Here is a 126,840-nt window from a genome sequence, read left to right as displayed (position 1 = left end):
TTCACATGCCATGAACATGTATTATTTAGAACACAGGCAGAAACAAACCAATAAAACTATTTAAAAGTAAAAAAACAAAAAAAAACAAAGGTCTGTTCACTCTTGCCTACATTGCCTGCTGAGATACATTGCTTTTTGTGATTTTAGCCAACTGAATTCAATAAGACATAACCAGATATTTCATGAGCTATCAAGGCTGATCTCCAAAACCCCTAGAATGAATTAGAACATTAAATGTAAGATTTAATTTTCAAATTTAATGAATGTCACCGAGCAGTACCTACCTTTGACAAAAATCTCTCTTCTTATTCTCCTGTCCTTTCTTTCTTACATCTTCTTTCATCTGTGAGTGAAGTTAATTCTTTTTTTTTTGTCTCCCTGGGAAATTAAGCAGTTATACCTTTAGCTAGCAGACATTGTGTGGCAAACTACACAGGAACAGTTTTGTGTTTGTAGGGATTGAAATTAAGAAGTAAAAAACGGATACTTTAAAATTCTACTTAAGTATAGCAATTTAGTATTTATACTTTATTACTTCCCAACTCTGCTGCTATTCATTCAAGGGCATTCAAACATCTAGTTTATTCCGCATCAAAATTGAGAAGTTGATCACTGTGATGAACAATCCTCTTATTTGTGCATAACAGTTAGCTATCTGGGGCATACTAACTGCTAATCAAAGCTTTTTTGCTTAGCTTTCCTTGAGACTGATTACATATGGTTGTTCTAACAATTAACCACTGTGTTGCCCATTATTACTGCAGTCACTTGAGTGTAATATACAATAGATTGTATATACAGTTTTGTTTGTGGGAGTTAACCGATGTGACTGATTGGGGTACTGACTTATGTATAAATTCTGCTTATCTGCTTTCTGTTCAAGGAACTGGCAGGTCCTTATCCTTGTGCTTCATTCTCATTGCTGGCTTTCATTTTAACTCAGAATTGGCTGAAGGGCCTGAACCTTTTAGGTCAGCCCATATAAGTCTCTTAGTGTTTCCACAGAGAGCTCAGCTTTTGAAGTTGCAAACCCTAGACTTTTGAAGAGCTCTCACTGTATAAAATCTAAAAAAAAAAACCTTCATTTTATTCTTAAGCATCTTCATGCAAGTCATGACTATGAATCTTATCACGGCATTTAGTTCATTTATTTTACAAGATTTTGATTATTGTTTTCATCTTTAATTACTGGTAAACTTGATTTAATTTGGACATAACTACCACAACTATGTGTTCAGTTTCATGGAACAAATAATATGCAAGGTTGTATCCACGTGTTTTTAGGCATATTTGAATTCCAGTCTCATTTCAAATACCCAGCCTCCCTAAAGTAACTTTGTCCTTTTAATTGAGTCAACATTTAAACCCCTTTGTTTTGGAGAAATACTCCAGACATCCATCACTCTGGAGAACATCAATAATGTCATTGAGCATGCGCAGTGTAGCATGAAACTGTCCAGAAACACTACTTAATAAAATGTGTGGCCAGTGTGCATGGTAATCTCAAGCACACATGTCCACAGGTAAACTAAAAGCACTGCTTTGTTCTGCTGTGCAGGCTTAAATTTTCTGTAGCATTGTCCAACATAACACTCTTAATTCTGTTATTAAGCTGCCTAGCCTGCTAACAAAGTGAACACACAAAACAGCTTAGAGGAGGAAAAAGAAACAGGGTACTCCTCAGGGGGTGGTTAGTCATATCAGTTGCCATACTCTAACAGGCTCAGTTTGTCTTTCCCTGCTGTTGTCAACACCTTGGTTTTACCAAAGAAGGGCGTATTATCACTTTAGATGCTGCAAGCTACAGTTAGCAAAAAAAAAAATATATAAAAAGGTTTTATTGTGGTTTATTGTGCTCATGCATGAATATTATGGGATACATTGATTTTGCTGGTTATTGTTTCCTCTTGGCTTAGCAGAAGCTCATATGCTGGCAGAATGTAAAGTCTACTGCTGTCTTGCACATACAATTATTGGCTGTACAATTGGCTTTGTTGGGAAAATCTCTGTGTACAGGACGTTGTCCTCTTCACATTTTCTCAGCACATTTCATAGTCAGGTAAACATTAGAAACATATTTTATCGCAAATGTGGTCATAAGAGAGCCCGTTTTGATAAATCCATCTAAACTACTGAACCTTTTTTAAACCGTGTATACGTGTAAACTTTGCTCCTCAGTCCAGTTGCATTCATGGGTAACATTTAAGTTCAGGTACTTTATGGTGATCTGCTTCTTGCAAATTCTACATCGCACTTCAATAAAAAAGTGGCTTAGTGCTCCAAGACATAGATTGTAGATTTTTATACCCATGAGATGATTATTATCAGCTCCTCCTATCTTAGCTTTCTGCTACATGTTATGTGAATTATTCGGTTTAAAATTATTCATTCCAGCTCATTATGTTTTTCCCTGCAGTGGGTGGAGATGCTTTGTTGAGGCGTGGCTTTTCAATGATGCCCCACAGATACACATACCATATAATGTTTTGATGTAAAAATAGCACACATTAACTTCACATTGTATGAGATATGGCTAATTGAGATGTATAATTTTCTTGACATTTGTTAATTTTGGAATTGTTCTAAAAAGACATCATGTAAAGAGGTATTCCTTTATGTTACTGTAAAGGTACTGTAGGTCCCAAAAGTTAACGAAGCTAAGAAAATGCTCCAGAGGTGTATTTCAATATGTGCTCAGTTATGTCTTTTAAAGGATCAGTCATACATGGTCATGGAATATGGTGTCCCCCCCCCCCAGAAAAAAAGAAAAAAGAAAGGAGATGGAAGCATGTGAAAATATCAGACCAGCAGTTGGCAACGACTGAAGATGATCTCAACGAGAACCCTGCAGTGCCCCAGCAAGGAGCAGATGGCTTAAGCAGATGATCTGCTGAACGCCACTCCTGGTGTGTTGTGAAAGCAGTGATGTGACTGGTGCTTACGTAAAGATTTGCCATTCGTTCACTGATGGAGTTTGATATTTTAGCTTCTAACTCACTTCTCTCAGGCAGTCGCTGACTAATAGCTCCAGCAGTCGTAATTAAAGTGAGAGCCACCTGGTGAGCTGTGCTCCAAGTTGGAGATTATATGAGGTTATGAGTGATTAGAAGTCATTCCTAGAGAAGCAGACACAGTGCTATTTTAACATTTAAAAAAAAATACAAATCCTACTGTCGGAATGAAACTTCAGATTACAGTGTCACATCAAATTAACATGCCTTACATAAAAAAAGAATGATTATGTTATGAGTCAGGTTGAGGCTAGGCAAATTTATTAGTGGCACATTTGTTTGAAGTGACGACCAAGAGCAGGGAAGGGAAAAAGAATGTTTTCTCGCATCTCTTTTCCAATTGGAAGCATTACAATGGATGAAAACACTATAGATCAAGGCCCAACAGGGTCTCTCATTATTTTTGTCTCCTTTCTTCTTCAAATTTGCCTTTACATACATTCTCAGTTTTGTTCTTTCATTTGTCATATAATCTGACATCTCTTAAGCTATCATAAATTCTTAGAGTAATCTCATATTTTTAAATTCTCCATATGATCCATTGTCCTACTTGCAGTGTATGTGACTGCAGCTGCTTCAAAGGTTTTTCAGATACTTTATGCTATTCTTTCATATCCTGAGATGACAGCGATGATGTCTGAATGTTACGTTGTTTACGATGTCACGGGATTGGCTTGATGAATCTTGCATCAGTGTATTTTCCTCATAGTTTAACATCTTCTTCCTGGGGCTTTTCTGTGCAAGTGTTATAGACTGCCAACTGTTTGGACTCGGGTCAACAGGGAGCCCAAATCACATGAATTATGCATGGTGTCTGCTCTCAGGCATACAGCCCTGTCTGTGCTGCCACTGCACATGCAGCGCCGGAGACGGAGACTGAGTTACAGAGATCATGGAGAACAGTGGCGAATAAAACAGATAGACAGGGGGAAAAAGGAGAAGGCGACAGAGAAATATAGAAAATATGACCAAACACAGAAATGTATAATACGCAATAGAGAAGAACAGGCCATTCAAAGTAGGGGTTCTCTAAAATTAAATAATGCTAGTCTAGAGTTTCTAAAAATACAAATGGCAGAGACGTTATGTTGCAACCCTTTTTTTGATTGTGGTAAATGTTTACTATTGGTGCCTGATAAATGCTATTTAAATGTTTTCAGACATCATTGTGGAAGTCTATAATTGCAAACAAAGCCCACCGTTGCCGAGTCTCAGATTTTGCATTTGTATTTTCTATAACTGCAAATTGAATATCTTTTTTTTTGTGCTCCTGAATTTCACAACACATTTGCTGGAAGAGTTCCTCTATCGTGCCATTTTCTTTTTTGGACTAGATCATTCTATTAATTAATCAAGCACACAACTGGGGCATTGATCGATACAAATATTAACTGTTGGATGCAGGCCGACCCCCGTCTCTCTGCGCGTTTCCTGTCTGTCTCTACTGTGCGCTGTCAATAAATAGCTGATTAATGAACCACTCACACTTCCATTCACTCCCATTGGAAATTTCACAACTTTGACACATGACCAGCTGACTTCATCAGCTCCGTGAAGCTACTGCACTCGAATGGAACAGCCCAGAAATGAAACCTACATTATTGAAGTATATGGTGTTAATCTTTTTGTTTTACCCACTTCAAACACAACTTATTTGCAACAAGTTTTATAATCCGTATAGCTAGATAGTATCAGGAATAAGTCTCCTTTGATAAATTTGAGTCCACTGACGCTTTGAGGCAGATGGAGGGGAAGCAAGGATTAAGAGTGAGACTGTTATGCATAGGATTGGCCTTGTATGTCATAATAATATAAAGAAACTAAAAACGACTCAAGTATGGGCACCCAACAAGGAGGAAGAAAGTGTGAGCAAGGGGGAGTTGCAGGGGGATAAAGGTAGAGAAGAGTATAAAGACTGCCCGACAGATTGGCCATCTGGACCTCTGAGCTGACAGCCTGACATGTTCCAAGCGCAGCAAATGTGGAGCAAATTCACTAAGCAGGGCCCCCCTCTTGAGATACGCAGCACATTACACAGGAAGCATAATTAGAGGCATGGTGAGGCCTGCAGCATCACCTTGAACAGAATGGTCAAACAGAGATCAATGTTCTGCTCTCTAAATTAATGAGGCTAATGTTGGTGTGACAGCATCGACACTCGGGATCTGTGGGGAATCAGACAGATTTCACCATTTGTGAATGGAGACATGAAACAAGTACAAGCTTATTAAATTCCAGTGCATGCCAAAGAAAATGCCTCAAACACATAGCTAGAACCCAAGAAAAATGATTAATGAATATTTTAATTGGACCAATTCATATTGCTCACCAATAAAGTCATTATTTTCTTTATAAAACATACTGTCGAAAGTGAATAAAGAATACAGCTGCTTACTAAATATCAACAAATTCAAGGGAGGAGGGACAGAAATTTACAATAGAAAATTATCATTTTCCGCCGTAGAAAGGTTATGTCGAGAGGTCCAAAACAAACAATCCAAAACTTGGTGTGTCAAACTCAAAACAAATGAAACACAAGCACACGCAGGAACTACACACAGCAACATCTGCACTCTCCTTTGAGGAGAGAGGCGGGCTGATTATCTTAAGGAAAGTGAAGCATGTATTAAACAAAAGTCATACAATGTAAAGCAGTGCTCAGAGTTATCTTCCTTATGAAGACTGTAATTGTAAGATTTTTTTTTTTTTTTTCACAAAGACATACACATTATACACATGAGAAAAGCCGATTCAGTAATGGAGCACTGCTGTACGTCAGGGGTGTTGAGGCTAGCTTAAGATTTTTTTGGGGGGAGGGGGGTTATTTCATTTAAAAGAACCATTCCTGGATCTGTTATGGCTCTTATTTGGGAGAGCCAAAAGCCAAGAAGTATCCATTTGGCTCTTTGGTATTTGTCATTGAAAACTGCAGAAACACATATATATATATTTATATATATAAAGTACAACGTTAACGACATTATAATTTCAGAAAATCACATTTTATCCTTGATAGGACTTTTTTTTTTTCTTTTATCCCCTCATTTGCGTTTGATTGCCCTTGCTGTCCTCCAAATCGTACAAGACAGTCAAAGTTTGATTGCAGTTAATGACAACTTAAAAAAATAATTTCAAAAAAGCAAATAAACAAACATCTTCACCAAATGTTATTGGCTGGGGGATAGTTTGCCTTCTTCAGGCAATTTTCCACAAGCTTCAAATGGAGATTCCAGCTGCTTATTTAATTTCCACCAGACGTCAGACTTCCTCTTTACTGGCAGGTGCTTAAAAACTCAGTGACTCGTTCCATAAATTTTCTGCTCCAGTGAGGCACATTTACATCATAGCCTTTGAATAGTCTTTCTTAAAAAAAAAAAAAAAAAAAGTGAAAAATGACAGAACGATGCTTCATATGGAAACAAAATATGCAAGCCCACTTTAAATTATACACAGATTAGTTAACAGAGCAATCACCATTATTTGTTCAGTGCATTTTCATTGACGACTCATTGCTCGGTTTACACTTTTTAAAGCCTCTTGAATTTGTACAGTGCCTCGTTGTCCTCATGGAGACAATAAGCTGTTAATATCTATACAATAAGCTTGGTTGTTGTTCATAATCATCCAGTTAGTTCTCATGAGTTTTCATCAAAAGGTCTACTGTGCAACATACAGTAAGACTGTATGTTCACAATCATCAGTGTCAGTATCTGTGTAGTGATGAAGCGATGTGATGGAACGGAGCAAAGCCAATGACCAAAGACCACAGGCCAAAAAAAGACATTAGAAAATTTTAAGAAAAAAAAAAAAGACAGTAGTATCTCCTTGTGTTGGTCCGTGGTTGCCTTTGTTAGCGTGGAATGCCATTGTAAGTGTGTCCTTAAATGTGAACTATGGGAGTAGGATCCTGGTGGGTTCTCTGCATATGTCTCTCTCCTTGCGTCTCTGTGGTTTGCCGTATCATCCGAAAGCAGTCCGTTTGAGGGTTAATGGATGGTAGGCAAATCTCCCAACCAGGCACCGGGTAGGGGGCGTGGACATGTATACTCATTCTGCAAGAACAGAAAAAAAAATACAATGAAGACCATTTAACAGTTGGCCTGCACCAGTTACAGAGGTGGTGGTTACAATGTAAAGTTAATTACAGTGCCCAGTGATTTGATAACAGTACAATGGGGCTGTGACAGTGCCAGCAAAGCAAATTAGGGTAAGCAATTAAGCAGATGATGAAATCCCATAAGCTTAGATAACTTAGAAGGCTGAGGTGGAGTGACTTCCCAAATGTCTCACAAAGATTAAAAGGCGGCTCAGCACACAAGTATTCTTTTTGAAAATGTTAATTAAAGCTGAAATTAAAATATTAAATTTTTCACTTTAGTCGGTAACTGTTTACTACTCTTTGATGATTAACATACAACTGGATTAATTATTATAACAATTTTAATGAATTATTATGGTTATTGAAAGAGGAGCATTTTCCCCCGTTATTTTCCAGACTCTTGTTTTTAGAACAACGTGTTCCTGAAAAAAATATATAGAGTAACTTTTGCATTATACATATCCATTCATCCATCCATCCCTCATCTGTGTGTTTGGAGTGTGGGAGGAAGTAGCTGGAGAGAAGATGTAAATGCCACACGGAAAGACCCCAGACATGATTAAAACGCAGGACTATCTTATTGTGGGGCAACAGTGCTAACCACTACACCACCATGCTCTGAGTATCTTGATGCATGCTCAATCATCCAGGTAAGAAAATCACAAAAGGTTAATTCCTGATCCTCTGGACATAGTGTTTTCAGTGGGAGAAATGTTTTATGGACGAACCTTATTATAAGGTTCATCGACGAACATTGCCATTGTTCGTTAGTCGTGCTAGTTTTAGTCATTATGTAAATGTACTGTTTATAAGGTTGGAGAAACTTGCAGTCAGCTGAGAGTGAAGAAGTCACTTGGATGAGTGGCGAAGCATTTCTTCCACTGAAAAAGTCCAGATGAACAGAGTCAACTTTTTGGTCATGCTCTCAGCAGTTGTCTTTCTATCCATGTTAATTCTCTGATAGACCTGGTGACCTGTGCAGAGTGCACCCTGGGGGATAAGTGCATGGTCACACCTAAATACAGGGATAATAAAAGGCTCATTTCTATCACACAGCACATTGGATACACTAGAAAAAGTAAATTAGAAATCATCACAGGTGAATAATTTGGAACAGTTTAAATGTCAGTGCTTTCCCACAGGTCAAGTCAACCTTGTTGAGATGTTGCAAATAAGTAAGAATTTTGTTTGACATTTTACTCTAACCTGCTATGAACTGATCTCCACACGGAAAAAAAAGGCAAAGGCACACTCAGCCTCCTTATCCAATTTTGCCTCTGAGCATATTTTTTCTCAGACCCTTTACAACTTAACCTTTAAAAGAGCCTATTTGTGACTTGGCTACAGGTAAATCCACATTGCATTAATAAGAAAAAAAAAATGCTCAGAGTTTTGACAGGCTAAGCAATTTCTAAAGCTTTCTGAATCTGCTCAAAATTATTCCAGCTCAACTTTTTGCTGCTCAAGCTGAGATTGTTGTCAGTGTGAAGCAGATCTCTGTAACAAAGGGCTCAGACGAGTATGCCCCGAGCAGAACTTTGATTTAAACGTTATCAAACAGGCTGACAAGTCTTCACTCCACTCTTTATCTACCTCTCAGGTGGATGTGAAAGAAGTGGAGACAGCTGCACAAATTGTCATACCTTAGACAATTTCAACACAGCACAAAAACAGAAACAACTTGCAGCAAAACCTCAGACTGTGCATCTCTGAACACATGTGTAGCAACACAGAGACCATAAAGTGCACAACTCTCTGCAGACACACACCTAAACGTAAGGAAATAATCCTATCAGGTACTGTGCCATCAGATCATCCACTCAGTAATTTCTGCCGTTAATCAGTATTGCAGACTTAATTTATCACATTGCAAACAGTATGCAGAACATGCGTGCCATTTGTTCATCTTGTAAAACATAATCAAATCCTGGCAAGGTGTACAAGTTACTTTATACAGATTTATAAAAAAATACAATTATATATGCATAAACAAGCACTGAATTTCAGCCATCAGTCAGCAAGATATATGGAAAGGTCTTGAATAGATCTTCATAAATATGCATGTAACAGATGTTCCTGCAATCCTGGTAGATTCACAAATGCACTCAGTTGATATCCTCCCATGCATCCAATTGGCACATATCATTTTTAAGTTGCTTTAGCGTGCCTATAGTTGCTGCTGTGGCTACAAGCCACTTTGACACTTACAGTAACTCTATCCAAAGTCTGTTGTTGCAGATGCCTTCTCTGTTCTGTACCCGGGGCTGTTATTGCTTTTGCTGCTGCTCTGTGCATTGATGGGCAAAGAGGTCCCCTAACAGCACATCACAACCAAATATAAAGTGATGCAGAACTGTAGTGGTCCTGATTACAGTTTGCATAGTCTGTACTTTGCATTCCAGAAGCAACTTGGAACATTACAGAATGTGGTCAGAATGGCTGTAATTTTAATCTGTATTCAAGAGCTATTCTTCACATAACTTGCTGAGTGATGGCAGAAGTGAGGACCGATGATAAAAGCCCACAATTTCCACATGTTAATTAATGAGCTTTATGTTGTTGTCTTGCATTTGTGCAATGCAATTATGCAAAATGTCTTCTTTTTAGCACAGTGCAGACTTTCCTTCACGGCTACTGACATCTGAGCTGAGCTATTGCAAAACTCATTATGGTCCTTCAAGATGATTTTCTTGAATTGCTTGGGCAAATGAGTGCTATTGTAATAAACACTTAAGCTTATACCTCTTCAAACACTTCCAGTGCAAACAGCCATTAGATGGTCAGTGGCTTCTAAAGCTATACGTTTTAAAGCTATACGTTTTATATCCTCACATGCTGGATGTCTAAGAATATCTTTGTTTCCAGACTCCATCATTCAAATCACTTCTACTGGTGGAAAAATAAAAGATCATTAACGTCCTTCATAGCAACAGTGAAGGTTGCCGTTACACAGCAATGAAGAGGTTTTGTCCCCAGTCATCAGAAAAACGGACTTTACTTAAGCAGTTAAGTATTTTCTTGTTGTAGAAAAATGACATTTTTTTCTCCTGTTGCTTTCCCACCATTGTTTAGCAGGACAGCTGGAGAGCAATGCTGACTTTTTTTTTTTTTTTTTTTAAAACCAGAGCAAAATGTATTTGCAGGGGCATTTGACTTCTTCACCTGCTTGTTAAAACCTCTGCAGGAACTACTGGTATATTCAATGAAGCAACACATACGCTGGTGTGTTTTCTTTTTTCTAGTAGCTTTCTCTGAGTTTAAAACTGGTGGGAAAAAGCTCAATAAATTCTATATTCAGGGGTCCCTGCCTCCCACCACTGAAAAATTGCAATATGTGGTAGAAGTGTAGCTGCTGTTTACTTACAACTGAAAATCACAGAGAACCTATTTCACTGTGCCACACACACACACACACACACACACACACACACACACACACACACACACACAAAATCTCCCCCACATTGCAGCCCTTTCCAGGCATCTGAGCTGACAAACTTAATGTCCACAGAAAAGCCAGTAGGCGATAAGATAGTCCAAAAGAGAATCCAAAAATTTGAGGAAGATTTCTTTTTTTTTTTTTTTTATCCAAATGACACGTCTACTTTGTCATTTTAGATCTCTTGCCAACCCATAACCATCCACCCTCTTGGATGCTTGTGCAGTCCTGCTAGTTGTTCAGAAAAGAAGACATAAGAAGCTGGCGTTGATCCTGGTGGTTTCAAAATGGACAGTTTCCCCTGAATACACAGACAGAGATGGCTTGGCTTTTGTAGCACCAACCTCATCAGTCCCCCTATACAGATTTACTGGGGACAGAAGTGATGTGTAGGGTTCAGCCTCTCAAGGAGTAACATTGTGAATAGGCCTGGCACAGAAATCTAGGGCTGTCTGCTGTAGTGGCATTACTTAGGGCGATCGGGGCTCAAGAGTTGACAGTTCGTCTTGTACTCGGAAAGTTGCAGGTTTGACAGTCTCGGTCATTGTGTCCTTGGGCAAGACACTTCACCCGTTGCCTACTGGTGATGGTCAGAGGGCCCGGTGGCGCCAGTGTCCGGCAGCCTCGCCTCTGTCAGTGCGCCCCAGGGCAGCTGTGGCTACAATGTAGCTTGCCATCACCAGTGTGTGAATGTGTGTGTGAATGGGTGGATGACTGAATGTAGTGTAAAGCGCTTTGGGGTCCATAGTGACTAAGTAAAGCGCTATACAAGTACAGGCCCTTACTTTGAAACACAAAGCATGTCCCCAAAAGTAGTACTGTATGAAGGCTCATGATTTATTCATAGTGAATCAAGTCCCACATTCCAACTCATGTACTAAACAGTTGTGGATGATATTGTTGATAAGTATCCCCAGTACTCTACTCTACTCTAATCTTTTACTGTCACTCTCGATAACAGTGAAATTAATTTTCAGATGAAGCCTGCTTGTACAAGAGTATTCCATAATCAATGTAAGTGTGACTTAATAATTTCTTGAAAAATTATGGATACAACCAGGGCCCATAAATGTGAGCCCTTTGCTTGTATGCTTTCTTTTTTGAGTAAAATAAGTATTGCACTACTCTAACACAGCTATGAATAAATTCAAGATAGCAAGAAGGTTTCTGGGTTTCAATCTGCCGGCTGGGGCTTTCTGGTGTGGAGTTTGTATGTTCCCCCTAAGCCTGGATGGGTTCTCTCTGGATATTCTGATTTCCAACCGCAGTCTAAAGATATGTATACAAGGTTAAGAGGTGATTCTTAATTGGTCATAGGTGTGAATGTGGTTGTCTCTATGTATTAGCCCTGTGATGGACTAGCAACCTGTCCACAGTATACCCTGCTTCTCAACCAATGACAACTGGGATAGGCGCCAGCCCCACTGTATGCCTAAATTGCATTAGTGGTTAAGAGTTTCTATGGCCTTCTGTATTTGATTAGCAGTGGGAAATTAGTTGTTCCAAAAATGACTAAGTTGTTAAAGTGTGTACAGATGTATTTATTCAACGTTTGATAAACAGTTCTTATGTATCTCTATGTATTTATTTTTATGTTTTGTACTTTGTGATCTTGACACAAAAATCAAATCCATGGTGAAAGTCATGTTTCATTTCATCTGACATTGTAACTACAAGATTTGAAAATAAAGGTTAATTATATTTGAGCCTGCTGGTTTTGAATGATCAGTTATATTTAATTTCAGTATATAATTTTAACAGTCTAAAATACGTGTGGATGAATATTAGATTCAGATAGAATGCAATGCTAAAATCTTGACACTAATTTAACAGACTGAAAAGACTTCAAAAACAGCACAAAGGGGATGCTATAATAAACCGCAGAACATTTTTGTAGTTTTTTTAGGCTACAGATACATCTAATCTAGTTCTAAAATCATAATTTGACAACTACTAGGCCTACAGTTTTAATAGTATTCAAACCTTTAATCAAGTTTTTTGAAGGCAATATGGGTTTCCAAGGATTGTTTTATGATTTTCATCATGGACTGACAGGTGTTTTAATCCAACCTTTGAGCAAGCTTTCTACACGCTGTGAAGTGCTTTCATATTAGGCTTGCTTCTGTCTTTCGTCTCTGTTCACTGACATGCGATTGCTTTTTTCAGCATTTGGACCTCAGTGTCAGAAGAAAGCCAGTACAATAATTTCATTTTAGAGACCTAGCGAATCCAAAGTTTCCGGTCTAGTTCCAAAATCCTCTCTCTCTTAACTTTCACACCGACCCACTGCATAACCCCCATCTCTGTGGGTTTGTGACTGCCGATTTCAGAATTCCTATATCATATCTGGCGCGCACACACACACACACACACACACACACACACTTGCATCACCCACATACACCTGTAAAACCTATATTCTTGATCACTAGTTAGGATTTATAATTGACACTTTATGTTGTGAGGGAATGTACTGGCTGTGAGTGCTGTGAGAGTGAGTTGTGTTGTGTATATTGGCTGTATGGTTGCTGGTGTTTTTGTTACTCATTCTTGCAGAATATTATCTGAAACCATGCTCTGTAAACAAAGTGCTGCCAAATGACTTCATTATTTGGCTATTTGATTTGTGTTAGAATCATAGTTGCAAAATCATATGGGTGCAGGATGAAGAGAGGATGGGTTTCCATTAAAGTTAAAGTAAATTCTGAAAAAAATTCCAGATAATCAACAAAAGAAAATGTGACTTAAAATGCATTTCTATGAAAATATCAGTCCTCTGTAATATGCTATTTATATTCTCTCTATATATGCTCTGTGGTGGGCAGATGTCAGTTTCTATTTCACAAAAGTATTCTATTAAATGTTTTGGAATTAAAGTCCACTCAAACATAGTCATACAATTGAATGACAAGCAGTTTCACAACCACTTATATTGCCACCTATTATCTTGGGACAAATTAAGCGGATAAATGATCCTGAGTTGATTCCAAGCATTTGGAATCAGAAGCTGCCAATTTGCATTTGGTAGCTGTTCACTGGAACTCTCTGTGAAGAGCTGTATAGTGATGAAATACAAGCGAAGGAGGACATCTTTAGACCAAAAGACAAAGAGATATAAAAACTGTAGGAGTAGAAAAACAATCTGGTGCAAAGAAGGGAAAAAATGGAATGAACTAGCCAGCTGATTAACACCCAAAGGCCTGGAAGATCATTAGAGAAAACTAAAGTGAATGATCACAGAATCCTTTGGCAAAGTCGCTGTCAAAATCTGCAATTGATAGATGCTCTCATGTATGAAGTCCAGAGAATTTAAGGTTATTCCAAGTGGGGGAAAAAAAAAACCCGGACAAAAACCTATATATTTCAAATTAGGTAGGTTTGGATAATTGGATAATCTGAGAATGTGGGACTATGTACATAAATGGAAATAATTCCTAAACAGTTAACACAGTACTTTTGTTAAAGCACTTTAACTGATCCTAAAGTTCTGCATTTAAATCATGCCTTGATTGTTTACCACAGAATTTGGCTGTGGTATAAAAATAAAAATGTATAAAAATGTATAAAAAGTGTATAAAAATGACCTGAAAGAGCCAAAAACAAAACAAAACAAAAAAACCCAGACAAAATCTATTCTATCCACTTATGTACCCTAATTAAGGTGGGCTTACTCATTCCATCTTTTTCTCTGCCTCGTTCTCTTCTCATGCATCTGAGGTCTGAAGCAGCCAGAGCTGCACCTAGGCCTACGGCACACAGCTGTTCTGATTTTGACACACAGCGCATACTGTGTGTCAAAATCAGAACAGGATAGTGCTCAGTTAACCTCCCCACAGCCCTGTCTCTAACAACCTTTCTGGTTGGAAATCCAGCTTTGCAGTGTCGCTCAGAAGACACACAGCCGCTGCTGCCTTTTTTTTTTTTTTTTTTTTTACAATTGATTATTCTTTTTCACAATGGGATGTCTAATATTTTAAAAATATTCATTTATGCAATCAAATTTAGAATATATGCTGACAGACTGCACTGTGCTTCTATTAGTCAAAGCCTGTCCAATCAGGCTTTTTTATTTACAGTCTATAATCATATAGAATTTGATGCGGTTGACAATATTGTCCTATTTGTCTTAAAGGGCTTTTTCTGTTAGGGTAAGGAAGTTTTCCTTTAACTCTTCTCTGACCTTTGGGGTTCTGCAAGGCTCAATCTGAGACCAGTTATTATTCTCTTTTTAGATCCTTGCTTTAGCCAGCATCTCAATCTTTTTTTTTTTTTTTTTTGGCATTTCTTATCATTTTTATGCAAAAGACATTTAGCTGCATATGTCTTAAGCCTCACCAGCTGGATGTGCTGTCCAACCTAGTTCTCTTTTTATCCCAGATAACTGACTGGCTCTCCAACAATGACCTTGTGTTAAATTCCAATAAGACTGAGGTCATGATTATGGCTCCTCCTGAAAAGCTTTTAAGAATGAGTGCAGTGATTGCTTCCTTTTGTTCATCTGCGAACTCCAGTGTTCGCAATCTCAGTGAAATATTTGATCACATTCCTCTCTTTCTCTCACTTAGGGGACACTCATTTGGGAGCTATAGTCTGTTCCCCTGAATTGGAGAAAATTGTTCATGCATTTGTGTCATTGCATCTAGATTACTGTAATACCCTATTTACCATATTAGATAAATCATCTCTTTCCCACTTCTAAGCGATACAAAATGTTACAGCCACGCTCATTACATAATCTAGCAAACAAGTTGACATTACCCTAATTTTATACTTTCTACATTGGCTTCCAGGTATTTTGAGAATTAATTTTAAAATTCTCATACTTTCAGCGGTGGGAATGAGAATCAGCACCTCCAAATCTGAGGCCATGGTCCTCAGCCGGAAAAGGGTGGAGTGTCCACTCCGGGTCAGGGACGAGACCCTGCCCCAAGTGGAGGAGTTTAAGTATCTCGGGGTCTTGTTCACGAGTGATGGGAGAAGGGAGCCGGAGATCGACAGATGGATTGGCGCAGCGGCTGCAGTGATGCGGACGCTGTACCGGTCTGTTGTGGTGAAAAGAGAGCTGAGTGTAAAAGCGACGCTCTCAATTTACCGGTCAATCTACGTCCCTACCCTCACCTATGGTCACGAGCTGTGGGTAGTGACCGAAAGAACGAGATCGTGAATACAGGCGGCGGAAACAGGTTTCCTCCGAAGGGTGGCTGGCCCCTCCCTTAGAGATAGGGTGAGAAGTTCGGCCATTCGGGAGGGCCTCAGAGTAGAGCAGCTGCTCCTCCACATCGAAAGGAACCAGTTGAGGTGGTTTGGGCATCTGACAAGGATGCCCCCTGGGCGAGGTTTTCCGGGCATGTCCCACCGGGAGGAGGCCCCAGGGCAGACTCAGGACACGCTGGAGAGATAATATCTCTCGGCTGGCCTGGGAACGCCTTGGTGTTCCCCCGGATAAGCTGGAGGAGGTGGCTGGGGAGAGGGAGCTCTGGGCTTCTCTGCTTGGGCTGCTGCCCCCGTGATCCGGCCCCGGATAAGCGGAAGAAAATGGATGGATCATACTTTCATACGGAGCATTAAATCGACTAGCTCCAGACTATTTATCTAATCCTAACCCTAACCTACTTCTTGTTAAACACACTGCTGTTTGCAGTCTTCGTTTGCAGGCTCAAAATTTATTAGCTGTTCCTTGTATGAGATTTAAGACTAGAGGAAACAGACTGCAGCATCTAGACTTTGGAATAGTCTACCACTTCAACTACATTTGACTCTTTCTTGATGCATGCTCAATCATCCAGGTAAGTAAATCTCCAAAAGTTGATTCTGTTCATCTGGACGTAGCGTTTTGTGGGAGAAACGTTTCGTCACTCATCCAAGTGACTTCTTCAGTCTCAGCTGACTCCAGGTTTCCCCAAATCTTATAAACAGTAAATTTGCATAATGACTGAAACCAGCCCACTGAAATAACAATGGACTGGGAGGTCAGTTCCTTAATCATAATTATGCAAATTCTCATGACCATTGATTAACAACCACTGACCAAAACCCACTGATCGATGGCCATGAGTACCATTCACAGAGAGTTGGGGAATGGCTGCAATCACAGCATTGTAAGATGGCAAAAGATGTACCCTTAGGCCCCCTCCTCGATTCAGAGATGGTCTTTCCCTTTTCACGTAAATGGCTTCCTTGACTCCGCACTCAAACCAGCGTTCCTCCCTGTCCAAGATGTGTACATCCTCATCATTGAAAGAGTGTCCACTGGCCTGTAGGTGTAAATAGACTGCAGAGTCCTGGCCTGATGAGGTAGCTCTTCTGTGCTGTGCCAGGAGGATTGCCAGGATTTATACATCGGGGAAACCAAACAACCTTTGGCGAAGCGGATGGCACAACACAGAAGAGCTACCTCATCAGGCCAGGACTCTGCAGTCTATGTACACCTACACCACCACTGGTCAGTGGTTGTTGATCAATGGTCATGAGAATTTGCATAATTAACATTAAGGAACTGACCTCCCAGCCCATTGTTCTTTCAGTGGGCTGGTTTCAGTCATTATGCAAATGTATGTTTATAAGATTGGGGAAACTTGCAGTCAGCTGAGACTGAAGAAGCCACTTGGATGAGTGACAAAACGTTTCTCCCACATAACGCTACATCCAGATGAACAGAATCAACTTTTGCAGAGATACATTCGACTCTGTGGACTCGTTCAAAACTTCTCCCTTTAACCAGGCCTTCTTTTTTAAATCCTTTTTGTTTTTGTTTTTTTTAAATATAGTTTTGTATTTCTACTAAAGTGTAATTCTATTAGCTTTCATATTTTATTGTGGTTACTCCTAACATTTGCTTATTTTATTGTAAGGCACTTTATGTCTGTGAAAAATATTCTATAAATAAACTGTACTGAGTTACTTATAAATAAGTAAGTAAGTAAATAAATAAATAAATAGTGTTTGTGGATGAAGCATGCGAGAAAAAGAATTTAAATCCATGTATTTTTACTGAAAAACAAACAAAGAAAAGTACAAGTAATTTTAATGAAACTCTGAAAACAGCGTGGCAAACTCACACAACTCTTTCTCTGCTTGTATATAATTGCATAGAAAAGACCTACTAAAAAAACACCATCATTAAAAGCTTCATAATTATAAATGTTTCTCTTATGCTACATAGGCATACCAGTGAACAAATGAGCACTTTTAAGACTAAGTCCTGGTCTTTTCAAGAACACAGGTTACATGTCCAGAACTGAACCTACTTTCATCCACCCCCGACTAAAGCGGTTATGTTTTTAATTAGGATACTAATTAGCATTGTGCAAACATGATGTAATTAGTTTGCTCTCAGTTAGGACAGCTGGAAGTAACACAGACATATGCCTGCCACACTCAAAAGGATCACAAGCTTCTTGCTCCACTCAGTGCACCAATTACCCTGTTCTAATTCTCCGCCCTGTTTGTGTGAAGTTGCACGTTCCCTCAAAGTCCCTCAAAGGCAGGCAGACAATATGAACTTGACAGAATGTGCCAATTGTGAAATATAAAGTTAATGAGACAAAGGATATATAGTTTAATTTTAAGTTATAAGTTTATGTATGAAAATAGCCACTCTTGTGTGTTCATGTACATGAATGGAACACCTCTAACCATCAACAAGGCAGGAAAATTAAAGCACCACAACCAGGCATATTTTTACTCAAAGAAAAACAAAGAACAAAACACAATAACAATTAAACAGGGGAGCTCTTTCTGGGGAGCTAATGCCCATATAAGCTCTTGATCTCTACAGCATGAATACTTACAAAAAGCCCTCAGTCTGACTTTCTTTCTGGAACACAAACAAATACTCAATCCTCTTATTCTTTAGGAACCAATCGTCTTTCTTGGTTAATAATTTGCAATACTAATTCTGCATGAACATGACAATATAAAAGCCACTGTGAACAAAGATATCTGTAGATGGTTTGAAGTAATTAGGATGTCTGTGAAGGTTCTCAGTCATTCAAGTCATCGTAGTCTAAGGAGCTTGGAAAGAAAAGCGTCTGGACTTCTTTAAGTTGCTTGAAGACATTTCACCTCTCATCTGAGAAGCTTCTTCAGTTCTAGGGTCAAATGGTGGAGAGTCCAAGATTTAAGCTCTGTGGGAGTAACCCACAGAGAGGGACAATGGACCCCCTAATGATCTTCTACCTAATGACATGAGCCAAGGTGTGAAAATGGGTGTAGGTCACAATCAGCCAAGGTTTCGGGTGAACTCATTGTGAAACCTAGCCCCACCCAATCATGTGATTTCTGACCTCAGGAAATCACATGATAGGGTGGGTTAGTCCCACAGAGCTTAAATCTGGGACTCTCCACCATTTGACCCTAGAACTGAAGAAGCTTCTTGGATGAGAGTTGAAACGTCTTCAAGCAACTTAAAGAAGTCCAGAAGCTTTTCTTTCCAAGCTCCTTAGACAAGTAATTAGGATGCTCTCTTTATATAACAGTGTTCAATAGAAATAAAAGGTATAAGGTAAAATAATAGATTCTCCACCAATGACTTGAAATTCATCCATTAAGGACCTCTAATTTAGTATTTAGCAAGGTCTGTCAAATGTGACTTGTTGCTCACAGTGCTACATAGAAATATTGGGATCTGGGCAACTACACATACTGTATATAAAGCAAAAACAGAGTTTGTACAAATGTAAAAGAACAAACAAACAACCAAGCAACTTTGAAGTACATATTTTGAAATAACCTTGTAATTTCTTTAAGCACTAAGTAGTTCTTGGACAATATTCAAAGAAACTGTCTGCCTTTTGTTCCATTCTGTGTCTAGATGATTCCACACTGCTTCAATAATGTCGAGATCCAGGAAAGAAATTCATGCCTGATTGCATTCCATTCTATATTTATTTTTCTATTCAGGTATGCTTTGATTGTATTGGCAATATGTTTGCAAGCTGAGAAATGAAGTTTCTGCCAGTCAGATGCTTTCCAGATGGCACTGTATTGTGGGTCAAAATCTGATCGTATTGTTCTGCATTCTGTCTTGACAAGATTCACAATACCACTGGAAATACAGCGCATACAATATTTATTTTATTTTATTTTGTTAACACAAGGCTGCCGACATTCACTGTTGTACACCTCATCCATACATGTTTACAGTGACTTGAAATGTATAAATGTAAAATTTGGATTCATGACTCCATAGGAGTCGTTGCCATTGACTGTCAGTCCAGTTCTTCTGGACAGAAAATTCATTCCTTAAGAATGACTTCTTGACAGCTGCCATGATACCATTTCTGATTAGGCTTCAGCAAACTGTAGATGGGCCAACAGATGCAACTGATGTCAGTTCTTTATTGCACTTTTTCTATTCCTTAAGGACGTGACTTACAGATACTGATCATCTGCTGTAAATAGTTTAAGCCTGCCACCGCTTCTTTTATCCTCCACTTGTCCACGGGACTCCCACAGCACCATGGCATGATATGACAAATTTTTTACTACTAGATTTTTGGGGATCAACCTTGTTGGGGCAGAAACACAATTTTATGCCTGTAGAACTGTGTTATCATAGGCATTTTTCACAATTTCAGCTCAAGAAATGGGAACCAATGGTGTGTTTTTGTGACAAACTGCCAGTATCAAAATATCTAAAGATAAAATATAAAAACTATTCTTTGCCAATTTTTCTGTCATTCGTAGACACAACATTGGTTCATCTGTTGAGTTAAGTAACCTTGTTTACAGTATGTCTGAATGATCCATAAGTCAGCGTTTAGTGGCTTAACAAACAAAGAAAAACATGCCTCTGAAAATGGTCAAGCACAAGGACGAGACGGAGAAAGGGTAAAAAACAACAACAAAAAAAAAAAAAACAGCCAATATCCAAGGAAAACCTTTGAAAGACATTTAGAAAGTCAGGAGAACTGTTCTCCTGAAACAAGGTGTGGCTCAACATTTTTGCATAGTACTGCACAGTAAAGATATCCACTTTGAAGTAGGCCAGTACAACCAGAAGTAAGAGTAAACTGTTCTTATGTCATGTGAAGTTGAAAAAAACCAAACAAACAATATTCTATTTGTACAAATTAAGGTAGGCATTTAATCCATGGTCTATATGTAGAGCTCAACGATTTCCCTGAGCACATCCAATTCAGTGATTTGTGGCTGGGAGCAAAGTGAGCACACCCCTAATGAAATATCTCAGTGTGTATGCATATTTATTTAAGTGTATGCACATGCATGTTTATTATCTCTGCTTGAATGTTATGATTTATGATAGCTGTGATTCAGGCAGGTGATGGATGACCGCATTAGAAGCAGCAGGTTTTTTCCCTTCAGGTCTTTCTCTGTATATATTATGTAGCACACAATAAATCTGACTTCACATATCTCAAACAATAACATAAATAAATAAGGCAAGTAATAATTTTTGACCTTGTTAGGTTACATGCATCATTTCAGCAATCATACTCAAAAAGGAATGTTCTGCTAGTGTAATTAAGGACGTGGCCACAGTGTCATACATTATTTGTGTTATTTCACTGCAGGACTTAAAACAGAAAATCTTCTCACATCTCAGCATTTGAGTCTCATATCCAAATGTTGGATACCACCAATATTATTTCCTGTGCCTTAGAATGCTGCTCACATTAGGTAACACCAAAGGGCCAGCTTGGCAAGTGTGACGAGATTAGACTGCAAGATTTGACTAATTTTGAAGTACATTTCATCACACAAAGCATCAGTGATTATCTGCCTTGAATCATGAATATACTTAAACTAGAAGAATAAAGAACAGTGTTGCATCACGAACAACAGGATTTTCAGAGGGTCTTTCACTCTATTGCATGCACAGACTCACCTCACTCCCCTTTTCTCTACCTTCCGTTGTCAGAACACATGTGGTTACTTTCTCTGTCTCCTTGTCACACTTGTTAACGCTCGTCCTTCATCTGTGAATGTAAAGCCTCAGCAGTTTCAACAACACTTCTCCTGCAGCTGTCTGTTAAACCTGCCAAACACTAATGCAAATGGTAACAAACTGAAAACTTAATGACAGAATTGCTTGTCTTTTTATTTCATCATAGAGGCATGTGATAAAATAGAACCCCTTTTCAAATAAATTCAAATTTACTGATTTAGATTTTAATGAAAAATACATTTGTCTCACTCCAGGGTAAATCCAATGTGTTTCTGCTGGACTGATGTGCGCTGATGATACTGCAGCAGCATATCGGTTCACAATCATTGATCAAATGGCCCAGTTGGGAGTGGCAAGGTACTATGTTACACAGCTAACTACTACTTACTAAATTTCAGCAAAACCTTGGAGCTGGTTATAGAAAGCACAGCTGGATGCTCTTTAAACTGCTTAGTTCAGAACCATAAAAGTACCCTACCACAAGATCTACTACTCTCCACTCCACCTCATCGTGCAGAACCAAAACTAATGCGATTACAAAGAATCCTCTACATGACAATGGTGACATATGCCTACTTCTGGCAAACAACTCTGTAGCAACAACTGCAAAATGGTGACAAAAAGAATTTTTTAGAAGAAAAAACAAAAACTAAACATTAGGGGTTTTTTGTTTTAGCTTTTGTGTATTCTTAACCTTATTATGTCATGGTCCTGAGTCGTGTGACCCAGTGTTGAGGAGTTTTATGTATCTTTTGTATTCATTTATGCTTTAGCTTAGTTTGTCTAGTTAATTTCTAGGGTGCTGTTTAGCCCTTTGTTTCTTAGTTGTTTATGTCATCTCCCTGTACTCAGTCTCCCTGGTTCGTGCGTCTACCTGTCATGCGTCATGTCTGCGTGGTTATGTTTAGTTCATGTCATGTCTAATCTCCATGTTTCCTGTTTTACTTTGAAAGTCTGTATTCAATGTCAGTGTATTTAGTTTCACTTCTCCTGTCCTGTCTTTAGGTTCATGTGTGTCAGCTGTGCTCCCATGTGTGGCCACTTCCCCTGATCATCCCTCATGTGTATTTAGTCTCTGTGTTTCATGCAGTCTGTGTCGCGTCGTCTGTGTTCCCACCCTCCATGTCCTCACGGCCAGTCTTTACAGTCATCATCATGGTGCTCTGAGTCTTCTTAGTTTATCAGTATCTGTTTCCCAGTTTAGTTCAGTTCAGTTCAGTCACGGTGTTTCTGCTTTGTGTGAGACCTGTCATCAGACATAATAAAGGCTCGCTTTCAGTTTAAGTTTACTCCGGTCTACTCTCTTGTGTTCGCACCTGGGTCCACCACACACACCACCGCATGGTCTGTCTCCTCAGATCGTGACAGTTTAACTGCTGTCTTCACTGAGCCCACTGGATTGTTTATTGACTTGAATGTTTCCTCCATCTTTGAAAAGTGAATTTGTACTGTTTGATTTGAAATTGCAACATATACATAACATATATGTACAAATGTATTATTTTTAATTTGATTCTTTTTGCCTTTATTGGACAGAAAAGTCAAGAGTAGACAGCAAAGTAAGGAGCGAGCAAGAGAGAATGACAAAAGTGAAATGGTCAGCAGAATCAAACTGCAGCATGTGTCATCTCCTCAACCACGTGAGCTAAAGCAGCACGCAAATCATTTTTTTATCATTTTTTAAACATCACACTATATGGTGATAAGCAATTTTTCAAACTTTTCTAAACAATAATGTATGTTAAATAACCTATAGTCTATACATCGGTAATGTATAATCAACACACTTACAAAAAATACAATTTCTTATTTACAACAATCAAACCCCAGGGCTCTCCAAATTATAGTCAGGTGTATCGTCTTTGCTTCAATTATCCTTGAGATGTGTCAAGAACTAAATTAAAAGTTCCACTGTGGCTAATTAAATTCTTTAGAAAAGTACACAAGTGTGTGTAAAAGGATGCGTGTCAAGAAAAAAAATAAAATGGCATAGTGAATTTGTGAAACACACATTAGGGGAGGGGTTGAAATAAATTCTAAAGCTGAGTATTCATAGGAGCACCTAGAAATGACGTACTTCATCAGAGTAAAAACCAAGAGCAGTCACATTCACGCTAATAGAGTTTCAGAAATTCTCTGCAGAGACAAAAGAACCTGACACAAGGACGACCATGTTAACAACTCACCATCAATAAATACTTTATCATGAGTGCGAGCATTTAAAACAACTCTATGAGCATGAGGAAAACCATTGAGTCAGAAACTGAAATATTTGGATGAAGCATGTGGCAGCATGATACTATGGGTGTGGATCTCACCCATAGGGACACAGTGAAAGCGGTCCGTTTAATTTGGCCACTAAATTGAGAAAAGTCTCGTTTTGTCCATAAGAGGCCCAACTAAAACCCAGAGGGAACATTTGAGACCTGGAGCTGGACGTTTCCAAGCACTTTGACAATATCAGTCCGGAAGAATGTCATAAACTGCACGATTTCAGGTGTGAAAAGCCTATGGAGACTTATTTAAAAAGACTGATGGCAGAAATGGTTGACAAAGGGTCTTCAAGTACTAATTTAATCTAAAACAATTTGTAAACAAGAAATTTCAGGTTTTGTCTCAGTTTCACTTTGAAATTGTGAGCTGTCAAGTGAAGATGTGTAAGGTGTATGAATTTAGTCATTTTAAAATTAAACACTAAAATGTGGGTAAGAAGTAAAATGATCTGGATATGTGATATGGCGTTATTTTTGTGCCACTATTCTGAGCGCACGTAAAATAAGTTTGCAGGTGCAAGTGTTGCATTTTGAGGAGAAATTTATTTTGAGCGAAGAAAAGCTAAATTTGAGTGAACAAAATTCGTTGCTGCGTGCAAAAAATGTATTTCAGTGTTTGCTATTATCCACACACACACACACACACACACACACACACACACACACACACACACTAGCAGGCCCTCTCGCTCAGTTTTTGCATTTGCGCTCGCAATGTGTTGCTTGCGCTCTCAACATTTCTGCCCGTGCGCGCTCAACTCTTTCTGTACACCGTTATATTTGTGCCACAAAACCAGCCAAACTTCAAATATCTGCTCGATTTATCAAGACATCACATATTTCCACAAGTGCTCTAATGTTTTTGGAGATGCCTGTTACCCACGGGCATCCTCACCCTGAAGTTTACACAGCACCATTCTCGCATGAAAATATCTTAAAAAGTTTATTTTGTGACACAGAAAGAGTAATATTTCAAACTCCGCCACTCTGTGTCCCTCCGCCACTGCCTCGTTTGAGTTTTGGACAAATGGATTCTGGGATATTGCATTTCGTCATTTCGAGCTGATTGGAGACGAAAACAGCCAATCAGATTTTTTTGCATCCAAGTCTGTGATTGGCTGGTTTTGTGGCACAAATATAACGGTGTACTAGGGCTGCCACAAACGATTATTTTTGCGATTAGTCGACTAATCAGATCATCATCCACTGGACGTAAAAGTACAGCTTATTGCAGCAGCATGCATCTGCTTTTATATAACTATCATTAGCTTACAGCTTTAAGTGTTTAAGGTATGCGCTAACTAAAAATAAAGACAAGATGATAGTTTATTAAATTTTAATGAAATTTGCAGATTGTTTTGGTGAAGTTTAATAAACTCCTTGCTATCTAAACTATAACGGGACACCGGAGTATATTCTCCAGCATCTCACACTTCTGATAATCAGTTGTCTGCTTGACGTTTATTCAGCTGTGTAAAAACTATAACTTTAATCTCAGCCAAACCGATTTACTCAGGAACAAATAAAATACTAAAAAAAGCCAAACAATAACATTTTGAAGTTATCTAAGTGACTTATATATATTTAACCTGAGTAGTGAAAGACGGCGGTGGGTTTGAAAATGATTTGCCGGGAGTCCGGTGTTCTCACGGGCTCTAGTGAGCCTTGCCTCCGGCTCGCTATCGAGCTAGTGGGTAACAGACGTCTCCGAAAACGTCGGAGCGCTTTTTAAAATTTGTGGTGTCTTGATAAACTGAGCAGATATTTGAAGTTTACACAGTTACATTCTCACTTGAAAATATGTTAAATTTTTTTTTTTTTTTAGAATGCTAAAGCACGATCAAGCTGGTCACGTGACGCGCTTGGCTAAGATGGCTGCCTGAGAGCACACTGCGCCCAAACCCCGTATATACTTCTGCTTAAATCGCAATCCAGAGATTTAAAATTGCACCATAATACATTGATAAGGTTTGCCTAGTGCTAATATGCCAAATGTTACTAGGAACTCCGTTAAATCCAGCGCTGGAGCTGGGGCGAGCAAAATGTCTGAACCAGTTAGTGCTAGCTGTGTTAGCCAAAAGGCTTCACCTCCATACGAAGACACGGAAGAGTCGGAGCCAGCGTGGGGTATCCCCAGGGAGCTGGCGAAGGAATTGGCCCGACTTTCAGCCCTTATAGTGGAAAAATCCGACGTCCATGATAAGAAACTGGAAGAAATACGAATCAGCACAAGCGCCACAGAGAGTAAGCTGGTAGACATAGTCAACAGGATCGGTCAGGTGGAAAATCGGCTTTGTTTCTTAGAAGACGAACATGAGAGACAAAAAGCTAACCCCGCGGTTACGGTGGACGAAGTTGCAGTACTTCAGCAGAAGTTAGATGACATGGAAAATAGGGAACGGAGGAATAATCTGCGTTTTGTGGGGTTCCCCGAAGGCTGCGAGGAGATGGACGCGGGGAAGTTTCTGGAGGGAATCTTACCGAAGATTTTGAACCTGGTCCTTTCGCGGGGCCTGGAAATAGAAAGAGCACACCGAATTGGGGCTCCACCAAAGAGGTATGAAGGCGATCAACCTCCGCGAGCTAGACCACTCATAGCCAGATTCCTGAGATTCCAAGATCGCAATCGGGTCGCCGAGGCTGCCCGTCGCCTGGGGGATATCGTATGGGAAGGTCACCGTATAATGATCTTCCCGGACTACTCAAGGTTGCTGAGTGAGAAGCGGAATAAGTTCAATGAGTGCAAGAAGCTTCTGCACAACAAACGTATTGGTTTCTCCTTAATCTATCCAGCAGTGCTTGTTGTGAAAGCTCCTCAGGGATCCCGTCGCTTCGAGGACCATAAAAAAAGCAATGACTTTCATTCGCTCTATGGTGTAAAACCGGTTTGTTTGCCTGTTCGTTTTTGTCCTTTTTTGTTGTTTTGTTTTTTCTTTTACCTGTCGTTTCTGTTTATTTTCTGGGTAGTAATATTCTCCTGTTTTTTTCTTTTTTTTTTTTTCTGTGGATACCGAAGTACTGGAACAGCTCGTGGCTCCTGGTTTTATTAATGGAGTTTTGATTATGTTTAGAGAGAGATACAAATGATGATTATTACGTGCTCGTTTTCGTATTAAGGACTATTCTGGAGGTTTACTCCTCTTCTCTAAACTGAAATGGACACAAGGTGGAGCGGTGAGTTCATACCCTTAGGGGATTTATTGTACTTTGTCCACTCTTAGTGTTCTGTTTGTTAAATTGTATTATAAGCATTAAACTAGAACAAAGTTTGGTTTGGAATGTATTTTTCTATAGATAAGACTGTAGATCCAGTATATTCGATTGAGGTTTTTTTTTTTTTTTTTTTTCTCTCTCCTCCTTAGATTAAATTATGGGTTCAGCCTGGACTATCGGGGTATGGGAGAGCGGGGCTCAAGGCAGTGGTAGTTAAGTGTATGATTACGGACTTTGGTAAGGGGGGAATCATTGCCTGGGGATCCCCGGCATGGTTGAGGTATTGTTTTAATAGTTTTGTTTTCTGTGGGTTTTTTTTTCTTTTATTAATTTTTGATGCCAAATTTGCTAGTCATTATTACAGGTTTCTGAACATCCCGCTTTATATGTACCTTAAAATTATCTATAAGTAGAAATAATCTGAGTATCATGAGCTGGAACGTCAAGGGCCTCAATAATCCCATTAAGAAAAACAAAATATTGTCCTTTATAAAATCTAAGAAGTGTGATATTGCATTTGTTCAAGAGACCCAACTGTTGCCTCAAGATTCTCAGACGCTATGCGTGGGTTGGGTGGGATATGTAGGGGCAGCCAGTGGTACTAGTAAAAGCAGAGGAGTGGCCACTTTGATTGGTAAACATTTACAGTTTAAATGTATCCAAAAGAGTAAGGATGACGCTGGGAGAATGATGTTAATGTTGTGTGAAGTTCAAGGGAAGGCGGTCATCTTAGCTAATGTATATGCTCCTAACGTAGATGATCCATCCTTTTTTGGACAATTAGAGAAAAAAATATCTGACATGGGGGATTACCCTATTATTATGGGGGGGGGATTTTAATGAGGTTATGGACCCGGTACTGGATCGGAGTTCCAGATCAGTCTATGCTTCTAGGGCTCATAGGGCCCTAAAAGGGCTGACTGAAGCGTGTGGCCTCATAGATGTGTGGAGGTTACAAAACCCCTCTGGAAGGGACTATACTTTTTTCTCCCCCCCTCACCATTCCTTCTCAAGGATAGATTTTTTTTTGGTATCCCAATCACTAATGCCTGCTGTTGTATCGAGTAATATTGGTACCATAATCCTCTCAGATCATAGCCCTGTTTATCTTCTCATGCTACTATCTAATGATACAGCTAGGACGCCTAGATGGAGACTTAATTCGACCCTTTTATTAGATGCAGCATTCAGAGAGTCTCTTCGATTACAAATCAATCTGTATATAGAGACGAATGTCCCTACTGCCCCTTCAGCAGGAGTAGCATGGGAAGCACTAAAAGCTTTCCTGAGAGGCTATATAATACAGTATGCCTCATTTAAAAAGAGGGAAAATATTACTAAACTTCAAAATTTAGAACGTCAAATTAAACTTGCTGATTTAAAATTTAAAAATGATTGTTCTTCATTGAATTTGAATGAATTGACCAAGTTAAAATATGAATTTAATGCAATACTGTCACAAAAAGCTGAATTTTCTCTATTTCGTGCTAGACAAAAACACTTCGAGGAAGGGGATAAGGCCGGAAGGCTCTTAGCGAGATATATTAAACAGAGAGAGACTATGGCTGTGATCTCAGCTGTTAAAGATAATAATGGACGTCTTTTCTTTAAACCTAAAGAAATTAATACAATATTTAGTAACTTTTATAAAGATCTTTATAGCTCGGAATCAAGCATTTCAGAGAGTGATATAAAGAAATTTTTGTTATCTTTAAATCTTCCTAGGGTGACAGTGGATCAACTGAAATATTTGGACGCTCCCATTACCGTTGAAGAAATAGTGGGAGTTATTAAACACCTGCCCTCTGATAAAGCACCAGGCCTGGACGGATATACGGCTGAGTTTTATAAATCCTTTCCAGAAGATCTAGCGCCACTGCTTTTAAACACTTATAACGAATCTTTTCAAGAGGGTAGGCTCCCACCTTCACTATCTGAAGCCATGATTACACTTATCCTAAAGAAGGATAAGGACCCCACTGACTGTAAAAGCTACAGACCGATAAGTCTAACCTCCTATGATAGTAAGATTTTATCTAAAATTCTGGCTAATCGATTAAACCGGGTAATAACCTCTCTTGTACATGTAGATCAAGTTGGTTTCATAAGCTCACGCTCTTCAGCTGATAATATTAGGAGGTTAATTGATATTATGTGGGCGGTTCAGGACAGCCATTCTCCCATAGCTGCGATTTCGCTGGATGCCGAAAAGGCATTCGACAGAGTCGAGTGGAGATATTTATTTGCTACTTTAGAGTGTTTCGGTTTTACCAAAAGCTTTATTAATTGGATTCAGCTTATATATGTACACCCCAAGGCATCAGTACTCACAAATGGAATAATAGGGCCTTCTTTTGAACTAGGTAGAGGAACCAGGCAGGGGGATCCCCTCTCTCCACTTCTTTTTGCTCTGGCCCTTGAGCCGTTGGCAGTGGCTATTCGTAGGGAGCCCAATTTTCCAGGTGTCAGTATAGGGAGAGACTGTCATAAATTGATGTTGTACGCCGATGACATTTTGCTTTTTATATCAGACCCAGAAAAGTCGTAAAACTCCTTGCAGGCAATAATAAATACGTTTTCAGCTATTTCTGGCTATAAGGTGAATTGGACCAAATCAGAGGCCCTTCCGTTAACTAGTTATTGTCCTAGGTCACTTTTTCAAACCGGTATGTTTTCCTGGCCTCAGAAGGGCATTAAGTATTTAGGCATCACCTTCCCGCCTCATTTGTCAGACCTGATAAAGATAAATTTTGAACCTTTACTCAGCGATATGAAAATTAATATTGATCGTTGGTCTCAGATGTATCTCTCAATGTGGGGAAAGGTAAACGTAATCAAAATGGTATGTACACCTAAGTTCAATTATTTGTTGCAGGCTCTACCAATCCATGTTCCTTTGAAATACACCAAACAGTTTGACCAGCTCTGTAAGTCATTTATATGGAATAATAAAAAGCCTAGATTGAATCTGAGAAAACTGCAGAAACCAGTGGACAGAGGTGGGTTAGGGATGCCTAATCTACTTTTATATCATTATGCTTTTTCTCTTCGGCATTTGGCACATTGGTTCTTACCCCCTGAGAAAGCGCCTCCTTGGTTTTCCATTGAAAGTACTGCTTGCTCGCCATTTACACCATTATATAGCTTATCAACTAATTTGTCCCCCCGTATCCAATCACATCCAGTACTTTCTCATTTGAAAGAAGTATGGAAAAGAATGTCCAAATTATTCAAATTTGATCCATATCTTAACCAATCTGCTGGTATTTGGTATAACCCCAAACTTTCTATTGCTAAACTACCCTTCTTTTGGAAGCTCTGGTTTCAGAAAGGTATAACAGTGTTGGGGGATCTTTACGAAAATAGTATATTTAAATCATATGGAAAACTTGCAGAAGAATTTGATTTACCTAGACAGGAATTTTGGAAATATCTACAACTAAGACATTTGATGGCCAATACATGTGGTTCATTCGCAAAGTTCCCTTTAAGCTGCGACTTTCTGGAGGAAATAAAAAAAACCTTTGGGCGTGGACAAGAGGCATCAGCTTATTACAAAATGCTTTTATTAGCTTCTGATCCTAACACACTGTCCCTCAAAAGAACGTGGGAAATGGACTTAAATCTCAACTTTACAGTGGAGGAATGGAATGGCATCCTCAGGAATCTGAAAAAAAATGTCACGCGAATTACGTTCAAGATTGGTTCAATTTAAGATTTTAAATAGAGTATACTGGACACCCTCACGGTTGCATAGGGTGGGTCTAGCGACTGATGATGCATGCTGGAAATGCCAGCAAGGAAGTGGCACACTTTTACATTTGCTTTGGGGGTGCTCCAAAGTCCAAGATTATTGGATTCATATTCACACTGTAGTAGAGAAGGTTGTAGGTCAAGGGGTCCCATTTATGAACAGTCTTTATGTATTAGGAGACCCTTCAGCTTTGAGTCACTTATCCACTTCTCTTGCTCATTGGGTACAAACGGCGATTATGCTGGGGAGGAAGCTGCTGGTGAAAGAGTGGAAGGCCTCATCGACTCCTACCTTCTCTCAGTGGTATATCTCTTTGGGACAAGTGGCAGCTTACGAAAGATTATCATATAGACTGCTAAATAGACTGGACGATTATAATGATAAGTGGGCTAATTACTTTTTACATACAGGTCAGTGACGTATCCGGCTAAAGTAGTTAAGGTCGGACTAAATAGGATAGCTGTAATCTGGTCTATGTGAAATGTTGGCATCACCTTTTTTTTTTTTTTTTTTTTTTTTTTTGGGATGGAAATATGCATTGATTCTCAATTTGTTCTGTTGTTGTTACTGGGAATGTCCATTCTGCTATTTTTTGGGTGTTTTTTTTTTTTTTTTTGGGGGGGGGGGTCTGGTTTTTTTTTTTTTTTTTTTTTTTTTTTTTTGTGTATATTAAAATTTAATAAAGTTTGAGTCATAAAAAAAAAAAAAAAAGAAAATATGTTAAATGTTTATTTTGTGACCCAGAAAGAATAATAAGAGTAATATTAAAACTAACTAGCTGCTGCCATTGTTGGAAACTGAGCTGAGCTGCGCTATAAATTCTGGGACAGAGCTACTTCTTCTTCTTTGGAGCGGCTGGCATCCTTGTACATGCAGTGCTGCCACCTTCTGTTTCAGTCCGTTATTACACTCTTAAATCCTATTACTTATTCCTGCGTCTTTTGTGATCTTACAAAGGTTCAAATGACATGTCGACTATTAAATCAGTCGTCGATGATTTTGATAGTCGACGTAATCGTGGCAGCCCTACGGTGTATAGAAAGAGTTGAGCGCGCACGGGCAGAAATGTTGAGAGCGCAAGCAACACATTGCAAGCAAGCGCAAATGCAAAAACTGAGCGAGAGGGGCTGCTATTGTGTGTGTGTGTGTGTGTGTGTGTGTGTGTGTGTGTGTGTGTGTGTGTGTGTATGGATAATAGCAAACACTGAAATACATTTTTTGCATGCGGCAATGAATGTTGTTCACTCAAATTTAGCTTTTCTTCGCTTGAAATAAATTTCTCCTCAAAATGCAACACTTGCACCTGCAATTTTTTTTTTTACGTGCGCTCACATTTTTTTTTTTACGTGCGCTCAGAATAGTGGCACAAAAATAACGCCAAAATGTGAAGGCTTGGTATGATTCCTAACTCTCCCTACTTACTGCCCTCCTGTGCCACCTTCCTGCATCACTGCCTACTCCACCCTAGCACATTGCACATGTGTGCAACTGTCTCCCCTGTATATTTAAACTGCATTTTCCCCCATACCTCTGTCCAATCATTAGATATATTCTTACAGTTCCAGCAGTTTATTAGTCTTAGCTTCCCCATATATTTGACCCAGTTCTGTCTCCTTCTTTTATGCCTTGGTCTACTCTTTTTTTGTGTACTGAACCCATCAGTAAAATGCTTAAACTCTTACCTGGTCTTGCTGCTGTCACATAAGCGAATACTTTATGAAGTGACTAGAAGGTAAGGCTATAATGATATAGGAAAATTCAAGGAAATTGAATTTAGATGTTGTTCCCAATGACCTACATACCTGGAAAACGCAGTTTTAAAACTAGCATTAACGGTAGTAAACAGTAGTAAATCTGCGTCATGGTGGGGCTATTCTGTTATATATTTCCCTTAAGCGATATCCAAAGATGTTGGGTTGCACTTGTCCCCCTTCATATGCATTCCTGCAAACTGATTTTTCCTAACATCTCATGCAATCTCTGTGACAATGTCCTCTGACTGTCCAGCTACAAAAATCCAGAAAAACTATCGCAGCAGTTGATGCTCATCCCTAGCCCCATCTGTTACCAACAAGGATCAAGGTACAAGGAACAAGGTCTAACAGGATATCAGTTGAAGATGAGGTAGGAAAACCATCTATCATCTGTATCAGGGATGTTAGCTTTATAAGTAGAGAAATTACCTGAGTTTAATGTTAGCATCAACCTGACTACTCAGTCCTCTTTCGTTAAAATGTACCAGATACTGGATATCGGCCAGGTGTTCGGCATTAATCCAAAACCTAAGCAGAGATGAGTGCAGTTAAACTGGTAGAGTTTCACTCCAAATGAATGTATCAATGCAGGATTTAATAAGCACAATCAGCCAAACAGCATCGCTAAAAGGCAATCTTTTTTCCCCCTCTCTAGAGACTTCTAAGAAAACATGATACATATTCCCACCAAAGCCATCAGTCTGCTGCTCTATCAGCTGTCACTGATTCCCACACTAAAAGTCTAACAACATGTCAAACACAGAGTCTGACAAATAGTTATTAAACAGTCATGAACACACAGTAACAATGTGGGCTGTCTTGCTGCACAAACAAGCATTTATTTCTGTGCAAAAGCATCTACAGCCATCATAAAATCCATATCTCTTCTCAGACTGGTGGAGCTAATAGGTAATTTGGTTAATAATAGTTAATTTGGTAATCTTAAATTGGAGTTAATGTTTAATCTCTTTAATCTTAAACTTTTGTACAGCAGTGTGGATCCAGATACATGGGTCCCCAAGCCCTCGGCAGTGCCTACAATGGCTTAATGAAACCAGACACGGATATAATCATTAGGAACACTACAGCAAAATCTCAACTGACAGTTGACACATTTTCTCATAGAATTAATGTTATTAGATCACACAGTTTGGCTGTGCACTGGGAGGTACAGTGTTTAAATCAAAATCTCCCCGTATTCCCCACACGTCTTCTGGGACCCCGCTAGAAATGCAGGGGCTCTTCTTTGGTCATGTTGGCTCCCCGCAGATCCTCTCATCTCAGAAATGGCATTTCCTTAGTTCTTCTCTATAACACTCAGCTTTTACAACCAAGTTTCTGCATTTGTTTGATTAAAAATTAATTCGTCCTTCCCCAATGCCATCTTACTTGTATTTGTCCAGGTCATATCTTGGTAACATGGTTACAATCGTGATTATTGATTTCTGCAAGAGTGACACGAACGGGAGGTCAGTTTTCCATTTTCCTATTTTAGATCTTTATTTATTTATTTATTTTACATTGGGAATAAGACTGCAGTGACTCACTTTATGAAATATTATCATGAAATGAAACAATAACTAATATAGGGAGAAAGTCACCCTGAATCAGAGTTCACGTGTTTTATTATGTGGTCAGAGACCGTTCAATTAATCAACATTTTATAAGCGTGAATAACTCATTAGCAAAGTGACACAAGGGAACCAACAGTCTGCTATGTGAGTTCATGTAATATGGCGCAAAACTGTGCTGCAGCAAGTCTCCTGAGCCTTTGCTCAGTCTTACAGATTATTTCTAAATCTGAAGATGTGAGAAACTTTAATTTGCTTCTGTGTTTCCTTCACAAACTGACTTAATAAATATTTTAATAGGGAATCATGATCTGTAGTCACTGAGTAAATGAAATTCAAGTCAGGACTGTCTGATGCAATACAATACATTTTAATATGATTAAGTATGATAGAGATGTTGTAAACACTTTTATTATTCAATTATTTCATCTGGACAGTAGTTTGGCCAACGGTTACACAAGGGAGGTTTTGGCATCAGTAAGAGGCAAAGATGTAAATTAAAATGGACTCTTTCATAATGTAATGATCATGATAAAAACCTTTTTAGATGATTAATTGTATTGTGTTTAGGCAGTGGTACAGTTTCATTTTATAAGAGGTAAAAAAGAAATAAGTCAACTCAATTTAAGCCTTTCAAACACCCCATTGTTTATCCATAATACCAAACTGCTATGGTTTATATACTGCATGTGCAGTGTTTACAGTAATTGATTTCTATCATGGTTGGAGGGTTTTCTGTACCACTTACCCAGCGCTATACTCCAGACTGTACACTTTTCAGTACTATTCAGGCTCAGTGCTTTGGCAAATTAATTTTGACATAAGACAATGAAGTGCACATTTAAGTGTCAAGTCTCTGCTTTAATTTGAGTAGTTTTCAATATAGAAAGAACTGTTTGGGAGCCCTTTTAGCACATAATCCCAAAGTTTAGAGTTTTAAAAAGTAATTGGACAAATACACAATATACAACTATGTTTAAAAATTTGTGAAAAATCTTTTCGATTCTACAGCTGTGTGAAATCGTGGACCTTCATCAGCAGACACCTTCAACGATGCTTTCACTGTAGTCACAGTCAGCTTGTTGTGTGATCCCTTTGCCTTTGATTTATGCTTCTGTAAGTAAATGAAATCTAATTATTGGCTGACCAGTCAAAGTAGGTCTTTGACTGGTCAGCCAGATACTGTCAAGCTCTTGGGTTACTATGAACCCATGTTTATAATTAATGGTCTTGTAAATGATGAAAATTGTCCATTGAATTTTGATGTTGAATCTTGGCTTAGAACCCTGAATTCATTGTGTTGATACTGTCCGCAGTATAAACATCAATAAATGCCAGTGTGCCAGTTCCATTAACAGTCACACATGCCTAAAAGATAACAGAACCATCACTATGTCTAAGTGATCACGTGGTACAGATTGGTTGGGGTGGTTTATTCCATTTTTATGCCAAGCCTTCTTTTTGTGAATGTTTTGATGCACTAACATTTAAGAGACTGACAGAAGTCTTCACATGATATGAAAGCAAAGACGTTCATTTCTAATTTTTGGGTGTGTAAAGCAGCAATTTCTAATATGTTCATCTTTGGAATTCTATAGGGAAAAAGAAAAAAAAGTTTGCTAATTTTAGGATTATGTCAGATGACTTTAAATCATCTCAGGCTATCAGTTATTAATATCCATATACCACACAATGCTTTTAAGGCAGATAGGGAAGCTGTTCCATTTCTAGGAAGCACTGGTATAAATAAAATGAAGATTTGAGACCAGGTAAGGTTTGAGATTAAGGGAGACTTAAATTGTGTTTTCCCTCAGTATATACGGAAATAGTTTGAGGTTGATTTGAGACACAGTCTAGTGTCAGGTTAAAGCATCAGTTTCTCCAGGAAACATATTTTAACTGTACTGAAAAATATACAATAATCAGAAGATAAATATAATGACATACATCCATATGATGGGTCTACTGAACTATTGTAGTACTTATCTGATCCTGGATTAAAGGATATATCTGAGGATGGGATGTGGACATGATCCTGTGAAATGAACAAAAAAAAAAATTGTATCTCATTTTGAATGCAATTTGCTAGCTACTAAACCACAGCTAAACTTTTAATGTGTAAAGAGTAAACTTATTAAACAGCTTTGGGAACATTGCTGCCAAGTATTCAAGACTGACTGCAATGTCTTGTGAAATGTGTGATTTCCGATCTGAGATTCATGCACCATATGTGCCTTATTGCAAATATACTTTAAGTGTAAGAAGATCTCATTGTGATTTCATCACCCCTACAATTCAGTTGAACTGACTAGTGTAATGGGGCTGAAATTTCAAATTTATCTCCATTCACTATTTCAGAGAATAAGCTGTATTTCTTCTCACTCATGTATGCCTTCTACTCTGGAAAAAAAACACTCCCATATTGTGTAGGCATTTGCATTTGAACATGATAGTGCAGAAAACAAAATTACATGGGAGCAGCCTCTGAGTAAATAGTGTCTCATTCAGTTATATTTTTGGTACTTGTTGAAAGAGGGGAAAGCATTACTCATACACGTTTCCTCCTCTGAATCTACAGTGGTTCTTTCGATCAAAAAGCCTACGTGTCATTTCCTATCGGTATACATAATTTGATGACCAAAGATAGGCAGTAACGCGTTACTTGTAACGCGTTACTGTAATCTGATTACTTTTTTCAAGTAACGAGTAAAGTAAGGGATTACTATTGCAAAAACTGTAATTAGATTACCGTTACTTTCCCGTAGGAACGCTGCGTTACTGCGTTACTAAAACCGTGATTTTTTTTGCCAGAATGTCTCATGACAGTGACGTAAGCGAATGCGACGTTCGTGACAACAGCTGTCTGCAGATCAACAATGGATCATATATCGAGTGCAGGAGAGAGTATGAGCGTGCAGCGTTTAAAGCGTGGAAGTACTGACCTTACTTTGAGTTTGATTCCATAAAAAGTGACAAAAACATTAGCGTCCGTTGTGCGTGGGAAGAAAACTTCTTTTTACAGCGAAAAAAACCCTAAACAAGCTCCGAGTGCGCTACGACGTAATGGGAAATTCACAGAGAAACTCGCGGATTCTTCCACTGACCGCTGCGGCACACCTGCACCAGGGCACACCTCCGCCTGCTTTACAGGTGAAAATAGAGCAACAGGACCGCTAGTCTTTGATTTTATTTATTTTCTGCTGTGTTTTACTTGCATCTATTTGAAAGACTGAGTGTAAACACAAAAAATATTTTATTTTATGTGCTGGAATGTGCAGAAAATAGGTTTAAATGTTAAACCAATTTCTTCAAGTCAGAGAATGGTGCATATAATTTAATTTTTGCTTGATGCATAAAGTTAAAAGATTAAAACTGATAAAACAAGTTTTAAAAAAGGAGACTTTTCCATTTGATTACATTTTGTATGATGGATTATGCAGAAAAAGTAGAATTGGGCTGAAAGATCTATCACTTTATCACCTATTCAGGTTGTAAATCGTGTTTTTAAAAAGTAACTAAGTAACTAAGTAATTAATTACTTTTGAAAATAAGTAATCAGTAAAGTAACGGGATTACTTTTTTGGAGAAGTAATCAGTAATTAGTTACTGATTACTTTTTTCAAGTAACTTGACCAACACTGTTGATGACATAATTTTTATCTCTATTTTTCAAAAATAGATGTACTATTTACAAGCCAAACATATCTATCCATCATTACTTTCCTCACTTCAGAGCCTTAAACATGACGTGACAAAATTTGTTTAATACAAAAAAGTCTCTAATAGTAAAAGCAGGCCGCAGAAATTTAAATGCATCTAAATATAGTAAGAATTTGGCTATTATTCCTTTTACTACTGGGTATTTTAGCTTAGTTAATTCATTACAACATTGTTGTGTTTTTTTTCTTTTTGTTTTATGCAAAACATGTTCACATGTTCCAAATCACTTTTGACTGTCTGACATAATAAGATTTTATCCTGACAAACTGCCAAACAGCTACAGGAGATATTGTTTTTCTTTCCCCTTTTTTCTACTGAAGTGGCTGTTGACATTTGCCAGAGGGTGCAAAAGTGCAAGTAGCACTCCAAATGCAACTACTAGTGACAGTGTCATACTCAGCAGTTAATAAATGACAGCCTCAATGTGACATTTAACAAAACTTGAATGTACATTATATTAATAACCAGAATATAAAACTAACTTTACACATTCTTATCCAAAAATGATCACCACTAATAATGCAGGAGAGTCCAGGAGATAGGCAGTTACTGTAGAAGAGCTGGACAGGGCCATAGAAGGTCCTCAACCCATCAGGGAAGTATAGCATTAACTTTGATGGAGGACTACAAAGTTACTTTCAGCAAGCCACTGGTGTGAATGTCTGATCAAAAAAGTCATAAGCAGGGTTCCCCCTGAGAACATGTTACAGACATGAAAGCAGGCAGTCCCTGGAGGATGAAGGAATTTAAATCATTGTCAGGCCCCCAAGCTCCAGCAGAACACCTCTGGGACATTATGTTCCATCACATCTGACACCACCAGCTTGCACCTCAGACTGTCCGGGAGCTCAGTGACTGCCTGGAACAGATCTGGGAGGATATCCTCCACAACACTGTCCGTCATCTCATTAGGAGCATGCCACAACATTGTGAGGCATGGATACAGGCACGTTTTATTTTCATTAAACGATGTGGCATCCTTTCATTCCTAACACACTACCCGGTCTATATCAGGATAAACAGATATTCAGCATGTTTTTTTTGTCTTGTTTTGGGGGTTTTTCTATTGAGATCTGATGCATTTTTAAAGTGTTAAGAAGTGTATATGACAAAGTTGTAGGAGGTGTGTGATGCTATCATGTCAAAATGGACCCATGCTGAATCAATACAATGAAGAAGAAAATGCAGTTATAATACATGCGTGTAATTAGATAAAAATAAATAAATAAAAATAGCTCCATAGCTCCAGTCATCCTCAAAGTCATGGAGTCGCTGTGCCTAACTGACACTGGGAAAGAGGCAGGGCTCACCAACCACAGGTCACTACTCACATGGGTAACACGGAGAGACAGATAACCTACAGCCATTTTTGAGTCACTATTTAACCTACCAAGTGCCATTTCACCCTGTTATAAGACACAGTCACACAGGGTGCACCACAGGACCATGGAAACAGCAATATAATGACGGAAAGTGGGATTAATTTGTTCACACAGAGGATGTCTTCAGATAATATGCAAGATCAATTAGTGATAACTTAATTAAGTAGCAAAATTTATTACAAACAGTAGCCATGCAGCCATTACTCATAGAAAGCACAGGGCAACATAAATGTAAGTGGTGTGTGAGGTGTAGGCTATAGGTATAGGTATTTTATTTAAACTTTTTAAACTAGCACGGGTCACTTGGAGTAGAAAAGGCACTTCAGGCAGCATTATTCTGGTCTACTAAGACATGCTTTTTTCATGGGTGGATGTGGATTTTCAAAAAGAAAATTGTGCCTATAGGGAGCCATTTAAAAATATGTGATCTCCACAAATGTTTCTGTTCCCTTTAGGAAACCACACTTTAATGATTTAAACATTTGTAGAGAAAGAACCAGCAACTTTGCGCAACTGAACTGAAGGAGCAAAAGGAGAGAAACAACCCCCCCCCCCACACACACACACCTAACAAAAACAACAACACACACAAAAAAAAAAAACAGTAACCCCCCCCCCAGTTCTGCACAAAAGTTGCAGTCCTATTTGATTCTTATTATATAAGCAATGCACAAAGAAGGCAAAAATAATATTGCACTTACTTTAAAAAATGTATGTAAAAACAGTTTGAATTGGTTGAATTGGTGATTTTTTTATTTTTACCTGATAGGCCTTGGAGCCCAAAATAACTCTTTGAGATTTCAGAACCAAAAAGCATTGTGCAGTTCAAACTATTGAAACACAATTAATTACTCTAACCTTTGTCTTTTGAAGAGAACAACGAAGTATTTTTTATGACTAAACTACCTTTACACAGTTTCAAGGTTCATAGGGTACAGTCTGTCTAGCGCAGACAGCTTGTCAGGATACACTGGTCATTGCTGTAAACCCTCTTATGGTACTACAGCCATGCTCTTCCTACATAGAGGTGATTTCATGGGATTCCTTGCCTGGCTGCACATTAGCCACCAACCTCTTAATGATATAAATAGCACAAATGGCATAGTGCCTCCTTGTTCCACATTTTCATTCCAGCCGACTTCCTTCAGCCTTTATTTTCTCACATTTTCTAAACTCAAATGCTTCACAGTTGGAAATAAAACAGCAATGAGGAATCAAAAGGTGCTACAAGGGAAGTTTTAATAAGACAAATGGGAAGATAGTTGTGGATGCTTATTCCCTGCAGAATTAGAATGCTACACTACAGGGCTCCAACTAATGAGTAAAGATTCATTGTGAGGGTTTGAAAGATGATTACAAGGATCATCATGGAGAAGAAAAAAAAAATCAGCTCCATAAAGTACAGCATATTTAGGCCCTGTAGTGGACGTTTGGTCTGCTGCTTTGGTCCAGTCTGAAATATCATACTTTTTTTTTTTTTTGTCCTTCGACACTGGTGTGCATTGCACTGGCTGTACCATTTTCCCTGGATTAACTCAGTGAGTTAACTTAGCCAGTTAACCTATAACTAGCAGTGCCCTTGGAATGTTGAACTTTAATATAGCCAACACTCAGCCTGATCAAGACACCAATACCAAAGGAAACCTTGTTAATATCAGTCTGATGCTACTGGCTTTGAAAATGTGAATATTTGATACCCTTGTGAATGACAATGTTTCCATACTGGTATTTGCATTAAGCTGAAATCAAAAATGTACATGTGGATTTTGTGCTACTATCACTCCTCGCCACACTGTTTGGTAGAAAGACACATGTATTTACTGCACTTCATAATTCTCTACCTGAGTAAATGTATTCTGCTAAACCTAATATGAAGAATCAGCAGTCTCATCCCGACAAACCATATGCATATCTCCATCTTGGCATTTGCATGCTAGGTTATTGCTGGAGTTTTGTTCAGCCGCACAATGCTGCAAAGAAAACCGTCTCAAATACAATTGAGAAAAATCTCAACTGAAGGCAACACACTTTATCCCACATCCCAGCATTCCTACTTAATTTGAAAATCTTTTCTCAACACACCATTGTTTCCTCAAAGAATGGAGAATAGCGGATAAAAGTTTCTGGTTAAAAACTACTAAGAGTACCAGCAATAAACAGCAAGGACGTCTTACGTGAGTTGTTTATTAACTACTTAGCCAATCACACAAAGATCTTATTGCTTCACTAGCTTTAGGGCACTGTCTTCCACACCCATTTACTTGTATTAAATAAGAGCAGGATGAAGAAGTGTGCTGGAGATGAATTGCTGTATTCTGCAAGACTAGCACTGCAGGCAAATGGAAAGTCAATACAAAGTAGATTCTAGAGATGGCACGATACCACTTTTTTATGTCCGATACCAATACCGATATCATAAATTTGGATATCTGCCGATACCGATATGAATCCGATATAGTGTATTTTTTAATCAATAAAAAGTTTTTTTTAATATCTTGCTGCATTTTGTATAAGTTCATACTCAAGTTTAAAACAACAACTACACTAAAGCTATTCTGTTATACCTGTATGCAAAAAAAAATATTTCATAGTTCAGCAATACTGATCAATCTAATAAACTTAAACCTACACCATCCTCCCTATTCTGGTATTTTAAAGAGTACTTAGCGTAAATATTAAGCAACCTAACTAATAGGGTTCCAACTCCCAGCAACAACAAAAATAAATAAATAAAAAATAGGGAACCACCCCTCACGGTCCACCTCATGATGCTTAATCGACGTAATCAACCTTAATTTGATGCAGTGCGAAAAAAAAATGCACAGAAATCAATTATTTTTCAAGAAATATTAAATAGATTCAACATCTTTCTTCAACAAAATTGCAGACTGCACAGATGGTACCTTCCCAAAGGAAAAAGTACTATAGCTTACTAGGGTATATATATTAGACTTAATAGTTACTATATACAGTAATGGACTTCTATTCATTTTACATCAAATTAAAACTTTGGGTGTCAGATAATTATTTATTAAAAGCTAGACATTTTAAATGAGAATAAGAAAGAAAAGTATGTCTTTGTGCCCCCTTTTCCCTGTTAATGCCCTATCGGCCCCCCTGGCTAAACTTTGCTAGATCCGCCCCTGCACAGTTACCAGCGTCAGCTACGTAGAAAAGGATCCTGGTGTAGAAAGTAATATTAAATAAATTCTAACAACAGCTTATCAAACTTAAACGTGCTGCTGTTGTTTATCCACTGGTTTCCTCTTTCTGATGCAAAGTGGGCCAAAAACAAACAAGAGAGACGGACTCGCGACAGAAAAGCCGATCAGCTGATCATTAAGCAGTTTCATGATTGAAGTAGCAGCAAGAAGAGGCAGTCGCTCCATATATCGTTTGTTAAGCTTAACGCAGGAATGCTTTACAAACATTCAGAGATGGACTTACACACTTGCTTTACTTCTCTCGGGGATAACTTTGTCGGAGATGAAATGCCGGGTTGCTAGCGAAGCTCCAAATGCTCAACCAGACCACCGACAGGTCCCGCATGCCACAGCCGCTCTATCACGTGATGCATACTCTTCCGACGAGCTAACGTTCTGAGGCGAGTTACGGCGTGTTGCAAGTTTTGTGAGGTGCTTTCGTGATATTTAATGGATCAGATTACATTTTTTATTTTTCTCCGATATCCGATCCAGTAATTTAGGTCAGTATTGGACCGATACCGATACGTAATATCGGATCGGTCCATCTCTAGTAGATTCATTTTTGAAGTTAAAATTAAGCCACACAGTATGAAATTAAGTAATATTAAATTTTTTAAGAAGTTAGTTTCATTTAAAAAAAAAAAAAAAAAAGAAATCCCCTTTTTTGTGTGATGACACTTAATGAGGTTTTGTGGCTTCTGGCATGAAACAGACACGCTCTCGACTAGATGGGTGTTGTTGAAATACATCCTGCTGACTATGAAGGTGACAAGAACTGCCCATTCATTTTTGATCTATTGATTGATTCAGTTTAAGGCAGTAAATGGTATGAAACGCATATGGCATATGAGTGTCACATTAAGACAGAGGTTCAATATATGTTTATTCACCTATTTTTTTGCTGTTGCTTACTAACTTACATATGTGTCGCAGATGTCAGACTGCCTGCTGTAGACTATTACAGTTCAAGAATGGCCAGAAACATTTGTTGCAAGTTCCTTACCCTTTTCCTACCTTTATTTTCTTTATCCTTGCTACATTTGTCAGTTGCTTTATTAACATTAAATGCATAATTACTACACAATTTACCTGTGTCAGTGTGTCTAGTTATATATGTTAATATCTTTTTCGACCTGCCTCTGCAGTGAATGTGAGTTATCCTTATTCTCATTTTTGTATCTGCACATTTTAGTACGTGTGTGTACATGTGCCAGCTTTGCAGTTATTAAGACTGAAGCAAAACAAGATGTTTGTGTGTTTTTGACAGAACAAGTGAGGTGGGTGGGTTGATGCTACTGTTATCTGAGGATGAAGTATACAGTGGCTGCCAAAGCCAACGGCAAGAAGAAGGGAGAGGAGGGGGGCAGGTAGCAGATTAGAAAATTCAATTTAGGGCAAACGCGGAGGTGGATCTTTTATATAAGGTGCCACTGAGCTGTTTTCCCCTTTTCAGTCTAAAAACTGTTCAAAAAAAATATACTATAGAATCTCCTCTCTGTTTTTGGTGTGATATCCAGTAAAACAGAAGATCCTTATTTGTCTTAGCTCCAGGGCCAAATCAGGCTCCAGAAGCTGCTAAGAATACACCACTCACCAGGGTTTGTGTTGAGTATGTATGACTGCATCTCTTCATGTGAGATAGGAGGGAGTGCCTAGGGTGCAGAATCACGTCTACAACATTTTAGTACATGCATCATCATCCAGCACAACCTTCCTGGGAGTTCTTTTGAGGATGACCCAGCAATCGAGGGAAGAGGGCATGAAATTGTCCCTCTGAGAGGGCTAAGAGGTTTGTTGCACCAAAGAAGTGGAAATACTTCTCACCAAGGGACTTCTTGGCATTGTCATACAAGCAGCTGTTCCAACTGTCCGCCATTTTAAATGATGATAAAGTAAGATGTTTCGCAGCTTTTCTCTGTTATGTCAACTGGAAAAATACTTGGGCCGTGCAGCCAGAAATATATATCGCTCCCTCATTAGCCCTCCGTTTCCATTAAAAGAGGTTCAGTTATTGGCTGACAGGAGCAGCAGGATCTTGCTCTCTGGAGCATAAGACACAGAAAGTTTAAAAAACAAGAGAAAACAAGACAGAAAGCTTACTATAGAGCAAAAAACCTCTTAATAATTCAGTTACTTTAAACTATCTTGCTCGATCACAGAAATGATGAATTTAATAATGTAAGACCAGAGAGGATTGCATGATGCACATATTAAAAGCTGTTTTAGTGCCTGCAAGGGAGAATTTGGGGCAGGAGGGGAAGTGAGGGAGCAAATGACTAAACTGGAATCAGGGGTGTGAGACTTACTGTATATTCATTGAGATCTTTCTCAGTAGTGTATGCCTGCTTGCACTTAAGCTCTTAATGGTTCCTTAGAGCTGATAAGGTAAAGGGGAGAGAGAGCGGAAAATGAAAGTGTTCTTCTAAATAGTTTTTGTAAGAACGCCTGTCAAGTGGAACGGGACTAGAGGGGAAATTAGCCAGGGGACATGCAAAGTGTACGCTGGGGCTGACTGTGTGACATCCGCCTCTCTTCAAAGCCATGTTAAAGTAAAGGGTGGGGGTAGGATACCAGCGCAGTATCTCCCAGAAGCAGGGATTGCTTGAGGAAAGACCAATGAGAGAATGAACTGCCAAATCTACTTTTTCAGTTTCTCCTATGGGACAATCAAACATCACTCACCTCATGTTGATTTCTTAGACTGTTTTAGTGACTGTTCATGTCAAAGCGTGCTATTATAACAGTATTTTAAACACATATGATTGCCTTTCAACACACATACAACACCAGTACTGTACAACATTAAAATCATTACAACTGCTTACCAAAAATACATGTAATGAGCTCTTAAGATCAAAATATGCATCCCAGTATTATTTATTTAAACTGCCCTATAGGTATGTGTAACAATTTGTACTATTCTATAATCTGTCAACATGTAGGAGGATCACAAACAAGCCCAAGATAAAGTTAATTTATGCTTTGAAGTCTTAAAAAGTGAATGGTTGTTGAAATGCAGCAAACACATCTTTTAAAAAAAATAAATAAACAGAAGATGAACCAATTCGCCTGTTATTATAGCTCACACACAGAGTCTGTGAATTTCATTGTCTGGGCAGAATTGTCAACTTTATCAACACCAAAACTGAATACAATGAGTTAAAACTGTGTACTGCTATATTATAGCCACAGAGCTGAGCAGCATGACGTAATGCTCACACTGCAACCATACTCGTATGTTTTACTACTATCTTTTTCTTATAATTGTATGTCAAAATATGTATAATTGGCTTTTAACAATATCACTTTATAACAGAATTTGTTAATAAAATATAAACTGATAGTTAATTAAACTTCAGTTAATAGTTGTTTTACTGCTGACAGAAAAAAAAAATTTCTTAAATGACATTGATTTATTTTTCAGTTTAAGTAATTATAATAGATTGTGTATTAACTGGGGTATCATTTTTCATTATTTAAAAGGCATTCCAATGATTTAGAAAATAATTTTAGAAATATAAAAATGTGATACATATTCAGTGTTATAACAAAGACTATTCCATTTTATTCCATAGCCTAGACTTTTTCCAATATTTCAAAGTAGCTGAACCCATCTACAATGAAATACAGCACTGTGTTGCCAACCGAATGTGATCAGCAACAAAATGAATCAGAAGGCAAAGATTATCATTCTAATATTTAAAAGAGTCACCCATTTATGCTTTAAACTTCATGCCGCCTGTTAATGTAATGCTATTATGTAAATTAAACTTCAGCATTCACTATTTTGAAGATTCATGAACATCACTATTTTGGTATAGAAACAATGAGTCAATAGGCCTACCAGGGCTTATTAAAGCTTCAAGGGAAGTTTTAATAAGATAAATAGGATGATAGTTGTGGATCTCGAATAGCAGAGTATACCCACACATATGAGCTTTCTGAAATAAGCCGTGTTTAATTTCTATTTGTGGTAATGCTTGCTATCATTTAGGCACCACATCTAAAGCTGTTTTTTTTCCCATAGCTGTAAATTTTCCACAACTCCTACATGAGAGACCTGCCCATATTTGAATTCTGTACATGGTGTATTACTGATCCATTTTGGTGATCTCAGCAAACGCCATGCATAACTGCAGCTAACCTCAACCTGTGAACCCCCCCCCAAAAAAAAAACAAACCTCTGGAGCTGCACAGGCTTTTAAGTGTTGAGTTTCTTGCCTCAAAATCTTTAGGATGTAAGTAAAAAAGACATCGACATGTCTCCTGCTGGGCTCTGATGCCATGCCGTGTCAGTCAGAATACCTCACCGAATTCTAGCCACACCAGAGTAAATGTGTTGTGCTAGCGCTTTTGTTCGTCCCCATTGCCACCCAAAAGGGACTGCTGCCGCTGCACACAGCCGTAAAGAAAGGCACAGCCAGCAAGATGGCACTTTCATCAAACTAAACCAGGCTGACACCAGCTTCTCAATTATTAAACGGCTGAAATAGGCAACAGTGTAGAACGCCCCCAAGCAAACTACTGTAGACACCGTCAGTGATGTTGAAAAGGAAAGATCGTTTTTGAGATGATGAGATTTGGATTATGGTTATGTGGAGAGAAACAATACTTACACTGACACTGATTGCTACAGAAATATTTGCAGTTAAAAGAGAGAATCAGAGCATTGCTTTTGTTTGTATCAAACTGGAGTCAAACTGTGTGCTGGTGACTAACACAGCAGTCACAAGACACTGTACAAATATGGGTCTCTTAATCTTTTCAAATGAAGTATACAATACTTTTTTATCTTTAAAAGACATTCATTTTTTCAATTCTTTACAAAGAACCTAACTCGGATGTTATGGACTTATTTGGAATTTGAATACATCTATAAAAACAAAACAATGAAAAAAAGCCCAACAAACTATTAATCTAAATGCTTTTTACCAAATTCCAAGTAGGATTTTGAAAGTGAGAATTAACTTTATTAACTGAGTTTGCACAACATTATGTTTTCCCACATTATTCTCTACAGTGAAAAGTTAATAACATCCTTGTTCAGAAAAAACCCCAAATACTCCACTGAATAAAATCGGCCTAAAGATATGTAAATGTAACATAATGTCCTTTGTTCAGCGTAAATGCGTGTTGGATGCTTGGCCTTGTAGCAGGGTAAGCAATGCTTAAAAAAACCTTCATAGTATGCATGTGAGCAAGATACCTTTTATTGGCTGGTTTTCATTTGCAACTGATGAGCCCCAGATTCATTTATTCAGAGCAGAGAAAAGCTATACAGCTGTGTTTTTGATCTCTGGAGGGTAGATTAGCATTGGTCAAACCCAGGCGTAATCAGGCATCTGATTCTCTATTTACAAAAGCAAAGGTATGTTTCTTTTAAGAGTTTTCAATTGGCGTAGTTTTGGGGTACTAGTAAAGTTTAGGGGCAAACATCCATTCAAGCTGTGGCTCATTGCACAAAATTGAGATTTCTTCAGCAAATATTACAAGCTTTGGGAAAGAGATATCAAAACACCTCCTCTATGCCACCAAGACATCTTGTAATTGAAACTGAATAAGCACCAAAGGGGAAGTGGAGAATTTTTGAAAGAAGCCATAACCCTCTGGATGAATAGCATCCTAATTGGCTTTAGATTTGACATAAGTTTCACCCCTTAACCACTGGACTGCATCTTTGAAGTGCTCCTTCATTCATCCTTGAAGTCAGACTGCTTGATTAGCTGCTTTGCTCACAAAAATCTATGCGTGAAACTGATCGCCATTTGTTTATTCTGTATATAAGTACATGTGATTTTAACACACACCATTTTTTTAAATCCTTGGGAGCACTTGAAATCAATTTAATCCTCGTACATTTCCCTTTATCGTTACTGCTGACATTATCCATTCGATCATAATGCAGTGCATTATGACTGAACTCTACAATAGCCTAATATCATGAAAGTGAATCATGAAAGCAAACCAGCTACCATTGTAACTGTCAATATGTCCTTGTAAACACATGCCATGAGGAAAACTGGAATAAAAATACTGCTATAACTGCAAGTAGGAGATTGAAAACAATTTTACAGTTGATGTAAAATGTTAAAAGCTGGACCTGCTCCATTGTCAATATCAAGTGAGTTACGACTTAGAGTATATGGAACAGGCTGATTTGATTAGGTGATTTGGTTGACTTGCTTTAATTCATTCGACCTCCCCACTGCTGTAATGCTGACTTCACCTACAGGGAAGGAAAAAAAATTTTTTTTTCCTTACTGACATTTACTTATTATATTATAACTTCACAATGTGAGAAAATTAAGTTTATAGCTCAAGTAAAAACGAATAGTACCTAACAATTTAAATTTCAAAATTAAACATTTTGCTCAGTGAGCCTCTTTCACATTAGAACCCACAAAGTTTGAATATAAGTTAGGATAACTAGAGAAAAAACTATTATTTGATGTATTGTATCCTCCATTTCCCCCTTTTTTCAATTTAATTGAAATCAATCACATTTAAAATAAAATATTTAGACAAAAATATTTTAAGTATTTTATTTTACTTAAACTATCTTGGGCCCATTGGTGAAAAACACACAGGTGTGCAGTCATTATTTTGAAAGGTAAAAATTTTTTCATGTTGGTGGTTGTAATTACAATGGTTTATACATTCACTCCTTACCAGAGCAGAGGGATCCTCATTTAAGCCATATCATAAGCTTTGGGATTACCATAGTGCCTCCCCTCTATGCAGATTAACATAAATTTCCTCAAGTGAGGAGGCATGCAGTGCGCCAGACACACTCAGTGCAGATCATCAACTTTAGACATCTATAATGGATGTTCAGCTGACGATAGGCAATATATTTGAACTTTATGTTCTATCTAGTATTGATCAGCTGCGCTCACTTTGTGACAGCAAAACTACCAAATTCTTACTTAACAGCATTGCACTTCGTAGACCCTTGCCATTTTACCTTGATAGATGCTAAATATAGTATATTTGGCATTTTTCATTAGAAAAATTAATTATGTAGGCACACATTTATGCATTAGTCCACACACACGCACACACAAACACATTATTCTCACTCTTCCAAACACGCAAACCAAAAAAGCTTTAAAACATCTAAGCCATGCAATGCTAATGTGGAGTAGTGTCTACAAATTAGTTAGACAGTTTCCAATTATTCCCTGTGCTTTCAAGTCTACATACCATGAAGAACATTTTTAAAAGGGTAGCTTTGAAAAGATCATCCAGATAACAAGTGATATAAAGATAAATTCCAAGCAAAAGAATGGTAATTAAAGCCATAACCAATATAATTCAGAGAACAAAAAATTATGCATGCATTAATTATTGTGTTAATGCAGTCCTCTGAGACCATGATGTAGATTTCTTTTCCTAGATCAGATTAGCTGTTTTGTATTTTCCCCTTTAGAGTCGGTTTCAAAATAAAAAACTGGAATAATTGGAGACATCTAACATTTGGAGTCAAGCGTGCTTTAAATGAAGAGTTAAGGGTGCTTAACTGTGATTAGTGTTTTTACAGTACATACTTGATAAAGGATTTACCTCTCTGTTGGGTCTTGTATTTTGATTTTGAGTTTTTATTTTTAGGCTGATGCGATCGATCATACCTCACACTCCCTGGAGCCAGAAATTGTGCAAGTGCAGGAACCAGTGCCATTGCCTAGCACCTCCAATGCTTCCGGTGTTGCAGCAGGATTGTAGCTCATGTAATACTCTTGGAGCTGGGAGCTGAGGTTCTGTTCTGGCTCTGGACTCTTTTTGCGACGCTTCCGTCCCACCATGGATCTCTGCTGCAGCATCCTGGTTGCACCTGGGTAGCGCCGCCACAAAACATAAAAAACTGTCAAGATTAACGACATGGTGAAGAAGAGTGCTACGCTGCCCACAACCACTTTGTGCAGAGTCATGTGCTCTATCTCTGGGGGTGGTATGTGAGTGGGTCGAGGGCGAACCACTGAGTCTCTGGGATCTTTGCTCATATGCCCGGGAAAGGTAGGATGAGGAATGGGTCGAGGTCTAAATGGTGGGAGAGGACCAAAGGTACTGGTCGGTGGCATAGGTGGAATGCCACTTGTGGGGCCAAAGGTTGGTTCGGCAGTGGCTTCCGAAATAAGCTCTGATGTTGGTGAAGGTGTTTCAGTCAGAATGTAATCTGTTTCCTCACAAATACCATGGCTCCTTGTAGCATCCATGACTTTTTCTCCCTGGAGATACTTTGGGCTGCTGCATATCATTGTTGTGTCTTTACTACCCCGGAAATTTCTCAACCAAGCAACAAGTGGGCATATCCCAGTTCCACAATCCCAGATATTGCCAGCAAGACTTATTGAGGTCAGTGAGATCCACGCTGACACCGCCTCCTGAGACACATTGGACAGCTTGTTGGATTCCAGGTTTAAGACTTGCAGGTTGGGCAAGCAGTGAAACACAGCTGGGTCCAGAGTCTGAATTTCATTTCCAGACAGATCAAGCTTCTGCAGTGTATACCATGTCCATGGCAGACCCTGGTTGACCACCCTAATTCGATTCCACTGCAGATAAAGTGATCTTAGGTTGGCTAAACGTGGAAACAAAAAAAAGTTGATCCGAGAGAATTGGTTATGTTCCAGATGTAACTCCATCAGCTTCTGTAGACCCAGAAAAGTTGTGCGGGTAAGAGCTTTGATTCGATTGTAACCCAAATCCAGAAACTCCAAACTTCGACACTCCAGAAATGCTCGAATTGGGATGTTGGAGAGACCATTGGAGCGTAGGTGAAGGTTTTGTAGTTTTCGTAAGCCATGGAATTGACCTGGCTGTAGGTTTTCTAATTTGTTGTAGGACAAGTCCAGACTTCGAAGATTTGGAATTCCATGAAATGTTGAATTGTGTAGGGCTGTAATCCTGTTGGAGCTCAGTATGAGCTCTTTGAGTCTGCGGACCCCCTGGAACGCTCGACTGTCAACAACTGAAATCTGATTGTGGTCTAAGTAGATCCAGAGAAGCTGGCTGAGGTGAGCAAACTGATATGGTAGCAGCGTATGCAGTTCATTGTATCGCAGGGAAAGGCCCTGGCAGCCTACTGAGATGTTTTCTGGAACATCTAAAAATCCAGATGAATCACAATGGACAGTTTTTCCCTCACATCGGCAGCTATTAGGGCATGTTCGCTCACCAAAACTGAATAACAGGGGAGCCCGCAAGAGAAGAAGCAAAGGGAAGAGGAGGTGTGTCAGTCGTCCATCACACAGCAATGGACCTACAAAACATTATGAGAAAGAGATACAGAGAAAAACGTAAAGATTTGAATGGTGATCAAGTTATATTTACAATTTCAAAATATTCATGCTGTCAAACAAAAAGGACTAAGAAGTATTATTACAGACAGATGGACCAACATCATTAAAGATAAACAGATATCATAACAACAAGTACAACAACAACAATGCATTCCTTTTTGTAAATTCTTTGAATTAAACCTGAAGGTCTGCAGTTCAATAAAATCTTGATTGATTTTAAAACCCTGTGTGATTTACAAAAGTAGAAAAAAAACCCCAAACAAAAACACCTTACTGTCCAAATACTAAGGGGCCTGACTGCATATCCGTATCCACACATAACTGAAGTCTCTAGAACTTCCAGCTTTCAACTATCCAGTGCTGTCAAAATTGAGCACATCCTGTATCACAGTAATGGTGAAAAAGTATTGTTTGGCATGTCTAAGGTGGACTTTTGTAATCCCTGTGTCATCCTTTAGTAATATCATAATATCGTTATAAGCTCAGGCTGCTATGGGGACCTCCCATAATGTTCTAAGTAATTCTCCTCTACTCTCCACACTTTAGACTTCACTTTTACATTTAATTAACTTTGTGATATTCTCTCTCCTGCAGTTTGTGCCCTTTCCTCTCTGTCCTCTTTCTTCTTGTACCTTTCTGCCCGTATCTCTGGTTCCAGAGCTGTACATGTCTTGTCTGTAGTTACTGGCCCCAACAGCCTGCTCAGTGTCTGCTATCTCTTAATGATCAACCTTTTTTCCCCCTCTTTGCTCTCCTCTCACCCCACCCAGTTGAGTCAAAAGCTGTCCCCCCTGAGTTTGGTGCTTCCCAATGTTTCTTCTTGTTAAATGGGTCTTTTTACTCCTCACAATTATCAATTGCTTACTCATGGAAAGATCACAGGGTTTTCCTCTACAACACTCCAAGGTCTCTTTCGTACTGTGTAAACTGTCCTGAATGATTTTGTGTTACATTAATGAAACTAAAAAGATGCTGAATAAATAATTGTTTATTACTAGCTTCAGAATATCCACTTTTTGTACAGTTCAACTCTTGCACTTTCTCTATACTAACCTGCTGCTGTAAGCTGCAAAGTAAGAAAATAAAAGGCAATTCTTCCCCTGTGCAGAAAATGGTATGCAGAAAATATTAGTATGCATTATTAATCCACAACTTAGGGGTTGTCATATAGCACAGTGACAATTTCATGCTAAAATGGGCAACAAACATCCAATGTCATACATGAGCTGCCACCACAAACTGCAAAATGCAGCTATGCTATACTTCAACACTGGCAGGTAACTTTTGACCTTTGCGGAAATTACATTTAACCAGTGATTTGATTTACTCCTGTACACTTCCTGAATCAGTGCGGTTTTAAATTTGCAGTGTTTTAGCCATGCCTTCCTTGGAGGAATTATAATAGAAGAATCAGAATACATTATTATTATTATTTTACATTATTCCATTACATTCAATAAAGAAAGATGAATGGAAACTACATTGGGTAACCTGGTCGACAGCTCCTGTGAACATGAATTAGTCTATGCATCAGTCTATGCTTTAGAGGACACGATTTCACTGTCTTAATGTGTTCCAACAACAATTACCTTGTGGCCACTGGGAGTGCACGCACCAACTTTGAGAAAGTGTGTGTTATCAGAATAATACAAAATGTCAAGAAATCATTAATCTGCATCTTGAGAGATAGGAGGTACAGATTTTCTTTGAAGTAACTTATCTGGTTTCAGCATCTCATCCAGCCTTCCCCTGTGTTTAATGAGTTATCTGACTGTTAAAAGGAAAATCATTCAAAATAATTCTTTTCAGATTTCTTATATATCCTGCTATGATCCAGACAGGCATACAAATTCAGTTCAGCACTCAACTTTACATTTAATTATATCATAAAATAGCAAAACATAAGTAAATAAATTTCAAGAATAAAGCTATTTTGTGAATTGTACAGCAGGTTATTGGGGGAAAAACGGAAGCAAATGAGTGCATGAAAATAAGTTAAGATAAACTCAACAAAAAAATAATAGTTTTATAAATAAATCACTCTAACCCTTGAAGCAAAAGATGCAGTTGCACTTCCATCACCTCCTGTAACTACTTTGTGAACTCTCCAAGCATTCGTTGCACTACACGCAGCCATCAGTTTTCCCTAAATGATAATCCCATTGGAACATCGGCTGTGTTGTAAACCCCCAGGGCAACCTCACAATGTCATATCACTAAAACTACATCTGGGATTTCATGTGCATGTACTCCTAAAAAAAAGAATAGCAAAATATGAAAAAACAAGAGGAGGTTATTAGATGACAGAAAACTCAAAGCTATGCAGCCACAATAATGTGCCACTGGGCTCATAGACGCCTACGCATGACAGCGTCTTTAATTAGCACACAATGGTTCAGCATGGATTTCTGCATAGAGAGAATAGTAATAAAAGCCCCTTGGACATGTGTGCGCTAGGTTCCCATGAGAGGCTTTATAGAATACAATGAAGAGAAATGTTTACTCTCAGTACAGTTTCATTAATCAGAAATTAAATGGGGTGCTATGTGCAGGCAGTCACTAGGCTTCCATTGATTTCACGTATTAGATGTACACCAGGGCATAAGTAAATATATCTATGATAACTATTACAAATAAATTATTTAATAATATAAAATGTGTCTTTCAATATAGCTGTGTTTGTGTCATTATTAAAGTAAAAATATTAAAAATCATATATAGAAAATCATTAAGTTACAACCTTTATCTAAATACAGCTTAAATAAAATAGAGCTGCCACAGGTTGATATTAAATCCATTCCCCTGCAGATCAGATTTGATATGGGATTTGTGGTAAGCTACAACTTTCCAGCAGCAAGGATCCTTCTTCTCAGTAGAGCGTGACCAATCAGAGCCGGAGGGTTTTAAAGATTTCATATCTTGTAGATTTAACATCTTGGAGATTTCAACAAAACCAGCATAGTGCAGCAACACCAACATTGCATTAAGCTCCAGTTTGTCACTGCCACCTATTTTACATTAAGTACAAAGAGCAGTAGAAGGAGTTTGTTTGAACGGAAGTCTCCAGGCAACAAGTGACATCACTACAGACAATATCAGATCAGATTCTGTACAAATCCCTATAAGCCAGAAAAGATTTGTATTAAACTTTGTGCAAATGTCTTCTTATAACCTATGTAACAGCCTTGTAAAGTGTATTTCACCCTTTAGCTTTTATTTGAAGTTAATTTTCTCTTAGTATTCGTTTTAAAAAGAATTATACATTAATGACTACCACAAGTCTTAAAGAAAAATCAAAAGTGACCTTGAAAATGAGAACCACGGTAAATCTCATTGTACTTTTTGTCAACACATAAAGACTAAATTCAAAGGTCAGAGAAGGATAAACAGGTGGACGGTTTTATTTCCAATGACCTGTGGGTACATCTAAATTTAAATCAATATAAAGCCGATGATTGGTCGAGCTGGAGTAGTAGTAAAATAGTAGTAGTCTTCTACCACAAAATATATTATATATTTTAGTGAATGCATTAAGTAACCAAGTTTACTGATTCAGTAAGGATAAGCTAGATTAGATTTCCTATGTACTCAATGACTCTCAACATGTACATAACAGAAAATGTTTCAGCAACCAAACTAGATGCAAATATAATTTTTGTTGCCTCAGATGGCAACAAAAAACAGATGGGACAGTGTCAAAAATTTCTAAATGACTAAACCCATACCAAATTTAACACCACCTTTATTAGTTTAGCATTTAATTTAAAGATTTCTTGCAATAGCAATAAAAGGTTTTAAAAACAGATTTCTTATAAGATGGAATTGTACTCTTAGTCAAGTATGTAGGAGACAAGTAGAGCAGAATTTCTTTTATTTTGTGCAGCAACCAATGTTTCAACACAATTTGCAGCTGATGAAAATGCAATTGAAGACCATAAATATTAATTAAGAAACAGGTTCTGTGCTCCGGTATCCCTGGGGCTCAACAACATCCTGAACAGAGGTAATTTGCTGAAGTTACACTCAAATGTGCACACTAAATGTCAGCTGAAATGGGCTTCAAATGCAAAAAAAGCAAAAGTTATTACACAATATCCTAAAATATATATTTTCTCCAATTACCTCACCCAAGGCCAGGTTCCAGTGGCAACCTTTCCGAAATCCCATAAAAGTGACACTGCCCCTCCCCCCAGGACAGAGTGGTCTCTGGCAGGCCCAGCAGAGTCAGCTGTCATCTTCCTTGGCGGTGAGACAAGTTGATATTTCATTTGAATGCACAGTGCTCAGGCACTGATGCAAAGGCTATTACCCAGAGTGCCCAAGTGGGTTGGCCAATAGCGCTACATGCTGCAACAGGCCACATGCTGGGGCACTTCAAAGAAATGAAAGTGTGGAGAAAAAAAAAAATAAACTAAATATTTCTTATTAAATGTTCTACCATATAAAAGATAATACACATTAAAAGGAGGGGTGTATGAGGTGGCTTTTAAAGGTTATTGACTGGCAGAAAAGTATAGTTAGCTTATTATATTTAAACATTCGCTGCAGCTGTGCCTGTTTTAAATTGGAAAATAGAAGACCGTCTACACTATAGGCTTAATTGTCACTTTCTCTTTCTTTCTTCTCTGTAAACATGCCAACATACTAAACTAAATAAAGATAGGATGTGACTGTGAGAAATACTGATCCCAATATGAGGCTTTAGTCTAGAAATAAAAGAGTATAATACATTCTAATCTGTATTTTTGCATAACCTAAAGCTTCAGGTAACACGATTTCTCCCAGTCCTACTTCCTGTGCATCCTTTTTTTACCTGACACTTCTGTTCTGACACAGCAGCCAAGAATTTTAAAGTGTATGATGTGTGATTGAGCTTAGGCAAGCAAAACTGTAGGGTACTACAGCATGTGTGATATATTACACTATTGAGTGTGTTCACTCAGATTTAAGGCACATAGAATTAAAAATACTTCCAGAGGACAGAAGAACGTGACATATTACCAGTCACGGGGCCTATCATGCAATTGTGATTAATTGGACACAGTGGCATTACAATATTGAAATGAAGTACCTTTTACACACTTAAAACCCATTATTTTACGGCCATTAATTTGAAAATTGGAGTCAGCTGTAATTTCAACTCACAGCGAAAGCATGAAGCAATATAAAACAGCTGATTTATGATAAAAGCTTATTTTACTACTACTGGAGCTGCACATACGTGCATACAGACGAGCAGCCAGTCCTACATACACAATACACTGCATATGGTGAGCAAAATATATGTAAAAGTGGAGCTTAATAGCAGTAATAGAAAAATACAGCTTAAATGGGGCAGCATCCATTAAAATTTTAAATGAAATGGGCAGTCAATTCTGTGAGCTCAGTTATTCTGTCTGGATTTGTGGGAGACGTAGTAACTGAGGTCTATTGAGTCCACGACCTACTCAAGCATAGCAGTTAAATGGGGAAATGAAGACAGACAGAGCTGCTCTTACTGGAACCTTCACTAGGAAAAGAGGCATAGAGTTGTGTGCAAATAGAAAAGAAGTGCAACCACTGCAGCGAAGAATTAGCCAAATGCTAATGAACTTTTATGTCATTAACTTGATAAATAAGGGTGAAGACTGATGAGTGTTCCACGTAGACCCCATTTGTGCATCCACTCTGTACAGTTGTTTGAGGGTATGCTTTGCCATTCTGCCCAGCAGATGCAAAGTGTCATCTGAAAGGCTTCTTTGTCTTCGAGATCTTCTCCATTTCTACTTTTCTGCTGAACTGGAATTTCATATATAATAACAATGAAATCTGTTATTATAAGATATAGTCACATCTTAAAAGTGAACTTACTTCTAGTGGCCATGTGAACAAGTGCGTATAAAAAAGGAAAGAAATTCAACATCTTGGTAACTTAACAAAAGCAGTAAATTTTAAAGTTATGCACGTTAACCCAAAACAAAAGTAAGGTACATTTGCACCGCCCTTCACAAATGTAGAATTGGACAGGGAACAGATAAAAGTGCTCTTCAATGCACTTAAAGAACTCTTGCATCAGTTGCTTCAAACAGGGAAAAAAGTGGCTGATATGATGTTCAGTTGGTGGGTTGGTTGGCTATTTGTCAAGGAAATTTCAGAGAATTCAACTGTTTTGGGAGCATGACTGAATAATTTTGGTTGATAATCTGTTGCTTATACTACTCTACGCATTGTTAAGTTATAAAAGGTATGTGCATTCAGGAAAGCTTAGGCAGTTCTTGTCATGAAATTAAAAAAAAAAAAAAGAAACCTGTTGCTGCATGGGATTGTGTTTATGCCTTTACTCTTTACATATGACAATACAAAATATGTAATTTGCCGATAGGCACGCCTATAGATTAACTCTTCAAGACCTAATTTTGTAATCAATATTTTTTAAATCTAAAGAAACTGAGGTCACTTGTTGGCAACCAAAGAACACAGAACACATGACAGTCAAAATAACTGCTGTCAGCATCAAGTAGGCAGGTCCCAAGTGAAACTTTTCTCAATTTTGGGGTGAGCAATTAAAGTGACTACCAATGGGAGGGAAGGCCACTGTTAATCAACATATATCAGGGTTACCTAGGCAACTGGAGCCTGTAGTGACATTCCAGGCAACCAAAGGCCAACACGCCTCCTGTGTGAATGCCCCTTAAGCATATAATATTCCAGATCAATAGGATGAGTAACATAATTCCTTGTTTATGCATTTATTATTTATCCACAACTAACTGTAATAAACATCAATACCTATTTATAAATCCTGTGCAGAGGTGCTGAAAGTAAAGGCTAACGATGGATATGCTGCTTCCACTGAGAATTCTTGATTCTGACGGGCAGACAGTAAAACCAGAGATCACTGATGTAGGAACCAGTTTGTAGACCTAAATGAAAGAGCTAATATTAACCTGCAGTTAAAGACAGCAAATTCATGGCTTAGTCAAAGAATGTCAGGAAAAGGAAAGAGGACTTGTCTTTAGCTAGCTACAGTGAAGAACGAGCCTGTGGGTCTAAGGGACTGCTGCAGGGGAAAGCAGAATAACCCCACGGAAAATAAAGACATTTGGATAAAGTTGCCAGTAAAGTGTGGCAGGGAAAGTGGTGGTGCGACAGAAAGTTAACACCTCTGGATGTCTGACAGATAGAAGCAGGGGAGGAGAGGGGAAATAATGTCTGTGTGTGTCAGAAAGAATACCACAGTATCGCAGCTGGAATGGAGAAAGACTGGGTGTGATCTGTATTGTTTTAATTTGAGTATGTGCAAACAATTACTGAAAATTAACTCCAGGTTTGTCAAATTTGATAGAGCTTTAACTCTATGAGCCAGAGTGTGTGAAACATCATGTCTAAAGGTACGCGTTGCCTAGCAATGCGAGGATTTCACCTTGCATTAAATTTTAAAAACGGAACAAAAATTAGATGAACACAAAATGTTAAATAGTTAAATGGTTTAAAGCAAGTGGCCATGGTGTAGGGAGGATCCTACCAATGAACTTACTTCTTTAAAAATAAATGAATCTTGTTTATGTTTCCATGAGCTAAAACTAAAGGGTTAAGGTAATCTTAAATTATTTTATTTTCCATCAAAAAAAACCCCAAAACAAAACATTATTTTCAATTTTCTTGAAAATAATTTGCCGGACCACATCAGGTCAATTGGCAATCATGTTTTAAAAAGGAAATGAATTAATTCTTTCACTTGTTGTTCTTTTTTGGAGGTGTCGACCAATTAAATAATCATTACTACAGTTTAGACTGGCGCTCTAACCGATGTCATTTAAGTGAAGGAGCCCAGCAAATAAAAACATGACGACTAAAGTGATGTCTCACACAAGTCACAACCTAATGTAGAGTATTTGTACACACCACATTCTTAATTTGCAAAGAGCAAGACCTTTAAAAGGGCTAATTGGTAATTTTGAATGTCAACATTTTTATACCACCAGGTTTTTGTGCCCATGAAAGCTGCTCGCTTTTGAAAAAGCCAGCCTTAATGAGAAGAGTTGGATGGAAGTGCTCTTAGCCATGTGACTTTTTAAAGTGAGCTTCAGCCAGCCCATTCTGGTCTGGTGCCTACAGTTTTCTCTCAGCCATACTGCTGGCCTGATATTGGTGTGACTTTGAGCCTCATGAATATCCATAAATACACATCTGTTTATGCATGTGTGAGTAGCCTATGTTTTTCTGAATATCACCGACTATCACACAAATGACATATTGAAAACTGAGAATAATAGATGGAAATCTGTGGTACTTAAGAGATGTCAGAGTACTGTTTAACATCCCCATTAAAACTTTAATTATCTGGTGGTTGCAATGTTTTGATCTGACATGACGTGTCTTACGAAGATCCATGAAAGACAGGAAGCTGCAGGAGTGTAATTAAAGTTATCAAACAGCGGACAGTTTTTATTATACCTTGATATCTGCTATTTTATCTAGCTATTGTACTCTTTATCTTTTCTAGTCTAGTGGAAGACGTTTAACTCCTTGGTTGAAAAGATACACAAAATTTTAAGTGCAATTTCTTCACAAATAATAAAGCACAATATAAAGTAATAAGCACGTTTCACTCCAAAATTGATTTTTCATATTATTTCCTTTGGCCTTTAGTGCTACTTATCCATCTACATTGAGTTGGTGCGATTAGTCCAGTTTGGAAATACTAGCTGTAGAACTGTCTGTCTTCTTTCAACTATACAGGAACTAACTGAATTTGCTCTTCCAAAAAAATAAACACAAAACTTCCCTTCAAGTAATCATTACATAGAAATCCAAAAATCAGCCAGTTTATGTGACACAATGTAACCACTTGATGAGCTCCACCTTGTCATATCAGTAATATTAACTGGCTGAATGTTTCTATTGGTTGGCAGATACTGTTTGTCAGAAAGACAGAAAAAGTCACTACATAAGATTGCTTGGAGTAACTAGGTCATGACTTCTGCAATGAGATATTGCTGCTGAGTTTTTTTTAAATGTATTTTTTGGCACACTGCACATCACAAGGTCAGTGCCATTTAGTTTGATTATGTTTAAAAGAAAGAAGACATCTTCATACAGTGGATACATCCAAAATAGGGCAACTCACACCAAAACAATCTTGATGGATAAAGAGATTTACGGGCCAGAAAATTTTTTACATAAATTTGATTTTGGGATGAACTGTCCCATTATTATGATGGAATTTACTGTTCTGGTTGGGGTGGATCTGCCTTTTATTTACCTACCTATATAATTTTTAAGAATCAGCATTTAAAGAAAAATCTTTGTGTCTTAAGTCCAGGCAGCATCAAACTGCATGAAGCAGACAGGCTGCTTCTCAAACTGTTCCACCCAATAAATCAGCCATATCACAAAGTCTTCCATCTTTACACCCACAGCGCTTTCCATCTCAGGCTGTCAGTGACAGCTGAAACTCTTCACAGCCCCATAACATCGTACATATCAAGAACTTTACTGCTCCTGCCTTTCCTATGGGCCTACACACTCACACACATGCACAACTTATTGGTTTATAAATCGGTGCAGAGAGCCAGAGTGCTCTGCAGATCAATATAAGTGCTGATGTCAAAAGATCAGCACAAACTGAACCGTTTAAGCTGGCCACTGCAAAGCACGTCTGCTGTAAATGTTGAGGAATTGACAACAGAGATGATGTTAATGCATAAGTGTGTGTGTCCAAATGCGTGCGCGTTAGAGTGGTGGCATGCTGATAATCAGCAAAGGTCGACAGCATTGCAGGTTACTTTCATCCAAAATTGTGGCAAGATACATTTATGTTTAATCAGAATTCAGCACTTTGTGCCAGTGATTAGTCAGTCCCAATGTGCATTATAATCAGTTTAATTATTTCTGTTGCTCATTCTGTAACCAGCTCATTTTACTTTGAGAAAGCTATATTGCATTAGATATCTGAACTCTGGATCGTGGATTCTGCCTTCATTATTTTAACTGCTTCTTACATTGGTTTTCACTGGAGCCAGTTAAAAAGAAAAAGAAAAAAAGGGGGTAGCATAGATAGTTGAAAACAAGGTGCATTTTCTTTTTCCAAAATGTTTTTGCTATCCTGAAAAATCAAGACTCCTGGCAGAAATTCTTCAGAATAAAGCACCAAATGCACAAATTGCTCTGAATAAAACATATCCAAGGCACAAAACTGGCATAAATATTATCTGAACAGTTTCTTCTTCTCTTCATGTGTCTTCACACACATGAAGATGAGCATACACGGGGATGCTGTGGTAGTCAGAATAAATGACAGTGTTGGTCATTACTTTTCATTATTTTAAAGCCCCTGGAAACCTAATTTCTAAATCAGCCTCTTACAGGTCATATGAGCGATGGGCTACTACATAAATTAACACTTTCTCTGCCAAAGTTAGAACCACTGCAGGTTCTTTCACATAACAAATTGTCATCATGTGCACAGGTTGGAGTGTGGGGGACATTACTGGAATAAAGTGATGTCATGTACTTCCATGCAGGGAGTGCAACATAGTCATGAGTTGCATTTTATAACTGAATTCATCGTCTGCCTAATGCATAATAGTTGCGGCCAGTTTAAGAAGATACGCCATTAGTCAGAGACACAGGTTTCATCCAGATTTTTGTTTGTGATTTGGGCAACGAAATTTCTTTGGTTAAGCTTAGAGAAAAACTGTGCTTTTAGTCAGCTGAAGCAAACACCTCTGTCAAGTCACCGTAACCTTAACGACTCTCTTTGAGTGTCTAAATATAACCATAAAAGGTTGAATGAAGTTGAAGATTGCAGGCACTGCAAGCGGATAATGTGATGGAAAATTGGATTGTGGGGAGAGAGAAAAAATGAACACAGTCAAGACATTTTCAATGACAATATTGTTATGATTTGTCTAACATATTAACTAGAAACCATTACTTGTAGTATCAAGATATATATTATAACTCAATACAATAAGTATAGAACACAGTCTTCAATAATTAAAATTGATGACAAACACATCTATGCTCAGCAGCCACGACATTAGGTACACCTGTTCAACTTTTTGTAAGGTACATACCTAATCAGAGAATCACATGGCAGCAACTCTATCTATTTAGGCATCTAGACATGGTTGAGATGACCTGCTGAAGTTTACACTCAGCACCAAAATGAGGAATAAAGTTGATTTAAGTGACCTTGAATGTGGCATGGTTGTTAGTGCCAGATGGGCTGGTCTGAGTATTTGAGAAACTGCGGGTCTGCTGGGATTTTTCCACACAGCCATATCAACAGTTTACAGAGAATGATCAGAAAAAGAGAAAATATCCAGTGAGAGGCAGTTCTCTGGGTGAAAATGCCTTGTTGATGCCAGAGGTCAGAGGAAAATGGCCAGACTGCTCTGAGCCGATGGGAAGGCAACAGTAACTGAAATAACCACTCATTACAACCAAGATGTGCAGAAGAGCATTTCTGAATTCACAACATGTTGGACGCTGAAGCAGATGGGCTACAGCAACAGAAGACCATAACAAGTACCACTCCTGTCATTTCAACTGGCTCACAAAAGCTGGAAAATTAGAGGATTTGAAAAACATTTCCTGGTCTGACTAGCCTTGATTTCCTGCTGCTTGCATCGTTAGCCTCGAAGATCACACTGAGTTCACTGTACTGCTTGACAGTACATTCATCATATTCAACTTCTGACAGAAAATAAGTATTTAAGCGAAAATTAACCTTATATCGTCACATCTAACTATCAAGCATAAAGAACCTTTAAGCTTGACAGAAATGTTGTTTTTATTTCTCAACTCACTATGTTTAAAGTTTTCTGACAAGTGACCTCTTGTGGCCACATGAATAATGACTGTGGTAACTGAGTAAGAGGTGTTCGATGATGTCACTGGCGGTTTCTTTTAACCAAAACCCAAATCTCTTTCCTATTTACCAAGTGATTTTAGTTGCAGAATCGTAGCAGACCAGAATAATTTTGGATAATTAATTATCTTTTCTGTTGCTCAGGCTGGTGGACTTGCAAAGAAAACAAATCAAGCCAAAATATTAAGAAGCCTGCATAATCAAATGTAAAACCATGACAACCAAATTCAGGCCGTGATGCACCTCAGTGGCATAAAACATTATCATATGCCTCTAGCTGCAGAATCTTTTTCTTCTCCAAGCTCAGCTCCCACTTCTTACTGCCAGACTTTGTTCTCAGTTTTGTGTGTCTGCCCATATTTCACCGTATCAGTTCAATGTGCGGGACACATTGTTTGGGAAAGCCATTCACAGCTGAAGTCATTGCAGGATTTCAAGAAAAGGAAAAAAAAAATTGGAAAAGGCATTGCTTTTCAAAATAGCCCAACAGTCTGCACAACAACAGGGACAAAAACCCTTCAAATCAATGACCTGGAGGTACTCTGAAAGAATCTGCTATATTATGACAGTTTGATGGCACGAGTGGGAAGCAGTACAGAACATATTACTAAACCTCAGCAAAAAAAATGACTAATGGGGACTTTCAGTCATTCTCAGAATAAGGAAAGATTCCTCACAATGAGAATAATTCTTAGTGGTGGCTTCAGCAGGTTTTAAAGTAGCTAGAGCTACAACTGTTTAGATTGTTCAAAGTCAGACTTTTTTGTCTCGACATTTTCTATAAAGTAGAGACAGGGTTTTGTAAAAGTCATAAAGTCGTGGAAAGTCTAAAGGAAACTGCAACAAGTTCTGTTATAGTTTTAATCCATAGGGCAGAGAGACCTTGTCTTTTACATAAACTTATTTACTATATTTGATTTAATTAAAACTTGGCAGTATTACTGGCAACATGAATTTAAGAAGCTGAGGGAAAAAGTAGACTGCAGGAGCTGCAGAAAAGTGGATGGTTTACTGCCAAGAGGAACCTATAAACAACAGTAGATCTCCTAATTATCTGCACTATTATAAGCCTTAAAATGTGAAATTTAAAAAAAAAAAGCTGTGCACACAGGTGACTTCTTTTTTCTTTTCTTTTTTCTTTGTTTTCAAAGACATTCAGTTGAGGCTTTTCAAGAGTGCTCCATGGACTAATTAGTGTCTCAGTCTGCTTGAGGAAACTGACGGATTATTGAATATAAGGGATGTTATTTCAGTCTAACGGCTCTGTTGCTCTTGTCTGCTCAGTTCTGCTACAGTAGATGAGTGTGTACGGACAGACTGGTGAACACCGAGATCCTTGTGTCATTTATTGTTGTGGGATGAATACAAGTTTCACTGCTTGGGCCATGGAGAAGGGAGTTCACATCCATCACTGTTTAGCTGTCAGTGAAATTGCACACTGAGCAATTATGCACTGTAAAAATATTACTTGATTGTTTGTTACCAGTTTTGAACATGAAATGGTCAAAAAGAAAAATGTGAGATGTGACATTTTATTGCATTTCTATTTTTTTTTTTTTTTTTATCAATGCAAATTGAAACTGAGTCAGTCTGGCAAAACAGGCACAGTGAAGAAAGTTGTTATGGGAATTATTCACAGTTAGACCAAGCTATTAATTGATTAATGAGAGGACAATTGAGCAATCTTATGTTGATGCTAAACTGTTCAGCTGCGAGTTTTCTGTATATGATATTAAGATAATGCCAAGTTTTATTGTTGAATTCACAAAGAAAACTTCAGCCCTGCCAACAGCATAAACTTCCCCTAATTAATCAGCCCCTGAATGAGGGAAAACAAGGTGATGGGTGCGACTGGGATGTAAGAGAGCGCTTTAGTGAGAAGTGTGGATATCCTAACAAATGCAGCCACTTATTCTGGGTTATAGTAATTGTGATGACATAATTAAAATGTGCTCATTAGCAGCACTAAGCTCCTCATTACTTGGGAAAATGCCACAATTCTGCACAGATGTGTAGGCACCATGTTTTCCTTGGGCCTGTTTCAGCTTTTCATTAGATTTAGTAATAGAAAAATAAAAACAAAGAAAAGGCACATAAATCCAACAGAAAATCAAGTCAAACAAAAAGAGTGGCTGCAGTGTTAGGAAGAGTTAGGAAAAAAGAAAACGACTTGGTTTCAGCATGTGGTTTCAGTGCACCACATGCTCTGGTCCAACGGTGCGTGTAAGCGCTCGTGCATGCCTGGATATGAATAATAGTCTTTCACTGAGCTATTCAACAACAAAAGTTGCACTGAAAGGAAAGGACATGAAACATCATGAGGTTTTCTGTTTGAGCAGCTCCAGACTGCTTGAGAGTGACAGCGTCATTTCATCGCATATTCAGTGACAATCCCAAACACCCACAACTTGTTTGAGGACCCCAAGTATATGTAAAAAAAAAAAAAAAGTGCTGGAGCTGCAGAACACGAAGAAGCCCCTGAAACACTGAAGAGAAGTGTGGGTTTGTAAGGCTGAGGAGTGAATTTAGCTTTGGAGCACCCACAGTCAGTAAAATGGAGGAGGTGATAGGCAGTGTGGGATGAGATTGTAGGTACCCAGAGCTGTCAGGAGAAGAGGGGCAGTCAAAACATGTCAGTGCTTAGAAAGGAGAAACAAGAGGGGGTATGAGGTGGAAGCTAAAGAAAACAGGCACATCTCACCACCATTTTTTTTTTTTTGCCCGTTTCAGGTCAGGTTCAGATTGGGTGAACAAACTTGCCATTGCAGCATAAAAATCAAGGACAGTTAATGAGCTGTTCAGCTTCAGCTCGTGTTGCAATGTCTCGTCGACTGATTCAGATTAGGGCTACATCACTTCCACACCAATAAGGTGACAGTAGTCTTCTCTGTCTCCTCGCCTTGATATTCACAAGCATGAACTCTCCCGTCTGTTTCTTCCTTCCTTTTCCCCCCCTCCTCAAATTCCCAAATAGAAAACGAAAGCCTCTTTTTTTCAAGTACTCACACAGATTCTGAGCGAATAGGACAAAAGTAGTCTCCTGCTCTTAAATAAAGGAGATGCCAGCTTGCTGCGCATTAATATGCCACAGAAGACTTGGGGATTTTTTTCCCCTAAACGTCTACACATTCACAAAGGGCGGGAATCGTTTTAAAACGACACAGTTCTCCACTTACTTACCCATATTGTCTCATCGGTCCGTTCCCTCCGTCCTCCGTAGCGCTATCCACCGCACAGATCACGACTTCTCTCTTGTCTTTTCTTGCCAGTACCTGGAGAGCCGAGGAGCTCTTTTCGCCCCTCACGCCACGGGTGACTCACCTGCCTTCATTCTGAAAAACTGTCTCTCGATTATAAAAAAGCTTTTAAAGTTTGCGCACATGCTTCCTCACACGAAGCAACTTTCCAGACCTGTCGCGAATAGCCGTGTCATCAAGCCCTAAGTTGGAAGCCAAACGCCTGGCTCTACAGGGTTCTTTTACCCTGATAGACCCTTGGTCTCGGAGCAGGTATCTTTAGAAAAAAAAGAAAGAAAAAAAAAAACTGCAACCAAAAAAGCAAAACAGTCACGCTGCAAAAGTTGAGAGGTTAAAACGAGCATTTACCACTGTGATCGCTTGCAATGAACGGCTGTGCGCCAGGTGTCCTCTGCGCAATCGTCCAGCGGAGCAGCAGAGGCGCTAGGCACGGAGCACAAGCAAGCACGGGGGCTCCTGTGCAGTGCTTTGGCGAGGTTTGCGTGTGCGCGCACGGCCGCGCGAGGGAACGTGTGTTCGCGCATGTGGGAGAAAGAAAAAGAGAGAGAGGGAGAACACGTTCGACGCAGCATTTAACAGCTGCAGGCATATTTTTGGTCATATATGAAATTTTTATTTTCTTTTGTTCTTATTTTTTTTCTTTAGGTTCGTCTGCTTCTTCCACCGCCACCACAAATCAGCGGAGGAGCCGCCCCCCATTTAACATGCTTTTCCAAGTCTATTATGCAGGTGTGGAGGATATGCTGAGGGCTATATGTGGTCGTCATTATATCATGAGTGGGTAGCCTGCCTGATCCCACCTCGTGTTGCATAATTATTGCAGATAGATCGACGGGAAACCTGTTAGAGCGGGGAAACTGTTGGACAGGGTGTCGGGCTAATTAAAAATAGAGGAATAAAACATTGAAACATATCCAGATATTTCTCTGCAGGATGGCATGACACTACTACTGAGAAACCAGAGAGATAGTGGTTGTTTAAGTTTTGCGTAATTGTAAAAAATTACATTCTGATATCGCATTCCTCTCTTACATTGAAGATACCAGTTTATAATGATTTCAAATGTTTGATTTGGTGCTTCCTTTTTTGACTCACTTTACATTCTGACTAATCCCTGGGATGGTGTTAAGTCACCCAAACGGTACTTCCTTTATTTTAGATGATTCAGACACAGAGTTAAAAAAGGAAGATCAATTATAAAAATGTGCCCATTATGAAATAGCTTTAAGTTTAGGCTTGACAGACTGTGGGCTAAAGTGATTCACTGAACGTTTTATAACACCATGACATTGAAAGTGCCAGGTTTACACACATCTTTCTCTCACTCTTGTACAAGTGCCTTATTGAGGAACAGTCCACATGTCAAGAGCCTGAGAGTCAAAAGTTGTTGTAGTATTGTGTAAAAGTCTCGAGCTGCTACTTGTTTCCTAATATTTTGCTTCCAAGGATCCAGAAATTTTTTTAAATTTGTTTCCAGGCTTTGTGGAGGTCATTCCAAGTTTTTCTTTGGACACTGGCTGCTTTCACTCATTTTCAATCCTTGTAACTGACCATTGTTCTTCTTGTTGCACTTAACACTGACCAGTGAATCATTTAAGTATTTTTTTTAAAAAAAAGGCACCAAACTCAAGGGGTGAGCCAGTGTTGTGTCTACACATCACAGATCACTTAGCAAAGAACCAATATTAAACTGTCTCTTTAGGCGCTTATTAGCAGGTATTAGCAGACTGTCACAAACACATAATTTGCTTCCACTGAGTGCTTGAAAAGAACAACTGACTTCTTCCTGATTTGTGAGTTTACCTTTCATCCAGGAGGCTTATTCTGTTCTAAAACATCTGAGATTCTCTGATATTTTACCCGTAGTTGTCCTGTTAAATGTGGTCCTGAGGGTCATTGCCACGTACGTCAAGGAGTACACAAACATAAATTACTTAAATTAGTGAACTTGCACAGGAAAGAAACGCAAGCATTTAATGATGGAGAAAAACGGGGACTAATGGAACAAGATTGTCATCTCTTCAATGGCGCGTTTGTCAGAGGAACTCAGAAGAAATTTCTTCAAGCATAACATTCCAGGGCACTTCAAACACAGCATCAAGCTCAGACAAAACTGGTTAGGCTTCAGTGAGGATCCTTTACATGGGAGAAACCGAACGGCCATTCAACAAACACAAGGCATAGCACAGGAAAGCTACGTTAACAGGACAAGACTCAGCTGGACGCCTGCATCTAGAGAAAGGACATTGTTAGTGTTATAAGGATGCTAATGTTCACATTTTGGACTGAGAAAATGAATGAACGAGTATTGTTGAACGGAGGCAGTGACTTACAATTCCAGCCAGCAGCCAGCTACAAGTCTTGAGATCCATTCCCAGGTGTTTCATCTCCCACTCACACCTTCATTTATGTGACCACAATAGCGCAAATGATGGTGGTGTTGGGCAATGTCTCATACAAGAATCACACCTCTGCTCTGGTGATGATAATGACCCGCACCGTTGTTCACATCTTGTCTCATGTGGTAACTCACATGATTATTAGTGGGCAACGACACTCAGGACCACCTCCAATGAGACAACAAGGGGTTAAATACCCAACAATTTCCAACAGTTGTTTTTATGTTGTTGGACCCCTGGGCGCAAATGTCTGGTGGGCCTTGGGGTACTTCTTTTGCTGATCAGTTTTGTTTTGTTTTTTCTCTAAAAATTCTATTAGAAAATGTATAAGGATATATTTAATATTTAATCTGTCTTTGCACACACACACACACACACACACACACACACACACACACACACACACACACACACACACACACACACACACCTGTTGTCTCCTTCCTCCCTCACCCTCACCTTCTCTCTGTCTCTGTCTGTCTCCCTGATGATCTCCTTCTTTTTCTCCTTACATCTCGTCAGTACCATTTCTCTCCCTCTGTCTCTTGCACTTGTTCACCATCCCTTTTCCCGATTAGTGTCAAAACAATAATTAATGCAAAAGCATTGCTCAGTGAGATTTTCTCAGAAAAAAGCATGCTTTTGGGACGTGTCCACTTACAACAGCAATAAACAAGTTTTTTTTCTTTATTATAAATAAATAAATAATGCAGGCAGCATTGACGTATTCCCTGGATGTTTGCATCCTTGCTTGTGAAGGACAGTGGGCCCTCCGCTGATGTGAGCAGCCTGGCTTCTTTATTTAGAGCCTACTAAATTTTCTGTATATATGTTATATATATCTTCCACTGATTCATGTGTAATAAGAGGAGCTAAAGCAATGTCAATACAAACTGGGCAACACAGATGCAAAGCAGCATGTTTTCCAACCTATTTGTTTGTTCCTTGTGTCGCTAAGCTGAACAGCTGTAGAAGCACAGTGATATTTTATGGATCAAAACATCTTTGAATGTCAGATATGGTCTTTTTTTTTTTGAACCAGCTGTAAACTAACAAGAGCGCCTTTATTTTACTCATGTATTTATTTATTTATTTAGTTGAATTTCAACTAGCAAGCTGACCATGTCTCCTTGAAGCTCCCAAGGCTCAGCCTTTCAGCTCTTTGCATACCACACAGCTCAAAAACATTCAGCTATGCTACATGTTCCATAGCGTTTTACACATTTTTGAAGTGGAATCTGCGATAACACTTTCAGTGGCTAAGACAGAGAAAACACTTGCGATTAAGAGTGAGAAGTACTGTAAAATTTCATTTAACAAGCATATGAAGGTTTGTACCTTGTTCTGTCACCTGGAGCCACAGGCGCAAGGAGGTGGAGCTGTAAATCAGAAGGGCTTTAAAGTCCTGATGCACAGTCCCTCCTCCTTCTTCTTAACAGCAGACAAGGTCTTAATGCTGATAGTGAGGAGGAGGAGGATTGAATTGCAACAAAGTGTGGTGTCAGCAAAGAGATGTCATGTGGAATCAGATAGAAGTGTCCACCATGACAGAGTGAGGATGGTTGATGGAACTAGATTAGCTAGTGGATGGTGGTAAGAGTAAGGGAAGACTTAAATTACCAGACATGACAAAACATGGTATTACTTTCACTGTAGACGTTATATAAAGATGGACATAGCATTGCCCATTATGACTGAAGTCCTATCCCCTCCTGTCTTGAAACCACAAAGAGTGAAGAAGAGGGGGGGATTTTCAAAATTTGATACGGTAACAGCTTGTCAAACACAACTCTATAATTTACACAATATTATCATGTATTCAGTAAAAATTGAAACTAGAAACGGAGATCTTAATTTTATTAGAAAAGTGTTCACCAAGGTTATAGATAATGTGATAAATACCTCATGTTGTAGATAATGTGAGCAGAACGTTTATTTCTATGTGAGTGGACTTATTGGTGGCTACTCCAGAGTAGAACAAGCACAAAGGGAGTTTTAAGTACTCACATGTCTACATCTGCCTGTCTTTGGGGATGAAATTCTGTACATCAGCCAAGGTATTACAAATATTATAGCTGAAACTAAATTCAGAGATGAGAGAAATATTTTTGTGTTACTTTCTTGCAGTGGTATGTAGACCCTTGAGACAACAAAAAACCACACTGTTCAGTCTCTTCATTTAATGTTCAAAAATGGCACATATTTTACATTTTATTTAGGCTAGTTGTTTGTTTCTGCACCAACAACAGACACAAGCCCTGAGCTGGCAAAGGTGTGTAGTATGCAAAAAGTGGGGCCCAGCCAGAAACATAAGTCTAAATTAGAATGATATCCTTTAGTTGTTGAATTTATAAATTGAAAACTGATTAAAAACAAATTCCTCACATCAAAGGTTACATCACTCAGTCAAAAAAAATCCCCCCACCCACCAAAAAACCCCAAACAAAAAACACACAAAACCAAACAAAAAAGTGTTTTGTGTTTTTGTGTCTGACTGTGAACTCCTCTATGCTATTTTTACTTCCATTTCTCCCAACAGACATGATTCATAACTTCGATGGCAGTAGAGGTCTTTATCACGTTTAGCCTTTATTTAAAAGACCTGTTTTTTTTTATTGGAAAGACAGATTCAGTGGGGGCACTCGACTAATACAAGATGGAAACCCAGTATTGATTGAATATTTAATTTGCAATATTGATTGGCAGGCCAAAATGAGTAATATAAACGCTTATCTTGCAGGAAATACTATTAAGTAGTCAGTGAAATTGGTATAAATAGTGTTTAATTTTTAAAGTTAATATTCACTTAATTTCCTACAAACTGAAATATTTTATTTAGTAAATGCTGTCAGTTTATACCCCATTTTGTTCTGTAGGTCTAATTCCTCTTGGACCGACAGATGGAGCAAGACGTTTTAAAGGAGGAAGGATTGATTGGAGCGCTAGAGTGTCAGGTGTGACTGTGAGGCAATCGCAAATGATTTAATGACTCATGGGTCACTTAGGAGGGCTTCTGAGCAAAATGATGCCTATACAGGGCCCTGGGGAGGTTGACCCTGCTCATGATCAGAGCATGTGTGCCACATTTTTCCATTCACTTATGTTTTCATTCATGTTAATTTTATTTTGGACAAGGATATATTAAAACCTGGAGAAATACTTTGGCTTAAGGCTGTAAGCGGTGAAGTTTTATAATCTATGTGAACAGATATGTGAACACCTATCATGGGCATAATACACAATTAGCTGTTGTGACATCTGCTTAAATTTATATCACATCTGCAAAACTCTCACAAATTAAAAAAGGAAAATTCTCCACCATGGTCACTGGCCGTATATAAAACTGAAAGACTAAAAGCCTGCTCTCATAACTTTTTATGTGGCATCAAATTTCTCCCGATCTTTTGGCATACTGTTTTTTATTTAATTAGACTACGTGATTCTGCTGCTGCAAATCAGTTGCAAGTCGACAGTGAAAACTTTTTGTCATATCTAGGACAACAACATCTTGTACTGTGAATATGAAATGTTAAATGTCTCAACTAGGCAGCCATCTTTCTTGATCACATCGCCCTGCTGTTGTAAGGCATTACTGTCTGCAAATTATCTTAGGAGAGTCACGACTCTGAAGTAGACAATCACGAGAGACGTTTGCATTGGTAATGTAGAAACTACACTTTAAACTATTTATAGTTGTTAAATTTAACTTTAATTTGTGATATAAGACATATATCAATTAACTAATTCCATATATTTGTCTGATTTTTCAAATAGTGGAATAAGTAGGATAACATTGACAGGATTACTTTTGTAGCTTAGCTACAGCTAAATGTTTTGATAGATTAACATCCTCAGCTCTTTTGAAACATCAGACATACATGTAAGCTTCTGGTGTCAGTCTCTCACAGGGAAAGATTTCTTGTTCAAGAGGCAGAGATGAAAATACTGGGAGCTCACAATACTGTGCTGCCACCAGACAGTATTATCACAGACATGCCCTCATATACACCAACCATTTGACTTGCTGGGAGTATTTATGCTGCCACTCTTCAACCTTTTGATTCACCAGCTTCATGTCGGTTTCTTGTAGAAATGTGGGAACTCAGTAACTGAAGTAGAAATGAAAGGACAAAGCCATGGAGTAAAGGCCACAATGAAAGTAAAGTAATAAAATAATTTGCATGACACAGTTTAGCGTGTTCAATCTGAATAATTAACTTCAGCAGTCTTCAATTATCCACTGTAGTTTAGCCATGCAGAGATAAGTGGCTTTACTTTCTCAACAAGTGTTCTGGTCACTATTGACTGCTGAGTCTATAATGTGACAGCAACCAACAACCAACAGACAACATCATTCCAAAATCCAAGTTGAAATCTCAAATTTTGTTGTTTAGGACATTTTCTCAGGTATACCTTACTAGGACCTTCTTTAGCCTTCAGAGCTGTATTAATTCTTTTTGGCATCAACACTGTGGTGGAAACATTCTTCTGAAATTTTGATCTATATTGGTGTGATAACATCTTGTAGCTACTGCAAATTTGTTGACGGCTTATCCATGATGTCACTGTTTCATTTCACCATATCCCAAAGGTCCTCTCATCCCAAAGGACTGGGAGCTGTGGATTGGATTTAAATTATACTTATTTACTACTGAAGGGTCACAAAATCTGACACTCCATTACACTGCTATCACAAGTATACAACAAAGCATTAGTAAAAGACTGGGCTGTCATGTTATTCATGCCAGAATATCATAGCAGAAATTAAGATTTATCAAACTCTATTTTCCAGTTTTGTTGACTCTGTGTAAATTATAACCTTCCTGTTCTCAGCTGTGGCACCTGGTGTGGTCTTCTACTGCTATAGGCCATCTGCTTTGAGCTGTTGTGCATACAGAGATGCTCTTCTGCATACCTCGGTTTTAACAAGTGGCTATTCAACTTGTGTTCCTTTCCTTTTAGCTTGAAGCAGTTTGGCCATTTTCCTCTGCTCCCTGATAACAACAAAGTATTTTGGCCAAGAGAACTGCTGCTCTTTAAACCGTAGAAATTGTTGTATGATAAAAGGTCAGTAGATTTGCAGTTTCTGAAATATTTAGAAATGCAGCCTGTCTGTAAGCAACAACCATGCCACATTCAAAGTCACTTAAATCCCCTTTCTTCCCAATTCGGTTGCTCAGTTAAAACTTTAGCAGGTCGTCCTGACACAAATCACTTTCACTAAATCACTTTATCTACAATATATTTTTCTGATTAGATATTAGTATTAAAAATAACAAACAGGAGTTTAATTTAACAGGTGAACCTAATAACGTGTCTGCTAAATGTACATTTCAGAATGATGATGATGAAATTCTGGTTTTGGATTGCAGGGGTTAGAGCCATTCTAGCTCTAATTCACTGACTGTCCAAAGAGAAATCTGATCCCCCGTTTTCACTGATGTTCTCCCCAAATTCACTTTAATATGAGGTGTTTACAACTCTCAAATTTCTATATTAAACAAAAGTCATTTTATTTTGTTGTCCAAGATAAGGACAATGCTGGACAGTTCCTCCCACCCACTCCATGATTTGCAGGCCAGTCACAGAAGCATGTTCACTGAGATTACCCAAATATACCACCGGACAACACAGGAAATCATTCCTGCCTGTAGATCTCTCTCTCAGCTCAATTCCCAACTCTAAAGCACAGCACACGCTACAATAGTTGCACACCCATAATATCACTTCCTCAAGTCAATATAATAAGAGGGGCCCCTCAATGTCAACTATTTATATTTAATTATGTGGAATATACTGGGATATTTATAATTAGAGCTATTTGTATTTATTAGAGTTTTTTTGTTATATTTTGTCACTTTGTAATATTCTGTAATATTAAATTTAGTTTGATTAATTACTGTTCTTACTGTCTTGGAGAAACTGTGACCACATAACCTCTTCTGGGATTAATAAAGCATCCTGATTCTGATTCTGACTGTGATTTAGCCACACCACTGATAAAAAAAAGTATTTGATATTTAAGGGATAAAAGCCAGATGATTGTGATTATATGAACAGTTTCTCAAAAATCAGTAAGAAAGATGGTGACAGACGTCAACAGCGGATGTTTGAAATGGCAATCAGAACTTACTGTGCAAATGTTTTGTTTTCTTTTCTTTTTGTGTGTGAAAATGTGTTGGACAGTAGAGAGTAAAAACTTTCAATATGTAGGAAAACACAAGGAGCTCCCAGTGTTGCCAAGCAACAGTAAATATTCTAGCCCAGAGGCAAACACCCTTAAGAAGTCTTGCCACTGGGCAGCCATCTTCAAATGCCCCCTGCACCTGTTTGGGCAGTTATATTGAAGAATTATCTACATTATTTTCTGTGGACACACAGACATAAATACTGCATGCCATCAGCAGTTAACGTGATTAAAAAAAAAGCTAAAAAGTTTTATTTAAAAAAAAAACTTTTCCCCCTGTTGTCATTAATTTTTTATCATCATCTTTGCTGGGTTTTAAATTGTCCTATAAATTTGTGTTATCTGTCATATGCATGACTATGCTAAAGTCATGTATATGTCAGATAAAGGACAAGTAACATCTTCAATCTTCTTGTTCATCGCCTCTTTATAACCACTTTCTCATCTACAAAACATTCAGCATTTTGTCTTTTTTTTCACTCCAGTATTATTGATACTTGTCTGTTAGTAACATTACTACATTACTATTACTACCTACACATTCTTTAACATTGCACATGAATGTGTAGCAGTTTCTCCTCATATGAGTAATGTAAGTTGACTCCAAAACTGATAAAGACTTTAAATGTCCTGCAGTTTGAGCCTAGCATGAAACAGTAAATCCTTACTAATTTTAAGTATGTCAGAGCTATAATTAAATATTGTAAAAGGATAAACACTCAACAGCAATAGACTTTTTTTTTTTGTTTGCTTGTTTTCTGGCAGTGTTGGTAAAAAAAAAAAAAGGCTTTCACAAGACAATCATCATGCTGATGTGAGAAATAATAAAACAATTTTAAATGTAGCCTTTAGTTTGTCTTTAGATTTAACAATTTTAGTGTATCTTGCCATAACACCGTCCATGGCTTCGATCATTTCATGAATCACATGGCAGTTACTTTTGACTCCCAAAGAAGTGTCAAAAGTTTTTTGTGATAGTTCTTTAGGTCCCTTCAGAACATAGTTGGCCATCATGAAACTCTCACTCTCTCCCTCTCACACATACATACACACAACACACACACAAAGTTAAAACAATGCCAGCCACATTGGTGCAGCTGGTAAAATGTGATACAGTATTAATTAGTGAGCTTTAGAGGTGCTGTATTGTTGAACTTTTAAGAGAGCCAGACAAGCTGTTATACACAGACTCAAGTCTTCTTGCTAAGGTACGATTAACAACTCCCAACCATAGCTCCATTAATTCATATTGTAGATATGAGAGTGATGTCAATCATCTCAGACAAAAAATGTCTATTAGCAAAATTCTGGACTACTCCTCTATAGAAATACTGCTGCTGGAAAGTTATTCCTTGGCCAATTTACTGACTTGTAACCACTTCATTCATTTACATTGGTTTCCTAAATGAAATATCTACTGAGTTTTATCATCTCTATAGCGGATCTGTTTTGCAGCTTGCAGGGTCAGTAGCCCTTAAAAAATGCATGCGGTAACTGGTTTTTACCACATTCCTCAGATTATGTGAAGAGCTTTGAGTGGCGTGCTGGTATATCTCTGCATATCAGTGGTTTTCAATTGGAGCTCTCAAGGTGCAGAATCCTGCTGGTTTTCTATCCCACTAGGCTGATAATTACATTTGTGTGGTTTCCAAATTCATTCTCAGTTTTAATGACTTAAAATAAAGGGATTCACAGCTGCAAGAATAAAAACATAACTGTCTGTAGTTTTCCATCTCATTATTGTAGGTTATTGGTCTCTTCATAGTACAAGTATATTTACTATTTACTAATATATTTATACAGATTTTCTTCTCTATTCATAGCGAGAAACTGGAATTGGTTACGTAGTATTTTACAAATAGAGTTATGAAAGATTTAAAAGAAAAGGACTGAATCGAGACCTTGGAAACATCTAGTATCTAAGCTGCAAAAAGGGAAAGTTTAAGTGCTGTCCTGTTTTTGTACATCAGTTTAAAAATACAAGAAAAGGCTTCAGGCTTTGTATGATTCTTAACTAGACTAAACGGCGCATGTTAAATTTGATATAAATTGTAAACATGCATATCAATTATTCAACAGTATAAGTAGAGGTCAATCAAGCAGATAAGGTCACATTACCATAATAAGACACCACTTATCCTGTCCAGTGAAGTTTTATCAATACCCAACAATGAGAGCCAAAAATTATTTCAGTGCATGAGCGCAAATCAGTGTATAATGCAATTTCTCAAACACATGGCTACATATGTAAGTGCTATTCAGTAATTACTGAACCTTTACTGGGATATAGCCTTCTGACAGTCTTTTGATGCTGAAAAAAAATGAACAAGTATGGTTTCTCTTTTTTTAATTATATTTTTTGGGGGCCTTTTTTGGATAATGGAGCAGTGAAGATACACAGTTTGGAGTCAAACCAAGGTCACTGTTCAAACTTTATAGTGACGCCATATCAGCACAAACACCTTATATCAACTGCCAGTCACAATGGCAGGGGAAGGGTGATTTGGGTTTGTTTTGCAGCTTGCAGTCCCTGAATCTACCAGGACCTCCTTTTAAACCAAAGTATTGTAGAATCAAATGTGAAGCCATCTGTCCGACAGCTAGAAATTTGTTAATACAACAGAACACAACCACAGAATGGCTGAAAAAAATAAGCCCAAAGTCTACTTTAGACCTTAATATAGTTGTTCATAAACAAATGCTCAATGAACTAAAGTAAGATGATAAAGAAGAGTTTGCCACAATTCCTCCACAAAGATTTTTTAGAGACTGATAAAATTATACAGAAAATGATTCATTAAATTGAAAAGTGGTTCTACAAGCTACTGAATGGTGGGGTGCAAAGTTTTTCCTGTGAAAAACATTTTAACGTGAACATGTTTGTCATTCTAAAAGTGCATTCACTTGAGTAGATTTTCACATCTAAAACAGTCAGAGAAAGTCATGAAACATGTTCGCTGTTATCAGAGTCAGCACAAAGATGCGATGTAGAATAAGAAACTCTGCTTATCTCTATGTCCATCGTCTACTGTAATTTTCACATTGCCTAAACATGAGAGGTCTAATGAAGGTTGGCAAGTTATATCATTCTACTTGGATTTTTGTTTTTCCTGTAATATTATGATAGATAGAAGGACATTATCAGGGCATGGTGGATGGCCAAATTCAATGAGGAAATTTTTTACTAAGTTTTCTACCAAACTTGCTTGAAAAAGAGAAAAAACACCAGCTGCTCTGCTGGGAAACATAAAAGATATCTTTATTTTCTTGGATCAGACCATAAAACTGCTTGCGTGGTTTTATCTGACCATCGTATATAAAGGCTTGCTTCACAGCTTTATCAAATACATGACCTGGAAACACTGGGAATTGTGCCAGCACCAACTTCCTAGATGCTAAAAGAAAGATGTATATAGAGGTATATAGGTCATAATCCAATGGGGCATATTGGAAGCAATCATCAGGGCCTCAGATCCTTAGTGATGCCTCTTTCCACACATTTGTTATGTAAACATTATTCACTTGGCATAACTCCATCTGCCAGCATGCGACATGCACAGACTCAGGACATTATAAATGATGGAACAGAAAAACAGCAGAGCTCTACTTTGGACAACCTGTGGTTTCACCTAGTGACAAGTTAATGCAAGGAATCATCTATTTTTCAAATACTATATATGATGAGGAACAAGTGTATTCCAACCAATACAAATAATCATTGGTCAGGAACTCTTGTTTCCACTATTTTCCGTGTCATTTTCAGCTCTAAACATGGGTACTTGGTGTTGAGATGTATCAATATACATTTACTGAAAAAGCAACAATTGGTGTCGTATCAGGCTTAAGAATATATCCCCAAGCCTTTTTGATCCACTTCTGCATTTTGGACATTCAGGACATTGTCTACTCCATATTACACAATTTTTCCTTTGAAAGCAAAGACAGAAAGAGCTCACAGGGTGTACCGTATCCTGTGAGACAGGGGATTGAGAAAATGTAAAGGATATGATTTAAAGTTAAACATGTTTTAGATCTGCTTCATGAATATAGGTAAGGCTGCCACAGCATGTCTAGAAAGAACCACTCTGTGTAGTTCTTTCTGTCAGTGTTTTGCTCCTCTCTGAATCAGACAGATAGCAATTACAGTTCATGCATGCATCCTCAGCTCCTCTGAGCTTATCATTATCGCAAGAAGACTATCCATCATGGCCATACACATGATGAGTAGAGGCAAGACAAATGGCACGCACCTTAAGTGCACAACACTTGCAATGAAAGAAAACAACACTTGAAGATGATGATCACTGAGAATTTCCAATTGAAAAAAAAATCCAATTAATTTTATTTTTCTATAGATAGATAGAGAGATAGACGTGTGTGTGTGTGTGTGTGTGATGTGTGTGTGTGTGCACACGCTCACATATGTGTGTGTATATCTAAAGCTATAGGTATATCTATATACATACACACACACACACACGCACACACACACAAACACACACACACACACACACGTCTATCTCTCTATCTATCTATAGAAAAAAAACACATCACACAGACATCTAACTCTTTATCTATTTATATAGATAAAAAGTAACTATTTCTATGATTAACTATTTATCTGTAGAAAGTTAAAATCAATGGGAAATTCTCAGCGATTTTCAGCTTTATATATTTATATATATATATTGGTGGCCAGTGTCACTCCTGAAATATATATGAAAGTTTGTTCAGGCTTATACTGTGTACATATGTCAGAAAAATCACATCACCCTGGGATTACTTTCATTTTCAGTGATCTCAACAAACATTTGGTTTTCATAGCAACCATCCAATCATCAGCTACTTGATAGCCTGTGTGAATAGATCCTCCTGAATATGAATGCCATGATTTGAGACAAAAAGACCACTTTTACTACCCAAAGAGCAATAATGCTGGGAGTGAGTTTTGGCTGAGAGAAGGATGAGGCAGAGAGGATCAGATAGATTTATGATTTGATTTGTATTTAAGAGTGAGAGGAAGTTATTGCTTGGGATGAAGTCAAACAAAGAAAAACTAAACATAAACCCCACATCTTCTGGTTAAACTCAGCTCCTTCGACAAAGGAAAATCTAGCAGTTTTCATAATTTTCAATACTCAAACTAATTTGAATAGATTTACAATAATTATATTTGTCACAGTCTAAAATGACCTTTTATGTGTAGTGGAAAGAAAACATGAGAGCCAAAAGCAAACACAGGAATAAATAGGGAGGATGCCAGATTTGAAGATGGAAAATCTTGTCAGATCAAAGACCGTCGTTTTTCATGGAGCATTTAAAAAGATTTTTTCTGCTCTTGTAAGAAAAGGTGAGAGCAGCATTTGCCATTTATCTCTTTTTCATTGCAAAGACATTTAAGACATTTTTTTAAGCAGGGTGGAAATATTTAGCCCTATTTTCCATTTTAGCTGAATTGTCATAATATGTACTGTGTGATGTGGGCTAAGAAGCAGTATCAAAGAAAAAAAAATGTAAATCTCCCACAGAAAAGATGTGAAAGGAATGCACCAATCAAACAAAGAGAAACATGCAGCATGAAAATAATCTATTAGAAGTTGTGGCCTTCACAGTTGGGATTGAATGATGGCTGATGATCGGTTGCTACAGACACCAATGGCTTGTTCAGATTAGCTCAAGTAGCTGATGATCAAAATGCTCTATTCTTGTTCACATATGGTAAGGTTTACTTTTTAGAGTTTGTTTATAGTCAGTGGGGTCCATTATGTTGGTAAAGAGTCCATGTGGAGAGCAAAAAATGAATTTTCATAAATGGAATTTTGAAACTGATTAATTCTATAATTACACCATGCCTCCATTGGGTACTTATCATCAAGATATATCACAGCATCTTTTTGGCACTAATCAAGATCCATCATCACACCATAAACCTCCACAGTCTCATTGTGAGTGTTTGCTTTTAAATAAAAACATGTAAAAGCAACTATTTTTATTTACTGGTCACTAAGACCTCGTGACTGTTTTAGATGTAAGTGCTGAAAATGAAATGCATGTGAAAATGGAAGTTTCCTGCAAAAAAGCTTATTTTTTATTTTATTTATTTATTTATTTATTTTTACAGTTTCCTGTAAGATCAACTATTGGATAGGATGGCTTGTAAATGCAATAACATGAAATGTCTTTATCAGTTTCTCACATCATCATGGAGACATTTTGGCCAACTTTTCTTTGGTTATCTTATTTGGTTTTCACCAATGTTACACTGTGCATTATGGCCAAGCATTTCTACTTTGGTTTGAGGTGTCCAAAAGACATTATTCCAGAAGTCTTGTGGTTTGTTTAAATGCAGCTTTGGAAAGCTAAGCCATACAGCCATCTTCTTTTTATGGAGAGGAGGCTTTCTCCTGGTAACCCTTCAAACAAGCCATCCTTGTTCAGTCTGTTTCTAGTTGTACTTTCTTGAACTTTAACATTTAGCAAAGTTACTGAGGCCTGTAGAGTATGAGATGTAGCTCTTCTTGGGTTTTTATGTTATTATTTAAGCACTGCAGAGTCTGACCAAGGGGTGGATTTTTCTGGGACATCCACTCCTCAGAATTGTGGTATTGTGTTAAGAGACACCTGAATGCTCCAGAGCAGCAAACTGCCAAAACTCCTGCTTTTATAGAGATGGTCACATGCACTGATAATCGGTTAATCAAATGCAGTTGGTTAGCAGCACCTGGTTGTTGCATAACCTGTTTATTTTAGATGGAGATGATAAGAGTGTTCTAGTCTACTGCACTCACTGTACTAGTAGAGTGTAAGTTCGAAAGCTCTTACATTTTATAGCTCAAAATATAATGTCTATTCAAACAACTGACCTTCAGCGAGTGGTATTTAGACCTGGAGTTAGCTGGTGACATAGCAGAAACAGCAGTCCCTCACTCTACTTACAAATGTTAGCATTACTGATATGGTTTCCCACAAAGTGCAAATTATTATCATTTTTCTGTTAAAAAAGAAAAATACCTCCTACAAGAGAAAAAGCCCCAAATGGGTTTGCTGTGAAAAGGAGTTTAACAACAACTGCTGCCTTCACCCATTCTCACAAAGGGGGAAAAAAAACTTACTTTTTTAAAAAATATTGCCAACAGTCTTTGATCTGACAAGGTTTTCCATTTTCAAATCCAGGGTCTTACCAATTATACTTGTCTCTAACGCTTGTGTTTTCTTTAAACTGCCTTTCAGCCTATTCCATTAAGCCAGAAGTTTTGCTTTATGTGAAGAGTCCTGAGTTTGAAAATCAAAGGTATACATAACTAGTAAATTTTCTTATAGAAGAATTACATCTATTCTCAGGCCGTCAAAAATGTTTTGCCAAAGCAACTGGTGTCTTAGAGATACACACATGGTGTCCTTTGGCATCTGTGCTGTTATGGACTGTGTTATGGCAATTGTGAGTCACTCCCAGTGTGTTTGTCACTCCCAGTCCTTTGCAATTTCGTCATTCGTAAAAGACCTCTCTGCATCACGTGTACACACATTTGACAGCCATGAATTTTTGGACATGCAGGCATAATATTTTGAAGGAGCATACTTTTACCAAAAAATAACCAAGCTTTCTGGGGTTTAAACCTGACCAGCAAACAAATGAAGGCGGAGGCATCTAATATTGCTGTGGCATAAGCGCACAAAGACCCATAATGCTGCCTGCGAGCTGGGATTGAGAGAGGCAAGACAAGCCACTAAGGATCGAATAGATGAAATGTGTATTTAAGAATGGATGGAAGGTATTGCTCAGGACTTATAACATTTACTCAAAAAAGAAGAGGAAAGAAAAGAAAACAAGGGGAAACAACAACAAAATCTCCACTTCTGCAGTTCAACTTTGGTTAGATTTAATTTGGCCACAGCTACTTTGCTGTATACATGAATCAATTTTCAAACGATTCTGTGCAGATTTACATTGCCAATGTGTATAGTGTAACCACAGAAACGAGCGTGATGTGTAGAAAGGTGAAAATTTGCTTTGATTCAAACTGAGGACTCCAGTCTAGCAACCTCTGGGAGCTGGAAAGCACTGACGAGAGCTGACTGTTGAAAAAGAAAAGACATGCATCACAGTCTAAGAAGCAGTCCAAAGAAAACATAAGCCATTCAGCCAAACATAAGAGTAAATAGTTAAGACCCTAGATTTGGAAATGGAAAACGCTGTCAGATCAAAGACTGTTTTTCTTGCCCTTGTGAGAATAGATGCAGGCAGCATTTAATCTTGCTTTCATGGTGACCACGCTTAATGTATTTTTTTAAAATATCAACCTGAACTTGTTTTTCTTTTAGAAATATTTCAAGGCTAAGTGCGAAATTGTTGCCAGAAAATGTATCGACGTGGTGTGTGATACTGCAAATTCTGGTATAACTCCAAAACCTGGTAAATACAGGACCAGGACTGCCAATATCAATACTTTCAACTTATAAAGACAGCTTATGTAAAGGGGAGCATTGTGTTATGATTCATAAGCTGAATTTTAATTATCAAATTTAATCACCATTAAATCACTAGGAATTTTGCTTTCCATAATAACTCGTTAACACAATAAAACACACCTTTCAACTTTGAATGAGACCTGGAATGTAAACGTGTCTGCTAAAGCACTCGTTGTTTAAATGCGCGATATAATATGAAATACCTGACCAGACATTCAGTACGAAAAGGTTAGTATAGTGAGACCTTTTTCATAGCTCGTGTTTGAGGTATTTTTTTTCCATTTCCAATAAAATGTATTTAACACAGTTCAGTGGGTTGAATATATTATCTGAATATCTGAGGTGATTGCTCTGCTACAGTAGGCAATTGGCCTAAAGTAACAACTACGACAATTGCTGAAGATCCAGTGTCAGTTATGACTGAGACATTACTTTCACCACTGAGCTACCTGGTTATTCTTTCCCTCTCTCAAAGGACTGTGACAATGGGCTCTGTCTCTGGTTTGGGGGTCTGGGTCTGTCTGATGGATTTCCATTTTTTCTCTCTTTTTTCTCTCTTTTACTACTTGTTCCAGGACAAAGCTCTCTTTTTCATGGTTTTTCATGTCTTTCAATAAGTTGGTGGTGTTGCCACAGTAGAGAATTTCCTTTCAGTAGGTATCATTGGTTGCAGTACTTTAATTTAAAGCTGCAAAGCACCTATACACATTGCTTTGCTTTCTCGCTTAAGTCAGCCTAGATAGCTCTGCTCATTGGCATATGAGTCACATGACCGCAGGACAACTAAACACAGCAGAGCAGGCAAAAGGGGGCGGAACAAAGTGTGCCTGCATGACAGGAACAGAGTTTGCACAGACATGTCTACTTTCTGACGAACAGGAGCAGCATACTGAATTTACAGAAGACAAAAAAAAATTAAAGCATCAATCTATCAATATTTGGATCAATCCGCCCACTGCTATGTTCTACTGCCAAACAGAGGCTTCATTAGAATTTCTCATTTTATTTTATTTTGACAGGCTGGATCACAACATTTTATCATAATCTAATCAAATTTTTCTTCACCTATTTATTTATTTGCTGTTATCTTCATTACAGTTAATGAAGAAAAGGTTGTTTTACTAGACTGTTTCCCGCTTAAGTATCATCAAATCAAAAATAACAGTAAGTATGGAGGCAGTTTATGCAAGACTAGAATTTAATAGTCAAGGCTAAAGTTTTGCTCTGATGCCACATTGGACACTGAAACTATTAGTGCCATTTGAGACAAAGTTTTCCAATCAGGAAAAACTGTTCTGGAAGGAGTATGATAATAAGTAAGCAAGAGGAACAGCTGCATTTATGAGGCTGTAGTAATCTCACACAGACTCCGACACCTGGATAGAAGATTCTGCAAACTACATTTAAAATTATGTTACAAAGGCAACAAACCACAGATCATCGTGAGCTCTGTTTTGTGCAGCAATTATTATCGTCAGTATTTAAAAAAAAAAAAAAAATCAATTCTAGTTCTTTTGATTTTCGTTTATATCATGTTCATTTGATCAACCCCCATGACTGCGATATTGAGTTCTCTGTTTCATATTGAGTTTGGGTCACCATTAAATATGAAATGAAGAATTAGAAATACAACTTTTAAGTATCAAAAGACATAACGCTTAACAGATGATTATACTAAACTTCTGGTAAAGGTGAAAACTTTTTGATGTCCGTAAACCCCAAGCCAAGTACTGCTAAATTTTACGTAAAACATTTGACTTTAAAGGTTTTGCTAGTTACCACAGCAGTAACTAGCAAATGTTACTGCAATGGTAAAAGTCTTTACGGTAACTGCCAAGGGAATGTCTGGTCATGTAAACATGGTAAGTGGACTGGTTCTTATATAGCGCTTTTCTACACTGAGCACTCAAAGCACTTTACGCAACCTCATTCACCCATTCACATAAGCACTTTTCTGTGTAAGTGTATCCAAGTGCTTTGGGTTACTATCTTGCCTTAAGATATTTGGTATGCAGAATGGTGCAGCCAGGGGTCAAACCACCAACCTTCTGATTAGTGGATGACCTACTCTACCTCCTGAGCTAAAGCCTGTAATATGATTACTTTGGATCATACAATAACTAGCTTAGCTCGGTCAATCTCAACCACCCTAGGGGCCGTATCCCATTTTGACCTCGGGACTTCCAGGCCATACTTGGCACAGATGTTCCTGTATACTATGCCAGCAACTTGGTTATGGTAATCAATGTGTGCCCTGCCTGCTAGCATCTTTCACGCTGCTGTTATGTGCTGAATGTTTTCAGGGGCATCTTTGCACAGCCTGCACTTGGCGTCTTGCCTCATGTGGTTGACCCCAGCTTCTATTGATCTTGCACTGATGAGTACCTCTTCTGCATGCTTAGTGCCTCCGTGCTCTCTTTCAGTCCATTTTTTTGACTGAAGCCATTGGCAGGATTTCTGAATATCAGCCTCTTCCTCTATTTGCCAGTTCCTCATCTTGCTAGTGGAAGCCCCAAGGCAAGCTAAAGAGAGGACGCCCAAGAAACGCCTAGTGACGAGACCTTGAGGCAGAAGCGAAAAAGATGGGCTACACCTGGACACATCTAGAAAGAATGGCCCAGGATAGAAATCTGTGGAGATCTACCTTTGGTGGTCCATACCCTGGGAAGGGTGACGGGCAGTAGTAGTAGTACTGGTTCTGACACTCACCAGTCCTCTGACTCCTTCCTTCCACTTAGTGTACAGTCTCTGGGTGATGGATCTGGGGTGAAACCCTCCAAGGAACTGGTAAGGCGCTTCCTTGTCTTGATGTCCACGGCTTCTAGCTCCTCACTTGGCCAGCTTATTATCCCAGCAGGGTATCTGACGATGGCTAGGGGGTGGTGTGTTTTATTGCCTTTCAGACTTTTTGTTGTTAAAAAATTCTCTCACTGACAGAAACAAAATATCTAAAAAATGAACTCTGATACCTAGAATAAGTACTGACAGTGTTTTTTAAGACATACATATAGATTCAGATAGATTTGAATTGTTCAGTGTTTCCTAAAGTTGAAAAAAATCATACATTTCTAGTGTAGCCTGTTGGCTTGTCAACCTCAAAGTGTTGTTATTACTATACTTGTCACCTTAATGAAAGCAGGGCCCTTCACTGTAAACATTTTCCGGATAAAAATCTTTATTTTGGTCACTGTGAGAATTGGCTCAGTTTATTATTAACAAATTCAAACCCTAGACAAATCATTCTGGACATAGCTTTTCATTTTAGGGCTTATCTTCACTTTCACTGACAAATGCTGGCTGTGGCAGCTTATATCAGCTCTTAAAAAGTACCTCGTTAAACAAGAAGATTAAATGTTACAAAGGGTCAAAAAATCAATTCAACAGTGACATATATATATATTGATACAACCACAATTCTTAGATTGTTGAGATTATTATTTTTTGTGTGTGTGTTGAGTATGGAGGATCAAGGACTTCTTTTTCAGCAAACTGATAAAATAAACCTTAGAAGCTTAGTGTACTGGAGCTGAAGATGAAGTTTCACTTTTTCAATTTGTACAATTTCATACAGGTTAATCTTAATAGAATCTTTTTCTCTATATGTGTGTGTGTGTGTTTGAAAAAGCGGAGGCACAGAGAAACACGAGGAAAGACAAAGAGGAAAAAAAGCTGCTGCTCATCAATCTAGCAATGTTCATCATTTGTATGGTTTTCATGTTGTATAGTGTAGCTATAAAGCAAACAGAATCGCCCGTGTTTGTATGAGATTCAGCCAAGACTGATATTTGCCTTGTTACCTCGTTTGGGAAAAAATGTGAGCTCTGATAAACAATAATTACAAATATCAGACTTTCCAACCCAGGGAATGATTTGGGCTGCCATGTATAACAGTGCATACTTGCAAAAGGACTCTGACTTTAGGCTGTTCCTCATTTTGCTCAGTTTAGACTGCCTTTAAGTGGGTGTCCAAGTCATGATGTAAAGACATATCAGCAGGTTTGGTTGCTAGGTTGCAGAGACTGAAGAGATAGAAGGGAACCAGCAACAAAGAGAGCAGCAGCAAAATTTCATTTAAGAAGTGCTATTTTCCTCAGACTACACACTGATACTTTCCACATTGTCCACAGTATGCTGCACTTTAAATGGGTTATAATCTTGTCATTCATCAGGTTTACTGCAGGAGATATGAAAGGATTTTCTGTTGCATTGGATTTTATTTGTACACACAAGCTTTAGACACTTTAGACTTTATGACAATCAGAGAAGTTGACAGATTGCATCATTTTGCCTTGTTTTATCTCTTTGGTGATTTATCCTTGGCGCAGATTGGGGCTGAGCGTTAACTGTCATATATGACATTTTTATGCCATGGCTCACTTCCTTTAGTGAAAGTTTTCAGTGTGCAGGGTGGTCTAACCCAAGAGACCTTTAGCAATCCAAAGTAAGAGAAGCTTGTTGCTGATGTTGTAAAAAATGTTGCAAAAAAGTCTATTGCAAGGCAATCCATCAGTTTTTCGAAAACCTAACCAAATGCTTATTGTGCCTAACCCTAACCAAACTGTGATATACAACAGCTAAAAAAGCTCATGTTGAGGTCAGAAGTTGTGTGACAATATCTCCCTTAAACAATTCTTTTTAATTGTGTCAATGTGATGGCCAACTTGGATTTGTCCCAGCACATCACTGACCAGTATATCAGACCCAAAAAGAGAAGCTAAATGACAAATCGCATCCAACAATGAATAGAAAAAATAACAAAATAAAAATGGTAAATGGCCTGTATTTGTATAGCGCCTTTCTAGTCCCTAAGGACCCCAAAGCGCTTTACACAACCTGTCATCCACCCATTCACGCACACACTGGTGATGGCAAGCTACATTGTAGCCACAGCCACCCTGGGGCGCACTGACAGAGGTGAGGCTGCCGGACACTGGCGCCACCGGGCCCTCTGACCACCACCAGTAGGCAACAGGTGAAGTGTCTTGCCCAAGGACACAACGACCGAAAACGCAAATCAACAAAAGGGACTGAATGTACATTTATAGCCTGTAATCTTTAACTCACTTTAAACTGCACTGAAAAAAAAAATGTTTATTAATTATTCATGACTTAATCATGTATATTTTTAAATGATTTTCCTGTTGACTTTTTTATAATTTTTTTTTATTTGAACTATTGATGTATTAATATTTCACATTTCTAAAATAAACATTTTAATGACTCTTCTTTTAGTTTCAGCTAATTGGTTTGCCTGTTTATTTCTAAATTTATATTTCCTGTTAGAGAAATGAATTAATGTGCATTTTAACTGTTCAATTATTTGCTAATTAATGTTTCATTCCCATTTCTACAACAGTATTTGCCATCTTAATACATGATAAACATTTATGTATAACCTCTATCTGCAATCAACAAACAGGTCTGCAGGGTGCCTGCAGGCAGGATCCATACTGTTCCCCCATGCCAGCAGCACACTTCAGCCCCCTACTGCATGTCAACACCACAGCTTCATTGGATTTGAGGGAAATGAAAGGAAAGGCTGAATCTGTATATGGTTCAGAGCATAGGCTACAGACCCACTCTTCTTGTGGCCTTTGTTCTTATAGAGTTGAGTATTTATATCAAATGTAGTAATTAAAAAGAACATCTTGAATTACACCCATAACTGGGATGTAGAAACGAGGCAGTGTTTTTAGGCTGTATGTGTGGTTAAAACCCTTTTTTTTTCTCCACCACATCCCACATGAAAGACTTAACAATTGCCACTAGGCAACTGTGAAGTCTTGCATGAATGATGGTTATTTCAACTCATTTAAATAATTTAATTTGATGAATGTCTTATTTGCTGACCATTCGGGCCAAGCAGTCAAATCAGAAGTGAAACTCATAGTGTTATTACACAAGCAAGCTTCAAGGTATTGGGCCAGATATCATGAAGTTCTGAAAAATAAGTATAACTTGCTAACCTTTGAGAATTTGATTTTTCTTTTTTTTAATATCCAAGATTAATATTTAAATCTGTGACCAGCCCTGCCCAGGCTGAATTAGTCACATAATTTTATTACACAGTAACAAAGGTGTCACTGCAATGGGAAAAGCTAGGAGACGGAAAATGGAAACTTACACTGTGCTAGTCCTCATCCACAGTTAAGGTCCACAAATGTGATATTAAATAACACATATTGAAAACTTTGGCACAAGCCGAAGCCAATCTGAACTAAAAAAACCCCCAAAACAAAACAATATACATTGCTTAATTATCTGATTGTTTTATTGTTATTGTTTTTATGATTTACCAGGGTCATATATCCTAAAGACTGAACCAGGGATGAGGGCTGCAAATTAGCTAAAAGTACTGCATACACTGTGTTGATTCATTTCACTTAAATTTAAATAATCTTTACATACATCATAGAAGTTAATATAGTTAAACAAAAAGTTCTTAAATAACGCTTTGTTAGAAATGTGATGTTTCATACTTGAAGAGCTGAGCATATGTGACTTGTTATAGTGGTATTTAGTGGTATGCAGAATATTGTCACTTCAACTTTTCTATAAATGAAGTACAAGTGTAAAAATCTGAATTGCATTAAGAGTCCAAAATAGCCGATCCAGTGTTAGATTATCGTCATGTGTGGTTTATGTCTGTAAAGAAATGTTGCCATGGCTCCAACAAGATCTTTTTTTGTGGTTCTGTGTCTCTCCTCTTCTTCCTCTTCATCTTTGCTCTCAGGTGGGTTTGGGTGGGGTTCTGTTGTTGTCCCACCCATGGATGGGGTTGCTCTTGCATCCTATCCCAGCCATCACACCTGTTCCTCACCTACTCATTATCCTGTCATTCAACAGGCCACCTGAAACCTCAAGTCTTTGCCAGATTATTGTTAATGTTGTGGTGTTCTCCTTCTCATGTGGGCTTTAACTGGATGAAAAACAGAATTTGCAAATCGACAAATTTGAGAAGTAAGGATCTTCCAGGAAGGCCTAGCTGGCCACCAGTCATCTCACTTACAGTACCTGTTGAAACTTTGCCTCCCCCAGCTGGAAACCCACCAGGAAAATTCAAGGAACTCACTCAAGCATGAATGAATAATTCAGATTCAATAGTCACCTGGAAAAAGCACTGACCTTTCCCTTTCACTTGTCTGGAAGTCTTCAATCCCCACTGCTTGGGCTTTGTGTTGCAGTACGTACCAGTACAAGCCCTTACCTTGTGTTAATAAAAAGGTAAAACATGCAGTGATTTTTTTGATCTTGTGTTTGAATCCATTTGTTATTGTGGATATGGCAATGATCTACATGATGACTATGATCCACAACATCAGTGCTTCTGAACTTATTCTGACTGAGGTTTTTCTTGCAAGAAGCATTTATATCAGAAGAAATAACAATGTGTAAAAAAAACCAGAAACAGAAATTGACTGATAAAACAAAGTGTGGCAGACTTGTGACTGTTTGCTGCCCGAGCTGCTGACATGTGACCGTAAGTAGTTTTAGATGTTTTTTTATTTAAAATTGCAAACTTTGTTTTTACAAAATAATTACAAACTTAAATTACAAACTTGTATTAGTGGACAAGTCAATACTGAAGACCTAACCAGGAGAGTGGGAATCTTGATTAGTACCATATAGATCAATACTAATGATTTTCATCCTAATCTTTCTGTTTTAGTGTCAATTTCATTACAAAGGGTTGGACATTTAGACAATGTAACTTAGGGAATATATAATAGAAAATAAATAACCTATCATCAGAATTTAGTCTAAATAATAGCTGTTTGATAAGTGCCTCTCATTATCACATGCTAATTACTGCTCTCAGTGAAACAGTGGAGAACAGGAGCAAGGTGCTTTGGTGAAACAGTTCTGTATCACTAAGTCATATCATTGTATATTTTGAAAGGCTGCATGCAGAATCCAACTTGTACCAAACAACTCAATCCATCAGTTAAGCATGGAAAAGCCGGAGTTCTGTACCTGGAAAGAACCCACACAGAAAAGCCTCACCTGTCTGTGGATTCAAACCCAGCACTTTCTTGCTGTTAGTCAACAGTGCTAGCCACTTTACAATTGTGTTTTCCTTCCTATAGATGATTCTCAAAAGAATATGCAAAGCTTACAAACTTTTTTTAAAATTTAGATTTTCTAAATAAAGTATGCTATGATTTTCTCAACAAAAAAAAATATTGATATCTGTATTTGTATCAGGGATACCAGCCTGTTTTACTTCATGTCATATTGAAGATAACTGATATCTTGCACAACTAACATTTGAGCAGAAGATCAGATCAGATTATGCAGCAGGCAGGAAAGCAGTGTAGGTAGGTGTGGCTGGACTAAAATGGCTAAAGTTACAGCAGAGATGTTAAATGACCAGGGCAGAATAAATAAAATAAGCTATATCGTGACAGGTAAATATGGTTCTCTGTATGATATATTAAAAACAAAACCCCTAAACAAACAGGTTGTTGTTTGTGATGGGAAGTGTGCCAGTCAGCCACAACATTGAAAGCATTCACTAGTGAAATGAAAGCCACTGATCATCTCATAATGCAAATACCTGCTGGGACACCTTTGATCCTGACATTCAAGTGGATGTTAATTTGACACAAAGTGTCCACCTACGCACGCCAGACCAAGTATACGCCCCATGACAATCGTATTCTCTAATGACAGTGACCCCACCCAGCAGGAAAGTCTGCCATCACTTTAAAGTTGTGGTTCTCCCTGTATCTCTTGTGTGCGTGTTATTGAATTTATTCTGTAATTGATCAAACAGATCTGATGAAATATCTATCTATCTATCTATCTATCTATCTATCTATCTATCTATCTATCTATCTATCTATCTATCTATCTATCTATCTATCTATCTATCTATCTATCTATCTATAATAAACAAAGATGCACAAAGCTGCAGTGAACAAACACATATTTGTATGCAGAGCTATTCCTGCCTGTGTTTCTATTTCAGGCAGTTTTGCCTTCATTGTTTCTATCGTTGATGCTAGAACAGATATTGCGGAGACCCCCAAAGGATGTCAGCTACGCCACATGGAAACACAAACACAGACTTCTTAGCACATCATTGAGAAAAGAAGCACAATGTAAGTTTGGTTTTGTTTTTATTGTTTTTCATGAGGACTAGATAGCAGTGTGCAGACACCTTTGGAGAACACTTTCTAAACTATATATTGATAACAGTTTCTGATAATAATAATGGTTAAGTGTCTCTTCATGAGACTAAGAGTTTATTGGTTGAGCCATTCTAGATTGAATTAAATACAGAAGTGGTTAGATTCATAATAGTTTTTCAAATCCTGTCGTATTGTGTCTTGCAAACACAATAACCCCACCCCCCTTCCCCAGTCCCTCTTCATCCCCATTGGTGTTCATTTATGTGCATTATTACTTTTGTGTGACCTTTAAAGAAGCACTCAGAGATGAAGCAATAGACCATTTTTGTTCGTTCTTACTACACAGACTGTCAACTTTTCAGACAACATGGAAATCCACTTTAGAAGTGCAAAGATGACCTGAACCTCTCTGTCCCTGAACTATGGGATGGAAGTTTTATTGTTCTAGACGTACCTGTAATGTCTACCTAGTCTCAGTTTTCTTCCTAATCTTTCTAACTAGTAATTCAAAATAAATGAGTTAATAAGTAAGTAAGTAATATGTAAGTAACCTAAGGAATAAGAAATCCCATCTATACCATAAGCTATTAGAATAACACACATATTAAATACCTCGTAGTTCCACAGAAACAGGTTAAAATATGTTTGGCATAGCTCATGTGTTATTAATGCCTCTACCAAAGTAAAACAGGAAATGAACAGCCAAAACTCAATTGCAATAACATGAGCAGAGATGTAAACACAGGAGGATGAAACAGAGGGAAACACTGAGGGGGATAAAAACTATAAATACAAACAGTTAATTAAAACTAAAATGCAACCAGGACTAAAGGCTCTGGAAACAAAGTAAATCTAAATCTAAATCAACACCATAAAAGAACTAAGGCTCAAGAAAAACCGAGACATTGTCACGATATTCCTTCCTTCTCTACTTATTTAGTTCAGGGTCGTGGGGAGGTGGGGTGCACCCTGGACAGGTTGCCAATTACAGGCTTTTGTGTCACAGTTTTTATATAATCAGATTTCTTGATAATGGTTTGGATTTTTGTATAATGCATCCTTTGTTTTAGAGAACAGCAGGTTAGTCAGACACAGATGGTAGTGCTAAGGTGCTGAATGATAAATATCAGCTGGAGAATGCTGTTCTCTGTCTTTTGTGTGCACTGAAGACAACTGAAGTTGGAGGCTTTGAATGTGCCTCCCTCCATAGTCAAAGTGGACTATAGATGGCTTGCTTTCTGTTGTCACATGTGTGAAAGAAACAGTGGATACAAAACCGAATCCAGAGAGTTTCCAAGCTGTTTACCAAAGCACAAAATGATGTGTGAAACATTTCATCTCGCTCCATTTACTGCTCTACATGCCCATAGGCCACCTCAGCATTTCAAAGGGTGTGCTCCTGCGCATGCACACCTATCCCCTTCTGAGTACTACAGAAGTGAATTTTACAAAGTACGTAATGTTTTGTATACACAGTTTAGAGAAAGGTTTGAGCTGAGGGGAATGCAAATGATCAAAATCTGGAATCTTGGCTGCAAAAGCTATAATCAAGCTCTAATCACACTGCCTGAAAATACACCAAGTACAATTTAAAACAAACAAAATCCCCTGTCTAGCAGTGAAAGTATGGGTATTCTTAAGGGGATTGGGCCAGGAGACCTTGGCTTTTGATGAAGCACTCCACAGATTGCTTCCTGTTGTTCTTGTGTCATTCTTTCAGCAGAAGCTGAAAAGGGTTTTAGCAATCTCTGAAGGCTAAAAGGACAAATGTAGTAGTATTATGTCACAAACATGCTTTAATATAGTGTTGCTGTCTGTGACATACAAAAGGAGTGGCTAAACAAGTTTTGACATAAAAATAAGTGCTTAATAATTTTGCAGAAAGAAAAATAATTGTACCTTTAGTTGTTCTGAGCAGTGAATATGGCCAGACTAAGCTGAAGTGATTGGCCGGGGTACAAATAATTATGTATATATTTAAATATACTGACATATGATCAAGCTGCTTTGACTATGTGATGCTTTCTCAGAAAAGAATATTAAATACTTTATTTATTTAATATTAATATTTAAGGTTTACTGATAACCTTGAACTGAGTATAGGTTCAGTTTGTCTACTTTGTCCACGTGTCCAGTGTTACTATTGTAAGTTTATATTTAAGGTTTAAACACTTGTAAATTAAAATATAAAAACGGGAAAAATACAATTTAGTCTTGGAGTTCTGTATTGCTCATACAATATTGTTACTACATGAAAAAATGTTGCATAGTTAGTAAAAAGTCAGAACGAAATGCTTAGTATTTAAACGCATCGTAATTTAGTATGTTATGTATTAAATTGTAGAACACCAAAACAGACATGATGTTTTTCAAGGGATATTACTCACCTCCTTCTGTCAGGTTTACAGAAGCTAACAGCTTAACAATTACCCAAAGCATACAGTTGAGACAATGACTGGGTAAACTAAGGACAGATATCTCACTGTGTTTGATTGACCCAGGCAATGCTGAAGGCTAAACCCCAAAGAGCATCGTCAGAGACCTAAACACTGTATTTCACAGAAGCCTTCTTTCCAGTCTGAAGGAACTTGACAGAGGGAATGAATGGAATAATTTTCCAGTATGTTGTTGACTCCTGACTATTAAGCAAAAAAAGTTACAGAATTTAAGTGATAATTCTATTCTACTACACAGCCTGGTCTTAGAATTGATGTTTCCACATTTTTCTCCTGTATCAACATTCACTTTTCACAGGTGAGCTTAGCTGTGCCATGCAGCAGCTAGATCAGGCTGTCACTGCTTGTACATCCACAATGCATTTAAGTCTGCATTGATTGCTTGAATCATGGCGGGGTTTCAACTCAGCAGGAAGCCATAGCCCTGCTGGCTCCATGTGATTGGCACTCAGTGGAGTCCGTTAGTGGTGATGCCGAGCAGGACTCCTGCAGACCCTATCAAACACACTTCTCCCTGCATCAATAGCCCACTGACCAGTTTTTCATCACATGCCAAATGTGAAGGCTGAGGTGTCAAATGAATACAAACCACTGCTTTGACAGAAGCTATAAATATGTGTATGTGTGGCAGCACAGCTGTAAGATCGTGCATGTCATTTGTCCAAAACGGTGTTGCAGTTCTCCTCACTTAAAATAACAAAGTTTTCAATATTTAATATTATGTCCTGGAGCAACTCATAAAAAAATACATTAAATATAAAAACTTCAGTATTTGCGCACTACCCTGAAGCCTTCCATATTGTTGAGAATAATTTTTTAAACTATTTTTCTATGAATTTCAATTCACTGCAACTGTACATGTATTTAGGAACATACTCTGAACCTTTGTTTGCTCTGAAAACATCTCCACAAATCTTGGAGCAGTGTATCTGGTAATTAGAAATACAAAACAAAATAACAATAACAACAAAAATATGTTGTATGGTGAATTTGGGGAGCAAACACACAACAACACCAGGTGATAAACTATATAGAGGCCAGACAGATGTTTTACAGATGCCCCTGATGGTAACAGTGTCTGGTTTGACACTGTGAGTTGATAATGCACCGAGATCACACTCTATGTGGGAGGAAGCACGAGTCCATTTCTGAATATAACCAGAAGGAAGACAGCTTGCATAGATGGTGCTCATTATTCTAAATACCCCTGTTTTTGTACGAGTGCCTGGTGAATGGTATGCAGTGAAACAGCAGTTAATTGTGAAGTTGCGAATCCACAGCAGGCATACTTCCAGTCAATACTGTGCCTACAGCTCAACTTTCAACTGTCACTCCAACCTGTATAGGCCTTTCTTATCGCCTACAGTGTGATTCATTCATGTTTGCCTGACACAGATGTCTCTCCCTTTTCTAACACAGAGTGATCAGGAATGCGAGTGTACCCTTTTTGCATGATTACAGACCATAAATACCTCTCTAGACAAGGGAAGTACATTTGTTGACCAGAGACCCAGCGGCATACAACTAGCCATGTATCCTAAAGCACACACCTAACTGCTGTTCCAATCATGTGACAGGAGAGGAGACAAGATAGTAGCCATTGATTTTTTCCCCTTGATACTGGCTGACAGAAGCACCCTGACATGATATAATTGCACTGGGTCTGTGCCTCAGAGGTTTTTAATATCATGAGCTAGCAGATAGGCTTTAGCGCTGAATGACTAATACGATATATACTATTCAGAGTCAAGTACCCTTATAAACTGCATTCACACTTATTTGCCTCAAGGCAAACTTACATGCCTTAAATAGAAGTTTAGGTAGGTTTGTTTAAAAGATATCTATCTATCTGTCTGTCTGTCTGTCTGTCCTTCAATTTGTAAAAAGAGTTTGTTGGCTGCTTTAGGATCTTACTGTCTTAGTGGTTTTATACAGTCCCTTTTCCTCATTATTTAAAATTGATGTAAAAACAAATGGCACATTAAATCACATGCTTTTATGTATTTTTTTTTTAAAACACCAGTGACTCTTTTTCTTCACATCCAGATATTGTGGATAAGGGAGAAGAACGATGGCCTTAATGGCTTCACGTGGGACCTTCAAATGAAATGTATGCTTTCATAGCCTTTAAACTACCAACTATACAGGGAGTGCAGAATTATTAGGCAAATGAGTATTTTGTCCACATCATCCTCTTCATGCATGTTGTCTTACTCTAAGCTGTATAGGCTCGAAAGCCTACTACCAATTAAGCATATTAGGTGATGTGCAACTCTGTAATGAGAAGGGGTGTGGTCTAATGACATCAACACCCTATATCCGGTGTGCATAATTATTAGGCAACGTCCTTTCCTTTGGCAAAATGGGTCAAAAGAAGGACTCAGAAAAGTCAAAAATAGTGAGATATCTTGCAGAGGGATGCAGCAGTCTCAAAATTGCAAAGCTTCTGAAGCGTGATCATCGAACAATCAAGTGTTTCATTCAAAATAGTCAACAGGGTCGCAAGAAGCGTGTGGAAAAACCAAGGCGCAAAATAACTGCCCATGAACTGACAAAAGTCAAGCGTGCAGCTGCCAAGATGCCACTTGCCACCAGTTTGGCCATATTTCAGAGCTGCAACATCACTGGAGTGCCCAAAAGCACAAGGTGTGCAATACTCAGAGACATGGCCAAGGTAAGAAAGGCTGAAAGACGACCACCACTGAACAAGACACACAAGCTGAAACGTCAAGACTGGGCCAAGAAATATCTCAAGACTGATTTTTCTAAGGTTTTATGGACTGATGAAATGAGAGTGAGTCTTGATGGGCCAGATGGATGGGCCCGTGGCTGGATTGGTAAAGGGCAGAGAGCTCCAGTCCGACTCAGACGCCAGCAAGGTGGAGGTGGAGTACTGGTTTGGGCTGGTATCATCAAAGATGAGCTTGTGGGGCCTTTTCGGGTTGAGGATGGAGTCAAGCTCAACTCCCAGTCCTACTGCCAGTTCCTGGAAGACACCACCTTCAAGCAGTGGTACAGGAAGAAGTCTGCATCCTTCAAGAAAAACATGATTTTCATGCAGGACAATGCTCCATCACACGCGTCCAAGTACTCCACAGCGTGGCTGGCAAGAAAGGGTATAAAAGAAGAAAAACTAATGACATGGCCTCCTTGTTCACCTGATCTGGACCCCATTGAGAACCTGTGGTCCATCATCAAATGTGAGATTTACAAGGAGGGAAAACAGTACACCTCTCTGAACAGTGTCTGGGAGGCTGTGGTTGCTGCTGCACGCAATGTTGATGGTGAACAGATCAAAACACTGACAGAATCCATGGATGGCAGGCTTTTGAGTGTCCTTGCAAAGAAAGGTGGCTATATTGGTCGCTGATTTGTTTTTGTTTTGTTTTTGAATGTCAGAAATGTATATTTGTGAATGTGGAGATGTTATATTGGTTTCACTGGTAAAAATAAATAATTGAAATGGGTATATATTTGTTTTTTGTTAAGTTGCCTAATAATTATGCACAGTAATAGTCACCTGCACACACAGATATCCCCCTAAAATAGCTAAAACTAAAAACAAACTACTTCCAAAAACATTCAGCTTTGATATTAATGAGTTTTTTGGGTTCATTGAAAACATGGTTGTTGTTCAATAATAAAATTATTCCTCAAAAATACAACTTGCCTAATAATTCTGCACTCCCTGTAATGTGCTTAGGGATTAAAATGGGCCAAAACAACACTTACGCATTTCAGCACCTTCAGATAATGAGTAATTCAATCTGATAGGTAGATAAATCAGAATCAGAATGCTTTATTCGTCACTAGGGAAATTATGTAATAATAATTGATACAAAATACTGTTTAGCCAAGGTTAAACTCAGTAGTTAGAAGCATTGTGGCATAGTACATTATAGTATAGTACCGTGATCAATTGTTTTGTACTGTTGCAGAGCAGACTGTGGGATCCATGGTCACAGTTAGTTTTAGACCTGGGGAGAAGCAGAAGCATTACTGAAAAAAATTGCAATTGTAACCTATAGGAGAGTTTTGCAGAAGTAAAAATTGCGGTATAACTTGTATAACTTCCAGCGAATCAAGCATTTAGAACCTTATATGTATGCAAGTCAGCAAACCTTTAAGCACTTTTTATCAGATTTGACTGGATATATATGTAGTTGTCATACCTCAATGACCATTGAAATGAAACCTATTTTAGATAATGCTTTAATATAACTGCCCAAATAAGTGCATGTGCCATATGCCTGCTGACTCACAGGAATTGGTTCTGGAAGCAAAGTGGGAGTCATCAGTTTGAATTTAAGCTGATGATGTTCTTTAGTACACTTATACTCAGGGGTGCACATAAGTGGTCTGCAGGTGCACATTCGCTGTCAAAATAAAAGACACGCACAAGTTGCAACGCACGTTTGCGTACATATAAAAGGCACTGTTTTTGTCCGCTAGAGTGGGATTTTCACGGCATATTCTGCACCACATCTCTGTGCGTTCATCATTTGTTTGAAGCCAGCTCACCTCCTGCAACCACTTTTCCGAGAGTACGTGCTTCTTTTGCGGTTCGGACTCCTTCTGACATTTCTGTGGAGGTGGCGAAACACCAAAGTAATTGCTTAAAGGAGCTTGCTTCTTGGACATCTTTAAGAGTTCTAAACAAATGTCTGTCCTCCTCCAGAAAATCTTATGTACTCAAACGCGCGTTGCAACTTCTTATCTGGTGCACGTCTTTTATTTTGACAGCGAATGCGCACCTGCGGACCACTTATGTGCAGCCCTGCTTATAGTGGTAAGGAGTTACAAAAAGAAAAAGTAGCCTGTGTGGGCCATGAAGCATGGATTTATACACTTCAGAACATCATTGGCTAAATCAAAAGAGCAGTAAACCTTGGAGCAGAAGCAGCAGGACAAGTCAGCTTACCACAGCATGTCCATAAAGAAAACAAATCTACTTCAGCTCGCAAGAGAAATTATTATGTGATTTATTTCTAAGTGGGTCATTTCCCTGCACTGTATTGCTATAATGGGACTGCCAACCACCTGCCAAATCCCACAGCCCTGTTACCATTATTTTGGATGTATGTGGGAAATATGTGGGCACCAATTCTGAGCCTAAACCTATGTTCTTGCTGTGATTTGTATAAAACTTCAAAGAAGCTGCTTTACATATGCATTATTCAGCTGGTGCTCCCTGTCCATTTTTGTCAAATACTCTCCTTTTCAATCCAAATTTTCAAAATTTAAGGATTGCTTTTATTTTTTATCCATAAATTCATAAAACACACCTACACCACCAAAAGCAAGATTGCTATAATCTCTTTTGGTAATCACACATTTTTATATACACTTCTGAGAGATACTTAACACACGATTCATCTACTGCTATTCCTGAGGATGAAAGTACTAGCAATGAAGGAGATTAGTGATACTGCAATTTCATGAAATATACTAATTTATTCATAGCGCAGCTATGCTGGTTTATGGGTTTGTTTGTTGTTGTTGTTTTCATTTTTCTTGCAAGAAAATAGATAGATATACTTATAGTGCATTTAGTGATGTTTCTAAAACAGAATATCTGTTTTATGTTTATTTCTCTTAAACAAAAACACAGCTCTTGGCAGCAACTTTGTTGATCAACGGGTCTCTTAAGGATTTCTTTAGCATTTCATGGAAGGCATTGTGAGCCAATTCTTAGAGTTTAGTCTTTTCTTCTTAACAAAGACAGAATGAAGCAAAAGGAAAATTGTGAACATTTTTCAAACACTGGCATCAAGGAGACCAGAACAGTCATAGTATATCACTATACTATGAATTAGCCTTGGCAAGTCAGTGTTTTGTCAGTAAAAGTTAGATTGAGGTAAAATGTCTCTATCTGACCTCACAGTCATGAAACAAGGATATTGCAACCAGTGAATTTAAAACATTATCAAATGCCAAAACATTGAGAGAAATTTAAGAAAGAGCAAAGGTCTCAAAATGGAAACCATTTCGTTTCTCATGCTGAGCTTATTGGGAATATGTGCAAAAATGGGAATATGTGCAAACCAATACACCGAATGGGCGAAAGTACTGGACAACATATCCATTGCACAATTATGAATCACTTAATATGATAAGGAGATTCTGCAGGTCATTAATGTATAAAATTAAAATAAAATGTATTTTTAGTGACACAAGATACAAATATTGAAGCAAGATGTATAATTAGAATTATTTATAATAAATATGAATAAATTAGTGCAATATCTTTAACCATAAAGAATAACTAAATCCTTCAGGACAATGTCACATCAATGCACTGAACTCACTATGTTATCCACCTAACAGCCTCCACATGTTCTCACTGTAATTTCCCCCTTATGAATGAATTTATGCTGCACTAATCTGAATGTTTGCAGGGAAATCAAACACATTTCACTCGCAGTACTCGAGCTGACTTACCTTTGTTTGAATGATGACTTGTACGCACTGACTCAGCGCCCTCACAACAACCAACACATCATCCCCCACGGCCGTATTTCATACGGGTCCACATTTCCAATGCATGCTATTTTCTGCAAGTACCGCTGCTTCGCCTCTGAACGAAATCGGTCTCTATACAGTTCATTCTCTTTTGAGCTGCTTTTAGCATCTTGTAATCGTCGTTCCAACACAGTGCGTTTGTTTTGATTCGTAGACCCTGAAAATGGTGCCGCGCTCCCACAATGCATTGCGGCGTGACATCAACTCCAAAGCCCTATTAGAGCTGCTTGCTCTGTAACCTTGTGTCATCTACCACTCATTCAATGATTTACAGCATTTCCCAATCACTTCCCTTTTTTTCTAAAAGATCACTTACAGCTGATTGTGGAATATCATGAATTTTATGAAGTGACTTGTTGCAAGTTGATAATCTCAAGTTCAATGACCTCTTTAGAACAACTCATCCATGCTTTTTGTACCACTTATTTGGGTTCGGGTCATGGGGGCAGCAGTCTGAGTAGAGAAGTACAGACTTTCCTCACTCTGGGGACCTCTTGGGGAGGGGGGCATCCTAGTCACATGACTGAACCACCTCTGCTATATCTCCTTTCAATGTGGAGGAGCAGCTGCTCTACTCTGAGTCTGTTTCGAATGACTGAGCTCCTCACGTGATCTCCAAGTGAATAATTACGCACACCCCACTTTTCAGTTATTTATTTGTAAAAAGTGTTTGGAATCATGTATGATTTTCGTTCCACTTCTCACGTGTACACCACTTTGTATTGGTCTTTCACGTGGAATTCCAATAAAATTGATTCATGTTTGTGGCTGTAATGTGACAAAATGTGGAAAGGTTCAAGGGGGCCGAATACTTTTGCAAGCCACTGTAAACTGGAATCAGCTGTAGCAAGTGCAGGAAAAAAAAACAAAACATGTTTGTTTGATTGTCTTTTTTCTTTCTGTCCACCCCAACTGCAGATCACTGAAAAACCTTTGTAACCCAAATAATTACATAATTGTTTTTGAACTGTAATTGCGGAATGTACAGTAATAAATTGCTTTATTGCATTATTGAAAATGTATTGTAATTACAGCAGAGTAATATGTTACTTCCAGCACTGCTCTCTGCTCTGAACAAAACTGACTTCACGACACAATCTTGCCAGTTACTGTAGCTATTTAGTTTTCCACTTTTTAAAAATGTTTGCAACCTTTGCATAAGAGCTGCTTCTGTTGCTTTAGTAGCATCCATAAGGTTTGTGCCTTTAACACATTTTTTTGTTGCTTGTGTTTACTTTTACACTCTAAGACAAAAACAAAAAAACAAACAAACCCCCTCCCCACATGCTGTGCACTACTTCCAATGACCTACTGGTCAGAGGAGCTACAACCTCATTTTAGGATCGCTTGGGTGCCTTGCCCCCCCTCCTCACTCCTATGCCTACTTTCACCCATATTGTGTTTAACGACCTGGGCCCAAGCACACTTCAGTTTGTCTCGGCAGCTGAACTACTCTCTCTTTCATGCTCTCTCTTTTACACAGACAGACATAGCTCTCTTGTGGGCACAATGAGGTTCATGGTTGTATTTTGTGTATGTGTGTGTGGGGGGGTGGGGGTGGGGGTGGGGGGGGTATTGCTTAGGGTATTTTTGAGAAGTGGCTACACATCATCTACTCGCATCTTTGATAGATTATTTAATACTTTAACATGGAAACCTTCACACAGGCAGCTGTCATTGAGGAAGAGTTGGACTTTTATGCCCGGGTATGAGAGATTCCACCTAAAGTCAGGCCCAGCTCTCCAAGCTTACTTGAGCACGGCACACTTAATCAAATTGTGCATACACGTTTTAATAGTATGGCTTTTAATGGTATTCTTTCTTATTGAGTGATGCATACTTGTACTTACATAGAATTACAGACCAAACAAACAACACACAAACAAAGAAAAAATGGTTATTGGATAATCAAACTTGTCATAAGCTGAAGAAGTGTCATTGTAAGTCTCTGACCTCACTAATTTAATCTTTGATATCTAATATGAAATATGGGTATGTTTTTCTATACCTCACATATGTTTCTACCTTTTATCTATATTCAGATTTTTTTGTATGTTTTTTTTTTTGTGATTATCTATAAATGTGATCAACTGCAGAGACTGCAGATGAAAATTAGTCTGTATGGCAAAATCTGGCATATTTGCACGAGTAATTCAAATGCTGATGTTGAATAATATTACTCTATTTTTAACAAATAGAAACTTAAGGATCTCGGGATGATGTGTAGCGATCACTCTACTTAAACAAATTACACTTTAGAAGTCAGAGTGCTTGGTATGGATCACCTAGTGTGACCCCACCTTTAAACAACAATCAGCAGAACACAAAGACATGGTACACACTCCTGCTCTTTATTTTGCATCTCCTCCTAGGGGCATGACTTCCAGTACACCACAGCTAATAAAGAAAAGTGAGTACTCAAGCAACATAAAACACCTGTGCCCATTTAACTCCCTCTGTCTGGCCTAGTTGCCTGAATTACTCCCACTACATCTCCCTCTTTAACTGAGTTCCAACCATGCTCTGCTTCCATGTATGCATTCTTCATAATGCCCATACTGCATCAGTGATTCATTATTATTCACAGCATTAAATATTGAATACAGTATGCATATTACTATGGAATACTACTGGTGAATAAATAATCCTAATGTTATCACTGTTGATTACAGCACTGCTTATATGGGCTCAAAGAGATAACTTACTTTTGCAAAGTTTTAATTCTTTGTGAAAGCAGCATTGGTGATTATGATGATACTGGGAGTATAAACGTTATGCAAAAAATAAACACTATGTGTCATTACCGATCCCTAGTGCTCCAAGCAGGTTAAGATAAAGACATGAATGCTGATGGTATTCAAGTGATTGCCTTCGGATCTGAACATATCAGAAGACTAGTGGCTTGATTTCTAATTAAATGTTTTAGTTGAGCAGCTTCCACCACTGCATCTCGGGATACACACTGACATATTTACCATGCCATGTAGGAATATTTGTGTCCCTGGCAGCTTGGCTTTTCAGCAGCAGTGTTGTATAGAGGATGCTGCCTGCTCTGTGGGGGTATTTATGCAGCTTCTAGTCACTACCATGTTTTACTTCTATTATATATATGACTCTCAAGAGAGCATGACCCTCCAGCCTTTACTCTATGTTCAGCTCAAAATGTAACTTTGATAACATGACCATTATGATCCCATATTCTAGTATTACTTTTCATAGTTTTCTAAAACTTGATTTTGAACTTTTAGTTTAGAAAATTAACTGCTTTTTCTATAAAGCTGATTGGGGGGGGAATTACATTGCGACATGACCATGTTCTTAAAAAATCTTATCTCTTCAAAAGCCTTGCTGCCTTGCAGTGTTGATAAGCTTGCATGTTTTTCCTGTTTCTCATTGCAGTACCCAAGTGTGTCTGAAAAGAACACACAAAAGGATTTTCATAATTTTGATATTCTGAAGATTTTTATCTCCTGCTCTGCCTATTATACAGTCTGAATAACAGCCTATAGCTGTTTAACAAAATTAGATATTTAAATCACTTTTTCATATCAGGGATATTCTTGGCTCTTACTGCTTCTAATTCTGATTATACATGCTTTCTGGTACTTCAGCGCTACTGTTTCAAAACACCACCAAGAAAACTATCAAAACAGTTTTGGTGATGTAAGTTTAATCTCTCAGCATTATTCATATACAACACTTTGGCTCTATTTCTGTGTAAAACAATAAACAAATTATTCTTAGTGATTAGACTTCAAAACACATTTTAATTAAATGAAACCTTTCTTTGATATCATATGACATGTCTGTGTGACATTGTTACAAGTTATTAATTTTTTTGCTCCTTTTGCTGTTAAGTAAATTATCTTTCATCTGACAAGTGCAATTAAGGCAAAGTTATTGTAAATGTCAGAAAATTTAGCAACCTTGCTGGTGAACTAAGACAACATTCATGTCAGCCCAGTTCTTCACAGCGAAAATGTGTTAGCGCAGATGTGACAAGTTTCATTAATAACTTTCTTACTACACCACATACATTTCCATTGCATGCTTGAAACACCTAACAAAGCTCACTTATTTATCATAACTGTTAAAAACACTCGAATGGATGGAGTACTCTGGACAGCAACATTAGAAGGGAAATGCAATGTAAGTGCAGACTCGGGTCTTTCCAGTTACTTTGAAACAGAATTCCTTGTTAAAAAAAATGAGAACAGAGACTAGTGGAGGAGTTTCCAAATCTTCACTGAATCAAAGTTACAAATTCATACATGACTTGAAGCATTTGAGATACAATGACAACATTCTCACATCATCTGGTACCCAATAAAAAGAAAAGTAGACGATTCAAACAGCTTGGTTAAGGTCAAGGAAAGACTGTGATTATGTTAAATGGCAACAGTTATTAAGCACAAGGATAAAGGTCTAAGGCTAAAGGCTCTGTCATGTCCTTACAGATTACAGACCCAATGAGCTAAATTTTCAAGTTTTGATTTTGGTCTATTTTTAAATGCCAGTCATGTACGGTATCATGAATTTCATTTTAGGGGTTCCACAATAGGTTTATATGCTTTAATGTTAATGTAATTTTGTCTCATGTGTGTTTATTAAGGCCCCAATCCTGGAAAGCTCAGCGTGCTCTGGTTGGTCGATCGGAATGCAAAATGTGAGGCAGCACATTAATCTAAAAGGGCTTTGTTTGTTTTGTTTCATTTTTGCTCATTGTCTGACAAGATAAATAGAAAAAAATGTAAATGAGAACAGCGTTATGGGAATTACTCTGAATAAAATCTAGCACACATGAGCACTGAGAATATGTAAAGGTAAGTAATACACAGGGTCCTTCAGTTACTTAGATGCTGAGAGTGCGTGAAGATCCTTCAGTTCACTCTTAGCCAACAACAGCCAACAACAAAGCATTTGTGGTGCATTGCTCACACCAGAGGCATTTTTACAGTGAGCAATGGTGGGCTGTGAGGCTGCATGTGGATTTAGTTGATGCAGCTTTTCCTTCCATTTTGAGGGTGTGCCAGCACTTTCTGTGAGAAATATAACTCCCAGTTGCCTGGAATTTGGCCTTTTGTAACTCGACAAACCTTTAACATGGACATAATGGGGGTTCATATGATTGTTGGGTTTTCTCTGTATGTGTCACGGCTGGCGGGGTGAGCCGTGTGGTGTTGGAGGAAAAGGAGGACCCAAAATGCAGGCAGCCGACTGATGATATGAGTGAGGGTTTATTTACAGGTGACAGTGGCAGAAACAGACAGCGAAGCATGAGAAAACAACTGAAGAAACCTAAACTGGAAGAACTAAATGACAAACCTGAGAGCATACAAAAAGGGTGCGGGGCAGAGAGACGCAGAGACAGGAACGAAACACCATAGAACGCAGACGAACCGACAACGAACACAGACCGACACCCACTATATATACACACACACAAGGTAATCGGGTAATCGCACACAGGAGGGAAGAACAGCTGATCTGAATACACATGATGACTGGAGGGCACAAGCTGAACACAATGACAGACACAGACCTTCAGAATAGAACAGGAAATCCAGAACACGAGCCTTCAAAGTAAAGCAGGAACACACAGACTGATTTACAACACAACACGGGGACATGAACAGAGCACCGAGGACAGACACAGGTAGGGCTGAATATACACCAAACTTCAGGTTCAACCCTAAACTAATACAAAATCAGAATAAACACAAGGCACACAAATGAACTTCAAGGAAACACAAAACGCTGGGTCAAAATGACCCAGGACCATGACAGTATGTATTATTGTAGGGTCTACCTAACAAAATAAAGCACCTTGAGGCGACTGTTGTTGTGATTTGGTGCTGTATAAATAACATTGATGAATTGACAAAATACACTGAAAACAAAAACAATCAAACTGAGATACTTTAGCCAATTACAAAACTAAACACCAGGATACGGTTAGATGCAGTCATGGTCAGACGTTTACATACACTCAACACTGGCATGAATGTCATGGTAATTTGGGACTTTTAATGATTTAGCTGAACTTTTGTTTTTTCAGGGTAGAACTGTTGTGATTATACTGCAGTCACATTTAATCAGTTCCAAAAACCTACAGGTAATTACAGGTGCCAAAGGGGCATTGCTTGGGATAGTTTCTCTCTGTTCCACATTATTCTTCCGCCAGGCACTCTCCTCCCATGTGGCCAGAGCCTTGGGACTTCTCGCTCTTTAACCAGACACACCTGATCATTGTCTCCTTCATCAGCATCAGTATAAAGGACCCAGCATAACCATCTAGCCTCCACCAGATAGCATGCTTGTCATCAGTGGAAACAGGCCAAAATCTGTTCTCTGTGAGCTTTGACGTGTTTCCCTGTGCTTACATGTTTTTCCTTTGTTCCTAGTTCTCCCCCTGTCGGCTGAAGAGTCTGAAGATGTTCGGTGCTAACTCTTCTCTAGTCTCAATGGTGGAACTCCATTTTTCAGGGAAGTGTCAGAAGAATCTTTAACAAAACATTTAAGACCACAGAGTCTCAGAATCGTGTTTTCAATAAATGTACTTGCAGCAAGGAGTCATACAGAGTACAGCAGTGTATAGAGTAGGACTACAGCATGCAAAGTCTTGCCTTTATTTATAATGGGGTTCATTCTGAGTTTTACAAGTACTTAATGTATGAAACTTTCCACTGCCCATGCTGACATACTAAGACCGGTGGTCTTATCTTTATTACCCCAGCTATTCTGCTTTCATTTCGTTTTCCTGTTTCACAAATCCCCTTCCAAGTACCCCAATAATTAACTGCTCTCCTGCAGACTTAAGTTGAGATATGGTTTAACAAAATTTCCCATCAGGAGCTTTCCCTTTTTGGCCCTGGAAGGAAACCTCCCTGAGTGGTCTTTCGCTCCTACTTTCGTTAACCTGCCCCTGCTCCAGTCAAACAAAGATTTAGAAACATTTATCCTGCGTCTTGTTTGGTTCTGCTTTTGAGTCCATCATAGTTATTTGGCCACACGTCCGTGACAACGGGCTCAAATACACTGAGTTAAATCTTTTATAAGTGGTGCTGAAGGTTCTACAATGTATTTTAACTTGACAAGGCCAAGGCCTCTTAACTTCTTGTTGGTGATGATGATGATTACCTACAACTGGTAGTCTCTGTTTGCTAGCATAAAAAGGATTTGTTTGACAGTAGTCATTGGATTAACCAATACAGGGCATACCCATTCAGAATATTTGGGAAATCCAAGGAGCAAGATCTAAGAAGGAAAACTGTAGATGTAACCAAAATGAAAAGACCTCTTGAAGCCATTTCTAAAGAACTGCAGATTCCAAGATCATCAGTTCATACATCTGGACTTCTTTAAGTTACTTGAAGACGTTTCACCTCTCATCCGAGAAGCTTCTTCAGTTCTAAGGTCAAATGGTGGAGAGTCCCAGATATAAACCTAGTGGGAGTATCCCCCCACAGAGGGACAAAAGGACCCCCTGATGATCCTCTAATCGCCTGAGCCAAGGTGTGAAACTGGGTGTGGGTCCCAATCAGCCAGAGTTTCGGGTGTGTTCATTGTGAAACCTGGCCCCACCTTATCATGCGAATTCCTGAGGTCAGATGGCCCAGGATGTGAGTGGGCGTTAAGGCGTCTGGGAAGGGATCTCAAAACTGGATTATAGATGGCAGAGAGTTGGTGTCGTAAACCCCCGCCTCTGTTCAAAGATGGTCGCTCACAGTGGACATAGATGGCTTCTTTCACTCCTCTTTCAAACCATCTGTCCTCTCTGTCCAAAATGTGAACATTGGCATCCTCGAAAGAGTGTCCTTTATCCTTAAGATGCAGATGGACTGCTGAGTCTTGTCCTGTGGAGGTGGCTCTTCTGTGTTGTGCCATGCGCTTGTGAAGTGGCTGTTTGGTCTCTCCAATGTAGAGGTCTGGGCATTCCTCGCTGCACTGTACAGCATACACCACATTGTTCAGTCTGTGTTTTGGCGTTTTGTCTTTCGGGTGAACCAGTTTTTGTCTGAGCGTGTTGCTGGGTCTGAAAAACTCTCCTAAGTTTTTCTGATACACCGGCTACATAGGGGATGACAATGTTGTTGCATCTGTCCTTCTTATCCTCCCTCGCTGGTGTCTGGTCTTCTTTTCTGTGCCTCTTTGCTGACTTTAAGAACGCCCATTTAGGATAGCCGCACGTTTTGAGTGCTTCCTTTACATGTGTGTGTTCCTTCTTTTTTCCTTCAGGCTTAGAGGGAACATGTTCTGCCCGGTGGTGTAGGGTCCTAATTACTCCAAGTTTGTGTTCCAAAGGGTGATGGGAGTCAAAGAGGAGGTACTGGTCCGTGTGTGTGGGCTTCCGGTAAACTTCGATGTTGAGTTTGCCGTTCTCTTCAATGTGCACAGCGCAGTCCAGGAAAGGCAAACAGTCGTCCTTTGTGTCTTCCCTGGTGAACTTGATGTTTTTATCCACAGCGTTAATGTGCGCAGTGAAGGATTCCACTTCTTGTGTCTTGATTTTGACCCAGGTGTCGTCCACATATCTGTACCAGTGGCTGGGTACTCTTCCTTTGAAAGAGCCAAGAGCCTTCCTTTCCACTTCCTCCATGTAAAGGTTGGCTACAATAGGTGACACGGGGGAGCCCATGGCACAGCCATGTTTTTGTCTGTAAAAGCCTTCGTTGTATTTGAAATATGTAGTGGTGAGGCAGAGGTCTAACAGTGTGCAAATCTGATTGGGTGTGAAGTTGGTCCTGTCCTCCAAGGAGCTGTCTTCTTGTAGTCGTTTTCTGACAGTCTCCATGGCCTCCGTGGTGGGTATGCAAGTGAAGAGAGAGACTACATCAAAGGACACCATGGTTTCATCTGGATCCAGGGTAAGTTTCTGGACCTTGTCAGTGAAGTCGGTGGAGTTCTTGATGTGGTGTGGGGTGTTCCCCACAAGAGGAGCAAGGATGGTAGCAAGGTGTTTAGCAATGTTATAAGTGGCTGAGTTTATGCTACTGACTATGGGTCTGAGTGGGACAGCTTCCTTGTGGATTTTAGGAAGTCCGTAGATGCAGGGTATGGCATCCCCTGGGTAAAGGTGGTGATATGTAAGGCGGTCAATAATTTTGTCCTTTTCAAAGTCTTGAAGGCAAGCTATAACTTTCTTTTTGTAGCTGCTTGTGGGGTCTCGCTTTAAGGCTTCGTAGGTATTGTTGTCACTGAGGAGAGTAGTGATCTTTGTATGGTAATCTGTAGTGTTTAGGACCACGGTGCATCTTCCCTTATCAGCTGGTAAAACAGTGATGTTGTGGTCTTTGCTCAGGGAAGCGACGGCCTTCTTTTCCTGTATTGTGAGGTTGGATGTAGGGACTTTGGCACTGGAGAGCGTGGCTGAGACTTTCACCCTGATTTGCTCTGCTTCTGTCTGTGATAATTTATTAATCCGTATGGCAGATTCTGTGGCTGTGATGAGGTCTACTATGGGCAACTGTTGTGGAGAAATGGCAAAATTGAGTCCTTTGGCTAATACTCTCTTTTCAGGTTCAGTGAGAATCCTGTCTGAAAAGTTTTTAACCCATTTCTCCTGACTGACTTCAGGTGTGTTTTCTTCTCTGGGTTGTGTAGGTTCAGGATGAGGAGTGTGTGTTTTTGAAAGCAAGGTGTGAAATTTCCTGCGTTGTCTTTCTTTTCCTTTAGAGTGTTGGGCCCGCTGAGCCTTGTCCACAAACTTGTAAACCTCTTCTAAGATTGGAGAGGGTAGAAGGATTTCCAGTTCCTGCAGGGTCTGGCTGATCTTGATCTGGAGGGCATCTATGGTGAAATGGACCTGTCTTATCCTTTCACTTAAAAGGTGATTTTGTGCTCTGTAGAATCAAGTCTGCTCTGTATCCCCTGACAACCTAAGATGTAGACAAAGCAGAGTTGTTCCTAAGAGCCTGCGCCTTGGATCCACTGTCAGGGGATACAGAGCAGACTTGATTCTACAGAGAGCACAAAATCACCCGAAACTCTGGCTGATTGGGACCCACACCCAGTTTCACACCTTGGCTCAGGCGATTAGAGGATCATCAGGGGGTCCTTTTGTCCCTCTGTGGGGGGATACTCCCACTAGGTTTATATCTGGGACTCTCCACCATTTGACCTTAGAACTGAAGAAGCTTCTCGGATGAGAGGTGAAACGTCTTCAAGTAACTTAAAGAAGTCCAGACGCTTTTCTTTGCAAGCTCCTTTGACTACGATGACCTGGATGACTGAGAACCTTCACAGACATCAGTTCATACACTTGTATGTAAGTGTGTGTTACTCAGATGTGTCACCACTTTGCCAAGATCTGGAAGAACACCTAAACTGTCACTATTAGATGAGAGGAAAGTAGGATGTTCAGAAAACCACCAAGGAAAAATGACCTGAAAAATGCTGGAACACCAGCATCACGGTGAAGAGAGTTTTTAATGGCTATGGACCAAAACAGTGCCAATGAAAACAGCTGCTCCATATTGAACATGTTCAAACCTTAGAGCTGAAATTTGCAGCTGTCCATATGGACAAGCCAAATATTTTCTGGGGGAATTTTCTTTGGTCAGATAAGACAAAGATTGAACTTTTTGGCCAAAATGAAAATAGATATGTTTGGAGGTGTAAGTTGAGGCTTTCAGAGAACACTGTAATAACACTTTACCAACTGTCAAGCATGGTGGGGGTAGAATTATGCTTGTGTGGTGTTTTGCTGCCCATGGTATTAGTGCTTTAGTGAATGAAGTGAATGAAGAAGGAGAAGTAAATCTAACTAATTCAGTGGTTAGATAGTTGAAACTTGGTTGGGTGTTCCAACAGACAGTTTTCCCAAACAGACATCAACACCGGTTTGGAACCTTCCCAAAGCCAAAAATGTCAGCATTAATGGGGGCGTACTTATCGCTTGCCACACTCATTTTGGATTAAAATCATCAAAATGTGTGCTGTGCAATAATTTCACTGTGGAAAAAGAATAGTTTAAAGAAATAATTAAAAGCCAGTTCGTTTTAATGTACAGCACTTTGTGTCAGCTGTGGTTGTTTTTAAAGATGATGATGATGATGAAAAGCCCAAAACTACCATGGCGTTCATGCCCATAGTGAGTGTATTTAACAAACCACAACTCTAAATATAAATACTATGGAGGTTATTGTTATTAAAAGGGCACAATTTATTCATTTTTCTGTATCTGAACTTAAGCATTATTCCTGTTTACAGAACTTAAATCATCCACCACTCTGACCTCCACACTCTTATTTTTTTATCTTCCCACACAGTAAATTACTACTTTCTGTATTTGCACAGAATGTTGGCAGTGCACTGCTCGCATGAAAATTGTGAGGCGAAAACTTTTCCAAAATGAACACAATGACCTCAACTAAAAGAAAAAAACTGCATGCATCTTCTCATTTTATATACATTTGAATGAAATTATTGATTTACACTGGCAACTGCAACCCTTCATGTATTCTTGAGAGCCACTAATATGCAATATTTCATATGTTTTATGAATGCACAACTTTTGAAAGCATGGTTAATTTTTTTAAAGCTTTATTTCAAAAATATAAAAGTCATCTTAAAAGTCAAAAATGACTTGGCAAAATTAAAAAGATTAGATTAGAAACCCACATAGCAGGCAGGTCTGGCCCAGATCTGGTGTCAAGCCGGCACTGCTGGCTGACTTCTGGCATGGTATGGTATGTCATCCAGGTATGGGCCAGGCCTGGCGTAGATGGTACTGTTTATGTGATGGCATGCCATATCTGGCCCGATTGTGGTTTGGTTTATGTGGCTCATGCTCATAGAGAAGAAGAATGGCCCGGATCCGGCATCAAGCTGGCACATCTGACTGACTGGTGTCATGGCAGGGTGTATGTCAACCAGATGTGGGCCAGGTCTGGCAATGATGGCACTATTTATGTTCATATTTTCCTATTTTAGTTAGAACACCCATTGCCATGTTGCAATACTATACTGCTATGGTAGCCAACATTTCAAATGCAGGTTTGACAGGTTTGTGAGTGTACACTTTCTCCAAAACCTAGTGAGGGTTTACCCATGTTTACCACTGGCTGGCTGTAGCTCAGGTGGTAGAGTAGGGCATCTACTGATCGGAAAATTAGTGGTTCGATCCCCGGCTCCTCCAGTCTGCATGTCAAAAGTGTGAATGTAGTTAGAAAGCACTCAGCTTAAAGAACGCTCGTGATTGGGTGGCATGTTGTATAGAGCATTTAATTAATCTGCGCGAGTAGAAAAGCGCTATATAAGAATCAGTCCATTCACTGTCTGAACAGAGTTTTGTCATGTTACTTTTGCACTATTATGTTCCAGCACATGTTGTTATTACATGGCTTGATTAGGGTACACATTAGGCTGACATCTGGGGCCAGAGCTGAAATTGTTCTGGGTCAGCACAGGGCCAGCAGTGCGTCTACAACTGGCCTTGTGCTGGCCCATGTGTGGGCCACCTCTGGCAAACCAGATCTAGTCCACCAAAGGGCCGTCATTCTTTGTGGTATGTGGGCCATGTGTAAGCACATTGTGTGGGCCAGATATGGGCCATACCAATTTTGCTATGTGGGAGAAAGTCCTCCCTACGATTTATGAACAGAGCTGGACAGAACTTCAGAAATATGGACAAATCAAAAGAAAATAACTCGTAAGAATGTTAGTTATGCATATTTGTAAGTAAAATGTAAAACTGCAATGCAATAAATTAAAAGCAATGAAATTATAAATGTGTTATATCATATCTACTGAGTCATATCTACTGAAGTAACTGCTAACCAGCTATCACTTACCATACACGTGTGATGGATCATTTTGTAACCCAACGCTAGGATAAGAAATTTGTTCAGCCTCTATTTTGCACTCAACATTGCCAGAGAGACGCTGCCCATGGAGTTTTTTTTAAATTCTGTCTAAATAAGGTTTCCTAAAGTTTTGATGACTGAGTGACAACTTAGCGAGCCAGTATATGATCACAGAATGCATGAATGAGAGGGAAACAGATGTAACAGTGAAAGTGGAAAGAGCAGAGGTTGTGAAGGTGGATGATTTTAAAAGCTACATTGCTGAATATGGAGCTGACAGGCAGGAGGAAAAGGGAACGATCACAGATAAGGTTCGTGGATATAGTGGAAGAGTACATGTGTGAAAGAGATGATGACAGATGACAGATGGGGACAGATGATCTGCTATAACAACCTCTGAATGGACCAGCCAAAAGAAGATGAAGAAGAATATCTGACTACAAACTGGATAAGGTGGAAGAGGTGGAAGAGCTGAAACTGAAAAGAAATTACGTACTGTATCAAATTCAGCTGCGGCATATCAAATTCAAATTATGACACAAATCATGAAATGATGAAATTAATAGTAATGCTTGTAATGCTTATGCACAGAATAAGATCTTTGCAAGGGTGTTCACTGATTCATAGCCCAACACAAAACCTAGATTTTGATTTTTACATGATTTTTATTATGTAGCAGCCAAAATAAATAATAGTGGGCTAAAAAAGTTCAAACTAGACCAGCAGTCTATAATAGCACAATAGTAAGCCCTGCTGGAGTAACATATTCTGCATAGCATGCCTTCAGAGGGATCCAGTGATCCAGCAGAAGAGAAATGTCTCATTTTCCAGGACCTTTTAAAGTAATATCTGGAAAACTATACCACAGCAGAGGTGGAAACAATATCTATAGAGGTTCTCTGCAATGGTTGGCCTTTACTTAGAAATGAGGTGAGGTGACATATTTGCTGCTTGTTTGCCTGAGAAGTCCAGTGACTCATATGTAAACTGTTCCCTGGAGGAATTCTGCATATAATCTCTTGGAGGGGTTAACCTTTTCACCCAAGTGTAACTGTTTATAAAAGGAAAATAATATTCAGTGCCCTGGAGTAGAGCAGAAGTTATATGAAATCCCATTCGGATGCAATAATGGTGTTTGTTTTTTTAAGTTAATGTAAATTTGTTGCTCCTGAGGTTTTAATGCCTTCATTAATCTAAGTCACTTCAGTCACTGAATTTACTTTTCAAAGGCCACATCTATCTTTTATGTCCTGTCTATGCTCAAAACTGCATTCTCTTTGATGGCTAATAAGGAGCAAGAGTCTGACTATACAGACTTCCTTTCAGAAAGTGAACTGACTGATCACTTTGTCTATGACCTCAGTAAAAACTTTCCCCAGCTAATCTACTGAATCAATTGAATGCTGAATTCATATTATTTATATTATTTATTTATCTATATAGATAAATATAATAACAACAAAATGTTGGCCAAAGTGCTGTACAAAGAAGAGAAAAAAAAGAAAGAAAATTACACAGTAACAAATAACATCAATAACAAATACATGATAAAAGATGACTACATCGACAGATAGGTAACTCTCATGTGGTGTTGAAAGCCAATGACAATACATGTGTTTTAAGATGGGATTTGAAAAGACTGATGGTCGGGGCCTTTCTAATGTAGAGAGGTAAATCATTCCAAATTTTCGGCGCCACAACTACAAATGCCTGGTCACCTCTGTGGACTTAGAAGTGGCCAGAGCGAGAGATCACTTGATCTTAGATCTCTAAGGGGTATTTATGGCTGCAGTAAGTCAGACAGATATTCTGGAGGCATTTCAGTGCTTTTTAAGTCAACAACAAAATTTTGTATTTAATTCTAAAGCGGACTGGGAGGCAGTGAAGTGAGGTGAGCACCGGGGAAATATGCTCGTGTCTCTTTGAACGTGTCAGGAGACGAGCTGCAGCATTCTGGACCAGCTGGAGCCGTGCTAGACAAGCCTGGCTAACACCGACATATAGAGAATTACAGTAGTCCAGCTGAGATAAGATAAAATCGTGAATTGCCTGTTCTAGGTTTTTAAAAGATAAAAAGGATTTCACCTTGGATAAGAGCCTCAATTTTAAAAAAAGGGCCGCTGTACAACAGAGTTAATTTGTTTCTCAAAGGTAAACTTACTATCTAGTATAACCCCCAATTTTTTGCATGCGGTTTGACAAAAGGTGCTAAACTGCGCAGGTCAAGATCTGGGGTACTAGAATTGCAGCTTGGTCCATAGATGCTCACTTCAGTTTTTTCCTCATTAAAATTAAGAAAATTTGAGGCCATGCAGGTCTTAACTTCACAGAGACACTTAAATAAGGATTCCAGCGAAGCGGAGGTGTTACTCTTTAGCCGGAGATATACAGATCCACACTGTCGTCTGGCTGAACGAGTGGCCTCATTTATCCATGGGTCTGATTGTATTTTCTGTCTCATAGTTTTAAACCGGGCAATCTCATCAAGAATAGTTTTACACTTATCATAAAAGTTCATAACCATCTCCTCAGTGCCGTTGCCAAGGGAGGGTGTCAACAGTTTTTTTAAAGCAATAGAGAATTGTTCTGTTGCAGTTGGTTTAAAAACGCGACAGCAGCGTTTTGGAATAGTAGACTTAAAATGGCAGTGAGATAAAAGTATGTCAAACACAAGAGGACAGTGGTCAGAAAAAAACGCGTCACATATTTCCAGGTTGGAGATTGGTAGTCCTAAAGACAGCACAAGATCCAACGTGTGGCCCTGTTTATGGGTTGGATCCATGCTGGGTGAAGCTGAAGGAATCTAACAAACTTAAAAAGTCAGACGTGGGGTTGTTTTAATTATCCCAACGACAGGTGTCAGGCAGGTGTAAGTCGAGCCCAGGAAGGAGCTCGACTTACACCTGGATCATTACTTCTTCAGTCACTACAAAACACATTACAGGAGCTATCAAAAACTTTTTAGAAAAGAATGAAACAATTAAAGTTGTCTGCCTCATTGTGATTCACTTAGAATTGTTCACACAGGTGTCTTCATTAACACATTGTGACTACAGCACTCTCACAGTGTAAAAACCAGATCAATTACCCATCTAAACTGCAGAACAAAGGTGGTGGCGGCAGCGGAGGTGGTAGTGGCGACAACAATGACAATGATAACGACAATAACGACAACAAAGCTGTTTTGTACTTTTCAGAACATACTTACAAAATCCTTTACAGAGTGCTATAAAAGATCAAAATCTAAATTCAAAAAGAGAAGTACACACAGTTAAAATACCAACAAGAAATAAAAATGAGGCATACTGTAAAACTAAAACAGTGAAAATAATATCACAGGTGAGACAAATAAATAAAATAGAAATAAATAGATTTGTTAATAATGAAGATAAAGACATAAATAAATAAATAAATAAATACTAGAAGTGGAATGAAAACTGTTTTATTGCAAAAAGTTAGGTGAGAGCAGATTGTGAGTCCCCTATTCTTCTGGGAAGATCCACATCTGTGAGGCTCTAACAGAATACCCCCACTTTCCTTTATAATGATGCAGGTTGGTACTACTACTACGACTAATAATAATAATAATAACAATAATAATGATAATAACACAGAAGATAATCTATTAATTTGCTATATAGGTTAAAGCAAAGCTTGGAATCTCAGATACTTCTCCCCCCATGGTTTTCTCAGGTTAGGGGGCTGAATAGAAGAACCTGCATCCATCTATCCTTTTCTACTTATCCTTCGCGGAGGGCAGGGCTAGAGCCTGCCATAGGGCAGGGTACACCCTGGAGAGATCACCAGCCTATCGCAGGGTTAACAAAGACAATCTTTCACACCTATAAACAATTTAGAATTACCAATTAACCAAACCCCACTAACTGCATGTCTTTGAATTGTGGGAAGCCAGAGTACCCAGAGAGAACCCATGCAAACACAGGCAGAGTATGCAAACTCCACACAGAAAGGCCGCGGCCACTTTGAACTCAGGACCTTCTTGCTGTGAGGTACGACAGCCAGCATTTGACATAAGAGAGATAAGACACAAGATTTGACTTTGCATTTATGTTACAATCTGTCAGTGGAACATAAAGTTACATATCATCTGCATAACTGTGGAAAATAACTAGAAGACAGAGAGAAAAATAAACTGACCTGATCATCAGAGAATGATTATGTTAAAACATTTGCTGAGACCCAGGCTTCCAAAAATGTTTTCTTCCAATGTTTACAATGTAGTATAGGTGCAACAAGCCATGGCTTGGACTCTTTATAGAATACTGCAGCCAGTGCAACAGATAAACTATTTTTTGTTGTTTTTTATTTTACAAATGCAACACTGATAAAATTATATGCTGAAATTGTCATTACTATTATTTTTCATGACATTTCCCTCACAACAGCAAGGCTGTGTGCTTTCTCTTCCATGTGCCTCCAGCAATTTGCCATGCAGTTTTATGCTAACAGTATTTCTTAAATAAAAGGCCAATTCTTTCAACACTAGAACTGGCCTGAACAATAGAGAGCTCTGAGCACCATAAGCAGCTAAGAAAATACACTGAAAAAGAAAAAGGCTCACTGTGTGCACTTAAGAGAAAAAAAAAAAAAATTGTACATTTTTTGATAACATACTTACTCTGCATTCAAATTAATAGAAATAAATTTGAATTTGGTCTCAGTGTTTTGAAAAAAAAAAAAGCCAGGTTTTATTCTCACCAATCAAACCTGACTTAAACATAATTTATTTGGCCTTTATTGCAAATGAGCATGGTCCCAATGAGCACTCTGTGCTCATTTATACTACATAATGATTGAAAGTGCTATAGGTACTATATCAGAAATGTTTGCCATATTTCCAGGATTCTCAGGTAGCCTGAATATTGTTATCAATCATGGATGACATTTTCTGTTGTATATTAATGCGCTGAAGTTTCATTACTGGGTTCCCCGCGGTGATTGATGCTGCACATTGTGCCCATATCCCCCTCATCGCAGTCCTACAGAGCACTACATGAATAAGAGATCTTATTCCAGACTCACTGTGACACTGCATTGTATTGGTGGGTAGTTTTTCCACCTAACGAGTAGGGATGGGTATCGAAAACCGGTTCTTGTTGAGAACCGGTTCCCACTGTTTCAATTCCTTGGAATTGTTTGACATTTTTACAAACGATTCCCTTATCGATTCCAGTCGCCCCGAATGACGTCACCACGTTGCGGAGCGTCATTTACCTGGCAGGAAACACGGCGCGTAAGCGGCTCAAATGCTCAAAAGTTTGGTTATACTTTTTGAGAACAGATGACAACAGGGCAACTTGCAATACTTGCAAAGTAGATATTTCATTTAAGGGAGGAAACACTACGAATATGCAAAAGCATTTGCTCACAAAACACGCGATAACCTTAAATGAATGTCGTGTTTTTAATTCCGCTCCGGACTCGTGAATCTCAACCCAGCAGCAGCGGTAACGTTTGCACGTCTTCTCCCGTTAATGCGGCAGGTAAATAATCAACAACAGTGCATACTATGTTAGCGCAATCTGCCTTATTACAAAACCTGCCATTACTGTGCATTTCGGCGACCATGATGAGAGAAACAGACAGAGTCTGGCTGGCTCAGATGCTGGCAGTTCTCGCTGCAGTTTACCGGTAGCGTCTCCTTTCAGGCCAGGATAGACGAATGTCACCGAGCAGTGACTAAGTTTGTGGTAAAAGGCTTGCACCCATTTGCCACAGCAGATGCCCCCGATTTTCGGTAAGTGAATGTGTTTAATTGTAGGCAGGGACATTACTGGATATTCTTGTGTAATTGCTACATAATAATTTATGTTATACTTTGTTATTGCTACAGAAGAATATTTATTTTATTATTTTACATTTACAATTTTTTTTCCTGGGGACCCTGTGACACCCCATTGAAGAGCCGTAGGCTGGATCTCTTAAGATCTCACTGTCGGGTTTGTAAGGCCATGTTACTCCTAAATTTCTATCTTGTTCAAAGAGAAGATATAAAACAAAGCTCTAAGCTAATCGACCTTAGTGTTCTCCTTTTTTAAAAAGAATCGATAAGAGAATCGATAAAGAATCGAATCGTTAAACAGAATCGAAAATGGAATCGGAATCGTGAAAATCTTATCAATACCCATCCCTACTAACGAGCGATAAGCCTGTTTACACATTTAAATGCTTGATATTTTTTATCTATTTTTCCCTTATGCTTGCATCTCAGCTGGAGCTGCAGTAACAGTTTTGTGTTGCTTTGCTGCTGAGTCATTACATACTTATTACGTACTTACATACTTATCACGTTCTCCTATATCTGCTCATGCAATCTACATAATCTCCTGAAACTGTATGCGGCATGTGTTACCACAGCACCACAAATATTTAGTATACAGCTCTCATTGCTTCATTACGTCCACATTTTTCTTATGCATACCAGATCTGTAATATTATGGCAAAATTTCTTTCTACAGAGATGCAGTCATTACTGTTTTTGTTAGATATTTTTTTTATTGTTTAGTAATTTTTAATTGATTTTTTTAATCAGCAGAAACTGTTATTTTAAAATCAAAGTTATTTAAACCAAAAAAAGGGCAATGACAGCAAATCAACACATTTCAAAATGTTCAAAATGTTTAAATGATTAATTTCCTGTGAAACAGCTAATCAAATTATAATTTGATGAGCCTCAGCATTCTGCTTTCAATCTGTCAATGCTCAATTAAATTGTTTACTACCACCTGTGAGTCCTGCTAGTGAGCTTGCCATTGTTTACTTTTTTCAAGACAACTATAGATGATGGCCTGATATTCAACTTGTCTGCTGAGACAGATCCCTGGGCCATTGGGCTGATAAAAAATTCACTTTCAAAGTCCAAACAGGAAATCTAGTGAACAGCTGCACAGATACGGGGCCAGCTCTCCTACAGTTGGGTAACAGAAGGTGGTGGAGATTTTTTCTACCCCCATTTCTTTTTTATTCTCATCCTACTGACAACGCAGAGTCACAACACATTTGTGTCATCAACATTTCACTCTTTAAATAAGACTTTTTGTAAACATAGCACGGGAGTTGTTTAATTTTATTCTGTTGTGCTATAAAAAAAAAAAAAAGATCCAACTATAAAGACAACATCCTGTCCCTCCATTGTCTGTGTTGTGACCTTGCTGTCTTGTTCACGTATTCAAGCCCAGACTTTATTGCTTTTGTTCATTTTTTGTTCTTCTAGTGTTTTTTGTGAATTCTTCTGAAAATTATTGGACATTGTTTATTTATTCATGTTTCTAGTATTACACGAGATCTATTGCAGATAAAATACACTGTAGCACCCTGTTGATTGGGAAAAGACAAACACCTTTTTACCTTTGTAGAGCTTACTAACTGCCAAGCTTCAAAGCCCAGCATTAATTTTTCTATAACTTTAATACTTTTAGTAATAAAGGTACAACAGTTAGCATCAAATGCCTCAAAACAATTTTGTTTGTAGAGGGTTGTGCATGAACAGTATGTGCGTTTGCTGTCACTGCATTTCCCTGAGGATCTTCTTTCCTTGCCAAATCAGCATTTATTCCCTGCCTGCACCTCCTTGCCCTTCATGCACTTCACAACCTTATGTATTTGTATCTTCTGGTAATAAAAAGAATAGAAGAGAAGAAGCAGCGTGTGAGTAATGTTCACCAAAGTAAAGGTTCTGGAATGCATTATTATGGATTTCTGTTCAGCATATATGCACACTTAAAAAATAAATAAATAAATAAAATAATCCAGCAATTATCAAACAACCCGCAGGGTCTGAGTAGCTGTAATAATTTAATGATGCTCACAGGTTTCTCTACTCTGTCATCAAACTGAAATTAAATTTGTTTGTTTCTGAAACAGATATTCAGATATATAATCTTATCTGACCACCCATAATAAATAATAAAAAAAAAAAACACTAAAAGTACACATTTCCAAATGTGGACTTCTTTGTGAAGCATAACATTAAGCCACTACAGGTATTTCTTTCTGTGCAGAAATGCAAATAATGCACTTCAGTATGTAATAAGATAAATATAATAATGTGTTTTCTGGGTTTTTTTTTCAGATTTTAATAAAACAATACATTTTAAAATTGGTATTAGCAATAATTATACTGTAGTGTTAAAAATATCATTTTGATTAAAGAGCTTGTGCATACAATGAGATTTACCATTACAGAAACAATAGAAATATATATTTTGGTAATTACCAATAATGTTAATTAATGGGAGCTGTGGAATAAACCTTATATTGGGAGGTGGTCTAAGCACTTTGTTTTTCTTTTTTCTTGATGATTTTTTTCACCTTTACAGCATGGATAATGCTTAGGGCTGATCTTATGATCTGAGTACGGAACTTCAAGTCATTTAAAGTCCATCTGTTATCATGTGACTAAAGCTGTTGCTTTCCTCTGCCCATCTATGCAGCCATGACACACTGCATTTAAAACTGTATTAGCATAAAAGAGGAACAGTCACAATCCTACCATCTGCGACATTGTTTGTGATCTGAAAAACTGAGCAGATTGTGAACGGCAGCTACATTAGCTTTTCAAAATTCTTGAAAATGTCTCGTCAAATCAAAGATGAGCTTCGACTTATAGTGACGACTGTTGCTACCAGTAAATGAAATGCAGATATCAGTGCCAGTCAGCTCGATCAGTTATTGATCATATTTGTTATCTCAAACAAAATTGTTCAGATTTTGTGCCCTTTTGATTGGTCTATATATCTCATGAAATATCTCTGTGACTATTGAATGGATTACTGTGACCTTTAATAAAAACATTTATTGTTTCCAGACCTTCCTTTGAGTACCATAGTGAGGTCAATATTGGTTGTTTTGAGGGGATTGTCCCAAAAACTATTGAGTGGATTGCTGCAAAATTTAGTGCAGACCTTCAACAATCATGCCTCATATTTGGGTTTTTTTTTTTCATTTAGTGGCACTATCAGTGGTCAGTTATTTACATGTTATTTGACGAACCTTTTTGCAAAACTAATGATATCCATCTAAGATGTTTTCTGCATCTCTCACCAAGATGGAAATCACAGCAAGTGCTATAATCATCTTATTAGCATTGCCATTATGAGCATAATAGTGTGCTGATGCTGCTGAGTGTGTGTAGTCGCAAAATACTGCTAGCATGGCTGAAGACTGAAAGTGCTGGGGTTTTTTTTATTCTTTTGCTAATAAAATTACATTTGTCTCCAACTTTTAAGGTTAAAGACCGGCTTTTTCAGGTTTGGTAAAAAACTGCTGAGTTTTACCCTGCTGGACAAAGCCATCATTGTTAAATGGGAGGATTTTAATCTGAGTCTGCATTAATATTTGTAAAATGTATCAGAGAGTTGCCACATACTCCTATAAATAATTTATTACTCCAATTATTATTTCACAACTGACACCAGTTTATGCAGAATACGTGATCTCCATTTTCAGTCTTTTAGAGGACTTTCTCCATGTGTTGGTGTTTCCCCCTTAATTTTCTTTCTCTTGTTCCCTCTGGATCTCAGAAACGTATGTTCTACCTCACCATAAACCCAAGAAGCATTAAAGTGAAATAACCACATAAATAAGTGAAAATACACCGCTTGATTCCAGACTGTGTAGTCGTGTTCACACTCTTTGATGCAGATTCTTTTTTACCGTTTGCTGAAGAGAATGAATTTGGCAGTTTGCTTTGTTTTTCTGGCAGCACCTCACAATACAAGCATACATATATATATATATATATATATATACATACATATATATATTCCATCTATTATTAAATATGTCAGAAATGAAATTAAAAAAAACAAACAGGTAAATTATGTTTCCGGTTATTTTTCTCTAACGTCACACAAAGAAATTGTCAAAATAGGAGCAGAAGAAAGCTTTAGAAGAGGCTGAGATTTACAGTCGAAACAGATTTGATTTCCTGTGCTTGCAGAAATGAAAATGTCAATGAAATGCAGGAGGTAAAAAATATTTTGTTCATTGTTGAGATAAAATCTCTTCACACATTTAGCACAAAAGCATCGATATATTTTTCACTAGTTGCTTCACATCTGATTTTGAAACACATTGAGTGTAGAAGCTTATCACAAATGTCAAACTGTGAAAAGACATTTAAATTTCAGTTATTAACATTTCTCGGAGATAGAACCAACATATGTCACCCCGCACCATACACACAGACACTGGTCAAATCATAGCATACATGTTACTGGCACAAGTTCAGGTGTTTCATCTCATTAATGTGTGATAATGATATGTCAGTGGTGTCCAACCTTTCATCCGATGTCTAAGAATAGTATGTGCAATGGGGCAGAGAGAAAGCATGGGGGTGAGAGTGACAGAGCTGTTCTCATTCCACCTAATGAGACAGGAGATCAACCTGCCATTGATAATACAGCAGTTGGAAACACTGATCCAGTCGCACACAAACTTCAAAGGATTCCCTAAGGCCTTTAGAAAAAAGGTTGTGGATGCTTATGAGTCTGGCAAGGGATTTAAAAAGATCTATGAATTCATTTAAACTAGCACAGTGCCCACTGTCAAGCATGTTAGCATCACTAAAGTTAAAGTCACAGGAAGTGAAAGTTTATATTATCTGAACTAGTGACATGAGGTCCCACGTCATGTCAGAGTGCCTTGTTGATGTGGCCAATCAAAAGAAAGAAAACACACACATAGAAGGCACAAAACATGGGAGCACCTTTAACTGAGATCTGATGTAAATAAGATGAACAGTTTTTAAGTTGACAAAGAATAGACATACATGCAGATTCCCTGAATTTAATTCAGTTTTATTTTATTCCTATAATGCCAAATCACAGTTGCCCAAGGTACTTTTCTATTGTAACGACCATGTAAAGACCCTGACCCAGAGAAAACCCCGACAATCAGATGTCCCACTATGAGCAAGCTTGGCGACCGTAGAAAGAAGAAGAAAAAAACCCTTTTAAAAGGAAGAAACCTCTCTGGCAGATATAGGCAGAGATTATGAATAACTAATGATTAAATGCAGAGTGGTGTATGAACACAGTGAGTGAAAAAAGGTGGGTGATGAAGAAACACTCACCGCATCATGGGAAGCTCCCGAGCAGCCTAGGCCTATTGCAGCTTACCTAGGGGAAGGTTCAGGGTCACCTGATTCAACTCTTTATCAAAAAACATTTTAAGTCTAATCTTAAAAGTAAAGGGGGTGTCTTTCTCCTGAATTCAATGTGGGAGCTGCTTCCACAGAAGAGGGGCTTGAAAGCTGAAGGCTCCTCCTCCCATTCTATTTTAAATACCCTACGAATCACAAGTAACAGCCCACAGTCTGAGAGTGAAATGCTCTATTGATATGGTACTGAGGTCTTTAAGACAAGATGGGGACTGGTTATCATGACCTTGTACGAAAAGGATTTTAAATTTGATTCTGGATTTAACAGAGAGCCAATAAAGAAAATCCAATATGGCATAAATATGCTCTCTTTTTCTACTCCTTGTCAGTACCCTCCCTGCAGCATTTTGAATCAACTAAAGGCTTTTCAGGGAGTCTTTACAATAATCAAACAGTAATGAATTATAGTAGTTCATCCTAGGCATAATAAATGAATGAACTAGTTTTTCAGCATCACTCTGAGCAGGATGTTTTCTCATTTTTAGAAATATTGTTGAAATGCAAGAAAGTAGTACTTATTTATTTAATGTGCACCTTGAAGGACATACCCTGTTCAAAAACAAGTCCAAGATTCCTTGCAGTGGTACTAGAGACCAAGGTAATGTCACCCAGATTAAGTGTCTGGTTAGACAACATGTTTCTACTGCAGGCCAAGTGCAATAATCCTTTTTTTTATCTGAATTTATAAGCAGGAAATGAGAGGTTATCCAGGTCTTTATGTCTTTAGAACATTGTTTCAGTTTAACTAATTGGGGTGTGCTATCAGGTTTCATGGACAGGTAAAGGCGGGTATCATCTGTGTAGCAGATAACGCGTATACCATATTATTACGCTAAGGAGAGCATGTACAATGTAAACAAAATTGGTCCAAGCACGGAACCCTGCAGATTTCCATAATTAACCTTAGTGTTTGAAGAAAACTCCCCATTTACATGAATAAG

General features: G+C 38.4%; 1 protein-coding gene across 2 annotated transcripts; it reads right to left on the bottom strand.

Annotated features, from left to right (window-relative positions):
* Positions 1-5,296: 5,296 nt before the first annotated feature.
* lrrtm4l1 (leucine rich repeat transmembrane neuronal 4 like 1) lies at positions 5,297-67,280 on the bottom strand. Of its 2 annotated transcripts, none has more exons than XR_014800761.1 (3): positions 66,668-67,280; positions 49,895-51,590; positions 5,297-7,063 (listed from the first exon to the last, which is right to left on the bottom strand). XR_014800761.1 is itself a non-coding variant. In XM_084934780.1 (3 exons), exons 1-3 carry the CDS (start codon positions 66,669-66,671, stop codon positions 6,998-7,000), a joined length of 1,701 nt encoding a protein of 566 aa, XP_084790906.1. In that variant the 5' UTR covers positions 66,672-67,269; the 3' UTR covers positions 5,297-6,997. The 2 variants fall into 2 exon arrangements, 1 of the variants encoding a protein (XP_084790906.1); XM_084934780.1 differs by having other exon boundaries at positions 49,960-51,590; positions 66,668-67,269.
* Between the last annotated feature and the right edge of the window lie 59,560 nt (positions 67,281-126,840).

Source organism: Perissodus microlepis, chromosome 7 (assembly GCF_051167445.1).
Source record: "Perissodus microlepis isolate ML-2025 ecotype Zambia chromosome 7, ASM5116744v1, whole genome shotgun sequence".
Classification (NCBI taxonomy): Eukaryota; Metazoa; Chordata; class Actinopteri; order Cichliformes; family Cichlidae; genus Perissodus; species Perissodus microlepis.
The sequence above is the reverse complement of the archived record's forward strand: the minus strand, read 5'-3'. Positions and strand labels throughout refer to the sequence as shown.

Bases quoted from the DNA above. Each gene is read 5' to 3' on its own strand.
- lrrtm4l1 (XM_084934780.1), bottom strand. The intron at 7,064-49,959 runs GTATGATCGATC...CTGTTCTTGCAG, and splicing joins CTGGCTCCAGGGAGTGTGAG to AATGAGTATACATGTCCACG.